General features: G+C 33.8%; 1 long non-coding RNA gene across 3 annotated transcripts; it reads left to right on the top strand.

Moving 5' to 3' along the window:
• Nucleotides 1-134513: 134513 nt before the first annotated feature.
• LOC139844772 (uncharacterized) lies at nt 134514-137183 on the top strand. Of its 3 annotated transcripts, none has more exons than XR_011758090.1 (5): nt 134514-135823; nt 135907-135995; nt 136069-136194; nt 136276-136717; nt 136816-137183. It is a non-coding gene; the product is annotated as an uncharacterized lncRNA (long non-coding RNA). The 3 variants fall into 3 exon arrangements; XR_011758089.1 differs by having other exon boundaries at nt 136069-136190; XR_011758088.1 differs by having other exon boundaries at nt 136069-136717.
• The last annotated feature ends 6996 nt before the right edge of the window (nt 137184-144179 follow it).

Consider the following 144179-nt stretch of genomic DNA (forward strand, 5'->3'; position numbering starts at 1 on the left):
AGACAATTACGTTTAATCTAAAATATTATACATTTAATACTTTGTTAACGTTTTCAAGTTATAATATATATATATATATATATATATATATATATATATATATATATATATATATATATATATATATATATATATATATATATATATATATATATATTCATATCCATTTATATATTCGTTCGTGAATCATCGAGCATAGTCAAAAGGGTAATTGAATGTATGAACATAGTTCCAAAATTTTCGAGACTCAACATTACAAACTTTGCTTATCATATCGGAATCATATAAAGATTAAGTTTAAATTTGGTCAAAAATTTCCGGGTTATCACAGTACCTACCCGTTAAATAAATTTCGTCTCGAAATTTGATTGGGAAGGTCATGGCTGGCAATAAGTATGTTTTAATGACGCATACGAGCTAAAAATTAGATTTTTATCATCATCAAGTAATATAGAATAAACAATTTGATTACGCGAAGAGTATAAGTGAAGCTATCACAAAAGAGTGAAATGAATAAATGTAGATTCGTCATATCTTTTAACGTAGATAGGATTGATTTCCGGATTTCAAGGGATTTAGAGAAAATTTTCGTAATAAGATTTGATTCTTCGATAATTAAGGAAATTAGGATCTTCTTTGATTAAATGCGATAACCTGTTTTGATTGCTCTGTCGGATATGTCACTATAAATCCATTCTCTTCGTTTTCTTATTTCCACAACTCACACCCTCTATTCTTTCTCTTTTAATTCATACTTTGAATCATTCGTCAATATGCTACATCCAGTTCTGATCCTTGATATACTCCTAACTTTCATATCTGCCATTCTTCTCTTTCATCTACCACCGGAGGATTTTATTTACTTTTATTATTACCTTGGGGTTATAGTAATTTTAATTCTCTCGTGCCTTTACGTGGTAATACGTATTGATATGCACGGTTTGTAATTTATGTGTTGTTGTCGAGCTTTATACTTTCTTTTATATCCAAGAGTTCCATACTTTTGTCTCCTCTTCCCAACTTCAAGTCAAGCGAATAATGGTCCAGAATTCGTAGGTATGGATTTTGAAATGAACATAGTTAATGTTCTAAGAAGGAAATTGTAATGGCACGATTTTGATTTATCAAATTACCAGAATATCCGAAAAAGACCGAATCATCAAGAAAATATTTTCTTAATATTCTTAGAGGTTAAATAGAATACCAGAGTCATGTAACATGGCACATGATGACGGTACGGTCTGTGAATCGTCATGCCCCATTTAGAAACTTAGCATGACTTACTGTAATATAATCACGTTGATCAAGTGTCATTATATTATACTAACTCATGCTTCAATTCCCAATACTACTTCAAAAATATTCATTTTTTAAACTTGAAGGTTTCAGAATTTAGAAACTAAAATAGTTTCTTTTATGATATAATACAGATGGTGCAAAGAGATAAATTATTTCAGATAAGAATAATTATGGAAATATCTTCAGAAATATGGAGGATATTTATAAAGAAAGATACGATGATATCTTAAAATTTCTAATATCAAAGGATGATGAAGAATATTATCCGTAAGAGTTTAGAGTCAGGAACAAGGTATTCGTTAATGACTTTAGCAGATACTGAATCATTTGGATTCTTCGAAGGTAGGTTTAGTCTTTGTTATTTGTCCACAGCATCCTTCATACTTTGCTCAATTCATTTTCTAGTTCCAAACCTTCTCTTTTTCTGAGCTTTGCCAACACACTATTCTTTATCATCAAACTTTTTACTGTTAAGGTCGTTTACAGTTTTTGCTGCTTCATCAGCATCTTTCAAAATTTCGAGAACTAGTTCGCAATTTAGGGTGTTTTTCAGAAACTTCACATTCGAAGTGTGCAAGTCTAGGAGATAGACGTTATATGTATATATATAACTGTCGGCGTAAAATTGCTACGAAATTCAAAATACTGATTGTTAATTCCCAGTAGTTGGTATGACAATTGTTGTTACAAGTTGTAGATGAGTACTTGATAGAGTTTCAATGAATAAGTATCGTGATTTTTCGGAGAGGCTTAAAGATCAATGAAGTTGTTGATAAGTTTACTACTAATGTGGCGAGATATGAAAGATTCCCCGGTAACAATGATGAAGGGGTAATTGTTATAATAAGGCTTATCGAATGAACAATTGAAGTTGATTTGCTGGAGCTGTGACAAGACTGTCTACTTTGAAAAGGGATTGAAAAGTTATTTTTGCTAATAAATGCCAAAGGGTTTGACACGGATACGTTTTAAACTATGACTTTGGTTTCGAGGGTTTTTCAGGTGCATGACCGTGGGTAACATGTGGTTGGATCATCATCTCAATTGTTCATTATTTGAAGTGTCTTCAGGAATTTCGAAGGGTTTGAACACCGATCGTAATCGTTAATATTCATATGATGTTCTAGGATTTTGAATGATACAAATACTTTTCTGGGTTCTATGAATAGAAATGATGTTCTAGCATAGTTTTAAAGTTAAAGTATAGCTTCGAAAGATGTAGGAATCTAAGAATGATGTCTTTTTCTAAATCTTGACTTGGATTTTGATTTGTCAAAATCAAAATATGTAATCAAATTTGGATGAGGATGGTTGTTTTGATTTTTATAAAAGAATATATATTGTTGTGAAAGTAGTGAGTATAGTTGATAATTTGTTGAATCAGAATTGAAGAATGTAACATATTAATTGTGAATTTATATATCTCTCGGGTATTACCTACCCGTTAAAATATTCTCACCGTTATCAGTTTGTACAAAAGAATTTTCTTAATTACAATCTTTATGAAAATATACCTACATATATATTTTCTTTAGATGTAATCATGGATTTAATGAGTTAACATAATATTAATTTCATCTGGTTTTCGACTAGGACTAGAATATTTAATCTCTAAAACTTTTAGAAACTACATATTCTCTGCAGAATATTTCTTCGATGAAGTTATGAATCAATACTTCATCGTTTGTTGTTGTTGGTATTCCTTGGTATCTATGGTGCGTATGATGTTGATGTTCAAGGTACATATTGTGATGTTGAGGATTGCAGTGCGGATGTTGTTGGTGGTGGAAATGGTACTGTTGGTGTTGTTGTCGGTGGTACTGTTGATGCCGGTGATTCTGCTAGTGCTTGTAACCTTTGCACCATATTCTCCAAAGCCACTACCAGAGCGCGAAGCTCGTTGACTTCTTCTACTACACCGGGACGATTGGCGGTTCGGACAAGCGGATGAATAAGATCCAGAATTTGAGAGAGTATATAATCATGACGAGATATTCTGGAGATGAGAGAGAAAATGGTATTACAAACAGGTTCGCCGGTAAGTGCTTCAGGTTCTTCGCCAAGAGGGCAATGTGGTGGATGGAAGGGATCGCCTTCTTCTTGTCTCTAATGATTAAGTAAGCTACGAACCCATCCCCAATTCATCCAGAATAGGTGATGGCTGATTGGTTGATCCATTCCGATTACACTGTCTTCGGAATTCAGGTGAATATCCATATCAGAATAGCTGTCGGAGTTTAAGGAATTTGAACTAGATGCGGGATCCATCTTGTATAATTAGGGAATTGATTTTTGATATGAATTAGATTATAGAACTTAGATTGATATTCTTCAATACATAATTTACATATGTATATATAATACCAAAATTCCATAAATTACGGAGAAATTTTTGGAAGATGTCAGGAAAAGTTTACAGTAACAGATACGCTAAGATATGAATTTTTGTCTATACACTATTTATGCAATAAATGCAGGAAAACGTGTCTAGACTTAAGAGTGATAAGCATGTAATTTTCGACAAGAAATGATAAGCAAAACTTTTAACATGCAGACACGGTCGAAGTCCAGACTTACTAATGCATCCTAACAACTATCAGTTAGACACACTCATGTAAGACCTGGTTCGCTAGGACCAATGCTCTGAAACCAACTGTGATGATCGCTCCAAATCCATATGGACGAACACGTCATTCATCAATTTCATTGCGAGGTATTTGACCTCTATATGATACGTTTTGTAAATATTGCATTCTTTTGAAAAGGCACACCATAAATGAATATTTAAATCAAAGGTTTTCGACATCTGATGATTTCTACATATAGACAATCACCGTAATATAATAGTTTACAATAGTACTTCCGTTGACAATGCAGTCAAAATAAGATACATGGTGATGATTTGGTGAATGCAACGTTTCCTTGAAAAATATGCCATGTAAGACTCCATGCACATAGCTTGTCTAACATATAAGCAAACAGCGGAAGACTTCTAGGGAACCTGAGAATAAACATGCTAACAAGTGTCAACACAAAGGTTGGTGAGTTCATAGTTTTAATGTTTTGCATAATCTGTACATAAAGGTGGATCACAAGATTTCAGTTGTTTCATCCAGAAACGTTTATCAAAATATTCTACGAAATTGAGCACCCTGGTAAGTAAACTTAACGTATATATAATTTATACCCTTTGTATAATCATCTTAATAATACATGCAAACCAACGTGTATGCTTCTCAAATAGCATACGTCTGTTAAAAGGCTAGTGCTCTAGCTCGGATGGGGATATCAAGCCCTATGGATCCATATACTACTACTCGCGCCCACCAGTTCTTATAACTGGCAGTTACTAGTTACCAAAGCTAAGGGATTTTCAGTTCAAACTCAGTGTAGAATTAAGTATGTACTTGTATCCATTGCGTTTAAAATAAATTGCATGTATTCTCAGCCCAAAATATTTAAAGCATTTAAAAAGGGATCTATAAACTCACCTTAGCAGCACATAAAGTCGTTCACCGAAATGTGACCGAAACTTGGAATACCAAATAACCGTAGATCTCAACCTAGAGAACATATGTTGGTCAATAATTGTCTATCAAGCTAGGTCAGGTCATAGTGTATCACAATCCTAATGCTTGAGATCGACATACAAAAGTTATCAAAAGTCATTTCAAAAAGTCAATCTGACTCAATACAATAGTTGAATGATCATGGCAATCGAAACATTTTAACATTTCACATAGTTTCCTAATTTTTGTAAAATTAAACTATAGTTTTTATAAGGCTTTAAAATATGATAAAACAATCAATTTTGACAATTGTTCAACAAAACGAGACATGCCTTATATAAGAATTCATTTACTCCGCTGGTAATATTTAAAAATTCAATTTATCAATCTTATAAATAAGTTGTTTAAATATTAATTGCAGATTCAAAAGCAATTTCAATTAACGTCAATCATAATTCAGTTGATCATATCTTTTAATTCGTTCATCGAAATCATACGATATCTAAATGAAAAATTATTGATTTTTCGCCAGCTTTCTAAAAACATGCATATCATATACCTTTTATTAGTAATATATGTATTTAATTCGTGATTCATCATAAACTGTTTAACGACGAAATTTAGCATACTAGCATGCAAAAACATATATACTCGAGCACTAGACATGTATACACTATTAATATATAAAAGATAAGATATGAATGCTCACGTATCAATATTGTGATTCAATATTGCAGGAAAGTACGTAGACGCAACAGAGATGATAAACACTAGGTTAGACTTGCGAATAATACCCATGAACATTACCCATAATCTCCATAGCTATAACCCATAGTTTCCTTAGCTCTATCCCGCTCGAAAATCTTGTTTTGAAAATAACTTGCTCATGACCTCGTCGTAGTATTTTATGTATAATAATACTAATAATAATAATACTCCTAATTATAAGATTAATAATAATATTAATCTTAATAATAATAATAATAACAATAATAATAATAATAATAATAATAATAATAATAATAATAATAATAATAATAATAATAATAATAATAAATATAGAGAGCAGAGATTGATATATATATGTGTGTGTGTGCCGAACAAACTGGCCAATTTATAGAATGTTTCTGAATCCTGACTGCCATGCGATCGCATGGGTTTTATGCCTATTTCTCATGCGATTGCATGGCCCCAAGATCCAGCTCACAATTTTTTGTTGTTTTATTTGTCGACATATTTTTATAATATATATATATATATATATATATATATATATATATATATATATATATATATATATATATATAATTTATATTAATTAATTATATATTATATTATATTCACGTGCATAGTTGACTTTTAATTTTTGGTCCGATGACTCGTACGTTTACGCTCGACTAATGTCTCAGTTCCGGTTTCTCGAATGCATTTTCATATGCTTAGAAAACTTGTACTTTACATTTCGTGATTCGTACCTTTGTCAAAATATAATCTTAAATTATCAATAAACTATATTACTCAAAGTATAACTTATACATTTTAGTAATTTGGTCATTTGCTTCTATAAATCAACTCCTCGTTGTTTATTAAAATATATTTAATAATATCAAAACGTTCTAATTCAATTCTATGCATTATCACATTGTAAAATATATATTTTCGTTTAGAAAAATATAAATTTGTATATAATATTTATTTATCAAACGAAACAATAAATGAGTGTTGCTATTGTTTACAAAAATAATTTCGAACCTTAATATATATATATATATATATATATATATATATATATATATATATATATATATAATATATAAATACTTTTTGTATACACGTTGCAAGTTATTTATATATCAAATACAGTCAAAAATGAAAGATTTCTTAAATCAAGGTGGACCTCTCAACAAAGACTTATCACAATACTTACGGGATTTATAATTGTTGAAATATCTGCTAATCCAATCGTTGGTATTATCTTCTAATTCCGTAGATGAATATATTAAGCATATATTAAGGCAATTACGTTTAATCTAAAATATTATACATTTAATACTTTGTTAACGTTTTCAAGTTATAATATATATATACATATATATATATATATATATATTCATATCCATTTATATATTCGTTCATGAATCGTCGAGCATAGTCAAAAGGGTAATTGAATGTATGAACATAGTTCCAAAATTTTCGAGACTCAACATTACAAACTTTGCTTATCATGTCGGAATCATATAAAGATTAAGTTTAAATTTGGTCGAAAATTTCCGAGTTGTCACACAACCTGGGATGTAGCATTGGAAATTTCCCTTTTAAGTATCTTGGTCTCCCAATCGGTTCCAAGATGAACAAATTAAATGATTGGAAGGTGGTCATTGAAAAGTTCAAGTCCAAACTTTTGGAGTGGAAAGCACGAACGATTTCTTTTGGCGGTCGATTAACACTAATCAAATCGGTTCTCTCGAGTCTACCATTGTATTACTTTTCTTTATTCTGTGCCCCGGGTTGTGTGTTAAAAGAATTAGAGAGAGTAAGGCGAGAGTTTTTTTGGGGCGTTTCTGGGACGGGGAAAAAAATTCATTGGGTAAAATGGGAAAAGATTATGCTCCTTATTCACACGGTGGTTTAAACTTGGGCTCCCTCAAATGCAAAAATTTGTCCTTACTTGGCAAATGGTGGTGGCGGCTTCATAATGAACCAAGTTCGTTATGGGTCAAAGTCATCGTTAGCTTGTATGGACCTTCGGGTGGGCTTGTTCAACTTCGGCCCCTTTCTAACCTTAACTTTTCAAGTTTGTGGCGATCTATTGTATGTACAGGAAACTCATTAGAAGATATCGACGTGCCTTTCAACAGATCCTTTCAAAAAGGCGTCGGTGACGGGTCAGCAACCTTATTTTGGACAGAAAAATGGATCTCTGACGATTGTCTCCAGCGTAAATTCAAAAGATTATTCGAGTTAGATAGCAAGAAAGGTGCGATAATAGCCGATCGAGTTTCGTGGACTGATGCAAGATGCGTTTTCAATTGGGACTGGACAAGAGAGTTATTGGGCAGGGCGCATGGGGAGTTGGAAGAATTGCAGAATCTATTAAGGTCTTTCGAACGAGACAACAGGGAAGCAGGAAAATGGTTTTGGTCGATGGCTACAAACGTAAAATTCACGACAAAAAAGTTTAATGACATCATTGCTGGAAAGATGCTGTTCGAATTCAGAAGCCAACCGACAACTTTGAGAAACTCCCTAGTTCCAAAAAAGGTGGAAATCTTCATTTGGCGGGTTCGAAAAAAGAAACTTCCGGTTCTCTTTGAGCTCGACAAACGCGATATCGACCTCCATTCGGTACTATGTCCCACCTGCGGAAATGACATTGAAACGGTAGACCATGCTATGATTTTTTGCTCTTTTGCTTTTGATGTGTGGTCGAGAGTTTACAAGTGGTGGGGATTGGGAAACTTTTCCAACCTAAGCATAAGTGAAGCTTTTGTTGGGAAAGTAAACAAGTCGACATCGAAATTGGGAGAAAAGATATGAGAGGCGGTGGAATAGACGTGTGGGTATATATTGTGGAAAAATAGAAACAATAAAGTTTTCATAAACAAGTCTTGGTGCGTTCCGACTATCCTAAATGAAATTCAAATCATGAGCTTCGATTGGATTTCGCGAAGGATCAAAGGTGCGCGGCTAGATTGGTGCACATGGCTTTCAAATCCGCAAGTTTACCTTGAGGCGCTGTGACATATATGCTACTTCAGCATGTAGATGGTGCGATTTAGTGTTAAAGCGTTTTAATCCTCGTGTTGTAGTTTCTCTTTTGCTTTCATCTTTTTCGCGCAGTTGTAATCATGTTTCGATCATCAATAAAGTTTTCTGTTTTGCCGTTCAAAAAAAAAAAAAAAAAAAAAAAAGAAAAAAAAAAAAGTCTTGATGTTGAACTATGAAGGCCACCTAGATATGCTACTACATCCCGTTGTTGCGGTTATTCCATCGTGTTTAAGTTTTTGATGTTGAACTATGAATGATAATTTGTTTTGGTTAAATTACTGAACTATATGGATGTGGTATGCAAACTTATACAGTATTTGGTAATATATGGTTGTTATGGAGACTTTTTTGAACGTTTAGCTTTCTCGTGATCAATATTTTTACATATTGATAAATATGGTAGCTCAAAAGTTTTATTTCATTCATCTTGATTATTATTCGGCTAACAATTGGATTTGAAACGGAATCATATCCTGATTAAACACAAATCGAACATTATTGTTTGGGTACGTTAACTACCAAATAGCTTTATACTTTTATTTTTATTCTAATGTAGGCTATATACCCAGAAAAATAATGTACGCTATTGGTGACCGATTACCTTAGTGTGCAGTCTCTGAAGCTAATGAACGTTAACATATAGTACTAATTTTTTATGATTCACGTTTGTTTGGTAATCAAATTGAAGTGAATCAATTTGTCACTAAGATGCATGATATGCCCCAAAATAGTATCATGATGCATTTAGTATTTTCTATCGTTAGCAATCCACAACAAATTAATTAAATAACTTCAAAACCATATACACATACCAGAATCATTAATATGAACAATCCAAAAACCAACTATATGTGCTCGATATAAATACATTAACATAGTTGCACAAGTCAAGGTACTCCATAGGGTGACCAAGTTTTGTTAATTATCACAATTCACCCTATACTTGCGGGATTCATGAATGAGTTTATCATGATGTCGTCTTAATTAAACATATCATTCTCTTCTGTTGTTATATTTTGATCTTACATATAAACAGAGACATATTTAATTTGAACTTTTTTTTTTAGGGATTATAGCCAAAATGCTCATTCCCATGTAGTTTCTTGCGCTGGAGCCCAAAAAATAAAAAACCATTGCCAGATTGCCCTCGCAAGACGCAAGGTGCCTTGCGAGTTGACCTCGCAAGGCGCAAGTTTGCGTCCTTGCGTCTTGCGAGCTTGCGACCTTATCTGATCAGAAATACGATTTTGTGGATAAGATTTCGTCAGATATCATAGATTTTTACGGATAATATTTTGTCCATATATATAGATTGACCCTGAGACTTTGAAATCACAGTCTCATAAATATTTCAAAATTTTTCAATGCAGAGCTTATACCCACGTTAAGGTACTATTTTAATCACTTTTTCACTAATTTTTGTCATTATGAATTGTGTTAATGATGATAAATTTGTTGTTAATATATGTTGTGGGGGTTCTTTTGAGTACATTAACAACATACCCATATATATGCCACGAGATTGTTTTAGAATTCGGTTAAGACTCCCAATTGCGCCCGTAAAACCAATGAATCGGAGAATATTGTTAAAAAATGTTCTTAAAAAGATTCAATTCCCACCGAATGCAGCTGTTTCAATGAGATACGTTTTTAATAATCAAGTTTTTGATATTACTGATGATGATGAAGACTTTCTAGAGTTTTTACAATATGCAATTGTAAATGCTCCTATTGATATTTATATTGTCGATAGAGTAATAATGCATCAGCCACAACGGATTTCAGAAACAAAATTCTCGACAAACCAGCCACTACTACAACAAAACCAAGAAACACCCACACCAAAAAACCAAAATCACCAAAACCACCAAAACACCAACCACAACAATTATTACTACAAAATGATACCGAAGAAAACCTTGCAAGCAAAAATTTGGAAGCGGAAGAACCTGAATTGCCACTTCCTAACACAGAAGAGTTTGATTTGCATAACTATGGTCTTGAAAACGTATGTAAAATTAAAGAATTAGACCACCCGTTTGAGGTACCTCTTGTCGAAGATAGTGATTCAGATGGAGGAAAAGACGGAGACGCAAAATTCCAATATGAAGAAGAAACGCAAGATCCGTTCTGGAATATGCCAACTCTTTTGAGTCAGCATGAGGAAGAGCGCGAACAGACGACTGAAATACCAACCACGTATAGGGTGTCAGATTTAATTAAAGTCCGTCAAACTTTCTTGAACAAAGAAGAGTTTATAAACACCCTATTTACAAAATGTCTTGAAGAAAACTTCCAAATAAAGCCTGTAAAGTCAGACAAATCTCGATATACCGCTAAATGTGTGTTGCCAAACTGTGAGTGGAAATGTAGTGCTTAAAGAATACGATTCACTGAAAACTTTATGGTAAAGAAACTGCATGACGTACATACATGCTCACGCACACTAATTATGGGAAACAATAAACATGCAACCAAAAAGATGTTGGGTAGTACGCTTGTGGATTCATTCAAATCTGCAAACCGGGAATATAAAACAAACGATATACGTGCGGATATAGGCAGCCGATTTGGTGTCAGCATATCTTACAATCAAGCATGGAGGGCCAAATGTCATACATTACAGATGCTTCGTGGGAGTAGTGAAGAGTCGTACCAAATGCTTCCAATTTACCTACATAACATTAAGATTCACAACCCCGGAAGCGTAACGAATTTGATCACAGACAAAGAAAATAGATTTCTGATGTGTTATTATTCCCTTGGCGTAGTTGTAAGTATCACTATTACCATTTAATATGTATATTTTAAATTTTGCGTTCCTTGCGTATCGATTAAAAAATTAAAAACATATTTTTTTTAACATTGTTCATTCCTGCAGATTCAATCATTTGTTCAACATTGTCGCCCGATAATCATCGTCGATGGAGCGCACTTGAAGGCAGGATATTTGGGTACAAATTTAGTTGCTGTTGCGATGGATGGCAATAATAGAATTTTGCCATTGGCTTATGGAATTGCTGGCGGCGAGACAAACGAGTCTTTGGATTGGTTTTTGGGCAACCTACGAGACCATTTGATGACTTGGGGAATGGGTGATCGTATGTCAGAGCTTACTTTTATTTCGGATCGAGGTTTGCCAATAGCACATGGTGTTTCAACCGTGTTCCCTGAAGCGTTTCACTGTTTCTGCGCTCGTCATTTGTTTGCAAGCATTAAAAGTAAATCGAACAAATTCAAATATTTTGAATGGCATTATTGGAAAATGGTCAAAGCTTATCATGCGTCGGATTTTGAGGATCATCTTGATGTATTTCGAAGAAGATTGAAAGCGTCTTACAAAATTTTAAGTGATGTCGGGTTCCACAAATGGTCTAGAAGTAGAGCGGAACATGTTAGGTATTCATACCTTACTAGCAACAGTGTAGAGTCTATTAATGCACTATCCGTACATGCTCGAAAACTACCTGTTTGCATGTTATTGGAATTTTTTCGCGCTTCGGTACAAGATTGGTATTTCAAACATCGCAACCAATCGGTTAGTCTTACTTCAACTGTTACTCCATATGCTGAACATAAACTAGCCAAGAGGACGAAAAAGTCAAGAAGATGGCAAGCAATTCCATCGACAAACAATCTAGTAGAAGTGCGCGATGGACGAAAAAATGGCCTCGTTAATCTAGCAGATAAAGTTTATTCATGTGGGCAGTGGCAGGGATCAGGCATACCTTGCGGACATGTTATTACAGCAGCACGACTGTTTGGAGTAGCTGATGTTACTCAATTTGTATCTCATTGGTTCACGACAGAAACTTATATAATACGTATATGGAACACATCCTTCCTTTGCCCCATCGGTCTGAATGGTCGGATCCGGGGCCCAACGTCCTACCAATTGTAAACCCTCCCATTAAGCCGAAAAGAGCTCCCGGACGCCCAAAATCAACAAAACGTCATCCGTCAACGGGTGAAGACACTGAAAAAACAGTAAGAACATGTACTCGTTGCAAAGAACCAGGTCATGGTAGGGATACGTGCAAATCTTCAGTTGATCGAACTGGTGAACCAACTACGAAAAGGGTAGTAAAAACATCGACCTCAACTTCAAACTCGAAGAAGGCTAAGGAGAAACTCACTGACAAAGAAGCATTTCATGCTTATCAGTCTCAGTTTTATGCAACGTGCAATCTAGGGAGAGATAATTAGTAAACCAATCTCCAAGTTTCGGTTTATTTTCCTATTGTATGTTTTTTATGTCATATCTTCTCGTTGTAATAAATTCTAGAAGTTTATCTATGTCATGTGTAATAATAATCTATATTTTGGTTTATGTATGCTATCATTAAACCTTGAGTCCAATCATGTACACATACGCAAGGTCGCAAGATAGACCTTGCGACCTTTTGTACATACGCAAGGTCGCAAGTTAGACCTTGCGACCTCATTAACACAGACGCAAGGTCGTCCATCTTTCTTCCAAACCCTGGTCAAATCACAAGATAGTCCATCTTTCTGCATACTGCTACTCTTACAGTCTATTCTTTCCCATCAGAGTCACATTTATATAGACCTACTAGTAAGTACTTGTAATCATATAATTACAAACAACAAGTTCAAACAACACATATACATATCAACAAGGGTACAATCAAACAACCTGTGCAGCCTTTTTAGCATCCCTTGTCGCATCTTTTTCCTCTGGTGGTGGTGGTAGTGTATCAAAACGTGCACGGAAGAACGTCCTTGCCATTCTGTTCCTATATTCCTGTGCAGCCTTTTTTGGATCTCCAATGTCATCAAGCCCCTCCTGTGCAAACACCAGTCTCTCCATATGGATGCACACCCAAACACCACAGTCACCGGTTTGACCTGCCTGCACTGGCACATTACATCCAGATTCAATCATCAACTCCATACTCTCATTGTTTTGGTAGTAATCTTCAAGCTGTGATTCTGGCATCTTGTTATAGTAGTCAATCACGTGCAAGTAGACGGGCAAGTTTTCACACAACATTATGACAACATGTTGTAGCTGTTCACTTGCAAAACCGGGTAAACTGTCGTACACATAAACTTTCATTTCTTCTAACTATAAAAAAAACACAATTAAAATATTATAATGCAGCAATTTACCTTTTCAATTGGTTTTCTATATCCAGGTGAAGTAAACGAGGACCTTAATGCACGCGTGGGTCGTCTTTCTCTTATTCCACGTCGTATTTGCATCGGAGAAGGGTTGACAATCTCATTGTCAGAGAAAGATTTCTCATAATACGTATCGTCCTAAGCAAATAACAAATAAAAAACAAAAATTATATAAATTCATAGAGAACAAATATTCAAATGCAAAAAATAAAAATAATTAATAAATTTTAATATACCGGATACTCTTGCTCTGGAAAAGGGATTTCTTCGTATTCCGACAATTTCCTTTTACATTCACTTAATTCATTTTCAACTTTGTCCAACCGCTCTTTAAATTCTTTTTCAGTTTTGGATACCCGCTCGGTCAACAACGCTACCACCCGATGTAATTCTTGTACCTCGGTATTTTAATGTGTTGGTGTCTGTGTCTGTGTCTGTGTCTGTGTCTCCTCTACAGTTTCTGGAATTATTGGGGTTTCTTCTTGCTGGATCTCCTGTTCAACTAAAGTTCCAAGAAATAACGCGTCACTATCAATCCACCATTGACACTCCTTCTCTGTATCAGTGGGGAAGAGACCACGTATAGGTCTCTTGTTCTTGGGACAATCATCCTGCATAATCAAACACGACTTTATACACAAGATAACAAAAAATACTTGGAACTTTTCTGGTCAAACAGACGCAAGGACGCAAACAATTCTTTGCGTCTCCATAGTAGCACGTACGCAAAGACGCAAGTACAACCTTGCGACCACGCTTACCAAAGTCGTAAGGATGCAGGAATGGTCTTGCGTCCTTGCCATTTCCTCTCTGTTTCAACAGTCATTTACCAGTCAATGGTAATTCCAAATATTAAAGCCCACTGACCTGAATATCTAAGAGTTTAATGTAATCAGAGATTCCAAAAGTCTCCGCTGTTGTACGCTTCCAAAAAAGAGCCCTCGGTACTCCATTCTTGTCCGTTTTTGTAGCAAAGGATTTAATGGTACGACGGTAAGCCTCGAGGATCCAAATCTACAAATCATTTTTGTTTAAACAATATAAATATATATATTATCTTTAAATAATAAAACTATTTGAAATCAAACATGTCGTTACCTTAAATGCCCACATAAATCCCGCCAAAGTGTACGCCTTGCCACTCTCTAATTGGCTTTTCCTAACAACAAACCCTTCACTAACCGCTTCGTAAGTCGGTTCCCATATACGAGACTCCCATGGGTACTTATTAACACTTGAAAAATCTTCAACTAAATATAAGAACTTCTTGTTCACCACATGGGCAGATTGTTTACCCATAAAAGCTCTCTCTACAACTAATATGATTGCTAGTCGAACCACATCATCGTCCGAAACACCAACCCGACTACTTTTTAGAAGCTTCTTTTCAATATCACCAATCAAAATGTTTGTGCTCTCTTTAATGGACGAAAATAAACGTTGTCTAATTGGAGCCGACTCTTTTTCATAATTTTTAGGGATGTAATGTGCCATATCCGTACGGGTACTAAACAAAAACCCCGTTACTAAACAAAATTCATGGCGACCAAATCTAATAGAAAAATTAGGATTAAATCTAAACCATATGTCATCTTGCTCCTCGGGGTACTTATCATCATCAATACCTTCCGGCCGTATAGTTTTACGTTGGAGCATTGCATGTACAAGTCCGGGATCGTTTCCCATGTATTCAAGATCTAACCATACACCAAAACACGTTTGTTTAAATATTTTTATTTGATTTTCGGTCATTACTTTCTTCACATCACCTATAATACTTATTTTATTCTTCATCGTCAGTTTACCTTCAACCCATCCCTGTATAATTAACAATAACAACATCAGCATATGATACGCAAATACGCAAAATTGGTCTTGCGTCCTAAACTACAGGTACGCAAGGTCGCAAATATGGTCTTGCGACTTGATTGTGTCCGGAACGCAAGGACGCAAAACGACCATTTTGCCTGGACAGTCAAATTAATTTGACCAGCAACAAATTGTTGTTTCACCAAAACACTATACAAAACAAGACATAATATACCCCATTATTAAAAAAAAAAGAAGCAAGAATACGGTTTAATAATGATGATTATCACAGAGACATTTCATCGAACAGTTGGTGTGCACATTTTCAGATTTATATATGAACATATGAAATTGATATACACCTCCCAAATAACTAACATATATAGTGAAGGAATAACTAACCTGCGGATTTGCCATTGTTATTAGGTTGATATCTTGATTTATTTCGTAGTTAAAATGGAGCAGACGAAGACGATGGTGACGTAGTTGGTGACGTAGACGCTGGTACGTGGTGGTGGTGGTGAATACGATGGATAAACTGGTGGTAGTGCAGGTGGTGATGGTGGTTTCGATCTACTGTTTGAACGAGAGAGAAGATGATGGATCTTTGCGTATTTGCGTTTGGCTAGGTTTCACGTAATTTGCTTCTCTGCGTCTGTGCGTATTTGCGAAGTGTGTGTGTGTCAAGTGAATGTTATTATTAGGTTTATAACCTAATAATAAAAAACACAAGACGCAAAAACGCAAGCACGCAAGATCCACAAACTTTGCGTCTTGCGTCTCGCAAGGCTTGTTTTGCGTCTTTGCGTATGCTATGATTACTATTTTATGTTGCTGCTATTTGAGTTTTTTTTATTTGTTTAACTACTGTTAATGTATATGTCCATCTATGTTTACAAATATTTATCTAGTGCTTAAGTGTAAGTTTATAAAAGTTATTGACCAAATTACTACCGTCGTCTTTGAACTTGTACTGAAAATTAAAATGACCAATAAAACAGATAGGCTAAAATTAAAATACCATTTCATTAACCAGTAGTACAAAAGGCCCTACGACCTACTTTATTACATGATCAACCAAGATTAATTAAATTGCAGCAGCATACATAATCTGAGCATTCAACACTTCTCGATCAGAAGGATACACCAACTCTTCTTCATCAGCAAAGAAGTTGTTCAACAACATGCCATACGACAATCCACTCCCACCAGCTGCAGGCAATCCTGCCATCCGATTAGCAACCACATATGCCAGATTAATTGGGATTTGTTCGAGCAAACACATCAAAATCAAAACTTCATTTACAGATAGCTCCACATCAGCATCATCTCGAAACATGACATTCTTCTTGATGACATTCATCATCTGTTGATACTGGTCCTGAATATCTTCCTCCCTGATAATGACAGGACCACTGTTTGGCATGTAAAAACCAGGTTTACATAGTCCCGAAACAAACCCAGAAGCTGAGAATGAATTTCCTGTAGCTGACCTCCTCGGGGCCTTTTTCACATCCTTGCTAAGACTGAAAAACTTGAAATCTCCATCTGGAATATCCAGAATCTCACCAAACTCCTCCAACGTCTAATCGTAGGAATAACCAAACATGTTCACGTGAACACATTTCAGTTTACGTGGATCAAAGACATAGTTAGCATAGAATTCCCTAACAAGTCTGGGATAGTACTCATTAACTTGACGATATAGAAAAGCTCCAGCATCTATTCCCCGCCAGTACGCGGAAAAACCACCTTGAGCAACAACGTTAATACCAGGAAGAATGGGACGGTCGGCTAATAGTCGTTGTCTTTCAGCAAGTTGTTGTGATGACTCTCCTTGAGATGGTCGGTGTGAAGCTCTAGCTCTTCTGTCCATGGATATTAACTGAGATTAACTGTAAATAACAAACTAATTAAAAATAATCATCATACAAACAAATAATAAATATTATAATTAGTGAAGAAAAATGCTTAAATTAGTACCTTAAAGTACCTTTAATCAATGAATTGTACAAGGATGGAATTTTTATGAGACTGTGAAATCAAAGTTCCAGGGTCATACTATAAATAGGGTAAAATCTTATCCGACAAAAATCTAAGAAATCTTACTAAATCTTATCTGAAAATCCAACATCTGATCAGATAAGGTCGCAAGTTCGCAAGACGCAAGGACGCAAGCTTGCGCCTTGCGAGGGCAAGACGCAAGGCACCTTGCGTCTTGCGAGGGCAACCTGGAAATTTTTTTTTTTTTTGGGCTCCAGCGCAAGAAACTTGCTGGGAATGCGCATTTTGGCTATAATCCTTTTTTTTTTTACATATCTGAAACACTATAAAATGCAAATAACAGAAGAGATAGATCTTATAATCCACAATAACTTATGCATTATATATTGTAGAATTTAACAACTACCTTACATGACCACCCAACTAGAATAAATAATCAACCTAACTAATAAGATTGTAGATAAAGTAACTCAATTTACCTCACTTATAAAAGAACAAAATCGATGTATTTGGTTAATTATTCCTCAAATGTTAAGTAGCATTTTAATTAAACGAGGTGCTTAACATTCTTATATTTATCAGTCTTGATTCACTAGCTTGAATAGCTAAGTTGCACCTTACGTGTTAACATAATCTAATAACACACATAAGATAGCTTAAATTTTTGAGAATTTATCTGATTATAATTGGCATGCATATATAGAGATTTAAGACATACTATACGTTATACATGTAACATCCCGCATTTTTCCGTTAAATTATTTTAATGCCCGTCTTTTTCTGTTTAAATAATACCCTTCGTATCTAGATTCGTATCCTCTGTTATGTAACATTTTAAATATTCTCGTTATCGGATTCTAATATCTCCCGTACTCCCGTGTAACTTAAAATATTCGTTTGGTCAATTCCCGCACCCGCACCCGAACAAGAGGGACTAGTTTTGCCAAAAAGACAAAGAAGTGACTAGCACTTTGACTAGTCAACTACCTCCCCATCTTCTTTTTCATTTCATTTCTCTTTTTCTTTCATACTTCTCTATTTTCTTTCAATTCTTCAAATCAAAGAATCATCATCTAAATCACATCTAGCAAGCTTCAATCAAAACAAAATACATATTTGGAATCCTCTCTTCATCCTCTTCAATTTGATACCAACTTCATCTCATTTGGGTAACTTTCTAAAATCACTAATTTTATGTGTTCTTGAGATTTTTGAGTTATAAAGTTGTTAATTAGTGTCTATGGCTCATTGTGATGTCGTGTATGTAATTTGTATGCTCGATTCGTTATTTTTGGTGTAACTAGTTCAATATGAAATTACTTGCTAAATCCTTGATTTTGGATGAACAAATGTTGTTAGATTGTTAAAGTGCATGTTTTAAAAGTGTTACTAGTATCATTAGCTTCATTTTGATGTATAGGTTGATTAAGGAAACTCCAAAAACATGATTATTGATTTGGAGATGTTTGACTAGGGTTTGATAGTTCTTGACATGAATTTTTGGATGCTTGAATGCCATGGAATGTTAATTATTAGTGTTTAGTTGTAATGTATGTTTCATTACCTTCAAAACGGCATATTATATGTGTGAATTGGTTTCCCGAAACTCAAATTGCATTTGAAGAACTTGAAACCTTAAAAATGAACGTTTAATGATCACTTGATGAGTTTTCGGCTATTATAAATGATGTTTTTGTTTGGTGAAACATGTTTAGTTGTGTTCCTTGTCAAAAGAGCTTTCCAACGGTATAAGATACGTCTTCTAGTTGTTTACGGTTTGAGTTTTGCGTTTGTTTGAAAATTAACCAAGTCTTGAACAAGTGAAACAGGCCTGGGACCAGGCCACGGCCATTGTCGCGGCGCGACAGGCCTGGCCGCGGCGCGGCATAAGCCGTGCCCAGCTTCTGTCTCCAATGTCCGTTTCACGTGAAATGTTTGCCATGTTTTAGACTTCCAATTCGCATGCAACTTGTTCTAACATGCTTATATATGAATAACTAGCATAGAAAATTTGTCCGAGACCCGACCCGAACATGTTGACTTTTTCGTTGACTTTGACCAAGTTTGACTTTTTGTCAAACTTAACCAATTAATTATGCAATCTTTCTAACATGATTCTATACTTGTATCTTGCATAAAACTTGACATTTTGACTCACATGCTTCATAATCGAGTCGTAACGAGCCATAGGACTAATTGAACATCTTTGACCGTTTGTGTTTACCGTTATTGATATAACCTATATGTTTAGGTCAAGACTAGCTTTGTCTTTGCACGCGTTTACTTGTCGAAGTACTTTATTAACTCTTGCACTCAAGGTGAGATCATAGTCCCACTTTTTCAATCACTTTTATTCTTTACATCGTGGGCTGAGAAATACATACATTTCATACTTATTTACTTTTCATGCTTTTACACTGTGAACAAATACGAATACAAAGATGCATACGAGTTTGAACAAAAGTCCTCAATCCAATTATCATTAGTTCCACTTGCAGGGTGTAAGTGTAAGCGTGTAATTATGTTGTGTGGCCATACGGGTTTAACAAACCCTCATTCAGACGTTTCGCTACCGTTAGTGAATGAAATATAATTTCAACAATGTATAGTGTAAGTTCTAACACTAAATTCAAAATTCAGAGGGAAGATTCGGTTAAGCCTTGATAATTGGGTGCTCGTGATACAAATACTATTTTGGAATGTGAACGATTCTGGTTGAACAATTCTTAAAGAACCTTGTGGTTCAATACAATTTACTTACTAAACCTATGATTTCACCAACGTTTTCGTTGACAGATTTCTATGTTTTTCTCAGGTCTTGCACGATATGTGATACATGCTTCCGCTCATTATTTGATACTTGCATTGGATGTCGAGTATACATGCTTTTCATGGAGCGTCTTTTGACTTTACTTTAAACCGTGTCGCCTAGATTTCATTTATACTTATAACCTTGTAACTTAACTTTTGGTTGAACAATTCTTGTAAACTTTGAAACAATCTTTATTTTGAAATGAAGGCGACATATTTTGGTCAAACGTTATCTTAAAGACTTATAATCAGGTAATGGGACCCACGTAGCCGACGCCGTCACTTGACGATTTGTCGGGGTCGCTACAAGTGGTATCAGAGCCTTGGTTGTAGGGATTTAGAGTTCATTTGTGTCCACCCCGAGTCATAGGGTACATAGGTGAATCTAGACTACAACCGGCATATAGACTGAAGTAGGAATTACTTGACTATTTGTGCATTTATACTCGAACTCTTCTATCATATCTAACTCGTATTCGATCTTGACCTTACGTTAATAAATTTTGTTGACGCGCCACCTTGACTTTATGAAGTAATGTTAAATGCACATGAGGATCAGGGTAATATAATTTCCGGGATTATATTACGGTGATTCACATGGACGTTCCGACATTATGACATAAAGAATTTAAGGCGAGTCAAGGATAATTTTCTCTTTATCTTTATTCCATATCGCGGTTAGTATTATTTAGAATACTAACCAACGATATTCTTGTGTCATGAAGGAACAATGGCTCGTCGACGCGCTCCTCCCGAAACTCCCGAACAAGCCCTCCAACGTATGATAGCCACTGCCGTGGATGCGGCCATGGCCGGTCACTCCTCCAACAACAACAATAACAACAATCATCACAACAACAACAATGGAGCCAGAAATTCCAACGAAGGATGCTCCTATAAGAATTTCATGGGGTGCAAACCTCACACTTTCGATGGAACCGGGGGACCGGTTGTGCTCACCCGATGGTTTGAGCAAACGGAAGCCGTCTTTAGCATAAGCGGTTGTCGAGACCAAGACAAGGTTAGATATTCCACTCACACCTTCGCCGGTATCGCTCTCACATGGTGGAATTCGTATGTACAATCGGTGGGTATCCACGAAGCCCACGCTCTCTCTTGGGCCGACTTAAGAGGAAAGATGATCACCGAATATTTTCCTCGCGAAGAAACCCGAAGGCTCGAACAAGAACTAAGAGCTCTGAAAGCGGTCGGGAACGACCTTAAGGCCTATAATCAACGATTCTCCGAACTTGCTTTGATGTGCCCAAATCTTGTGAACCCCGAATCTTTAAGGGTTGAACTTTACATGGATGGTCTCCCCAAGAGCATCAAACAAGGAGTAATGTCATCCAAACCCGCTAACCACCAAGAGGCTTTGAATATGGCCCGTCAGTTGATTGAAACAGTGGACGAGATTGAAGTGCCGGCACCTAAAGCCGAGGATAAGTCGGGTGACAGCAAAAGAAAATGGGAAGCCCCCCAATCAAGCAATTACAACAACCCCGCCAAGAAGCCCTTCATCCCCAACGACAAGAAAGGTTATACCGGACACCTACCGTATTGTAACGAGTGCTACAAACATCATTTAGGTGAATGTGGCAAACCTTTTTGCTTGAAGTGTCAAAGAAGTGGCCATGTAGCCCACGATTGTAGGAATACCGCTCCCGTCGCTCAAAAGGAGCCCAATGCACCCAAGACGGGTGTTTGTTTTGGATGTGGCCAACCGGGTCATTTTAGGAGTGCGTGCCCAAATAAGAAAATCAACCCCAACGCACGCCGTTAAACTTTCAACATCAACGCCTAGGATGCCCGAGACGACGATGGACTAGTCACGGGTATGTTTCTTCTCGAAATTCTCACGTTTCATGTTTATTCGATTCGGTTACCGTTAGACGTTTTATAAACAAGGCTCTGACTCATACTCTTTGCACTTCACCTTTTTTCCCCTAGACATTACTTAGGCAATTTAAGTGACCAACGGAAAATATTGTGTGCCTATAAATTTTATTGGAGGATGTACGTTAAGACTTTTGACTTGACACCTATAGAACTAGGGAGCTCGAAACCTATTCGTTAAAAAAAAAAAAAAAAAAAAAAAAAAAAAATTCGAAATATTGTGTATAGATTATTGTGAACTGAGTAATTTTCGGTTAGAAACCGATACCCTCTCCCTCGCATCCATGACCTCATGATTTCTTGCAGGAATCCCGTGTGTATTCCAAAACGACCTCCGTTCCGGTTATCATCAATTGGGGGTTAAGTGAGACGATGTCTCCTAAGCCATTTCCGAACTCGCAACGTTAGTTGTAAATCTCTCTTAGTACCGTTTGATTTATTTAGGACTCCGTCCGTATTCATGAACCTCCTAAATCACGTATGCAACTTATCTAGACAAGTCTGTTATCGTATTTATAGATGACGTCTTAACTTATTTAAGTAAAGAAGGAAAACGAACAACATCGCCATCTTACGCTCGAACTTTTGAGAAAAGAGCAACTTTATACAAAATTCTCCGAGTGAGAATTTCTGTTGAACGAAGTCCAATTTTCTAGACCATAATGTTAATGGTCAAGGCATTACAATCAATCTCGAAATCAAGCCACATGTAATCAGGAAACTCTCCCCACTCAGACTTGTATTCGTAAAATCTTAGATCTCGTCTGTTATTACCGAAGATTCATTTCTGACTTTTCTCGTGTTACACGACTTTTAAACTCGTTAACTCACTAAGGAAAAAAAAAAAACTATAAACCTCTACGTGCCCGAATCTTGAGCGTGATTCTTCACACCAACATTCTAGTTAAATTCGTTATTTTGCACGAAGAAGTCGAATACTAAATTGTGGATCCGATCAATTTTCTCGTCATCACGTACCACACTACATACCTCTGATATTTCACCATTACCGTCTGATATTACTGGAATTTAAGATAACACACAATCCAACGATACTTCACTCTTCTTTGACTTAACGCCCTTGTGTTTCTGATAATCGGTCAACTATTATTCAACCCCGAACTATACAACTACGTGTACTACCTCGTTTCTCTTTCAGACTTCAACTTTTGACAACTAGAGGCACGTTATGGCAACCTCGAGATGTAAGCTCATCCTATTCAAAGTCCTCATTTCACTCCTATCCTCATCGCTCGCATTTCCGTTTAAGGAAACTCCTTGTAACATTTCTCCATGGATAGATAAACTCCTCATATTACATTAGTATTCGCCACGAGGGTGGATAGTCCTAACGAACATTTTTCGAACCCTAACTGACTTGTTCAAGCATATCTTAAGAGATTCTATTCCAACACGGTGTATCTTTGTCATTTATCCTGTATCGAAATACTCGTTTCACTTCTAGCGTTACAAGAGACCTTGGGAACCCGCTTAGACACATGTACCGTGTATCTCCCACAAACAGACGAACCGAACAAACGAACGATTTACGTCTTCGAAAGACATGTTTCAAACTTGCATGGTCGCTTTTAGTTGATCCCTCATACTACGATAGTTACCGTTCTTGTACTAACGCCGCACTTCCGAAACCCTATATGACCGCAAATGTCATACCCCTATTCGTTGGACCAACGCATGTGGCAAACAAACACCGAAATCTGAACTACATCAGGAAACAACAATTGAGATCGTTCAAGTCCGAGAAGGGCTCGAGGCAACCCATTGTTGCCAGAAGAGTTATACCAAACTTAGATGAAAACCTCACAAAATCCCAGTGTGTAACCGCATAATATTGAGAAACCACACCTTGGAAAGGTGTAATCCATTTTGGGAAATCGAGAAAGGATATATCCGCAATATTGAACTTTATGAAACCTTGGGGCGTATTGGAACCGCTTCCTACCGTTTAGAACTTCCGACTCAATTAAGTTTCCGTTTACCTTACATTTCGAGTAACAAACTTAGAAACGTGTCCTGCGGAACAGGAGCGTGCAATCCTGCTAGATACATCAACTATCGATGACAAACTCCTCTTCATGGGAACACTCAAGGACGTACTTTCACTTATTCATACCATTGACCACGTAAAGTCGCGAGTAAGAGATATCGACTATTACTTCCAACTAAATTTCGGGACGAAATTTCTTTTGAGGTGTGGATAATGTAACATCCCGCATTTTTCCGTTAAATTATTTTAATGCCCGTATTTTTCTGTTTAAATAATACCCTTCGTATCTAGATTCGTATCCTCTGTTATGTAACATTTTAAATATTCTCGTTATCGGATTCTAATATCTCCCGTACTCCCGTGTAACTTAAAATATTCGTTTGGTCAATTCCCGCACCCGCACCCGAACAAGAGGGACTAGTTTTGCCAAAAAGACAAAGAAGTGACTAACACTTTGACTAGTCAACTACCTCCCCATCTTCTTTTTCATTTCATTTCTCTTTTTCTTTCATACTTCTCTATTTTCTTTCAATTCTTCAAATCAAAGAATCATCATCTAAATCACATCTAGCAAGCTTCAATCAAAACAAAATACATATTTGGAATCCTCTCTTCATCCTCTTCAATTTGATACCAACTTCATCTCATTTGGGTAACTTTCTAAAATCACTAATTTTATGTGTTCTTGAGATTTTTGAGTTATAAAGTTGTTAATTAGTGTCTATGGCTCATTGTGATGTCGTGTATGTAATTTGTATGCTCGATTCGTTATTTTTGGTGTAACTAGTTCAATATGAAATTACTTGCTAAATCCTTGATTTTGGATGAACAAATGTTGTTAGATTGTTAAAGTGCATGTTTTAAAAGTGTTACTAGTATCATTAGCTTCATTTTGATGTATAGGTTGATTAAGGAAACTCCAAAAACATGATTATTGATTTGGAGATGTTTGACTAGGGTTTGATAGTTCTTGACATGAATTTTTGGATGCTTGAATGCCATGGAATGTTAATTATTAGTGTTTAGTTGTAATGTATGTTTCATTACCTTCAAAACGGCATATTATATGTATGAATTGGTTTCCCGAAACTCAAATTGCATTTGAAGAACTTGAAACCTTAAAAATGAACGTTTAATGATCACTTGATGAGTTTTCGGCTATTATAAATGATGTTTTTGTTTGGTGAAACATGTTTAGTTGTGTTCCTTGTCAAAAGAGCTTTCCAACGGTATAAGATACGTCTTCTAGTTGTTTACGGTTTGAGTTTTGCGTTTGTTTGAAAATTGACCAAGTCTTGAACAAGTGAAACAGGCCTGGGACCAGGCCACGGCCATTGTCGCGGCGCGACAGGCCTGGCCGCGGCGCGGCATAAGCCGTGCCCAGCTTCTGTCTCCAATGTCCGTTTCACGTGAAATGTTTGCCATGTTTTAGACTTCCAATTCGCATGCAACTTGTTCTAACATGCTTATATATGAATAACTAGCATAGAAAATTTGTCCGAGACCCGACCCGAACATGTTGACTTTTTCGTTGACTTTGACCAAGTTTGACTTTTTGTCAAACTTAACCAATTAATTATGCAATCTTTCTAACATGATTCTATACTTGTATCTTGCATAAAACTTGACATTTTGACTCACATGCTTCATAATCGAGTCGTAACGAGCCATAGGACTAATTGAACATCTTTGACCGTTTGTGTTTACCGTTATTGATATAACCTATATGTTTAGGTCAAGACTAGCTTTGTCTTTGCACGCGTTTACTTGTCGAAGTACTTTATTAACTCTTGCACTCAAGGTGAGATCATAGTCCCACTTTTTCAATCACTTTTATTCTTTACATCGTGGGCTGAGAAATACATACATTTCATACTTATTTACTTTTCATGCTTTTACACTGTGAACAAATACGAATACAAAGATGCATACGAGTTTGAACAAAAGTCCTCAATCCAATTATCATTAGTTCCACTTGCAGGGTGTAAGTGTAAGCGTGTAATTATGTTGTGTGGCCATACGGGTTTAACAAACCCTCATTCAGACGGTTCGCTACCGTTAGTGAATGAAATATAATTTCAACAATGTATAGTGTAAGTTCTAACACTAAATTCAAAATTCAGAGGGAAGATTCGGTTAAGCCTTGATAATTGGGTGCTCGTGATACAAATACTATTTTGGAATGTGAACGATTCTGGTTGAACAATTCTTAAAGAACCTTGTGGTTCAATACAATTTACTTACTAAACCTATGATTTCACCAACGTTTTCGTTGACAGATTTCTATGTTTTTCTCAGGTCTTGCACGATATGTGATACATGCTTCCGCTCATTATTTGATACTTGCATTGGATGTCGAGTATACATGCTTTTCATGGAGCGTCTTTTGACTTTACTTTAAACCGTGTCGCCTAGATTTCATTTATACTTATAACCTTGTAACTTAACTTTTGGTTGAACAATTCTTGTAAACTTTGAAACAATCTTTATTTTGAAATGAAGGCGACATATTTTGGTCAAACGTTATCTTAAAGACTTATAATCAGGTAATGGGACCCACGTAGCCGACGCCGTCACTTGACGATTTGTCGGGGTCGCTACAAGTGGTATCAGAGCCTTGGTTGTAGGGATTTAGAGTTCATTTGTGTCCACCCCGAGTCATAGGGTACATAGGTGAATCTAGACTACAACCGGCATATAGACTGAAGTAGGAATTACTTGACTATTTGTGCATTTATACTCGAACTCTTCTATCATATCTAACTCGTATTCGATCTTGACCTTACGTTAATAAATTTTGTTGATGCGCCACCTTGACTTTATGAAGTAATGTTAAATGCACATGAGGATCAGGGTAATATAATTTCCGGGATTATATTACGGTGATTCACATGGACGTTCCGACATTATGACATAAAGAATTTAAGGCGAGTCAAGGATAATTTTCTCTTTATCTTTATTCCATATCGCGGTTAGTATTATTTAGAATACTAACCAACGATATTCTTGTGTCATGAAGGAACAATGGCTCGTCGACGCGCTCCTCCCGAAACTCCCGAACAAGCCCTCCAACGTATGATAGCCACTGCCGTGGATGCGGCCATGGCCGGTCACTCCTCCAACAACAACAATAACAACAATCATCACAACAACAACAATGGAGCCAGAAATTCCAACGAAGGATGCTCCTATAAGAATTTCATGGGGTGCAAACCTCACACTTTCGATGGAACCGGGGGACCGGTTGTGCTCACCCGATGGTTTGAGCAAACGGAAGCCGTCTTTAGCATAAGCGGTTGTCGAGACCAAGACAAGGTTAGATATTCCACTCACACCTTCGCTGGTATCGCTCTCACATGGTGGAATTCGTATGTACAATCGGTGGGTATCCACGAAGCCCACGCTCTCTCTTGGGCCGACTTAAGAGGAAAGATGATCACCGAATATTTTCCTCGCGAAGAAACCCGAAGGCTCGAACAAGAACTAAGAGCTCTGAAAGCGGTCGGGAACGACCTTAAGGCCTATAATCAACGATTCTCCGAACTTGCTTTGATGTGCCCAAATCTTGTGAACCCCGAATCTTTAAGGGTTGAACTTTACATGGATGGTCTCCCCAAGAGCATCAAACAAGGAGTAATGTCATCCAAACCCGCTAACCACCAAGAGGCTTTGAATATGGCCCGTCAGTTGATTGAAACAGTGGACGAGATTGAAGTGCCGGCACCTAAAGCCGAGGATAAGTCGGGTGACAGCAAAAGAAAATGGGAAGCCCCCCAATCAAGCAATTACAACAACCCCGCCAAGAAGCCCTTCATCCCCAACGACAAGAAAGGTTATACCGGACACCTACCGTATTGTAACGAGTGCTACAAACATCATTTAGGTGAATGTGGCAAACCTTTTTGCTTGAAGTGTCAAAGAAGTGGCCATGTAGCCCACGATTGTAGGAATACCGCTCCCGTCGCTCAAAAGGAGCCCAATGCACCCAAGACGGGTGTTTGTTTTGGATGTGGCCAACCGGGTCATTTTAGGAGTGCGTGCCCAAATAAGAAAATCAACCCCAACGCACGCCGTTAAACTTTCAACATCAACGCCTAGGATGCCCGAGACGACGATGGACTAGTCACGGGTATGTTTCTTCTCGAAATTCTCACGTTTCATGTTTATTCGATTCGGTTACCGTTAGACGTTTTATAAACAAGGCTCTGACTCATACTCTTTGCACTTCACCTTTTTTCCCCTAGACATTACTTAGGCAATTTAAGTGACCAACGGAAAATATTGTGTGCCTATAAATTTTATTGGAGGATGTACGTTAAGACTTTTGACTTGACACCTATAGACATTACTTAGACTTTTGACTTGACACCTATGATACGTTCGTGAATCCGAGGCCAACCTTGCACTTGTTAAATGACGTTATATGTATTTTTACTACGAAATACAGTATTGTGAGTTTCATTTGCTCCCTTTTATATATATTTTTGGGACTGAGAATACATGCGCTGTTTTTATAAATGTTTTATGAAATAGGCACAAGTACTAAAACTAATTCTACGTGGGTTTAAACCAGAAATATACCCTTAGCTTGGTAACATTAAACTACTTGTCTATGTATGGTAGGCGCGAATCCTAAAGATAAATCTTTTGGGCCTGACAAACCCCATCCTGACTATAGGATGCTTTAGTACGTCGAGGTTATTTTAAACACACCTGATCTGGTGTACTTTAGAGGGTAAAACATGAACGTTAAGGCTTGTTACCGGGTGCCTACAACTTATAGAATACTTTTATACACCTGCGAGTGTACATATATTTATAAACGGAAATCTTGTGGTCTATTAATATATTGAAATGATTGTTATGATAAACCTATGAACTCACCAACCTTTTGGTTGACACTTTAAAGCATGTTTATTCTCAGGTATTAAAGAAATCTTCCGCTGTGCATTAGCTCATTTTAAAGATATTACTTGGAGTCATTCATGGCATATTTTGAAAGACGTTGCATTCGAGTCATTGAGTTCATCAAGATTATTATTAAGCCAATTATAGTTGGATGTATTATGAAATGGCGTGCATGCCGTCAAATTTCGTTGTAAAGAAAGTTTGTCTTTTAAAAACGAATGCAATGTTTGTAAAATGTATCATATAGTGGTCAAATACCTCGCAATGTAATCAACTATTGTGAATCATTTATAATGTATATGAACGGGTCTTTTCTGTTGGTATCAGAGCGGTGGTCTTAGCGAACCAGGTCTGCATTAGTGTGTCTAACTGATAGTCGTTAGGATGCATTAGTGAGTCTGGACTTCGACCGTGTCTGCATGTCAAAAGTTTTGCTTATCATTTTTTTCGGAAATTACCTGCTTATCATTCTTAGTCTAGACACATCTTATTGCATTGATTGCATGAATAGTGTATAGACAAAATTCATATCTTAGCGTATCTGCTAATTCATATCTTAGCGTATCTGTTACTGTAAACTTTGCCTGACATATTCCGTAAATTCCTCCGTAATCTACGAAACCTTTTGCTCTATATAATTAGAATACCACCCGATAGCCGGAAAATCATTTCATATCGAAAAATTCTTTATTCAATCGTACGAAATGGAATTCGTCATTATTTTAAGTCCCTCGGATTCCGAAATAGAATCCCACTCAAGTTCCGAAAGCAGTGTGACCGGAATGGATCAACCAATTAGTCATCATCTATTCTGGATGAATTGGGGATGGGTTCGTAGCCTCCTTAATCATTGGAGACAAGAAGAAGGTGATCCCTTCCATCCACCACATCGCCCTCTTGGCGAAGAACCTGAAGCACTTACCGGCGAACTTATCCGAAACACCATTTTCTCTCTTATTTCTAGAGTATCTCGTCACGATTACATACTACACCAAATTCTAGATTTTATTTATCCGCTCGTCCGAACCGACAATCACCCCGGTGTAATAGAAGAAGTCAGCGAGCTTCGCGCTCGGGTAGTGGCTTTGGAGAATATGGTGCAAAGGTTACAAACACCAGCAGCATAAACAGTACCACCATCAGCAACACCAACAGTACCATCACCACCACCAACAACAACATCCACATCCCACACCGCAACATCACAATCTGTATCTCAAACATCAACGTCATACGCCCTGTAAATATCCAGGAATATCAACAACAACAAACGATGAAGTATTAATTCATAAACTTCATTGAAGAGATATCTCTGCGGCAGTTATGTAATCTCCAAAATCTTAGAGATTATTTAATTCTGACCGTAAATCGGATGAGTGAACGGAGATGGTAGAGTAGAAACTTTGATTGAAAATGGTGTACGATTTACAAGCTAGAATTGTTTGACCAACAGCAACAACAGGACCGTAGCATCATCAACACAGTCAGTGCCGTCAGTATCGTCAGAATCAACAACACCTGTAACATCACAAACTCTGTCAGTTCAAGAATCATTGTGGACATCATTACGAATCAACAACAAATATATTGTATCAACGAGTTATGAAGTATTACCTCATTTCCAATCGAAAGATTTATATGTGTATTTTATATGTATAAATTTTTAAACCATAATAAATCTTCCCGTACTAAGCTATTATGTGTGAATCTTAACTACTCAGTTAATTCATATTACAAATATGCAATGATGTACGTCCTTCGTCCGCAACTTAACCATCATTAATTACAATCTCTGTCTCAATTCAATAAAAATCCAATTCATAATAAATCAAGTGTATTATTCAAATATATGTTTGATTTTACACTTTCATCATCGATGTACTCGAAACTTTTCAAATAACATCATTCGTACCTTGCGAAGTTCACAAGAATTTCACGAAAACCAACAAATAACAAAGTAATGATTCATAATTTCAATATTATTGAAGAAATACTTATGCAATTTATAAAGTTTTAGGGATTAGTCAATTCTAGTTCCAACCATAAAACAAATGAGTTTAATTTAATATTAACTCATTAAATCTATATTACATCTAAAGAAAATATACACATATATTTTCATAAAGACTGTAATAAACTTCTTTTGTACAAAATATTAATTGTGAAATTTTTTTTTAACGGGTAGGTAATACCCGAGAGATATATAAATTCACAATTAATATATTACATTTTTCAAAACTGATTCAGCAATCATCAACTATACTCCCTACTTTCACAACAATATACATTCTTTCATATAAATCAAAACAATCATAGTCATTCAAATTCAATTACATATTCTGATTTTGAAATCGCATAATTCAATTCGATATATAACCAGTATCATCACTCTTAGATTCCTATATCTTTCAAAGCTATACTTTGACTTCAAAACTGTGTTAGAACATTATATGTATTAACGATTACAATATGTGCTCAAACCCTTCGAAATTCCTGAAGACACTTCAACTAAGGAACAATCGAGATGATGATCCAACCACATGTTACCCACAATTATACACCTGAAAAACTCTCAAAACCCAAGTCATAGTTCGACACGTATCCGTGTTAGACCCTTTGGCATTTACTAGCTAAAATAACTTTTCAATTCCGTTTCAAAATAGACAGTTTTGTCACAGCTCCAGCAAGTCAACTTCGACTTCTCAATCAAAACAGTCTTATTATAACCTCGATAGATACGTTGCCCTTTCGCCAACGTTACCAGGGAATCGTTTATATTCACCACATTAGCAATAAACTTACCAACAACTTCACTGATCTTTGACTTTCCAAAAAAAAAAATTCATTATAATTATCGAAACCCTATCATATACTCATTCGTACCTTATAACAAGAATTTCCATACAAATTATTGAGAATCAGCAATCAGTATTTTGAAACCTCGCAGCATGTCTACATCAACAATTACATATACACACAACATCTACCTCCAAGACTTACATTCTTTGAATGAGAAATTTCTGAAAAACACCCTAAACTGCGAACCAGTTCTCGAAATTTTGAAAAATGCTGATGAAGCAGCAAAAACTGTAAACGACCTTAACAGTAAAAGGTTGGATGATAAAGGATAGTATATTGGCAAAGCTCAGAAAAAGAGAAGCTTTGGAACTGGAAAACGGATTGAGCAAAGTATGAAGGAGGCTGTGGACAAATCACAAAGGCTGAACCTGCCTTCAAAGAATCCAAATGATTCAGTACTTGCTGAAGTCATTAACGAATACCTTGCTCCTGAATCTAAACCCCTGCGGACAATATCCTTCATCATCCTCTGATATTAGACATTCTAAGATATCATCGTATCTTTCATTATAAATATCATCCATACTTCTGAAGATATTTTTATAATTATTCTTATCTGAAATCATTTACCTCTTCGAGCTATCTGTATTATATCATAAAATAAACTATTTTAGTTTCTAAATTCTGAAACATTCGAGTTTAAAATAGGAATATTCTTGAAGAAGTGTTGGGAGCTGAAGCATGAGTTAGTATAATATAATGACACTTGATCAACGTGATTATATTACAGTAATTCATGCTGAGTTTCTAAATGGAACATGATGATTCACAGATCATAACGTCATCATGTGCTATGTTACACGACTCTTGTATTCTCTTTGATCTCTAAATATCAAGAAAATATTTCTTGATGATTCGGCCTTTTCCGAGGTATTCTGGTAATTTGACAAGTCAAGATCGTGCCATTACAATTTCCTTCCTAGAACATTAACAATGTTCATTCCGAAATTTATATCTGCGAATTCTGGACCATTACAAGCGGTGCTTAATCGCAAGAAGAAGAAACGAAAGGATAAAGCTCTGAACTAGAAATGGGAGTATAAATAATAGCAAATAGAAGAGAGCATTAACTGTGAATGACAATGATTATAGAAGAAGCAAGGACTTTGAAATATAAGGGAAGATATAAAACCCAACAAAATCGTTATAATAACATCCTCATTGTTAGTCATGACGACCTCTATCAAATTTCGGGGATGAAATTTCTTTAACGGGTAGGTACTGTGACAACCCGGAAATTTCCGACCAAATTTAAACTTTAATCTTTATATTATTCCGACACGATAAGCAAAGTTTGTTAAGTTAAATCTTAAGAATTTTAAACTGTGTTCATACATTCATTATAACCTCGACCAAATTCCGACGATTCACGAACCGTTATATATAAATAGATATGTATATGTATATATATATTATAACTTGAGAATATTAATAAAGTATTAAACGTATAATACTTTACACGAACGTATTTGTTTCAATATGATTTTTGACGAAATTAAAAAATATATATATTAAATGATTGAATTATCAGAAACATTGAATTATGATTACAAGTCTCTGTTGAGAGGTCCACTATGATTTGAGAAAATCTATTCCTCTTAACGATATTCAGAATAATTTGTAAAGCTATTTATAAATAAAAACAAAAAGTGTCATTTACGAAAGTTAGACAAAAGTTAGTGGAGAATTGGTTTCCATAATATTCTATTAATCTATTTTCAAACGTACAAAGACGTTTTCAGTTTAAAAAGAACTTTATTATTAAAACGTATATAACTTTTATAAATATCTAGAATTACTTTTGACAACTCATTACTTAACCAGTATAATAAATATAACGATATTTATATTTTATTTCATTAAATATATATAACGATTTAAATTAATATTATATATATTTATACGCGTATTATACATACATAGTTTTTATACTTTTACTATACTTTAATTTTACCTTTACTTTACTTTTACTTTACTTTAACTTTAATAATTCACTTTAATAATTCATACTTTAATAATTCACTTTAATAATTCATACTTTAATAATTCACTTTAATAATTCATACTTTAATAATTCATTTTAATAATTCATACTTTAATAATTCATACTTTAATAATTCACTTTAATAATTCAAAAATCTATTATAAATAGAATTCAATAGGTTTCATTATTTCATAGAAACTTGAAAATATATTTCTCTAAACTCTCTCAATCGATTTATATATATATATATATATATATATATATATATATATATATATATATATATATATATATATATATATATATATTTGCTTTGTATTATTTCAAGATATTATTAGTATACATAAAATATTACGCCAGAGTGATGTCCGAGTGATTTCAAAATAGTTTTTTTTGAATGAGTCGAAGCTAAGGAAATTATGGGTTATAGCTATGGAGGTGATGGGTATGGTTCATGGGTATGCTCGTGAGGTCAATCTAGTGTTTATCATCTCCGTTGCGTCTACGTACTTTCCTGCAATATTGAATCTCAATATTGATACGTTCGTGAATCCGAGGCCAACCTTGCACTTGTTAAATGACGTTATATGTATTTTTACTACGAAATACAGTATTGTGAGTTTCATTTGCTCCCTTTTATATATATTTTTGGGACTGAGAATACATGCGCTGTTTTTATAAATGTTTTATGAAATAGGCACAAGTACTAAAACTAATTCTACGTGGGTTTAAACCAGAAATATACCCTTAGCTTGGTAACATTAAACTACTTGTCTATGTACGGTAGGCGCGAATCCTAAAGATAGATCTATTGGGCCTGACAAACCTCATCCTGACTATGGGATGCTTTAGTACGTCTAGGTTATTTTAAACACACCTGATCTGGTGTACTTCAGAGGGTAAAACATGAACGTTAAGGCTTGTTACCGGGTGCCTACAACTTATATAATACTTTTATACACCTGTGAGTGTACATATATTTATAAACGGAAATCTTGTGGTCTATTAATATATTGAAATGATTGTTTTGATAAACCTATGAACTCACCAACCTTTTGGTTGACACTTTAAAGCATGTTTATTCTAAGGTATTAAAGAAATCTTCCGCTGTGCATTAGCTCATTTTAAAGATATTACTTGGAGTCATTCATGGCATATTTTGAAAGACGTTGCATTCGAGTCATTGAGTTCATCAAGATTATTATTAAGCCAATTATAATTGGATGTATTATGAAATGGTGTGCATGCCGTCAACTTTCGTTGTAAAGAAAGTTTGTCTTTTAAAAACGAATGTAATGTTTGTAAAATGTATCATATAGAGGTCAAATACCTCGCGATGTAATCAACTATTGTGAATCGTTTATAATGTATATGAACGGGTCCTTTCATATAATGTCAAATTTGATAATCAAGGTAACCCCCAATTCACTGAAGCCCGAAAAGGATTCCGATTTTAAAAACTTCGGAGAATTCATTAACGATCGTTAGTCAAAAATACACGATTGGTCCCTGAAGTTTGTTAAAAGATTGCACCAAAAGTCCTTTTCATTATCTTTATCATCATCATCTTCAAAACCATCTTCAAAACCTCTTTAAAACCAAACCATCTTATAAACAGATCCATTCATACATCAATTAATGAATCTTCATCATACATCAATTAACAAGCAAAAAATGAAATTACAAAGTAAACGAATTCACTTACCTGTAACTATCAACGATCCGGTTAGAGAGAGAAACTGTCATTTTCATTTCTCAATTTATAAATTCAACCCTAACTAAGATGAGCTCAATAAACGAATTAATGAAACCACAACGCGTCTAAGTAATTGATATAACGAATTGATGAAACCATAACTTAGCTTAAGTGATGATATAGTAAATTGAGGAAACACTAATTCAGCTAATCGATTTATATAAGGGAAATAACGAAATCTTAAGTTAAGTAACCGATTGATAAAATGAATGATACTTCAAAATGAATCGATTTTGAGGATAAACGTCAAAAAACAAGTTCTTTTTTGTAGTGATGACGTGGTTGCAGGTGATGGTAATGGTGTAACGACCCAACCCGTTATCCAACCGAATACAGCACAATTTTTTTTACACAGTGGGGTGCGCGGAGCGCGACCCCTGTTGTGCGCGGCGCGCACAACCCCTTCCAGCTTCTGTTCGGATTTCTCAAATTGAGCAAAAAGATCTCCCACTTCCCGACACTTTTAGACGAAGTGACTTTCACAACACGTTAATATAAGTAAAACTAAGAGATTTCAAAGATAAAAACGAGTTTTACAAAACCGGGCCCACAACGCCCCGAATTACGAATTTCGTACCAAATACAAGTTTCGACCACAAAAAGTTTAATTTCCAAACGACACCTAGAGCATGGTGTTTGGGGTTAAACTACCCGAATCTTGGTCGAACTTCCAAAAGCTAACCCCCGAGAGCCACTACTAATCTAAATGGATACCTTTGCCCTTGTCCACGCCGGAGCCTAAAAAGGTAAACAACGAGAGGGTAAGCTAACGCTTAGTGTGTGACAACCCGGAAATTTCCAACCAATTTTAAACTTTATCTTTATATTATTCCGACACGATAAGCAAAGTTTATTAACTTAAATCGCAAGAATTTTAAACGGTGTTCATACATTCATTATAACCTCGACCAAATTCCGACGATTCACGAACCGTTATATATAAAGAGATATGTATATATATGTATATATATGTATGTATATATATATATATATATATATATATATATATATATATATATATATATATATATATTATAACTTGAGAATATTAATAAAGTATTAAACGTATAATACTTTACACGAACGTATTTGTTTCAATATGTTTATCGATGGAATTAGAAGATAATATCAAATGATTGATTTATCAGATACATTGTGATATGATTACGGGCCCATATTATGAGGTTCACTGTGATATAAGAAATCTATTCTTTTTGACAACATTCGAAAAATGGTAAAGTGATTTATAAGTAAGAACGTGGAGTGTAAATAACTTAGATGTTGGATAAAAACAAGTTAAGTAACTCGACATTTTTCATTAAGATGATTTCATACGTTTATTTAACCTTTGAACTTTATCCCATGCTTCACCAACAGACTGTAATTTAAAAACTTGAAACCTATTATGAATATATATAATTCTACTTTTCTAAAACGTTTTATGATATAACGATTTCCATTATTTTAACCTTTAAATAAAATGATTCTTAAATATATTTAGTTTTGGAAAACAAAATTATCATATTTATTTGATTTAGTTTCAAACGTACAAAAATGTTTTCAGTTTAAAAAGAACTTTATTATTAAAACGTATATAATTTTATAAATATCTAGAACCACTTTTGACAACTCATTACTTAACCAGTATGATAAAGATAACGATATATATATATTTTATTTTATTAAATATATATAATGATTTAAATTAATATTATATATATTTATACGCGTATTATACGTACATAGTTTTATACTTTTACTATACTTAAAATTTACCTTTACTTTATTTTTACTTTAATTTAACTTTAATAATTCACTTTAATAATTCATACTTTAATAATTCACTTTAATAATTCATACTTTAATAATTCACTTTAATAATTCATACTTTAATAATTCACTTTAATAATTCACTTTAATAATTCATACTTTAATAATTCACTTTAATAATTCATACTTTAATAATTCACTTTAATAATTTAAAAATCTATTATAAATAGAATTTAATAGGTTTCATTATTTCATAGAAACTTGAAAATATTTTTTTCTCTTAACTCTCTCAATCGATTTACATATATATATAGTTACTCCGTATTATTTCAAGATATTATTAGTATACATAAAATATTACGACGGAGTGCTGTCCGAGTGATTTCGAAATTATTTTTCGAGCGGAATAGAGCTAAGGAAATTATGGGTTATAGCTATGGAGGTTATGGGTATGGTTCGGGAGTATTGCTCATAAGTCAAACTAGTGTTTATCATCCCCATTGCGTCTACTTACTTTTCCTACAATATTGAATCTCAATATTGATACGTGAGCTCTAATAACTTAACTTTTATATATTATTAGTGTATCCCTGACTAGTGCTAGAGTATATAGGATTATGCATGCTTATACATTCGTTATTATCGTTAGATAGGTTATGTCGAATCTTGAATTAAATACATATGCTATTAAGATAAGGTATATGATATGCATGTCGTTGGAAAGCTAGCGAAAAATTGAAAACTTTTCATTTAGATATCAAATGATTTCGATGAACGGTTTAGAAGTTATAGTCAATTGAATTTTTGTAAAAATGATTATTATTATCGTCGTTATTATCGTCGTTATAATCTTATTATTATTATTATTATTATTATTATTATTATTATTATTATTATTATTATTATTATTATTATTATTATTATTATTATTATTATTATTATTATCATCATCATCATCATTGTCGTTATTAATAAAAGATATTATTGTTATTTTTATTATTATTATTATTATCGTTATTATCATTAAGGTTATAATTAGTAGTAGTATTATTATTATTATTATTATTATTATTATTATTATTATTATTATTATTATTATTATTATTATTATCATTCAAATAGTTATTAGTATTATCATTAATATTATTATTATTAGTATTATTATAATTAAAACTAATATTAGTAACATCTAATTATTATGATTACTATTATTATTATTAATATGAACGCGATATAAAAGACGACTAAAAGCTATTAAACGAAGCGATTAGGAAATAATGAGTATGAGTATCATGATGAAATTAAGATATTGTAAGATATTGATTTAAAGGAAAAATATCATTTTTATTATTTTACTATTATTATTATTAAAAGTATTATTAATATTAAAACTATCATTTTTACTAAAATTATTATTTTTAATAAAAATATCATTGTTAATATGAAACATCATTATTATTATTATTATTATTATTATCATTTTAGTACTATTATTAATAAAAATTATCATTTTATCATTTTTAGAAAATATAATTATTGTTATTTTTTATTAGTAGAAGAATAATAATTATTACAAAATAATACAACTTTTATTTATTATTATTATTATTATTATTATCAATATTATTTTATCAAATAAATATGTGATATAAAGATATTTTACTACGTATAATATAATTACATTAATAATACCTATCATATTATTTTTATAATATTAAATGAACTTTATAAATTTTATTACTTAAGATATATAAAAGTATATTTTTATTATATAAATTTTGATATAAAATTTTATTTATTAATAAAAGAACTATATTATTTACTTTAATAAAATCTGTTAAAAATATTTAAATATATAAAACGACTATATTTAAACTATATAATAATCATGTATAAATTTTGGTAGACATTTTGGTCAATATGACTTTTGTTGACTTTTGCATATTTAGTCTCGAGCATTAGGATTGTGATACACTACGACTTGACCTAAATTGTTAGACAGATATTGATCAAACATATAAATATATATAATTAATATAGGTTCGTGAATCCAAGGCCAATCTTGCACTTGTTCAATGACGTCATATGTATTTTTACTACAAAATACAGTATTGTGAGTTTCATTTGCTCCCTTTTTAAATGCTTTTGCAATATATATTTTTGAGCTGAGAATACATGCATTGCTTTTATAACCGTTTTACGAAATAGACACAAGTACTTAAAACTACATTGTATGGTTGGGTTATTAAACCGAATATCGCCCCTTCAAGTCTGGTAACCTAAGAATTAGGGAAATGGCCCCTAATTGACGTGAATCCTAAAGATAGATCTATGGGCCTAACAAACCCCATTCTGAAAATTGGAATGCTTTAGTACTTCGATTTAAATGGTGATTGCGATTGCCAATATTATGGCATACTTGGAAGTATGCGGGGGATATTCTATATGCATTATGTTAATGTCAGTTATTAGGTGTTCATCATACGAATGATTTTTATACACTTGCGAGTGTAAGGTTGTTTATGAATAAATGAAATCTTGTGGTCTATTAAAATTATGGAATTGATGGATTATGATAAACTAATGAACTCACCAACCTTTTGGTTGACACTTTAAAGCATGTTTATTCTCAGGTATTAAAGAAATCTTCCGTTGTGCATTAGCTCATTTTAAAGATATTACTTGGAGTCATTCATGGCATATTTCGAAAGACGTTGTATTTGAGTCATTGAGTTCATCAAGATTATTATTAAGTCAATTATAGTTAGATGTATTATGAAATGGTATGCATGCCGTCAACTTTAGATGTAAAGAAAGTTTGTCTTTTAAAAACAAATGCAATGTTTGTAAAATGTATCATATAGAGGTTAAATACCTCGCGATGTAATCAACTATTGTGAATCGTTTATAATGTATATGAATGGGTCCTTTTGTAGTGACCCGAACTTTTCCATGTTTATATATATTAATTGAGATTGATATTTACATGATTAAATGTTTCCAACATGTTAAGCAATCAAACTTGTTAAGACTTGATTAATTGAAATATGTTTCATATAGACAATTGACCACCCAAATTGACCGGTGATTCACGAACGTTAAAACTTGTAAAAACTATATGATGACATATATATGGATATATATATATAGTTAACATGATACTATGATAAGTAAACATATCATTAAGTATATTAACAATAAACTACATATGTAAAAATAAGACTACTAACTTAATGATTTTTAAACGAGACATATATGTAACGATTATCGTTGTAAAGACATTTAATGTATATATATCATATTAAGAGATATTCATACATGATAATATCATGATAATATAATAATTTAAAATCTCATTTGATATTATAAACATTGGGTTAACAACATTTAACAAGATCGTTAACCTAAAGGTTTCAAAACAACACTTACATGTAACGACTAACGATGACTTAACGACTCAGTTAAAATGTATATACATGTAGTGTTTTAATATGTATTTATACACTTTTTAAAGACTTCAATACACTTATCAAAATACTTCTACTTAACAAAAATGCTTACAATTACATCCTCGTTCAGTTTCATCAACAATTCTACTCGTATGCACCCGTATTCGTACTCGTACAATATACAGCTTTTAGATGTATGTACTATTGGTATATACACTCCAATGATCAGCTCTTAGCAGCCTATGTGAGTCACCTAACACATGTGGGAACCATCATTTGACAACTAGCATGAAATATCTCATAAAATTACAAAAATATGAGTAATCATTCATGACTTATTTACATGAAAACAAAATTACATATCCTTTATATCTAATCCATACACCAACGACCAAAAACACCTACAAACACCTTAATTCTTCAATTTTCTTCATCTAATTGATCTCTCTCAAGTTCTATCTTCAAGTTCTAAGTGTTCTTCATAAATTCTACAAGTTCTAGTTACATAAAATCAAGAATACTTTCAAGTTTGCTAGCTCACTTCCAATCTTGTAAGGTGATCATCCAACCTCAAGAAATCTTTGTTTCTTACAGTATGTTATCATTCTAATACAATGTAATAATCATATTCAAACTTTGGTTCAATTTCTATAACTATAACAATCTTATTTCAAGTGATGATCTTACTTGAACTTGTTTTCGTGTCATGATTCTGCTTCAAGAACTTCGAGCCATCCAAGGATCCGTTGAAGCTAGATCCATTTTTATCTTTTCCAGTAGGTTTATCCAAGGAACTTAAGGTAGTAATGATGTTCATAACATCATTCGATTCATACATATAAAGCTATCTTATTCGAAGGTTTAAACTTGTAATCACTAGAACATAGTTTAGTTAATTCTAAACTTGTTCGCAAATAAAAGTTAATCCTTCTAACTTGACTTTTAAAATCAACTAAACACATGTTCTATATCTATATGATATGCTAACTTAATGATTTAAAACCTGGAAACACGAAAAACACCGTAAAACCGGATTTACGCCGTCGTAGTAACACCGCGGGCTGTTTTGGGTTAGTTAATTAAAAACTATGATAAACTTTGAGTTAAAAGTTGTTATTCTGAGAAAATTATTTTTATTATGAACATGAAACTATATCCAAAAATTATGGTTAAACTCAAAGTGGAAGTATGTTTTCTAAAATGGTCATCTAGACGTCGTTCTTTCGACTGAAATGACTACCTTTACAAAAACGACTTGTAACTTATTTTTCCGACTATAAACCTATACTTTTTCTGTTTAGATTCATAAAATAAAGTTCAATATGAAACCATAGCAATTTGATTCACTCAAAACGGATTTAAAATGAAGAAGTTATGGGTAAAACAAGATTGGATAATTTTTCTCATTTTAGCTACGTGAAAATTGGTAACAAATCTATTCCAACCATAACTTAATCAACTTGTATTGTATATTATGTAATCTTGAGATACCATAGACACGTATACAATGTTTCGACCTATCATGTCGACACATCTATATATATTTCGGAACAACCATAGACACTCTATATGTGAATGTTGGAGTTAGCTATACAGGGTTGAGGTTGATTCCAAAATATATATAGTTTGAGTTGTGATCAATACTGAGATACGTATACACTGGGTCGTGGATTGATTCAAGATAATATTTATCGATTTATTTCTGTACATCTAACTGTGGACAACTAGTTGTAGGTTACTAACGAGGACAGCTGACTTAATAAACTTAAAACATCAAAATATATTAAAAGTGTTGTAAATATATTTTGAACATACTTTGAGATATATGTATATATTGTTATAGGTTCGTGAATCAACCAGTGGCCAAGTCTTACTTCCCGACGAAGTAAAAATCTGTGAAAGTGAGTTATAGTCCCACTTTTAAAATCTAATATTTTTGGGATGAGAATACATGCAGGCTTTATAAATGATTTACAAAATAGACACAAGTACGTGAAACTACATTCTATGGTTGAATTATTGAAATCGAATATGCCCCTTTTTATTAAGTCTGGTAATCTAAGAATTAGGGAACAGACACCCTAATTGACGCGAATCCTAAAGATTGATCTATTGGGCCTAACAAACCCCATCCAAAGTACCGGATGCTTTAGTACTTCGAAATTTATATCATATCCGAAGGGTGTCCTGGAATGATGGGGATATTCTTATATATGCATCTTGCTAATGTCGGTTACCAGGTGTTCACCATATGAATGATTTTTATCTCTATGTATGGGATGTGTATTGAAATATGAAATCTTGTGGTCTATTATTATGATTTGATATATATATAGGTTAAACCTATAACTCACCAACATTTTTGTTGACGTTTTAAGCATGTTTATTCTCAGGTGATTATTAAGAGCTTCCGCTGTCGCATACTTAAATAAGGACGAGATTTGGAGTCCATGCTTGTATGATATTGTGTAAAAACTGCATTCAAGAAACTTATTTTGTTGTAACATATTTGTATTGTAAACCATTATGTAATGGTCGTGTGTAAACAGGATATTTTAGATTATCATTATTTGATAATCTACATAAAGCTTTTTAAACCTTTATTGATGAAATAAAGGTTATGGTTTGTTTTAAAATGAATGCAGTCTTTGAAAAACGTCTCATATAGAGGTCAAAACCTCGCAACGAAATCAATTAATATGGAACGTTTTTAATCAATAAGAACGGGACATTTCAGTTGGTATCCGAGCGTTGGTCTTAGAGAACCAGAATTTTGCATTAGTGTGTCTTATCGAGTTTGTTAGGATGCATTAGTGAGTCTGGACTTCGACCGTGTTTACTTGAAAAATGATTGCTTAACAAATTTTGTTGGAAACTATATATTTTTAACATGTGAATATTATGTGATATATTAATCTCTTAACGCGTTTGATATTATGTGATAGATGTCTACCTCTAGAACAAGTCCCATTGACTCACCTAATAATAATGAAGAGTCAAATGTAAATTGGAATGATTCGTGGACTGATTCACAAGTTCCCGAAGAGGAACCGGAAGAAGAATCGGAACCGGAAGAAGAATCGGAACCGGATGAAGAAATAGAACCGGTGGGGGAAATAATAAAACGATTAAGTAAAAGAAAATCCTCAACCAACCGACCAAGGTTAATTATGGTCAATGGTGTTTCCGCCAAGGAAGCAAAATATTGGGAGGATTACCAATTCTCCGATGAATCGGATTCCGAAGAGAATTCCGATGATGTTATAGAAATTACCCCAACTGAATTTAAAAAGGCAAAAGAAAATAATAAAGGAAAGGGCATAAAAATAGAGAAATCTAATTCCAACCCCGATGAACTTTATATGTATAACCCCCGAAGTCCTTAAGTTGTAACAATGACCCGGGAACCTCTAAACCACCAGGTTTTTCTAAACCAATGTGGAAAACGACGGCTCGTATTAGGGGAACATCATATATCCCTAGAAACTTGGCAAAACGAACCAAAACCGAAGAAGAAGAAATAAGCGAGTCGGAATAAGATAGTTGTATTCGTGTGGTGTAATATATGTAATATAGTGTACTTATGCTTTAAGATATATGTAAAAATTGCTTATATTAATAAGTATTTTTTTTATGAATCTAACTCTTGTCTATTTTACAGTATAAAAACACAAAATGGATAGACAACCCAATATTTTAAGAGACCTACCCGGAGACATGATTGATGAAATCTTGTCTAGAGTCGGTCTGAATTCTTCGGCACAACTATTTAAGGCGAGATCAGTTTGTAAGACATTCGAAGAACGTTCCAAGAATGCCTTGGTTTATAAAAGGCTTTCGTTCGAAAGATGGGGGATATCACATTGGGAAATCCATAAGTTACGATGTGTTTATTTTGACACATATATTGCGGGGAACCCAAATGCTATTTTACGCAATGGGTTAAGAAATTATTTTGACTCAATATATCCGAATATTGGACTTCGTGATTTAGAAAAAACGGCTAACATGCAACATAAAGAAGCATGTTATGCTTACGGATTAGTAATGTTCGCTTCTCACCAAAGTGAGAACAAGAACATCAGGCTACAACTATTAAACAAAACATTCCCACAAGTGACGGAGTCGGTAATTGGGGTAAGAAATGAGGTTTTTAGATTGTTACGGGACTGTTGGACATTACGTAACCCTCGTCCCTTTGACGACGTTACAACACGCTGTCTTATCAACGGCCATAACGGTTATGTTCCACAAGACCAAGGATGGGAAGTAATCCTAGTAAAACCAGAATGCATGACTTGTTTCTGGACGTATGAATTACGTGTCTTTATTGCCTTTGCTGAACGACTTGTATACTAGCTAGAATTATCTTCACAACCATCTTGTATCAAATTTATTGTGTGCTATATTTCATGCTATATGTAAAATAAGCGGTATTGTAAGTTTGTAAAATATTGTGTAAAAGTTTGAACGCGAAATATTATTATAATCAGTTTTTCATATAGAATTGTAGTAGTTGAATTGTATATTAGCTACTAAGTATGAACTTAATGGGTAGGTACTACCCGAATTTAAACTTATAAAACGCTAATATGAAGAAAAAGCTCTTATAAATGAGTTCATATTATGCTACGAAATACTATTAACTACTCTTAATATTCTGTATGATTAACTTGTTCCATTTGACTATTTTGAAGGAAATGGCACCGACTACTCGACACACCGTGAATATGAATGAAGAGGAATTCCGTACTTTTCTAGCTTCAAACATAGCCGCAGTACAGGCTGCGCTACATACCAACAATAACCTTGGATCTAGCAGTACAGGAAATCGTGTAGGATGCACCTACAAAGAATTCACTGCCTGCAAACCTTTGGAATTTGATGGAACTGAAGGACCGATCGGATTGAAACGGTGGACCGAGAAGGTCGAATCGGTGTTTTCCATAAGTAAGTGTACTGAAGAGGACAAAGTGAAGTACGCTACGCATACCTTCACAGGTTCCGCGTTAACATGGTGGAATACCTATCTAGAGCAAGTGGGACAAGACGATGCGTACGCACTACCGTGGTCAGCAGTCAAGCACTTGATGAACGAGAAGTACCGTCCCAGAACCGAGGTCAATAAGCTCAAGACAGAACTTAGAGGGTTACGAACCCAAGGATTTGATATTACCACGTACGAAAGACGATTCACAGAATTGTGCCTATTGTGTCCGGGAGCATTCGAAGATGAGGAAGAGAAGATCGATGCGTTTGTGAAAGGATTACCAGAAAGAATCCAAGAAGATATAAGTTCACACGAGCCCGCCTCCATACAACAGGCATGTAGAATGGCTCACAAACTAGTGAACCAGATTGAAGAAAGAATTAAAGAACAGACTGCTGAAGAGGCCAATGTGAAGCAAGTCAAAAGAAAGTGGGAGGAAAACGGTGATAAGAATCACCAATACAACAACAACAGCAATTACAACAATAATCGCAACAATTATCCCAACAATCGCAACATCAATCGCAACTACAACAAACGGCCCAACAACAACAACAACAACAACAACAACAGCAACTACAACAATCATCCCAACAACAATAATAACCGCAACAACAACAACAATCAGAAGCAGCTATGCCAAAGGTGTGAAAAGTATCACTCGGGGTTCTGCACTAAATTTTGCAACAAGTGTAAAAGAAATGGTCATAGCGCGGCGAAGTGTGAGGTCTACGGACTAGGGGTTAATAGAACGAAAGGAACAAATGGTGTCAGAACGAGCAATGGCGGAGCAAGTAGTGTCGGGGCAAGTTATGCCAATGTAGTTTGTTATAAATGTGAAAAACTGGGCCACATTATTAGAAATTGCCCGAACCAGGAGAACACGAATGGACAAGGTCGCGGAAGAGTTTTCAATATTAATGCGGCAGAGGCACAGGAAGACCCGGAGCTTGTTACGGGTACGTTTCTTATTGACAATAAATCTGCTTACGTTTTATTTGATTCGGGTGCGGATAGAAGCTATATGAGTAGAGATTTTTGTGCTAAATTAAGTTGTCCATTGATGCCTTTGGATAGTAAATTTTTACTCGAATTAGCAAATGGTAAATTAATTTCAGCAGATAATATATGTCGGAATCGAGAAATTAAACTGGTTAGCGAAACATTTAAGATTGATTTGATACCAGTAGAGTTAGGGAGTTTTGATGTGATAATCGGTATGGACTGGTTGAAAGAAGTGAAAGCAGAGATCGTTTGTTACAAAAATGCAATTCGCATTATACGAGAAAAAGGAAAACCCTTAATGGTGTACGGAGAAAAGGGCAACACGAAGCTACATCTTATTAGTAATTTGAAGGCACACAAACTAATAAGAAAAGGTTGCTATGCTGTTCTAGCACACGTCGAGAAAGTACAAACTGAAGAAAAGAGCATCAATGATGTTCCCATTGCAAAAGAATTTCCCGATGTATTTCCGAAAGAATTACCGGGATTACCCCCACATCGATCCGTTGAATTTCAAATAGATCTTGTACTAGGAGCTGCACCAATAGCTCGTGCTCCTTACAGACTCGCACCCAGCGAGATGAAAGAACTGCAAAGCCAATTACAAGAACTTTTAGAGTGTGGTTTCATTCGACCAAGCACATCACCGTGGGGAGCTCCTGTTTTGTTTGTCAAGAAGAAAGATGGTACATTCAGGTTGTGTATAGACTACCGAGAGTTGAACAAACTTACCATCAAGAACCGCTACCCACTATCGAGAATCGACGACTTATTTGATCAACTACAAGGCTCGTCTGTTTATTCAAAGATTGACTTACGTTCCGGGTATCATCAAATGCGGGTGAAAGAAGATGATATTCCAAAGACTGCGTTCAGAACACGTTACGGTCATTACGAGTTTATGGTCATGCCGTTTGGTTTAACTAATGCACCAGCTGTGTTCATGGACCTTATGAACCGAGTGTGTGGACCATACCTTGACAAGTTTGTCATTGTTTTCATTGATGACATACTTATTTACTCAAAGAATGACCAAGAACACGGTGAACATTTGAGAAAGGTGTTAGAAGTATTGAGGAAGGAAGAATTGTACGCTAAGTTTTCAAAATGTGCATTTTGGTTGGAAGAAGTTCAATTCCTCGGTCACATAGTGAACAAAGAAGGTATTAAGGTGGATCCGGCAAAGATAGAAACTGTTGAAAAGTGGGAAACCCCGAAAACTCCGAAACACATACGCCAGTTTTTAGGACTAGCTGGTTACTACAGAAGGTTCATCCAAGACTTTTCCAGAATAGCAAAACCCTTGACTGCATTAACGCATAAAGGGAAGAAATTTGAATGGAATGATGAACAAGAGAAAGCGTTTCAGTTATTGAAGAAAAAGCTAACTACGGCACCTATATTGTCATTGCCTGAAGGGAATGATGATTTTGTGATTTATTGTGACGCATCAAAGCAAGGTCTCGGTTGTGTATTCATGCAACGAACGAAGGTGATTGCTTATGCGTCTAGACAATTGAAGATTCACGAACAAAATTATACGACGCATGATTTTGAATTAGGCGCGGTTGTTTTTGCATTAAAGACTTGGAGGCACTACTTATATGGGGTCAAAAGTATTATATATACCGACCACAAAAGTCTTCAACACATATTTAATCAGAAACAACTGAATATGAGGCAGCGTAGGTGGATTGAATTGTTGAATGATTACGACTTTGAGATTCGTTACCACCCGGGGAAGGCAAATGTGGTAGCCGATGCCTTGAGCAGGAAGGACAGAGAACCCATTCGAGTAAAATCTATGAATATAATGATTCATAATAACCTTACTACTCAAATAAAGGAGGCGCAACAAGGAGTTTTAAAAGAGGGAAATTTAAAGGATGAAATACCCAAAGGATCGGAGAAGCATCTTAATATTCGGGAAGACGGAACCCGGTATAGGGCTGAAAGGATTTGGGTACCAAAATTTGGAGATATGAGACAAATGGTACTTAGAGAAGCTCATAAAACCAGATACTCAATACATCCTGGAACGGGGAAGATGTACAAGGATCTCAAGAAACATTTTTGGTGGCCGGGTATGAAAGCCGATGTTGCTAAATATGTAGGAGAATGTTTGACGTGTTCAAAGGTCAAAGCTGAGCATCAGAAACCATCAGGTCTACTTCAACAACCCGAAATCCCGGAATGGAAATGGGAAAACATTACCATGGATTTCATCACTAAATTGCCAAGGACTGCAAGTGGTTTTGATACTATTTGGGTAATAGTTGATCGTCTCACCAAATCAGCACACTTCTTGCCAATAAGAGAAGATGACAAGATGGAGAAGTTAGCACGACTCTATTTGAAGGAAGTCATCTCCAGACATGGAATACCAATCTCTATTATCTCTGATAGGGATGGCAGATTTATTTCAAGATTCTGGCAGACATTACAGCAAGCATTAGGAACTCATCTAGACATGAGTACTGCCTATCATCCACAAACTGATGGGCAGAGCGAAAGGACGATACAAACGCTTGAAGACATGCTACGAGCATGTGTTATTGATTTCGGAAACAGTTGGGATCGACATCTACCGTTAGCAGAATTTTCCTACAACAACAGCTACCATTCAAGCATTGAGATGGCGCCGTTTGAAGCACTTTATGGTAGAAAGTGCAGGTCTCCGATTTGTTGGAGTGAAGTGGGGGATAGACAGATTACGGGTCCAGAGATTATACAAGAAACTACCGAGAAGATCATCCAAATTCAACAACGGTTGAAAACCGCCCAAAGTCGACAAAAGAGCTACGCTGACATTAAAAGAAAAGATATAGAATTTGAAATTGGAGAGATGGTCATGCTTAAAGTTGCACCTTGGAAAGGCGTTGTTCGATTTGGTAAACGAGGGAAATTAAATCCAAGGTATATTGGACCATTCAAGATTATTGATCGTGTCGGACCAGTAGCTTACCGACTTGAGTTACCTCAACAACTCGCTGCTGTACATAACACTTTCCACGTCTCGAATTTGAAGAAATGTTTTGCTAAAGAAGATCTCACTATTCCGTTAGATGAAATCCAAATCAACGAAAAACTTCAATTCATCGAAGAACCCGTCGAAATAATGGATCGTGAGGTTAAAAGACTTAAGCAAAACAAGATACCAATTGTTAAGGTTCGATGGAATGCTCGTAGAGGACCCGAGTTCAACTGGGAGCGTGAAGATCAGATGAAGAAGAAATATCCGCATCTATTTCCAGAAGATTCGTCAACACCTTCAACAGCTTAAAATTTCGGGACGAAATTTATTTAACGGGTAGGTACTGTAGTGACCCGAACTTTTCCATGTTTATATATATTAATTGAGATTGATATTTACATGATTAAATGTTTCCAACATGTTAAGCAATCAAACTTGTTAAGACTTGATTAATTGAAATATGTTTCATATAGACAATTGACCACCCAAATTGACCGGTGATTCACGAACGTTAAAACTTGTAAAAACTATATGATGAGATATAGATGGATATATATATATAGTTAACATGATACTATGATAAGTAAACATATCATTAAGTATATTAACAATACACTACATATGTAAAAACAAGACTACTAACTTAATGATTTTTAAACGAGACATATATGTAACGATTATCGTTGTAAAGACATTTAATGTATATATATCATATTAAGAGATATTCATACATGATAATATCATGATAATATAATAATTTAAAATCTCATTTGATATTATAAACATTGGGTTAACAACATTTAACAAGATCGTTAACCTAAAGGTTTCAAAACAACACTTACATGTAACGACTAACGATGACTTAACGACTCAGTTAAAATGTATATACATGTAGTGTTTTAATATGTATTTATACACTTTTGAAAGACTTCAATACACTTATCAAAATACTTCTACTTAACAAAAATGCTTACAATTACATCCTCGTTCAGTTTCATCAACAATTCTACTCGTATGCACCCGTATTCGTACTCGTACAATATACAGCTTTTAGATGTATGTACTATTGGTATATACACTCCAATGATCAGCTATTAGCAGCCTATGTGAGTCACCTAACACATGTGGGAACCATCATTTGGCAACTATCATGAAATATCTCATAAAATTACAAAAATATGAGTAATCATTCATGACTTATTTACATGAAAACAAAATTACATATCCTTTATATCTAATCCATACACCAACGACCAAAAACACCTACAAATACTTTCATTCTTCAATTTTCTTCATCTAATTGATCTCTCTCAAGTTCTATCTTCAAGTTCTAAGTGTTCTTCATAAATTCTACAAGTTCTAGTTACATAAAATCAAGAATACTTTCAAGTTTGCTAGCTCACTTCCAATCTTGTAAGGTGATCATTCAACCTCAAGAAATCTTTGTTTCTTACAGTAGGTTATCATTCTAATACAAGGTAATAATCATATTCAAACTTTGGTTCAATTTCTATAACTATAACAATCTTATTTCAAGTGATGATCTTACTTGAACTTGTTTTCGTGTCATGATTCTGCTTTAAGAACTTCGAGCCATCCAAGGATCCGTTGAAGCTAGATCCATTTTTCTCTTTTCCAGTAGGTTTATCCAAGGAACTTAAGGTAGTAATGATGTTCATAACATCATTCGATTCATATATATAAAGCTATCTTATTCGAAGGTTTAAACTTGTAATCACTAGAACATAGTTTAGTTAATTATAAACTTGTTCGCAAATAAAAGTTAATCCTTCTAACTTGACTTTTAAAATCAACTAAACACATGTTCTATATCTATATGATATGCTAACTTAATGATTTAAAACCTGGAAACACGAAAAACACCGTAAAACCGGATTTATGCCGTCGTAGTAACACCGCGGGCTGTTTTGGGTTAGTTAATTAAAAACTATGATAAACTTTGAGTTAAAAGTTGTTATTCTGAGAAAATGATTTTTATTATGAACATGAAACTATATCCAAAAATTATGGTTAAACTCAAAGTGGAAGTATGTTTTCTAAAATGGTCATCTAGACGTCGTTCTTTCGACTGAAATGACTACCTTTACAAAAACGACTTGTAACTTATTTTTCTGACTATAAACCTATACTTTTTCTATTTAGATTCATAAAATAGAGTTCAATATGAAACCATAGCAATTTGATTCACTCAAAACGGATTTAGAATGAATAAGTTATGGGTAAAACAAGATTGGATAATTTTTCTCATTTTAGCTACGTGAAAATTGGCAACAAATCTATTCCAACCATAACTTAATCAACTTGTATTGTATATTATGTAATCTTGAGATACCATAGACACGTATACAATGTTTCGACCTATCATGTCGACACATCTATATATATTTCGGAACAAACATAGACACTCTATATGTGAATGTTGGAGTTAGCTATACAGGGTTGAGGTTGATTCCAAAATATATATAGTTTGAGTTGTGATCAATACTGAGATACGTATACACTGGGTCGTGGATTGATTCAAGATAATATTTATCGATTTATTTCTGTACATCTAACTGTGGACAACTAGTTGTAGGTTACTAACGAGGACAGCTGACTTAATAAACTTAAAACATCAAAATATATTAAAAGTGTTGTAAATATATTTTGAACATACTTTGAGATATATGTATATATTGTTATAGGTTCGTGAATCAACCAGTGGCCAAGTCTTACTTCCCGACGAAGTAAAAATCTGTGAAAGTGAGTTATAGTCCCACTTTTAAAATCTAATATTTTTGGGATGAGAATACATGCAGGTTTTATAAATGATTTACAAAATAGACACAAGTACGTGAAACTACATTCTATGGTTGAATTATCGAAATCGAATATGCCCCTTTTTATTAAGTCTGGTAATATAAGAATTAGGGAACAGACACCCTAATTGACGCGAATCCTAAAGATAGATCTATTGGGCCTAACAAACCCCATCCAAAGTACCGGATGCTTTAGTACTTCGAAATTTATATCATATCCGAAGGGTGTCCCGGAATGATGGGGATATTCTTATATATGTATCTTGTTAATGTCGGTTACTAGGTGTTCACCATATGAATGATTTTTATCTCTATGTATGGGATGTGTATTGAAATATGAAATCTTATGGTCTATTATTATGATTTGATATATATAGGTTAAACCTATAACTCACCAACATTTTTGTTGACGTTTTAAGCATGTTTATTCTCAGGTGATTATTAAGAGCTTCCGCTGTCTCATACTTAAATAAGGACGAGATTTGGAGTCCATGCTTGTATGATATTGTGTAAAAACTGCATTCAAGAAACTTATTTTGTTGTAACATATTTGTATTGTAAACCATTATGTAATGGTCGTGTGTAAACAGGATATTTTAGATTATCATTATTTGATAATCTACATAAAGCTTTTTAAACCTTTATTGATGAAATAAAGGTTATGGTTTGTTTTAAAATGAATGCAGTCTTTGAAAAACGTCTCATATAGAGGTCAAAACCTCGCAACGAAATCAATTAATATGGAACGTTTTTAATCAATAAGAACGGGACATTTCACCTTTCAGTTAGTATCAGAGCGGTGGTCTTAGCGAACCAGGTCTGCATTAGTGTGTCTAACTGATAGTCGTTAGAATGCATTAGTGAGTCTGGACTTCAACCGTGTCTGCATGTCAAAAGTTTTGCTTATTATTTTTGTCGAAAATTACCTGCTTATCATTCTTAGTCTAGACACGTTTTACTGCATTGATTGCATGAATAGTGTATAGACGAAATTCATATCTTAGCGTATCTGTTACTGTAAACTTTTCCTGACATATCCCGTAAATTCCTCCGTAATCTACGAAATCTTTTGCGCTATATATATAGATATTCTATGTAATTAGAATACCACCCGATAGCCGGAAAATCATTTCATATCGAAAAATTCTTTATTCAATCGAACGAAATGGAATTCGTCATTAGTTCAAGTCCCTCGAATACCGATATGGAATCCCACTCAAGCTCCGAAAGCAGTGTGACTGAAATGGATCAACCAATCAGCCATCATCTATTTTGGATGAATTGGGGATGGGTTTGTAGCCTCCTCAATCATTGGAGACAAGAAGAAGGCGATCCTTTCCATCCACCACATTGCCCTCTTGGCGAAGAACCTGAAGCACTTACCGGCGAACCTGTTCGAAACACCAATTTCTCTCTCATTTCCAGAGTAACTCGTCACGATTATATACTACATCAAATTCTAGATTTTATTTATCCGCTCGTCTGAACCGACAATCTCCCAAGTGTAATAGAAGAAGTTAACGAGCTTCGCGCTCGGGTAGTGGCTTTGGAGAATATGGTGCAAAGGTTACAAACACCAGCAGCAGCACCAGCAGCATAACCAGTACTACCATCATCAACGCCAACAGTACCATTACCACTCCCAACCACAACAGCATCGTAAACCTCAACTTTACAATCTGTCCCACGAGCACCAATGTCATACACCCTGTAGATACCAAGGAATACCAACAACAACAAACGATGAAGTGTTGATTCATAACTTCATTGGAGAAACACTCCGCGGCAATTATGTAATCTCTAAAGTCTTAGAGATTATCTATTCTAACCCTAACCATAAATCAGACGAGTGAATCGAAATGATAGAAGGAAGGGTAGAAACTCTGACAAGAATGATGTGTGATTTATAAGCTAGACTTGTTTTACCAACAGCATCAACAGTACCGTAGCATCACCATCACAGTCAGTGCTGTCAGTATCATCAGAATCAACAGCACCTATTGAAATGTCCCGTTCTTATTGATTAAAAACGTTCCATATTAATTGATTTCGTTGCGAGGTTTTGACCTCTATATGAGACGTTTTTCAAAGACTGCATTCATTTTAAAACAAACCATAACCTTTATTTCATCAATAAAGGTTTAAAAAGCTTTACGTAGATTATCAAATAATGATAATCTAAAATATCCTGTTTACACACGACCATTACATAATGGTTTACAATACAAATATGTTACAACAAAATAAGTTTCTTGAATGCAGTTTTTTTACACAATATCATACAAGCATGGACTCCAAATCTCGTCCTTATTTAAGTATGCGACCGCGAAAGCTCTTAATAATCACCTGAGAATAAACATGCTTAAAACGTCAACAAAAATGTTGGTGAGTTATAGGTTTAACCTATATATATCAAATCATAATAATAGACCACAAGATTTCATATTTCAATACACATCCCATACATAGAGATAAAAATCATTCATATGGTGAACACCTGGTAACCGACATTAACAAAATGCATATATAAGAATATCCCCATCATTCCGGGACACCCTTCGGATATGATATAAATTTCGAAGTACTAAAGCATCCGGTACTTTGGATGGGGCTTGTTGGGCCCGATAGATCTATCTTTAGGATTCGCGTCAATTAGGGTGTCTGTTCCCTAATTCTTAGATTACCAGACTTAATAAAAAGGGGCATATTCGATTTCGATAATTCAACCATAGAATGTAGTTTCACGTACTTGTGTCTATTTTGTAAATCATTTATAAAACCTGCATGTATTCTCATCCCAAAAATATTAGATTTTAAAAGTGGGACTATAACTCACTTTCACAGATTTTTACTTCGTCGGGAAGTAAGACTTGGCCACTGTTGATTCACGAACCTATAACAATATATACATATATATCAAAGTATGTTCAAAATATATTTACAACACTTTTAATATATTTTTATGTTTTAAGTTTATTAAGTCAGCTGTCCTCGTTAGTAACCTACAACTAGTTGTCCACAGTTAGATGTACAGAAATAAATCGATAAATATTATCTTGAATCAATCCACGACCCAGTGTATACGTATCTCAGTATTGATCACAACTCAAACTAAATATATTTTGGAATCAACCTCAACCCTGTATAGCTAACTCCAACATTCACATATAGAGTGTCTATGGTTGTTCCGAAATATATATAGATGTGTCGACATGATAGGTCGAAACATTGTATACGTGTCTATGGTATCTCAAGATTACATAATATACAATACAAGTTGATTAAGTTATGGTTGGAATAGATTTGTTACCAATTTTCACGTAGCTAAAATGAGAAAAATTATCCAATCTTGTTTTACCCATAACTTCTTCATTTTAAATCCGTTTTGAGTGAATCAAATTGCTATGGTTTCATATTGAACTCTATTTTATGAATCTAAACAGAAAAAGTATAGGTTTATAGTCGGAAAAATAAGTTACAAGTCGTTTTTGTAAAGGTAGTCATTTCAGTCGAAAGAACGACGTCTAGATGACCATTTTAGAAAACATACTTCCACTTTGAGTTTAACCATAATTTTTGGATATAGTTTCATGTTCATAATAAAAATCATTTTCTCTGAATAACAACTTTTAAATCAAAGTTTATCATAGTTTTTAATTAACTAACCCAAAACAGCCCGCGGTGTTACTACGACGGCGTAAATCCGGTTTTACGGTGTTTTTCGTGTTTCCAGGTTTTAAATCATTAAGTTAGCATATAATATAGATATATAACATGTGTTTAGTTGATTTTAAAAGTCAAGTTAGAAGGATTAACTTTTGTTTGCGAACAAGTTTAGAATTAACTAAACTATGTTCTAGTGATTACAAGTTTAAACCTTCGAATAAGATAGCTTTATATGTATGAATCGAATGATGTTATGAACATCATTACTACCTTAAGTTCCTTGGATAAACCTACTGGAAAAGAGAAAAATGGATCTAGCTTCAACGGATCCTTGGATGGCTCGAAGTTCTTGAAGCAGAATCATGACACGAAAACAAGTTCAAGTAAGATCATCACTTGAAATAAGATTGTTATAGTTATAGAAATTGAACCAAAGTTTGAATATGATTATTACCTTGTATTAGAATGATAACCTACTGTAAGAAACAAAGATTTCTTGAGGTTGGATGATCACCTTACAAGATTGGAAGTGAGCTAGCAAACTTGAAAGTATTCTTGATTTTATGAAACTAGAACTTTTGGAATTTATGAAGAACACTTAGAACTTGAAGATAGAACTTGAGAGAGTTCAATTAGATGAAGAAAATTGAAGAATGAAAGTGTTTGTAGGTGTTTTTGGTCGTTGGTGTATGGATTAGATATAAAGGATATGTAATTTTGTTTTCATGTAAATAAGTCATGAATGATTACTCATATTTTTGTAATCTTATGAGATATTTCATGCTAGTTGCCAAATGATGGTTCCCACATGTGTTAGGTGACTCACATGGGCTGCTAAGAGCTGATCATTGGAGTGTATATACCAATAGTACATACATCTAAAAGCTGTGTATTGTACGAGTACGAATACGGGTGCATACGAGTAGAATTGTTGATGAAACTGAACGAGAATGTAATTGTAAGCATTTTTGTTAAGTAGAAGTATTTTGATAAGTGTATTGAAGTCTTTCAAAAGTGTATAAATACATATTAAAACACTACATGTATATACATTTTAACTGAGTCGTTAAGTCATCGTTAGTCGTTACATGTAAGTGTTGTTTTGAAACCTTTAGGTTAACGATCTTGTTAAATGTTGTTAACCCAATGTTTATAATATCAAAAGAGATTTTAAATTATTATATTATCATGATATTATGATGTACGAATATCTCTTAATATGATATATATACATTAAATGTCGTTACAACGATAAACGTTACATATATGTCTCGTTTCAAAATCATTAAGTTAGTAGTCTTGTTTTTACATATGTAGTTCATTGTTAATATAATTAATGATATGTTTACTTATCATAATATCATGTTAACTATATATATAACCATATATATGTCATCATATAGTTTTTTTTTACAAGTTTTAACGTTCGTGAATCACCGGTCAACTTGGGTGGTCAATTGTCTATATGAAACATATTTCAATTAATCAAGTCTTAACAAGTTTGATTGCTTAACATATTGGAAACATTTAATCATGTAAATATCAATCTTAATTAATTTATATAAACATGGAAAAGTTCGGGTCACTACAGTACCTACCCGTTAAATAAATTTCGTCCCGAAATTTTAAGCTGTTGAAGGTGTTGACGAATCTTCTGGAAATAGATGCGGGTATTTCTTCTTCATCTGATCTTCACGCTCCCATGTGAACTCGAGTCCTCTACGAGCATTCCATCGAACCTTAACAATTGGTATCTTGTTTTGCTTAAGTCTTTTAACCTCACGATCCATTATTTCGACGGGTTCTTCGATGAATTGGAGTTTTTCGTTGATTTGGATTTCATCTAACGGAATAGTGAGATCTTCTTTAGCAAAACATTTCTTCAAATTCGAGACGTGGAAAGTGTTATGTACAGCCGCGAGTTGTTGAGGTAACTCAAGTCGGTAAGCTACTGGTCCGACACGATCAATAATCTTGAATGGTCCAATATACCTTGGATTTAATTTCCCTCGTTTACCAAATCGAACAACGCCTTTCCAAGGTGAAACTTTAAGCATGACCATCTCTCCAATTTCAAATTCTATATCTTTTCTTTTAATGTCAGCGTAGCTCTTTTGTCGACTTTGGGCAGTTTTCAACCGTTGTTGAATTTGAATGATCTTCTCGGTAGTTTCTTGTATAATCTCCGGACCCGTAATCTGTCTATCCCCCACTTCACTCCAACAAATCGGAGACCTGCACTTTCTACCATAAAGTGCTTCAAACGGCGCCATCTCAATGCTTGAATGGTAGCTGTTGTTGTAGGAAAATTCTGCTAACGGTAGATGTCGATCCCAACTGTTTCCGAAATCAATAACACATGCTCGTAGCATGTCTTCAAGCGTTTGTATCGTCCTTTCGCTCTGCCCATCAGTTTGTGGATGATAGGCAGTACTCATGTCTAGACGAGTTCCTAATGCTTGCTGTAATGTCTGCCAGAATCTTGAAATAAATCTGCCATCCCTATCAGAGATAATAGAGATTGGTATTCCATGTCTGGAGACGACTTCCTTCAAATACAGTCGTGCTAACTTCTCCATCTTGTCATCTTCTCTTATTGGTAGGAAGTGTGCTGATTTGGTGAGACGATCAACTATTACCCAAATAGTATCAAAACCACTTGCAGTCCTTGGCAATTTAGTGATGAAATCCATGGTAATGTTTTCCCATTTCCATTCCGGGATTTCGGGTTGTTGAAGTAGACCTGATGGTTTCTGATGCTCAGCTTTGACCTTAGAACACGTCAAACATTCTCCTACGTATTTAGCAACATCGGCTTTCATACCCGGCCACCAAAAATGTTTCTTGAGATCCTTGTACATCTTCCCCGTTCCAGGATGTATTGAGTATCTGGTTTTATGAGCTTCTCTAAGTACCATTCCTCTCATATCTCCAAATTTTGGTACCCAAATCCTTTCAGCCCTATACCGGGTTCCGTCTTCCCGAATATTAAGATGCTTCTCCGATCCTTTGGGTATTTCATCCTTTAAATTTCCCTCTTTTAAAACTCCTTGTTGCGCCTCCTTTATTTGAGTAGTAATGTTATTATAAATCATTATATTCATAGATTTTACTCGAATGGGTTCTCTGTCCTTCCTGCTCAAGGCATCGGCTACCACATTTGCCTTCCCCGGGTGGTAACGAATCTCAAAGTCGTAATCATTCAATAATTCAATCCACCTACGCTGCCTCATATTCAGTTGTTTCTGATTAAATATGTGTTGAAGACTTTTGTGGTCGGTATATATAATACTTTTGACCCCATATAAGTAGTGCCTCCAAGTCTTTAATGCAAAAACAACCGCGCTTAATTCCAAATCATGCGTCGTATAATTTTGTTCGTGAATCTTTAATTGTCTAGACGCATAGGCAATCACCTTCGTTCGTTGCATTAATACACAACCGAGACCTTGCTTTGATGCATCACAATAAATCACAAAATCATCATTCCCTTCAGGCAATGACAAATATAGGTGCCGTAGTTAGCTTTTTCTTCAATAACTGAAACGCTTTCTCTTGTTCATCATTCCATTCAAATTTCTTCCCTTTATGCGTTAATGCAGTCAAGGGTTTTGCTATTCTGGAAAAGTCTTGGATGAACCTTCTGTAGTAACCAGCTAGTCCTAAAAACTGGCGTATGTGTTTCGGAGTTTTCGGGGTTTCCCACTTTTCAACAGTTTCTATCTTTGCCGGATCCACCTTAATACCTTCTTTGTTCACTATGTGACCGAGGAATTGAACTTCTTCCAACCAAAATGCACACTTTGAAAACTTAGCGTACAATTCTTCCTTCCTCAATACTTCTAACACCTTTCTCAAATGTTCACCGTGTTCTTGGTCATTCTTTGAGTAAATAAGTATGTCATCAATGAAAACAATGACAAACTTGTCAAGGTATGGTCCACACACTCGGTTCATAAGGTCCATGAACACAGCTGGTGCATTAGTTAAACCAAACGGCATGACCATAAACTCGTAATGACCGTAACGTGTTCTGAAAGCAGTCTTTGGAATATCATCTTCTTTCACCCGCATTTGATGATACCCGGAACGTAAGTCAATCTTTGAATAAACAGACGAGCCTTGTAGTTGATCAAATAAGTCGTCGATTCTCGGTAGTGGGTAGCGGTTCTTGATGGTAAGTTTGTTCAACTCTCGGTAGTCGATACATAACCTGAATGTACCATCTTTCTTCTTGACAAACAAAACAGGAGCTCCCCACGGTGATGTGCTTGGTCGAATGAAACCACGCTCTAAAAGTTCTTGTAATTGGCTTTGCAGTTCTTTCATCTCACTGGGTGCGAGTCTGTAAGGAGCACGAGCTATTGGTGCAGCTCCTGGTACAAGATCTATTTGAAATTCAACGGATCGATGTGGGGGTAATCCCGGTAATTCTTTCGGAAATACATCGGGAAATTCTTTTGCAATGGGAACATCATTGATGCTCTTTTCTTCAGTTTGTACTTTCTCGACGTGTGCTAGAACAGCATAGCAACCTTTTCTTATTAGTTTTTGTGCCTTCAAATTACTAATAAGATGTAGCTTCGTGTTGCCCTTTTCTCCGTACACCATTAAGGGTTTTCCTTTTTCTCGTATAATGCGAATTGCATTTTTGTAACAAACGATCTCCGCTTTCACTTCTTTCAACCAGTCCATACCGATTATCACATCAAAACTCCCTAACTCTACTGGTATCAAATCAATCTTAAATGTTTCGCTAACCAGTTTAATTTCTCGATTCCGACATATATTATCTGCTGAAATTAATTTACCATTTGCTAATTCGAGTAAAAATTTACTATCCAAAGGCGTCAATGGACAACTTAATTTAGCACAAAAATCTCTACTCATATAGCTTCTATCCGCACCCGAATCAAATAAAACGTAAGCAGATTTATTGTCAATAAGAAACGTACCCGTAACAAGCTCCGTGTCTTCCTGTGCCTCTGCCGCATTAATATTGAAAACTCTTCCGCGGCCTTGTCCATTCGTGTTCTCCTGGTTCGGGCAATTTCTAATAATGTGGCCCGGTTTTCCACATTTATAACAAACTACATTGGCATAACTTGCTCCGACACTACTTGCTTCGCCATTACTCGTTCCGACACCATTTGTTCCTTTCGTTCTATTAACCCCTGGTCCGTAGACCTCACACTTCGCCGCGCTATGACCATTTCTTTTACACTTGTTGCAAAATTTGGTGCAGAACCCCGAGTGATACTTTTCACACCTTTGGCATAGCTGCTTCTGATTTTTGTTGTTGTTGCGGTTATTATTGTTGTTGGGATGATTGTTGTAGTTGCTGTTGCTGTTGTTGTTGTTGTTATTGTTGGGCCGTTTGTTGTAGTTGCGATTGATGTTGCGATTGTTGGGATAATTATTGCGATTATTGTTGTAATTGCTGTTGTTGTTGTTGTATTGGTGATTCTTATCACCGTTTTCCTCCCACTTTCTTTTGACTTGCTTCACATTGGCCTCTTCAGCAGTCTGTTCTTTAATTCTTTCTTCAATCTGGTTCACTAGTTTGTGAGCCATTCTACATGCCTGTTGTATAGAGGCGGGCTCGTGTGAACTTATATCTTCTTGGATTCTTTCCGGTAATCCTTTCACAAATGCGTCGATCTTCTCTTCCTCATCTTCGAATGCTCCCGGACACAATAGGCACAATTCTGTGAATCGTCTTTCGTACGTGGTGATATCAAATCCTTGGGTTCGTAACCCTCTAAGTTCTGTCTTGAGCTTATTGACCTCGGTTCTGGGACGGTACTTCTCGTTCATCAAGTACTTGAATGCTGACCACGGTAGTGCGTACGCATCGTCTTGTCCCACTTGCTCTAGATAGGTATTCCACCATGTTAACGCAGAACCTGTGAAGGTATGCGTAGCGTACTTCACTTTTTCCTCTTCAGTACACTTACTTATGGCAAACACCGATTCGACCTTCTCGGTCCACCGTTTCAATCCGATCGGTCCTTCGGTTCCATCAAATTCCAAAGGTTTGCAGGCAGTGAATTCTTTGTAGGTGCATCCTACACGATTTCCTGTACTGCTAGATCCAAGGTTATTGTTGGTATGTAGCGCAGCCTGTACTGCGGCTATGTTTGAAGCTAGAAAAGTACGGAATTCCTCTTCATTCATATTCACGGTGTGTCGAGTAGTCGGTGCCATTTCCTTCAAAATAGTCAAATGGAACAAGTTAATCATACAGAATATTAAGAGTAGTTAATAGTATTTCGTAGCATAATATGAACTCATTTATAAAAGCTTTTTCTTCATATTAGCGTTTTATAAGTTTAAATTCGGGTAGTACCTACCCGTTAAGTTCATACTTAGTAGCTAATATACAATTCAACTACTACAATTCTATATGAAAAACTGATTATAATAATATTTCGCGTTCAAACTTTTATACAATATTTTACAAACTTACAATACCGCTTATTTTACATAAAGCATGAAATATAGCACACAATAACTTTGATACAAGATAGTTGTGAAGACAATTCTAGCTAGTACACAAGTCGTTCAGCAAAGGCAATAAAGACACGTAATTCATACGTCCAGAAACAAGTCATGCATTCTGGTTTTACTAGGACTACTTCCCATCCTTGGTCTTGTGCAACATAACCGTTATGGCCGTTGATAAGACAGCGTGTTGTAACGTCATCAAAGGGACGAGGGTTACGTAATGTCCAACAGTCCCGTAATAATCTAAAAACCTCATTTCTTACCCCAATTACCGACTCCGTCACTTGTGGAAACGTTTTGTTTAATAGTTGTAGCCCGATGTTCTTATTCTCACTTTGGTGAGAAGCGAACATTACTAATCCGTAAGCATAACATGCTTCTTTATGTTGCATGTTAGCCGCTTTTTCTAAATCACGAAGTCCAATATTCGGATATATTGAGTCAAAATAATTTCTTAACCCGTTGCGTAAAATAGCATTTGGGTTCCCCGCAATATATGCGTCAAAGTAAACATATCGTAACTTATGGGTTTCCCAATGTGATATCCCCCATCTTTCAAACGAAAGTCTCTTATAAACCAAGACATTCTTGGAACGTTCTTCGAATGTCTTACAAACTGATCTCGCCTTAAATAGTTGTGCCGAAGAATTCTGGCCGACTCTAGACAAGATTTCATCAATCATGTCTCCGGGTAGGTCTCTTAAAATATTGGGTTGTCTATCCATTTTGTGTTTTTAAACTGTAAAATAGACAAGAGTTAGATTCATAAAAAAAATACTTATTAATACAAGTAATTTTTACATATATCATAAAGCATAAGAACACTATATTCCATATATTACACCACACGAATACAACTATCTTATTCCGACTCGCTCGTTTCTTCTTCTTCGGTTTTGGTTCGTTTTGCCAAGTTTCTAGGGATATATGATGTTCCCCTAATACGAGCCGTCGTTGTCCACATTGGTTTAGAAAAACCTGGTGGTTTAGAGGTTCCCGGGTCATTGTTACAACTTAAGGACTTCGGGGGTTGACGATACATATAAAGTTCATCGGGGTTGGAATTAGATTTCTCTATTTTTATGCCCTTTCCCTTATTATTTTCTTTTGCCTTTTTAAATTCAGTTGGGGTAATTTCTATAACATCATCGGAATTCTCGTCGGAATCCGATTCATCGGAGAATTGGTAATCCTCCCAATATTTTGCTTCCTTGGCGGAAACACCATTGACCATAATTAACTTTGGTCGGTTGGTTGAGGATTTTCTTTTACTTAACCGTTTTATTATTTCCCCCACCGGTTCTATTTCTTCATCCGGTTCCGATTCTTCTTCCGGTTCCGATTCTTCTTCCGGTTCCGACTCTTCTTCCGGTTCCTCTTCGGGAACTTGTGAATCAGTCCACAAATCATTCCAATTTACATTTGACTCTTCATTATTATTAGGTGAGTCAATGGGACTTGTTCTAGAGGTAGACATCTATCACATAATATCAAACACGTTAAGAGATTAATATATCACATAATATTCATATGTTAAAAATATATAGTTTCCAACAAAAATGTTAAGCAATCATTTTTAAAGAAAACACGGTCGAAGTCCAGACTCACTAATGCATCCTAACAAACTCGATAAGACACACTAATGCAAATTTTCTGGTTCTCTAAGACCAACGCTCTGATACCAACTGAAATGTCCCGTTCTTATTGATTAAAAACGTTCCATATTAATTGATTTCGTTGCGAGGTTTTGACCTCTATATGAGACGTTTTTCAAAGACTGCATTCATTTTAAAACAAACCATAACCTTTATTTCATCAATAAAGGTTTAAAAAGCTTTACGTAGATTATCAAATAATGATAATCTAAAATATCCTGTTTACACACGACCATTACATAATGGTTTACAATACAAATATGTTACAACAAAATAAGTTTCTTGAATGCAGTTTTTTTACACAATATCATACAAGCATGGACTCCAAATCTCGTCCTTATTTAAGTATGCGACCGCGAAAGCTCTTAATAATCACCTGAGAATAAACATGCTTAAAACGTCAACAAAAATGTTGGTGAGTTATAGGTTTAACCTATATATATCAAATCATAATAATAGACCACAAGATTTCATATTTCAATACACATCCCATACATAGAGATAAAAATCATTCATATGGTGAACACCTGGTAACCGACATTAACAAAATGCATATATAAGAATATCCCCATCATTCCGGGACACCCTTCGGATATGATATAAATTTCGAAGTACTAAAGCATCCGGTACTTTGGATGGGGCTTGTTGGGCCCGATAGATCTATCTTTAGGATTCGCGTCAATTAGGGTGTCTGTTCCCTAATTCTTAGATTACCAGACTTAATAAAAAGGGGCATATTCGATTTCGATAATTCAACCATAGAATGTAGTTTCACGTACTTGTGTCTATTTTGTAAATCATTTATAAAACCTGCATGTATTCTCATCCCAAAAATATTAGATTTTAAAAGTGGGACTATAACTCACTTTCACAGATTTTTACTTCGTCGGGAAGTAAGACTTGGCCACTGTTGATTCACGAACCTATAACAATATATACATATATATCAAAGTATGTTCAAAATATATTTACAACACTTTTAATATATTTTTATGTTTTAAGTTTATTAAGTCAGCTGTCCTCGTTAGTAACCTACAACTAGTTGTCCACAGTTAGATGTACAGAAATAAATCGATAAATATTATCTTGAATCAATCCACGACCCAGTGTATACGTATCTCAGTATTGATCACAACTCAAACTAAATATATTTTGGAATCAACCTCAACCCTGTATAGCTAACTCCAACATTCACATATAGAGTGTCTATGGTTGTTCCGAAATATATATAGATGTGTCGACATGATAGGTCGAAACATTGTATACGTGTCTATGGTATCTCAAGATTACATAATATACAATACAAGTTGATTAAGTTATGGTTGGAATAGATTTGTTACCAATTTTCACGTAGCTAAAATGAGAAAAATTATCCAATCTTGTTTTACCCATAACTTCTTCATTTTAAATCCGTTTTGAGTGAATCAAATTGCTATGGTTTCATATTGAACTCTATTTTATGAATCTAAACAGAAAAAGTATAGGTTTATAGTCGGAAAAATAAGTTACAAGTCGTTTTTGTAAAGGTAGTCATTTCAGTCGAAAGAACGACGTCTAGATGACCATTTTAGAAAACATACTTCCACTTTGAGTTTAACCATAATTTTTGGATATAGTTTCATGTTCATAATAAAAATCATTTTCTCTGAATAACAACTTTTAAATCAAAGTTTATCATAGTTTTTAATTAACTAACCCAAAACAGCCCGCGGTGTTACTACGACGGCGTAAATCCGGTTTTACGGTGTTTTTCGTGTTTCCAGGTTTTAAATCATTAAGTTAGCATATAATATAGATATATAACATGTGTTTAGTTGATTTTAAAAGTCAAGTTAGAAGGATTAACTTTTGTTTGCGAACAAGTTTAGAATTAACTAAACTATGTTCTAGTGATTACAAGTTTAAACCTTCGAATAAGATAGCTTTATATGTATGAATCGAATGATGTTATGAACATCATTACTACCTTAAGTTCCTTGGATAAACCTACTGGAAAAGAGAAAAATGGATCTAGCTTCAACGGATCCTTGGATGGCTCGAAGTTCTTGAAGCAGAATCATGACACGAAAACAAGTTCAAGTAAGATCATCACTTGAAATAAGATTGTTATAGTTATAGAAATTGAACCAAAGTTTGAATATGATTATTACCTTGTATTAGAATGATAACCTACTGTAAGAAACAAAGATTTCTTGAGGTTGGATGATCACCTTACAAGATTGGAAGTGAGCTAGCAAACTTGAAAGTATTCTTGATTTTATGAAACTAGAACTTTTGGAATTTATGAAGAACACTTAGAACTTGAAGATAGAACTTGAGAGAGTTCAATTAGATGAAGAAAATTGAAGAATGAAAGTGTTTGTAGGTGTTTTTGGTCGTTGGTGTATGGATTAGATATAAAGGATATGTAATTTTGTTTTCATGTAAATAAGTCATGAATGATTACTCATATTTTTGTAATCTTATGAGATATTTCATGCTAGTTGCCAAATGATGGTTCCCACATGTGTTAGGTGACTCACATGGGCTGCTAAGAGCTGATCATTGGAGTGTATATACCAATAGTACATACATCTAAAAGCTGTGTATTGTACGAGTACGAATACGGGTGCATACGAGTAGAATTGTTGATGAAACTGAACGAGAATGTAATTGTAAGCATTTTTGTTAAGTAGAAGTATTTTGATAAGTGTATTGAAGTCTTTCAAAAGTGTATAAATACATATTAAAACACTACATGTATATACATTTTAACTGAGTCGTTAAGTCATCGTTAGTCGTTACATGTAAGTGTTGTTTTGAAACCTTTAGGTTAACGATCTTGTTAAATGTTGTTAACCCAATGTTTATAATATCAAAAGAGATTTTAAATTATTATATTATCATGATATTATGATGTACGAATATCTCTTAATATGATATATATACATTAAATGTCGTTACAACGATAAACGTTACATATATGTCTCGTTTCAAAATCATTAAGTTAGTAGTCTTGTTTTTACATATGTAGTTCATTGTTAATATAATTAATGATATGTTTACTTATCATAATATCATGTTAACTATATATATAACCATATATATGTCATCATATAGTTTTTTTTTACAAGTTTTAACGTTCGTGAATCACCGGTCAACTTGGGTGGTCAATTGTCTATATGAAACATATTTCAATTAATCAAGTCTTAACAAGTTTGATTGCTTAACATATTGGAAACATTTAATCATGTAAATATCAATCTTAATTAATTTATATAAACATGGAAAAGTTCGGGTCACTACACCTATAACATCACAAACTCTGTCAGTTCGAGAATCACTATGGACATCATTACGAATCAATAACGTGTATATTGTATCAACGAGTTATGAAGTATTAACTCACTCCCTCTGAAGAAATTATATGTATATTTTATATATATATATAAATTTTGAGATCAAAATAAATCTTTCCATACTAAGCTATTATGTGTGAATCTTAACTACTTGGTTAATTCATATAACTAATATGCAATAAGGTACGTCCTTTGTCCGCAACTTAACCATCGTTAGCTACAATTTCTGTCTCAATTCAATAAATTCCAACTCATAATAAACCAAGTGTATTATTTAAATATATGTTTGATTTTACACTTTCATCATAGATGTACTCGAAACTTTTCAAATAACATCATTCAAACCTGGCGAAGTTTACAAGAATTTCACAAAAAACAGCATCATGTACCAACAAATAACGAAGTATTGATTCATAATATTATTGAAGAAATACTTATGTAATTTCTAAAGTTTTAGAATTACTCAATTCTAGTTTCAACCATAAATCAGATGAGTTTAATTTAATAATAACTCATTAAATCTATGTTACATCTAAAGAAAATATACACATATATATTTTCGTAAAGACTGTAATAAAATTCTTTTGTACAAAATATTAATTGTGAACAAAAATTTTAACGGGTAGGTAATACCCGAGAGATATATAAATTCACAATTAATATGGTATATTCTTCGAATCTGATTCAGCAATCAACAACTATACACACTATTTTCTCAACAATACACATTCTTTTATAAAAATCAAAACAACCATACTCATTCAAATTCAATTACATATGCTGATCTTGAAATCGCAGAATTCAATTCGAAATATAACCAGTATCATCACTCTTAGATTCTTATATCTTTCCAAGTTATACTTTGACTTCAAAACTATGCTAGAACATCATATGTATATTAACGATTACAATCTGTGGTCAAACCCTCCGAAATTCCTGAAGACACTTCAAATAATGAACAATCGAGATGATGATCCAATCACATGTTACCCACAGTTATGTACCTGAAAAACTTATAAAACCAAAGTCATAGTTTAACATGTATCCGTGTCAGACCCTTTGGCATTTATTAGCTAAAATGACTTTTCAATTCCTTTCCAAAGTAGTCAGTTTTGTCACAGCTCTAGCAAGTCAACTTTGACTTTTCAGTTGAAACAACCTTATTATAACCTTGATATATATGTTGCCCTTTTGCCATCATTACCGGGGAACCATTTATGTTCCATCACATTAGCAATAAACTTACCAACAACTTCACTGATTTTTGATTTTCCGAAAAATCATTATAATTATCAAAACCCCATCATTTACCTATCTGCATCTTGTAACGAGAATTGCCATACGAATCATTGGGAAATAGCAATCAGTATTTTAAAATCTCGCAGCATATCGACACCAACAGTTATACATATAACGTCTATCTCCTGGATTTACATAATGCGAATGTGAAGTTTCTGAAAAACACCTGAACTGCGAACTAGTTCTCGAAATGCTGATGAAGCAGCAAAAACTATAAACGACCTTAACAGTAAAAAGTTGATGATAAAGAGTAGTGTGTTGGCAAAAGCTCAGAAAAAGAGAAGGTTTGGAACTGAAAAAAGGATTGAGCAAACTATGAAGGAGGCTGTGGACAAATCACAAAGACTAAACCTGCCTTCAAAGAATCCAAATGATTAAGTGTCTACTGAAGTCTTTAGCGAATATCTTACTCCTTACTTTAAAACTCTTGCGGACAATATTCTTCATCATCCTCTGATCTTAGATATTCTAATCTTTCATTATAAATATCCTCCATATTTCTGAAGATATTTCCATAACTATTCTTATCTGAAATCATTTATCTCTTTGCGCTATCTGTATTACATCAAAAAGGAAACTGTTTCGTTTCTATATTTTGTAAACCTTCGAGTTTAAATTATGAATGTTTTTGAAGTAGTGTTGGGAACTGAAGCATGAGTTAGTATAATATAATGACACTTGATCAACGTGATTATATTACAGTAAGTCATGCTGAGTTTCTAAATGAAACGCGATGATTCACAGATCATAACATCATCATGTGCCATGTTACACGACTCTTGTATTCTATTTAACCTCTAAAATATCAAGAAAATATTTCTTGATGATTCGGTCTTTTCCAAAGTATTCTGGTAATTTAACAAATCAAGACCGTGCCATTACCATTTCCTTCTTAGAACATTAACAATGTTCATTCCAAAATTTATATCTGCGAATTCTGGACCATTACAAGCGATGCTTAATTGCAAGAAGAAGAAACGAAAGGACAAAGCTCCAAAATAGAAATTGGAGTATAAATTGTAGCAAATAGGAGAGAGTATTAACTGTGGAAGACAATGATTATATAAGACAGAAGCAGGGACTTTGAAGTATAAGGGAAGATATAAAACCCAACAACAAACCAGAAATTTCAAACCATATATATATCGATGCATATAGCAATATAAAGACACGGGAGAACTAAAAACACTATAAAACCAAGAGTATAGTAGAAGTAAATAGATTCTTCCGGCGGCAGATAAAAAAGAAGAATGACAGATATGAAAGTTAGGAGTATATCAAGAATCAGAACTGGATGGAGCATATTAGCGAATGCTATAAAGTATGAATTGAGGGAGAAAGAATAAAAGGTGTGAGTTAAGGAAACGAAGGGGGTGGATATATAGTAAATATCCGATAGAGCAATCAAAACAATCAAAGCGGATCCTAACTTCCTTAATTACCGAAGCACCAAATCTTATTACGAAGATTTTCTTTAAATTCCTTGAATTCTGGAAATCAGCCGTGACTATGTCATTGGTTAAAAAGAACGTGCATTTACTCATTTCATTCTTTTGTGATAACTTCACTCGTACTCTTCACAAAAATCAAATTACTTTATCTATATTATTTGATGATAATAAAACTCTAATTTCCAACTCTTATACATCATGAAAACATACTTATTGTCAGCCATGACCATCCCATTCAAATTTTGGGACGAAATTTCTTTAACGGGTAGGTACTGTGACAACCCGGAAATTTTCAACCAAATTTAAACTTTATCTTTATATTATTCCGACACGATAAGCAAAGTTTGTTAAGTTAAATCTCAAGAATTTTAAACGGTGTTCATACATTCATTATAACCTTGACCAAATTCCGACGATTCATGAACCGTTATATATAAAGAGATATGTATATATATGTATATATATATTATAACTTGAGAATATTAATAAAGTATTAAACGTATAATACTTTACACGAACGTATTTGTTTCAATATGTTTATCGATGGAATTAGAAGATAATATCAAATGATTGATTTATCAGATACATTGTGATATGATTACGGGCCCATATTATGAGGTCCACTGTGATTTAAGAAATCTATTCTTTTTGACAACATTCGGAAAATGGTAAAGTGATTTATAAATAAGAATGTGGAGTGTAAATAACTCAGATGTTGGATATCGACAAGTTAAGTAACTCGACATTTTTCATTAAGATGATTTCATACGTTTATTTAACCTTTGAACTTTATCTCATGCTTCACCAACAGACTGTAATTTAAAAACTTGAAACCTATTATGAATATATATGATTCTACTTTTCTAAAACGTTTTATGATATAACGATTTCCATTATTTTAACCTTTAAACAAAATGATTCTTAAATATATTTAGTTTTGGAAAATAAAATTATCATATTTATTTTATTTAGTTTCAAACGTACAAAAACATTTTCAGTTTAAAAAGAACTTTATTATTAAAATGTATATAATTTTATAAATATTTAGAACCACTTTTGACAACTCATTACTTAACCAGTATGATAAAGATAACGATATATATATATATATATATATATATATATATATATATATATATATATATATATATATATATATATATATATATATATATATATATATCATTTTATTAAATATATATAATGATTTAAATTAATATTATATATATTTATACGCGTATTATACGTACATAGTTTTATACTTTTACTATACTTAAACTTTACCTTTACTTTATTTTTACTTTACTTTAACTTTAATAATTCACTTTAATAATTCATACTTTAATAATTCATACTTTAATAATTCATACTTTAATAATTCACTTTAATAATTCACTTTAATAATTCATACTTTAATAATTCACTTTAATAATTCATACTTTAATAATTCACTTTAATAATTCAAAAATCTATTATAAATAGAATTCAATAGATTTCATTATTTCATAGAAACTTGAAAATATTTTTTTCTCTAAACTCTCTCAATCGATTTACATATATATATTTACTCCGTATTATTTCAAGATATTATTAGTATACATAAAATATTACGACGGAGTGCTGTCCGAGTGATTTCAAAATTGTTTTTCAAGCGGGATAGAGCTAAGGAAATTATGGGTTATAGCTATGGAGGTTATGGGTATGGTTCGGGAGTATTGCTCGTGAGTCAAACTAGTGTTTATCATCCCCATTGCGTCTACGTACTTTTCCTGCAATATTGAATCTCAATATTGATACGTGAGCTCTCATAACTTAACTTTTATATATTATTAGTGTATCCCTGACTAGTGCTCGAGTATATAGGATTATGCATGCTTATACGTTCTTTATTGTCGTTAGATAGGTTATGTCGAATCTTGAATTAAATACATATGCTCTTAAGATAAGGTATATGATATGCATGTCGTTGGAAAGCTAGCGAAAAATTGAGAACTTTTCATTTAGATATCGAATGGTTTCGATGAACGGTTTAGAAGTTATAGTTAATTGAATTTTTGTAAAAATGATTATTATTATCGTCGTTATTATCATCGTTATAATCTTATTATTATTATTATTATTATTATTATTATTATTATTATTATTATTATTATTATTATTATTATTATTATTATTATTATTATTATTATTATTGTCGTTATTAATAAAAGATATTATTGTTATTTTTATTATTATTATTATCGTTATTATCGTTAAGGTTATAATTAGTATTATTATTATTATTATTATTATTATTATTATCATTCAAATAGTTATTAGTATTATCATTAATATTATTATTATTAGTATTAGTATTATTATAATTAAAACTAATATTAGTAACATCTAATTATTATGATTACTATTATTATTAATATGAACGCGATATAAAAGACGACTAAAAGCTATTAAACGAAGCGATTAGGAAATAATGAGTATGAGTATCATGATGAAATTAAGATATTGTAAGATATTGATTTAAAGGAAAAATATCATTTTTATTATTTTACTATTATTATTATTAAAAGTATTATTAATATTAAAACTATCATTTTTACTAAAATTATTATTTTTAATAAAAATATCATTGTTAATATGAAACATCATTATTATTATTATCATTTTAGTACTATTATTAATAAAAATTATCATTTTATCATTTTTAGAAAATATAATTATAGTTATTTTTTATTAGTAGAAGAATAATAAATATTACAAAATAATACAACTTTTACTTATTATTATTATTATCAATATTATTTTATCAATTAAATATGTGATACAAAGATATTTTACTACGTATAATATAATTACATTAATAATACCTATCATATTATTTTTATGATATTAAATGAACTTTATAAATTTTATTACTTAAGATATATAAAACTATATTTTTATTATATAAATTTTGATATAAAATTTTATTTATTAATAAAAGAACTATATTATTTAATTTAATAAAATCTGTTAAAAATATTTAAATATATAAAACGACTATATTTAAACGGTATAATAATCATGTATAAATTTTGGAAGACATTTTGGTCAATATGACTTTTGTTGACTTTTGCATATTTAGTCTCGAGCATTAGGATTGTGATACACTACGACTTGACCTAAATTGTTAGACAGATATTGATCAAACATATAAATATATATAATTAATATAGGTTCGTGAATCCAAGGCTAACCTTGCACTTGTTCAATGACGTCATATGTATTTTTACTACAAAATACAGTATTGTGAGTTTCATTTGCTCCCTTTTTAAATGCTTTTGCAATATATATTTTTGGGCTGAGAATACATGCACTGCTTTTATAACTGTTTTACGAAATAGACACAAGTACTTAAAACTACATTATATGGTTGGATTATTAAACCGAATATCGCCCCTTCAAGTCTGGTAACCTAAAAATTAGGGAAATGACCCCTAATTGACGCGAATCCTAAAGATAGATCTATGGGCCTAACAAACCCCATTCTGGAAATTGGAATGCTTTAGTACTTCGATTTAAATGGTGATTGCGATTGCCAATATTATGGCATACTTGCGAGTATGCGGGGGATATTCTATATGCATTATGTTAATGTCGGTTACCAGGTGTTCATCATACGAATGATTTTTATACACTTGCGAGTGTAAGGTTGTTTATGAATAAATGAAATCTTATGGTCTATTAAAATTATGGAATTGATGGATTATGATAAACTAATGAACTCACCAACCTTTTGGTTGACACTTTAAAGCATGTTTATTCTCAGGTATTAAAGAAATCTTCCGCTGTGCATTAGCTCATTTTAAAGATATTACTTGGAGTCATTCATGGAATATTTCGAAAGATGTTGCATTCGAGTCATTGAGTTCATAAAGATTATTATTAAGTCAATTATAGTTGGATGTATTATGAAATGGTATGCATGCCGTCAACTTTAGATGTAAAGAAAGTTTGTCTTTTAAAAACGAATGCAATGTTTGTAAAAAGTATCATATAGAGGTCAAATACCTCGCGATGTAATCAACTATTGTGAATCGTTTATAATGTATATGAACGGGTCCTTTCATAGTGAATGCAATAATTATACATATACATATATAATATACTTACATGCAAACACTTACAGAATACCATATACGAGCTAGCAATTTAGCAACTATGCAATCACAATGCAAAACTAGATATCCACGATCTTAATAAGCTAGCATTACCAATAGCATATAGTTCACAATTCGATATGCTAAAACTATCACACATAACCATGGTTAACCATAACGCACGCAAGGGAACGGCACTAGCATAATGACTGTTGGTACTCGCACAATGACCGTTAGTGTACACTAACCCCTAGGTGGACGTCTGCACTTACCGAACCACCCTTCACGCACATGTGGTCTCCATCGCACAAAAGAGTAGTGAATCCACACACCCGGATAACACTATAGTGAATCCACAAGCCCGGATAACACTAACCACAAGCCCGTAAGGAAATACACTATATATGCATATATACAATTATTCCACTCACCTTAACACCTTCGGTGAATGAGAAATCAAGCTTGCAACCTTCAATATAACGTACCTATTACATTATGCATATAATCAATCACACAATCAATGTTGAGAGATGATGTGGTTGGCGATAATGTTGAATGTGTTTCAACCACCACACAACTGGCCATAAGTGACTTAAACTCGTCCCCAAGTGAAAAGACAAGAATGCCCTTCATTAAACTTTAAATTAAAAAATAGGAATCTGTCAACAGCAGCAGTGCGCGGCGCGCACCCCTTCCTTTGCGCGGCGAGCACAAGGGTCTGGGTAGACTCTGACCTCTATTTAATTACACAATGATACCCACACTTTATGTACCATATTTACACTACTGTACAATAATAATTTGGGTCTTACAACTCTCCCCCACTTGAATCGGAGCGCGTCCTCGCGATCCAAGCCGCATGACAAGAGGGAAGATACACCAACACAAACTCTTCGGGCTCCCACGTAAACTCGGAACCTTTACTACGACGCCATTGAACTTTAAAAGTTCTCACCTCTTTATTTCTCAACCTTTTCACCTTTTCATCGAGTATAGCAATTGGCTCCTCAACATACTCTAACTTGTTATTTAGCTCAATCTCGTCTAATGGCACCCATGAAGAATCATCCGCAAGACACTTACGGAGATGGAAAACATGAAATGTATTATGGATCCCCGCAAGCTCTTCGGGTAATTCTAAACGATACGCAACTTCACCAACACGAGCTAAAATTTTAAATGGTCCAATAAACCGAGGAGCTAACTTTCCCCATTTTCGGAACCGAATAATACCTTTCCATGGCGAAACCTTAAGCGTCACCATGTCACCTTCTTGGAACTCAATCGGTCGTCTACGCTTATCGGCATACGACTTTTGTCTATCTTGAGCCGCTTTCAAATTAGTCCGAATCATCTCAATCTTACTATTTGTCTCTAAGACTAAATCGGTACTCCCGATTTCCCTTTGTCCCACTTCACCCCAATAAATAGGAGTTCGACACCTTCGCCCATAAAGCATCTCATATGGTGGCATTTCAATACTAGCATGATAACTATTGTTATACGAGAACTCCACCAAAGGTAAGTGCTCATCCCAAGTACCACCGAAATCGATAATACACGCCCGTAACATATCCTCCAATGTTTGATTCGTACATTCGGTTTGACCGTCCGTTTGAGGATGGTACGCCGTGCTCAATCTCAATTGTGTACCCATATCTTCATGAAACTTTTCCAAAAACCGAGATGTAAAACGAGTATCCCGATCTGAAACAATAGATATAGGAACCCCGTGTCTCGATATCACCTCCTTGATAAACAACCTCGACAAAGCCTCCGACGATATCGTTTCCCGAATGGGAAGAAACAAAGCACTTTTCGTCAATCGATCAACTATCACCCAAATCGTATCAAATTGGGTTCTCGCCGTCTTAGGTAACTTCGTGATGAAATCCATGGTAATGTGCTCCCATTTCCATTTCAGAATTTCTAACGGTTGTAACATACCATACGGCTTTTGATGCTCGGCCTTAACTTGCAAGCACGTGACGCATTGCTCAACATACTTAACAACATCACGTTTCATGCCCGGCCACCAATACTCTCTCTTCAAATCAAGATACATTTTTGTTGCGCCCGGATGAAAGGAATACTTTGACTTATGCACTTCATCAAGTATACTCGTCTATAATCCCCCATCTTAGGCACCCACACTCTTCCTTGAAAGGACAACAAACCATGTGGGCCTAAGGTAATAGACTCCGTTTGCCCCACAATTCGTTCCTCATACTTGTTGTTAACAAAGCTTCAATTTGAATCTCACCAAGCTTTACAATAAAATTGTTGGTAATAATCATGCGTAACGATCCTACTCGTATCTCCGGATGTTGACTCTTTCGACTCAATGCATCCGCGACCACATTCGCCTTACCCGGATGGTAAATTATCTCACAATCATAATCCTTTACCACATCCATCCATCTACGTTGACGATAATTCAAATCCCGTTGATCAAAAAGATGTTTCAAACTCTTATGATCCAAATAAATTGTACACTTGACACCATACAAGTAGTGGCGCCAAATTTTCAATGCATGAACCACCGCCGCCAATTCAAGATCGTGAGTCGGGTATCTCTTTTCATGTTCCTTTAATTTTCGAGAGGCATAAGTGATGACCTTACCTCGTTGCATTAGAACACATCCGATCCCATTTAAAGAAGCATCACAATAAACTGTCATGTCTTCTACACCTTCCGGCAACACTAACACCGGAGCTTGACACAACTTCTCTTTTAACAATTGAAAAGCAATTTCTTGCTCGTTTTCCCAATTAAATCTCGCGTTCTTCCTCGTCAACTTCGTCAATGGAGAAGCGATCTTAGAAAAGTCTTGGATAAACCGACGATAATAATCGGCCAATCCGAGAAAACTTCGGATTTCCTTAGGCGTAGTCGGTTGTTCCCAACTCTTCACCGTCTCTATCTTCCCCGGATCCACTTGAATACCTTCTTTGTTCACAATATGGCCAAGGAATTGCACTTCCCTTAGCCAAAATTCACACTTGGAAAGTTTAGCATACAACTTCTCCTTTCGCAACGTCTTCAATACTTCGCGCAAATGACGCTCATGTTCCTTCATACTTTTCGAATAAACAAGTATGTCTTCAATGAACACAATTACCGACTTGTCCAACATAGGTTGGCACACTCGATTCATAAGATCCATGAATGCCGCTGGTGCATTCGTAAGACCAAAAGGCATAACTACAAATTCAAAATGCCCGTAACGCGTTCGAAAAGCCGTTTTCTCAATATCTTCCTCACGAACCCACATTTGATGATAGCCGGATCGTAAGTCAATTTTAGAAAAATACATCACACCTTGGATTTGGTCAAACAAATCATCAATCCGAGGCAATGGATAATGATTCTTGATCGTCACTTTGTTCAACTCCCGATAATCGATGCACATCCGCATACTACCATCCTTCTTCTTCACGAATAAAACCAGAGAGCCCCATGGTGAAGCACTCGGTCGAATAAAACCCTTTTCAAGCAACTCTTGGGTTTGATTTAACAACTCTTGCATTTCCGTTGGTGCTAAACGATAAGGAGTTTTAGTAATGGGAGTAGCCCCCGGAACCAACTCAATGCGAAATTCCACTTGTCTTTCAGACGGAACACCCGGTAATTCGTCCGGAAAAACGTCTTCGAATTCATTAACCACCGGAATTTCACGAATGAATGGTGGCTCTTAACGAGTATCAACTACATGGGCAAGAAAAGCCATGCCACCACTACTAAGAAAACGACGTGCCCGTGCATAAGTGCATAATGGCACAAGTCTTCTTCGTTTCTCACCATGAATAATTAACTCTCCCCCACTTGGGGTCTTTACGCGAATGGACTTTTCATGGCATGAAATATCGGCTCTATAACGATCGAGCCAATCCATACCAATGACAATATCAAACTCACCCAAAGTCATCGGAATGAGATTAATTTCAAAAGTTTCGGAACCGAACACAACATTACAATCATTACACACATCAACCCCTAGCACCGTCTTACCATCCGCTATTTCGACTTCTACCGGATGACTTAACTTAGCTGGCAGTTTATTAAGTTTAGGTACAAATCTTGGAGACATAAACGACAAATTAGCACTGCTATCAAATAGTATCCTTGCCGGATTAGAGTTAACCATGAATGTACCTGAGACAACTTCGTTGGATTGCTTGGCCTCATCATTGGTCATTAAATAATTACGTCCCCTCACAGTCCCCTCCGCCTTCTCTAGCCTTTTAACTTGATCGGTGCGCAAATTGGGACACTCCGACTTCCGGTGTCCTTCTTTATTACAATTAAAACAAGTGAATTTGGTTGTCGCCGATTTCGTGCAATCACGGGATATATGCCCGTTTTGCCCACAATTATAACACCGAGGGTTGTATTCTTTAAAACCATCCTTCTTCACACTATTAACACTCTCAGAACCCTTCTTGTTCTTCTTGCTTGAAAAACTCGAATGACTCGAACCTTCGAATTTTCTCTTAGAGAAAGAGAAATCACTTCTTTTTGGGCCTTCCGGTTCGAAACCCCGAGCCAAATCATACAACTCTTCAAACGACTTAGCCATTCCCCGACTAATCTTACGTTTCAACTCATCATTTAAAGTTCGATAGAAATCTAACATCAACATTCGGTCATCACCAATGTACTCCGAAAAAAACGAGTCTTTGACAAGAAGGTAGACTTGAGAGTAACCAAGTCCATCAAACCTTGTCGCAAATCACACAACTTGTCCCGGATTGTGTTTAGGTCGGCTTGAGTTCGATATTCATCAAAGAACGTCTTCTTAAACTCTTCCCACGACAAGCTCATACATTGTTCTTCACTATACAATTGGATTTTATCATCCCACCACAACTTAGCCTCTTCACGGAATATGCTAAAACCATACCTTGTTTTCTTCTCGGGAGGACATTCCGCGGTACGAAAAGCCCCCTCAATGTCGAAGATCCAACATGTACTTTCCAGCAGATCTTTAACCCCATTAAACATAGGAGGTTGAGCATCGTTGAAATTCTTGTAATGGAAGTCTCGCCTTCTATGCCCACCATTACCCTCACCCCCTTCACCACGAGGATAAATGTTTCTAGCTTCTAATGCCTCTTCGATCGTGACATTCATTTGCTCATTGATTAACTCGAGTACTTGCCCATCAACCGATTCTTGGAAGACCTTTCGGACATCCGCAAGAAATTCCGCTTTTTGCTTTTTAAAGATGGCCTCAACCTTGGCCGTGAATTCGGAGTCCTCGCTCGGGCCTCCGTTATTAGTGTCGTGTCCATTTCTCATCTTCATTCTATAAAACAGAATAGGTTAAACAACGAACAAAAAGACATGTCACATATATACATATACACATCACCGCCCCATCTTGCTCAACAATCGTTGTACATCGCTTGTTTGACACGATTTGAACCTATAACAATGGTAGCTAGTCATTGTTACGCGAGTACGTCGCATTAACTTGCTAGTACAACGTCTACCTCACTTAATGTTTGCAATTACAACACAAAACAATTAGTGCAAGGTTAGTTCACATAAACCTAAGCACTAGCCAATCTCGGTCCGACCCGTCTCCTACAAGTCCCGCATAAAACGCATACACAATAAAGTCTAAGTCTAGGCACCTATCTCAACGCATACACTTGTAACGACCCAACCCGTTATCCAACCGAAAACAGCACAAATTTTTTTTTCACAGATGGGTGTGCGACGTGCGACCCCTGTTGTGCGCGGCGCGCACAACCCCTTCCAGCTTCTGTCCGGATTTCTCAAATTGGGCAAAAAGATCCCCCATTTCCCGACACTTTTAGACGAAGCAACTTTCACAGCACGTTAATATAAGTAAAACTAAGAGATTTCAAAGATAAAAATGAGTTTTACAAAACCGGGCCCACAATGCCCCGAATTACGAATTTTGTACCAAATACAAGTTTCTACCACAAAAAGTTTAATTTCCAAACGACACCTAGAGAGCCACTACTAATCCAAACGGATACCTTTGCCCTTGTCCACGCCGGAACCTAAAAAGGTAAACAACGAGAGGGTAAGCTAACGCTTAGTGAATGCAATAATTATACATATACATATATAATATACTTACATGCAAACACTTACACAATACCGTATACGAGCTAGCAATTTAGTAACTATGCAATCACAATGCAAAACTATATATCCACGATCTCAATAAGCTAGTATTACCAATAGCATATAGTTCACAATTCGATATGCTAAAACTATCACACATAACCATGGTTAACCATAACGTACGCAAGGGAACGACACTCTCACAATGACCGTTGGTACTCGCACAATGACCGTTAGTGTACACTAACCCCTAGGTGGACGTCCGCACTTACCGAACCACCCTTCACGCACATGTGGTCTCCATCGCACAAAAGAGTAGTGAATCCACATGCCCGGATAACACTATAGGGAATCCACACGTCCGGATAACACTAACCACAATCCCGCAAGCATATACACTATATACGCATATATATAATTATTCCACTCACCTTAACGCCTTCGGTGAATGAGAAATCAAGCTTGCAACTTTTAATGTAATGTACCTATTACATTATGCATATAATCAATCACACAATCAAGTTTCTCAACCAACTCACTCACCATCCTAGTGTCATTTTGACCCATAGTGCTATTTCGACCCATTTGCACTCTTAATCATAATATTAGGTCAATTTCGCCCAAAACCTTAACACTAGCCAAATATGGTCTTAATATACTTTTTAACACATGGTTATCGCATTTTCATACATATTTAACAACCTAGGTCACCCAAGACTCATTTGACTCAATTCAAGGTTAACACACCCATTTTAGGTTATCCACTAACCCAAATAACACCCATTCACTTAACCCCAAAGTGTGCTAGTGATTAACTACCATTTAAGACTCATAAACACCAATTAACACTTTGAAACCCTAGGTTAGTCATTCTTGAATCCTCATGACTCAATCTTACCCAAGAACACTCAAAATCACTAAATATGGGTTTTATGTTCACCATTTACCCAAACCCTAACCCTTAAGTAAATCACACTAAGGAAATCAAAGTTAGGACATACCACCACAATCAAAACGTAGCTAGTGGATAGATGAACAACTTTAATACACACGCTTTGGCCCGAAATCAACTTCTTCCTCCTTGATTTGAGCTTTCTCTCTCTCAAATGGGTTTCTCACTCTAGAACCTTTAATTGGAGAGATGATGTGGTTGGTGATAATGTTGAATGTGTTTCAACCACCACACAACTGGCCATAAGTGACTTAAACTCGTCCCCAAGTGAAAAGACAAGAATGCCCTTCATTAAACTTTAAATTAAAAAGCAGGAATCTGTCAACAGCAGCAGCGCGCGGTGCGCACCCCTTCCTTTGCGCGGCGCGCACAAGGGTCTGGGCAGACTCGGACCTCTGTTTAATTACACAATGATGCCCACACTCTATGTACCATATTTACACTGATGTACAATAATAATTTGGGTCTTACAAATGGTTTTGAAGAAGGTTTGGTTATGGGTTTTGAAGATGATTTGGTTTTGAAGATGGGTTTTGAAGATGATGATGAAGATAATTAAAAAGACTTTTGGTGCAATCTTTTAATAAACTTCAGGGACCAAATGTGTATTTTTTCTAACGATCGTTAATGAATTTGACGAAGATTACCCCAATTTTAAAATTTTTGAACACGTAATCCTTTTCTTGATCAAAAATAAATTTGGAATCCTTTTCGAGCTTGTGCGAATTGGGGGTTACCTTAATTGTCGAATTGGTTAACTTATGTTACCTTTTCGGGCCATTTGCTCTATATTCAAATAGAGTGGTGAATATCTACTTGAGTGCAATAGAGAGGTTTTAGGATCACCGGCTTTAACTCTATGGTTCGGTTACAGTGACTAACCCTAACGAAGATGAAGATCTCGGAAGGGTGATTATGAAAGGACCCGTTCATATACATTATAAACGATTCTCAATAGTTGATTACATCGCGAGGTATTTGACCTCTATATGATACATTTATCATACATTGCATTCGTTTTTAAAAGAAAAACTTTCTTTACATTGAAAATTGACAGGCATGCATACCATTTCATAATATCCAACTATAAATGACCTAATCTGTCATTTACTTAATAATAATCTCTATTGAACTCAACGACTTGAATGCAACGTCTTTTGAAATATGCCATGAATGACTCCAAGTAATATCTTTAAAATGAGCAAATGCACAGCGAAAGATTTCTTTAACACCTGAGAATAAACATGCTTTAAAGTGTCAACCAAAAGGTTGGTGAGTTCATTAGTTTATCATAATCATTAATTTTCATCATTTTAATAGACCACGAGAATTTAATTTCCAGTTCTCATAAATATACGTCCCATGCATAGAGACAAAAATATCATTCATATGGATTGAACACCTGGTAACCAACATTAACAAGATGCATATAAGAATATCCCCTATCATTCCGGGAAATCCTTCGGACATGATAAAAATAACATCGAAGTACTAAAGCATCCGGTACTTTGGATGGGGTTCGTTAGGCCCAATAGATCTATCTTTAGGATTCGCGTCAATTAGGCGTGCACCAATTCTCAAAATTAGTGATGTTCCCTAATTCTTAGGCTACCCAGCTAAAAGGGGCATATTCGGCTTCGATCATTCAACCATATAATGTAGTTTCAATTACTTGTGTCTATTTCGTAAAACATTTATAAAAATTGCGCATGTATTCTCAGCCCAAAAATATAAAGGGTAAAAAGGCAAATGAAACTCACCATACTGTATTTCGTAGTAAAAATACATATAACTTCATTGAACATCTAAACAATGTAGGGTTGGCCTCGGATTCACGAATCTAAATTAATTATGTATATTTATATGTTGGTTAATATTCGTCTAACAATTTAGGTTAAGTCATAGTGTACCACATTCCTAATGCTCGAGACTAATATGCAAAGTCAACAAAAGTCAATTTGACTCAAAATGATTTCTAAAATCTATACATGATTAATATATAGTTTAAATATCGTCATTTTATATTTTTTAAATATCTTTAAAAGATTTATTAGAGTAAATAATATAATTCATTTATTAATAAATAAGACTTTATATAAAAAAATACTTTTATATATCTTAAGTAATAAAATTTATAAAGTTCATTTAATATCATAAAGATAATATGATAGGTATTATTAAAGAAATTTTATTACACGTAGTAAAAATATGTTTGTATCTCATATGTATTTGATAAAATAATATCTATAATAATAGTAAGTAAAAGTTGCATTATTTTGTAATAATAATTATTATTATTCTATTAATTAAAATATCAATATTTATAATTACTAAAATAAAATGATAATTCTAATTATGATAACATTAATATTTATGATACTTTTTAATATTATCTTTTAAAATAATAATTCTATTTAAAATGATAATAATAATGATATTTTATAGTAACAATGACATTTCTATTAAAATGGTAATTTTTGTTAAAATGATAGTTTTAATATAACGATACTTTTAATAATAATAGTAACGATACAAAATAATAAGAACGATAATTTTATCTAAATCATTATCTTACAATATTTAAATTTCAACATGATACTCATACTCATTATTTCTTAATTGATTCTTTAATAGCTTTTAATCGTCGTTTATATCGTTTTCATGTTAATGATAATATTAGTAATCATAATAATTAAGTGTTACTAATATAAGTTTTAATCATAATAATACTAATGATAATAAATATTATGAATATATTAATGATAATACTAATTATAACTTTAACGATAATAACGATAGTAATAATAATAAAAATAACAATTTTTAATGATAATACTTTTTATAGATAATGATAATAATAATAATAATAATAATAATAATAATAATAATAATAATAATAATAATAATAATAATTAAATAAAAATTAGGACGACGATAGTAATGATGATAATAATAATCATTTTAATAATAATACAAAAAAAATTCAATTGATTATAACTTCTAATCCGTTCATCGAAACCATTCGATATCTAAATGAAAAGTTCTTAATTTTTTGCTAGCTTTCCAATGACCTGCATATCTTAAACCTTATCTTAACTGCATATGTAACTAATTCAGGATTCAACATAAGCTATCTAATGGTAATATCAAAAATACAAGCATGCATAATCCTATATACTTGAGCACTAGTCAGGGATACACTATTAATATATAAAAGTTAATTTATGAGTACTCACGTATCAATATTGAGATTCAATATTGCAGGAAAGGTACGTAGATGCAACGGAGATGATAAACACTAAATTGACCTCGCGAGCATACCCATAAACCATACCCATCACCTCCATAGCTATAACCCATAATTTCCTTAGCCCTATCCTACTCATAAAACCCATGTTGTAATAGCTCGCGCGTACCCCTTGTCGTAATATTTTATGTATAATACATAATAATAATAACACTTAATACTACTAATATTAATATCATAATAATCTTTTAATAATAAAATTAATAAATAAATAAAATAAATAAGTAAATATTACAGAGTAATATAGAGAGAAAGAGAGTTTTGAAAATGAGAGCAAAAGAACCAGATCATCGAGCTTTATGTATGTTCCCTCACCAAACCCCCCATGCGATTGCATGGGGGTTGAGGGTTTATTTCATGCGACCGCATGGTCAATTTTTACAGCTCATATCCCACTCATTTGAGCTGCCGACACTCCGTTTTACATCATCACTCGTAAACATACGTAATACTTAACTTTATATATATTATTTAATATATAATATATTTAATCTTTAGAATTAATTAAATATTATATTATATTTACGCTCATGGTAAAAATATAATTTTTACAAAAATGACACGGACGTGGTCTCACGACTCATGTACCACTTTCGGTTTTTCGAGCGCACTTTCGTACGTTTAGAAAACTAGCCTTTTACGTTACGCGACGTGTACCTTTAGTAATAGTTTGATTTATTCATCAAAAAATTACTTTGTAAAAATGTATCTTATAAAATTTGAGCGTCGTGGTCATTTGCTTCTATAAATCAGTGACTCGTTGTTTACCAAAATATTTTATTTTAAATTAAGACGTTTTATGACGAGATTAAAATATATAGATATATATATATACCTTTTTAGAAATATAAATTTTGCATCCAAAATCTGTCATCTAACAATATAACATTTAGTTTTTCAAAACTATTTATTTTTCAAAGTTTATTTTCATTTCATTTAGGAAAATAGTTTAGCGCGTAACGTTTTTCTTTTTAAGAATTTAAATGGATACAAGTACTAATCTTTTTTAAATATCAAATGCGTCACTAGGCGGGTGTTACTACCGTATACTTAATTTGAAAACACATATTTTAATGAGCATGTTTTAAATACACGTTACAACCAATATTCCAACTTACGTTTATTTAATCAACCGCAGTTTAGATAGACAAGTCCTGTTATATGAAAAGGTGTTTTTGTACAGTTGAAAACTACATCAATTGATTACTATGGAATTCCATCGACAAACATATGGAACCAAATACTATACTGTAAAGTATTTATACTTAATATTTCGTTAACGTTATCAAGTTATAATATATACGCGTATTCATATATAATCTTTTACGTTCGTTTATTGGTTCGTGAATCATTGAAATTTGGTCGAGGTTAAATGAATGTATGAACACAGTTTAAAATTCTTGAGATTTAATTTAACAACTTTGCTTATCGTGTCAGAGTAATATAAAGATTAAAGTTTAAATTTGGTCGGAAATTTCCGGGTCGTCACAGTACCTACCCGTTAAAGAAATTTTGTCCCGAAATTTGAGTGGGGTGGTTATGGCTAATCATAAAAATGTTTTTATGACGAATATGAGTTGATATATAGAGTTTTATCATTATTGATTAATATAGATAAAACGATTCGATTACTTGAAGAGTACGAGTGAAGTTTTCACAAAAAGATTGGAATGAGAAATAGAGTTTCGTCTTAACTTTCGACGTGGTATGAATTCAGGGGATTTGAAGAAAATCTTAAAAATCTAAAAGATTTTATTCTTCGGCGAATAAGAAAATTATGATTCTCTAATTAAATGCAGAGATCTGCCTTAATTTCTCTATCAAATATTTCACTATAAATTAACTTCTTCCGTTCCTTTATTTTATCATTCCTATACTCAATTCCTAAATTCAAAAGATTATGAAAATGCTTAATCCAATTCTAATCCTTGTCCTTATCCTTACTATCGCAACAATTATTCTCCTTTTTCAACTTCCACCAGAGGAATCTGCTTATTTCTACTTTGCCCTTGGGGTTATAGTACTTATAATTCTCCCGTGTCTTTATGTTGCGATTAACATTGATATACACTGTTTGTAATTTATGTGTTGTTATCGGGGTTTATATCTCCCTTATTTTTCACTGTCCCTATTTCTGTTTCCTATAAATATTGTCATCCACAGTTAATACTCCCTTCTATTTGCTGCGATTTATACTCTAATTTCAATTTCAGAGTTTTGTCCCTCCGTTTCTTCTTCTTGCGATTAGGTATCTCTTGTAATGGTTCAGAATTCGCAGATATAAGTTTTAGAATGAACATTGTTAATGTTCTAAGAAGGGAATGGTAATGGCACGATTTTGATTTGTTAAATTACTAGAATACCCTGGAAAAGACCGAATCATCAAGAAATATTTTCTTGATATTTTAGAGGTTAAAATAGAATACAAGAGTCGCGTAACATAGCACATGATGACGTTAGAGTCTGTGAATCATCACGTTTCATTAGAAACTCAGCATGACTTACTGTAATATAATCACATTGATCAAGTGTCATTATATTATACTAACTCATGCTTCAGTTCCCAACACTACTTCAAAAACATTCATATTTTAAATTCGAAGGTTCGTAGAATATAGAAACTAATAGTTTCTTATATGATATAACACTGATAGCGCAAAGAGATAAATGATTTCAGATAGGAATATCTTCAGATATATCGATGGTATTTAAAGTAAAGGTACGATGATATCTTAGAATTTTTGAATCAAGTTGTGATGAAGAAATTCATTCATAATTCAAACTCGAATTTTAAAGAAATTTAGAAACTAAAGTAGTTTCCTTTATGATGTAACATAGATAGCAGGAAGAGATGAATAATTTTGGACAAGAATATTTATGAAAATATCCTCAGAAATATCGAAGATATTAATGATGATATTTTGAAATATCTAAGTTCGAAGGTTGATGAAAAAAATTTGTTCGCAGGAATTTAGAGTCAGGAGTAAGGTATTCGTTAATGACTTCAGTAAATACTGAATCATTTGGATTCTTTGAAGGCGGATTTATTCTTTGTGATTTATCTACAATCTCCTTCTTGGTTTGCTCAATCCGTTTTCTAGTTTCAACTTTTCTGAGCTTTGCCAACCTACTATTCTTTATTATCAAACTTCCGACTGTTAAAGTCGTGTACAGTTTTTTTCTGCTGTTTTTAGCTTCTTCAGAATTTGAAGTATTGATTTGTAGTCTGGGTGCTTTTCAGAATTTCAGAATGAAAGATCATAATTCTAAGAGATAAATGTTATATGTGTACATATAACTGTTGATGTAGACATGCTGCGAGATTTCAAGATACTGATTGCTAAATTCTGATGATTCATATGAGAATTCTCGTTACAAGATGCGAATGAGTGAATATATTGATTTTTCAGAAAGTCAAGGATAATTGAAGTTGTTGTGGTAAGTTTATTGCTAATGTGGTGAAACATGAAAGGTTCCCCTGTAACGATGATGAAAGGGCAACGTATATATCAAGGTTATAATAAGGCTGTTTCGACTGAAGAATCGAAGTTGACTTGCTGGAGCTGTGACAAAACTACTTTGGAAAAGAACTGCAAAGTTATTTTGGGTAATAATAACGCTAAAGAAAATTGCACATCTACGTGTTAAACGTTTACTTAGTTTTCGAGAGTTTTTCGAGTGCATAACTATATGTATCAATCTTTTCTTCTGTAGATGAAGTACGGTTGGTTCCTCCTCTCGATTGAGGTGTTTTCAAGGATCATGAAAGGTTTGAACGCAGAATGTAATCGTGAAGATACAAATGAGGTTTAAGATGAAATCAAGTGGCAAACTTGAAGAATTATTTAGTTTCATATGTTATAATCAGTATTTTAATTCATTTTAATTGTCCAATATTATTCGTCCACAGTCGATAGTCCACAGTTAACAGTCTAATAATTCATATATAGTTTAATATATAATATTCGAATTGATTAATACGTATCGTGACCCGTGTACATGTCTCAGACTCGATCACAACTCAAAGTATATATATTATTATAGAATCAACCTCAACCCTGTATAGCAAACTCGATCATTACAGCATATAGAGTGTCTATGGTTATTCCAAATAATATATATATATATATATATATATATATATATATATATATATATATATATATATATATATATATATATATGCGTCGATATGATATGTCAAAACCTTGTATACGTGTCCCGATATTTAAAGTGCGTAAAAATAAATAACAGAAATTAAATGACTATAAATAAAGTGTGTAAAGTAAATAACAGAAATTAAATGACGATAAATAAAATTGTGAGAATGTAAATTGCAATTGCGATAAATAAAATGTAATCAGTTAGCTAGGAACAATTAGCTAAGAACAGTTAGCGTGGATTCTTAACAAAATTTTGCATAGTTAATTTTTTTGTTTCTAACAAATTTTATTTTGTCAAATGTTTTCTTCATTATGCCACTTGTTGGATTCTGATAAATTAAAATCCCAATATGAAATTGGATGAATATGGTTATTCAGTGGTGAACGGATTTGTATATCGGTGGATGTAAGTAGGATAGTAAATGACTGTTGAATCAGCTTCGAAGAATGTACAGTGTAACTTATTAATGTGAAATCTGAATATTCCTCGGGTATTACCTACCCGTTAAAATATTTTCACAATTAACGCTTTTTACGAAAGAATTTTTAATTACAATCTTTATGAAAACATATATACATATATATTTTCTTCAGATGTAATCATGGATTCATTGAGTTAATATGATATTAAACTCATTTGGTTTACTGTTAGAACTAGAATATATAGTCTCTAAAACATTTAGAGATTACTTAATCGCCGATAATTGATGTAGAACGATACGTAGAACGATGATTATGCTTGAGGTATAGATTTCGAGGTTGAGACGTGTGATGATATTGTTGTTGTTGGTACTGGTTATGCTGATGGTACTGCTGATGGTAGTACTGTTGCTGTCGGTGCTACAAGTGTTGTTGGTGCTGAGATTGGTGATGATGTTGGTGTAATAAGTATAGCTTGTAGATCATGCACCATTCTTGTCAGGGTTTCTATCCTACCCTCTATTATTTCTATCCATCCACTCATCTGATTCGATAGATCTTGATTATCAATTCGAAGTTCCCTAACTTCTTCTAATATTCCCCTTCGATTGGTATTTGGAAGTAGAGCTTGAATATTTTCTGAGATTGCAGTAATGCGACCTTCGAGGTGAAAAACTTTAGCAAGAAGGGTGAATACAGTGTTGCGCATAGGTTCACCGGTGAGTACATCATTTTCTCCGATGTTAGGAGGTAAGTTTGGTTCGCGATAGGGCTCGCCTTCTTCATTTCTCCATCGAGTGAGTAAGTCTCGGACCCATCCCCATCTCCTCCAGAAATAAAAATAGTTAAATGGTGGAGACATTTCGGGTTCATTGCCTTCGGAGTCTACTTCAATACGCATCTCAAAATTGCTTCCGGAACTAATGGAATCCAAGCTAGGTGTAGGATCCATCTCATATGATCAGTTAGAGGATTTTCGATATGAAATGATTTTCGGTTATCGGATAATATTCTAATTATATAGAATATCTAATATAGTACTGAAGATCCCGTAGATTACGGAGGAAATTAAGGAAACGTGACAGATAAAGTCTACAGTAACAGATACGCTAAGATATGGATTTGTTCATACACTATTCATGCAATCAATGCAGTAAGATATGTCTAGACTAGGAATGATAAGCAGGTAATTTCCGACAAAAATGATAAGCAAAACTTTTGACATGCAGACACGGTCGAAGTCCAGACTTACTAATGCATCCTAATGACTTATCAGTTAGACACACTAAGGTAGACCTGGTTCGCTAAGACCACCGCTCTGATACCAACCAAAAGGACCCGTTCATATACATTATAAACGATTCTCAATAGTTGATTACATCGCGAGGTATTTGACCTCTATATGATACATTTTTCAGACATTGCATTCGTTTTTAAAAGAAAAACTTTCTTTACATATCTTTGCATACTTTTATATATCTTAAGTAATAAAATTTATAAAGTTCATTTAATATCATAATAAAGATAATATGATAGGTATTATTAAAGAAATTTTATTACACGTAGTAAAAATATGTTTGTATCTCATATGTATTTGATAAAATAATATCTATAATAATAGTAAGTAAAAGTTGCATTATTTTGTAATAATAATTATTATTATTCTATTAATTAAAATATCAATATTTATAATTACTAAAATAAAATGATAATTCTAATTATGATAACATTAATATTTATGATACTTTTTAATATTATCTTTTAAAATAATAATTCTATTTAAAATGATAATAATAATGATATTTTATAGTAACAATGACATTTCTATTAAAATGGTAATTTTTGTTAAAATGATAGTTTTAATATAACGATACTTTTAATAATAATAGTAATGATAAAAAATAATAAGAACGATAATTTTATCTAAATCATTATCTTACAATATTTAAATTTCATCATGATACTTATACTCATTATTTCTTAATTGATTCGTTTAATAGCTTTTAATCGTCTTTTATATCTTTTTCATGTTAATGATAATATTAGTAATCATAATAATTAAGTGTTACTAATATAAGTTTTAATCATAATAATACTAATGATAATAAATATTATGAATATATTAATGATAATATTAATTATAACTTTAACGATAATAACGATAGTAATAATAATAAAAATAACAATTTTTAATGATAATACTTTTTATAGATAATGATAATAATAATAATAATAATAATAATAATAATTAAATAAAAATTAGGACGACGATAGTAACGACGATAATAATAATAATCATTTTTAATAATAATACAAAAAAATTCAATTGATTATAACTTCTAATCCGTTCATCGAAACCATTCGATATCTAAATGAAAAGTTCTTAATTTTTCGCTAGCTTTCCAACGACATGCATATCTTATACCTTATCTTAACCGCAAATGTAACTAATTCAGGATTCAACATAAGCTATCTAATGGCAATATCAAAAATACAAGCATGCATAATCCTATATACTTGAGCACTAGTCAGGGATACACTATTAATATATAAAAGTTAATTTATGAGTACTCACGTATTAATATTGAGATTCAATATTGCAGGAAAGGTACGTAGATGCAACGGAGATGAAAAACTAAATTGACCTCGCGAGCATACCCATGAACCATACCCATCACCTCCATAGCTATAACCCATAATTTCCTTAGCCCTATCCTACTCATAAAACCCATGTTGTAATAGCTCGCGCATACCCCTTGTTGTAATATTTTATGTATAATACATAATAATAATAACACTTAATACTACTAATATTAATATCATAATAATCTTTTAATAATAAAATTAATTAATAAATAAAATAAATAAGTAAATATTACGGAGTAATATAGAGAGAAAGAGAGTTTTGAGAATGAGAGCAAAAGAACCAGATCATCGAACTTTATGTATGTGCCCTCACCAAACCCCCCATGCGATCGCATGGGGGTTGAGTGTTTATTTCATGCGACCGCATGGTCAATTTTTACAGCTTATATCCCACTCATTTGTGCTGCCGACACTCCGTTTTACATCATCACCCGTAAACATACGTAATACTTAACTTTATATATATTATTTAATATATAATATATTTAATCTTTAGAATTAATTAAATATTATATTATATTTACGCTCATGGTAAAAATATAATTTTTACAAAAATGACATGGACGTGGTCTCACGACTCATGTACCACTTTCGGTTTTTCGAGCACACTTTCGTACGTTTAGAAAACTAGCCTTTTACGTTATGCGACGTGTACCTTTAGTAATAGTTTGATTTATTCATCAAAAAATTATTTTGTAAAAATGTATCTTATAAAATTTGAGCGTCGTGGTCATTTGCTTCTATAAATCAGTGACTCGTTGTTTACCAAAATATTTTATTTTAAATTAAGACATTTTATGACGAGATTAAATATATATATATATATATATATATATATATATATATATATATATATATATATATATATATATATACCTTTTTAGAAATATAAATTTTGCATCCAAAATCTGTCATCTAAATTTCTTGGTTTGGATTCTTCCATTTTAATTGACAACGATGAGTTTCTCCGTCTTACCGGTCGATAAGATCCTCAATGGGATTGTGAGAACCCGGTTAGCATAAACTCTCACTACTAGAAATATGAACAAACAACGAAGACCTTTAGCGGCACACCCTTTTACACACTTGCTATATAGGTACTCTTCTCCATCTCAAAAATAATCACATTTCCATTTTAGTTTGTTTCATAAAAGTGTTCACTTTCAAAAATAGAAATCAACTTTACATTTTGTATCTTTACTTACACTCTTTCTCAAAAGTTGATACCTAAATTAAGGGTAAAAGTGACATTTGACTCTAAAATGATGAATCTTCGGACTATACCTAAATCCATGTGTCTGACACCAACATCCAACAAGACAACTATTTTGGAATGGAGGGAGTAGTACATCATTTCTAGTTTTGAAGCTTTCAGAGAGTGTTATAGACTTATAGCAAAACTTAACCCATAGAAAAGATCATTAACTGCAAGTTAATTAACTTCAATTCACATACCAATATAATCTAAGAGATCGACCGCTAGTCTCTAGATCGAGTGACTATAGCTAGAGAGATATGTTGTTGGTAGGATTCGAACATGATTTTTTTTAAAATAGTAATATTTTTAAACCGACTTGCAAAAATGGAAACTTTAGCAAAATCGTTTCAAAAATGGTAAAACCGAACTTCCAAAGTTCGGTTTTGGTCAAACCCGAAGTTTGGAAGTTCGGTTTTGGTATTTTATTACTTTTGGCTGTTGAATTGATGACTGGATTGGCGACATGGCAAAACCGAAGTTTGGAACTTCGGTTTTGCTTTAACTTCCAGCTACCTCATTTACTGTATTTTTATCCCCATAAATACCTATAATCCGTAAAAAATAAAACTGGCGAATGAAAAAATGACACGTTAAAACCGAAGTTTCAAACTTCGGTTTTGGTATCTGTATAAATTTGAAGTCTGTAACTTCGGTTCTCACACACAAAACACATCCCAAGCAAAAAAAGAAAATTCGAAAACCCTTTGATTTTTAACAAAAAAAAATGGCTCAAACGAACCAAGTACGTGCTAGATCGGAGCCAATTGATAGTTCTTTATTGTTTTTACAAGCGGAAAGGAATCATAGATCGTATGCGGTATTTACAAAGAAGCTTGACGAGGAGAAGTTGATCAAACCAAGAAGAGCTTATCTGAGCTTTTGGCAGCATATTTCACGGCTACCAAACGAAAGAATTGATGAGCGGGTGCAGCTGTATCTCGATAATGTGGGTTTAGGTTTAGTTTGTAAATTGGGTAAATAAAGACTGGATTGGTCACTTGTTACTGCTATGATTGAAAGATGGCGCCCGGAAACGCATACGTTTCATTTACCGATTGGTACAAAATCATTACCTTATATATATATATATATATATATATATAGATACATATATATATATATATATATATATATATATATATATATATATATATATTATTTATTTTAATATATATTATTATATATTCGTAATATATATCATTAATTTAGTAAAGTATATAATATATATAAATATAGATATATTATTATATATTCGTAATATATATTATTAATATATAATATATATTAATTCGTAATATATATTTATATATATATAATTATCATTAATTTAGTAAAGTATATAATATATATAAATATAGATATATGTATATATAAACATATAGATATATAAATATAGATATATCATTAATTTAGTAAAGTATATAATATATATAAATATAGATATATTATTATATATTCGTAATATATATATATATATATATATATATATATATATATATATATATATATATTTATTTATTTATTTATTTATATATTCGAAAATATATATGTATATATATATATGTGTGTGTATATATATATATATATATATATATAAATTCATATATATTTATATATTTCGAAAGTATGTATATATATATATATATATATATATATATATATATATATATATATATCCGAATACTATATATAAACCATATTAATATTTATAGGAGAAGCAACTGTAACGTTGCAAGACGTTCAGGTTTTATTTGGTTTACCAATAGACGGGGATGTATTCTCCGGTATTTGGTATGAAACAAATGATAGTGATTGGATACCGTTTGTCATTACCTACTTAGGGATCGCCCCTCAGGCTATTGGTGATAGGGGTATACATAAAGGGAGGATATTAATTTCTGTTTTAATGACGGAGTTGGCAGAAGATGTTTGAGACATTATCGAGTCTCACCAACAACGGGCTAGAGTATATATTTTAGCTATGATGGGTGGCGTTCTATTTTCTGATTCTAATGCGTATGATGTCCCTTTGAGTTTCTTGCATAGCATCCTGGACTTGAGTCCAGCCAATCGTATTAGTTGGGGTAGTGCAGTTCTCGCCCATCTTTATAGAACTTTGTGTAAAGCGGCCACAAACTATGAAACCAAGGCCATTAATGGTTCGCTACTTTTAGTACAACAGTGGGTGTATGAACGAATTCCATCCCTCGCACCAATTCTCAAAAATGATGTACGAAAGATTCCAGAGGACATGCCACCGAACCAGATTCCACTTATTCTGTAGTGACCCGAACTTTTCCATGTTTTTATATATTAAATGAAATTGATACTTACATGATTAAATTTTTCCAACATGTTAAACAATCAAACTTGTTAAGACTTGATTAATTGAAATAGGTTTCATATAGACAATTGACCACCCAAATTGACCGGCGATTTACGAACGTTAAAACTTTTAAAAACTATATGATGACATATATATGGATATATATATATATATAGTTAAAATGATATTATCATAAGTAAACATATCATTAAGTATATTAACAATGAACTACATATGTAAAAACAAGACTACTAACTTAATGATTTTGAAACGAGACATATATGTAACGATTATCGTTGTAACGACATTTAATGTATATATATCATATTAAGATATATTAATACATCATGATATCATGATAATGTAATAATTTAACATCTCATTTGATTTAATAAACAATGGGTTAACAACATTTAACAAGATCGTTAACCTAAACGTTTCAAAACAACACTTACATGTAACGACTAACGATGACTTAACGACTCAGTTAAAATGTATATACATGTAGTGTTTTAATATGTATTCATACACTTTTGAAAGACTTCAAGACACTTATCAAAATACTTCCACTTAACAAAAATGCTTACAATTACATCCTCGTTCAGTTTCATCAACAATTCTACTCGTATGCACCCGTATTTGTACTCATACAATACACAGCTTTTAGATGTATGTGCTATTGGTATATACACTCCAATGATCAGTTCTTAGCAACCCATTTGAGTCACCTAACACATGTGGGAACCATCATTTGGAAACTAGCATGAAATATCTCATGAAATTACAAAAATATGAGTAATCATTCATGACTTATTTACATGTAAACAAAATTACACATCCTTTATATCTAATCCATATACCAAAGACCAAAAACACCTACAAATACTTTCATTCTTCAATTTTCTTTAACTAATTAATCTCTCTCAAGTTCTATCTTCAAGATCTAAGTGTTCTTCATAAATTCTACAAGTTCTAGTTTCATAAAATCAAGAATACTTCCAAGTTTGCTAGCTTACTTCCAATCTTGTAGAGTGATCATCCAACCTCAAGAAATCTTTATTATTTACAGTAAGATATCTTTCTAATACAAGGTAATACTCATATTCAAACTTTGATTCAATTTCTATAACTATAACAATCTTATTTCGAGTGGAAATCTTACTTGAACTTGTTTTCGTGTCATGATTCTGCTTCAAGAACTTTCAAGCCATCCAAGGATCCTTTGAAGCTAGATCCATTTTTCTCATTTCCAGTAGCTTTATCCAGAAAACTTGAGGTAGTAATGATGTTCATAACATCATTTGATTCATACATATAAAGCTATCTTATTCGAAGGTTTAAACTTGTAATCACTAGAACATAGTTTAGTTAATTCTAAACTTGTTCACAAACAAAAGTTTATCCTTCTAACTTGACTTTTAAAATCAACTAAACACATGTTCTATATCTATATGATATGCTAACTTAATGATTTAAAACCTAGAAACACGAAGAATACTGTAAAACCGGACATACGCCGTCGTAGTAACACCGCGGGCTGTTTTAGGTTAGTTAATTAAAAACTATGATAAACTTTGATTTAAAAGTTGTTCTTCTGGGAAAATTATTTTTCTTATGAACATGAAACTATATCCAAAAATCATGGTTAAACTCAAAGTGAAAGTATGTTTTCTAAAATGGTCATCTAGACGTCATTCTTTCGACTGAAATGACTACCTTTACAAAAATGACTTGTAACTTATATTTTCGACTATAAATCTATAATTTTTCTGTTTAAATTCATAAAATAGAGTTCAATATGAAACCATAACAATTTGATTCACTCAAAACGGATTTAAAATGAAGAAGTTATGATTAAAACATGATTGGATAATTTTTCTTGTTGTAGCAACGTGAAAATTGGTAACAAATCTATATTAATCATATCCTAGCTAACTTATATTGTATTATACATGTATTCTAATATATTATATAATCTTGGGATACCATAGACACGTATGCAAATGTTTTGACATATCATATCGACCCATGTGTATATATTATTTTGAACAACCATAGACACTCTATATGCAGTAATGTGGGAGTTAGCTATACAGGGTTGAGGTTGATTCCAAAAATATATATACTTTGAGTTGTGATCTAGCCTGAGACGTGTATACACTGGGTCGTGGATTGATTCAAGATAATATATATCAATTTTTTTCTGTACATCTAACGTTGGACAACTAGTTGTAGGTTACTAACAAGGACAGCTGACTTAATAAACTTAAAACATCAAAATGTATTAAAAGTATTGTAAATATATTTTGAATATACTTTGATATATATGTACATATTTGTAATAGGTTCGTGAATTGACCAGTGGCCAAGCCTTACTTCTCGACGAAGTAAAAATCTGTGAAAGTGAGTTATAGTCCCACTTTTAAAATCTAATATTTTTGGGATGATAATACATGCAGGTTTTATAAATGATTTACAAAATAGACACAAGTACGTGGTTTCATTCGACCAAGCACATCACCATAGGGAGCTCCTGTTTTGTTTGTCAAGAAGAAGGATGGTACATTTCGATTGTGTATTGACTACAGAGAGTTGAACAAACTTACCATCAAAAACCGTTATCCACTGCCGAGAATTGATGACTTATTTGATCAACTACAAGGCTCGTCGGTTTATTCGAAGATCAATTTACGTTTTGGATATCATCAAATGCGAGTAAAGGAGGATGATGTTCCAAAAACTGCTTTTAGGACGCGTTATGGTCATTACGAGTTTATGGTTATGTCGTTTGGATTGACTAACGCACCAGCTGTGTTCATAGACCTTATGAACCGAGTGTGTGTGCCATATCTTGACAAGTTTGTCATTGTTTTCATCGATAACATACTTATTTACTCAAAGAATGATCAAAAGCACGAAGAACATTTGAGAAAAGTGCTAGAAGTATTGAGGAAAGAAAAACTGTACGCTAAGTTTTCAAAGTGTGCATTTTGGTTGGAAGAAGTTCAATTCCTCGGTCACATAGTGAACAAAGAAGGTATCCAGGTGGACCCGACAAAGATCGAAATCGTTGAAAAGTGAGAAGCCTCAAAAACTCTGAAGCATATACGTCAATTTTTAGGATTGGCTGGTTACTACAGAAGATTCATCCAAGATTTCTCCAAAATAGCAAAATCCTTGACTGCATTAACGCATAAAGGGAAGAAATTTATATGGAAGGATGAACAAGAGAAGGCGTTTCAATTATTGAAGAAAAAGCTAACTACGACACCTATATTGTCATTGCCTGAAGGGAATGATGATTTTGTGATTTATTGTGACGCATCAAAGCAAGGTCTCGGTTGTGTATTAATGTAACGGACGAAGGTGATTACTTATGCGTCTAGACAATTGAAGATTCACGAGCAAAATTATACGATGCATGATTTGGAATTAGGCGCGGTTGTTTTTGCATTAAAGACTTGGAGGCACTACTTATATGGGGTCAAAAGTATTATATATACCGACCACAAAAGTCTTCAACACATATTTAATCAGAAACAACTGAATATGAGGCAGCGTAGGTGGATTGAATTGTTGAATGATTACGACTTTGAGATTCGTTACCACCCGGGGAAGGCAAATGTGGTAGCTGACACCTTGAGCAGAAAGGACAGAGAACCCATTCGAGTAAAATCTATGAATATAATGATTCACACTAACCTTACTACTCAAATAAAGGAGGCGCAACAAGGAGTTTTAAAAGAGGGAAATTTAAAGGATGAAATACCCAAAGGATCGGAGAAGCATCTTAATATTCGGGAAGACAGAACCCGGTATAGGGCTGAAAGAATTTGGGTACCAAAATTTGGAGATATGAGAGAAATGGTACTTAGAGAAGCTCATAAAACCAGATACTCAATACATCCTGGAGCGGGAAAGATGTACAAGGATCTTAAGAAACATTTTTGGTGGCCAGGTATAAAAGCCGATATTGCTAAATATGTAGGAGAATGTTTGACGTGTTCTAAGGTCAAAGCTGAACATCAGAAACCATCAGGTCTACTACAACAACCTGAAATCCCGGAATGGAAATTGGAAAACATTACCATGGATTTCATTACTAAATTGCCAAGGACTGCAAGTGGTTATGATACTATTTGGGTAATAGTTGATCGTCTCATCAAGTCAGCACACTTTCTGCCAATAAGAGAAGATGACAAGATGGAGAAGTTAGCACGACTGTATTTGAAGGAAGTCGTCTCCAGACATGGAATACCAATCTCTATTATCTCTGATAGGGATGGCAGATTTATTTCAAGATTCTGGCAGACATTACAGCAAGCATTAGGAACTCGTCTAGACATGAGTACTGCCTATCATCCACAAACTGATGGGCAGAGCGAAAGGACGATACAAACGCTTGAAGACATGCTACGAGCATGTGTTATTGATTTCAGAAACAGTTGGGATCGACATCTACCGTTAGCAGAATTTTCCTACAACAACAGCTATCATTCAAGCATTGAGATGGCGCCGTTTGAAGCACTTTATGGTAGAAAGTGCAGGTCTCCGATTTGTTGGAGTGAAGTGGGGGGATAGACAGATTACGGGTCCGGAGATAATACAAGAAACTACCGAGAAGATCATCTAAATTCAACAACGGTTGAAAACCGCCCAAAGTCGACAAAAGAGCTACGCCGACATTAAAAGAAAAGACATAGAATTTAAAATTGGAGAAATGGTCATGCTTAAGGTTGCACCTTGGAAAGGTGTTGTTCGATTTGGTAAACGGGGGAAATTAAATCCAAGGTATATTGGACCATTCAAGATTATTGATCGTGTCGGACCAGTAGCTTACCGACTTGAGTTGAAGAAATGTTTTGCTAAAGAAGATCTCACTATTCGATTAGATGAAATTCAAATCAATGAAAAACTTCAATTCATTGAAGAACCCGTCAAAATAATGGATCGTGAGGTTAAGAGACTTAAACAAAACAAGATACCGATTGTTAAGGTTCGATGGAATGCTCGTAGAGGACCCGAGTTCACCTGGGAGCATGAAGATCAGATGAAGAAGAAATACCCGCATCTATTTCTAGAAGATTCGTCAACACTTTCAACAGCTTAAAATTTCGGGACGAAATTTATTTAACGGGTAGGTACTGTAGTGACCCGAACTTTTCCATGTTTTTATATATCAAATGAAATTGATACTTACATGATTAAATGTTTCCAATATGTTAAGCAATCAAACTTGTTAAGACTTGATTAATTAAAATAGGTTTCATATAGACAATTGACCACCCAAGTTGACCGGTGATTCACGAACGTTAAAACTTGTAAAAACTATATGATGACATATATATGGATATATATATATATATAGTTAACATGATATTATGATAAGTAAACATATCATTAAGTATATTAACAATGAACTACATATGTAAAAAAAGGACTACTAACTTAATGATTTTGAAACGAGACATATATGTAACGATTATCGTTGTAACGACATTTAATGTATATATATCATATTAAGATATATTAATACATCATGATATCATGATAATGTAATAATTTAACATCTCATTTGATTTAATAAACAATGGGTTAACAACATTTAACAAGATCGTTAACCTAATGGTTTCAAAACAACACTTACATGTAACGACTAACGATGACTTAACGACTCAGTTAAAATGTATATACATGTAGTGTTTTAATATGTATTCATACACTTTTGAAAGACTTCAAGACACTTATCAAAATACTTCTACTTAACAAAAATGCTTACAATTACATCCTCGTTCAGTTTCATCAACAATTCTACTCGTATGCACCCGTATTTGTACTCGTACAATACACAGCTTTTAGATGTATGTACTATTGGTATATACACTCCAATGATCAGCTCTTAGCAACCCATGTGAGTCACCTAACACATGTGGGAACCATAATTTAGCAACTAGCATGAAATATCTCATAAGATATCTTTCTAATACAAGGTAATACTCATATTCAAACTTTGATTCAATTAATATAACTATAACAATCTTATTTCGAGTGGAAATCTTACTTGAACTTGTTTTCGTGTCATGATTCTGCTTCAAGAACTTTAAAGCCATCCAAGGATCCTTTGAAGCTAGATCCATTTTTCTCATTTCCAGTAGCTTTATCCAGAAAACTTGAGGTAGTAATGATTTTCATAACATCATTCGATTCATACATATAAAGCTATCTTATTCGAAGGTTTAAACTTGTAATCACTAGAACATAGTTTAGTTAATTCTAAACTTGTTTGCAAACAAAAGTTTATCCTTATAACTTGACTTTTAAAATCAACTAAACACATGTTCTATATCTATATGATATGCTAACTTAATGATTTAAAACCTAGAAACACGAAGAACACTGTAAAACCGGACATACGCCGTCGTAGTAACACCGCGGGCTGTTTTGGGTTAGTTAATTAAAAACTATGATAAACTTTGATTTAAAAGTTGTTCTTCTGGTAAAATGATTTTTCTTATGAACATGAAACTATATCCAAAAATCATGGTTAAACTCAAAGTGAAAGTATGTTTTCTAAAATGGTCATCTAGACGTCGTTCTTTCGACTGAAATGACTACCTTTACAAAAACGACTTGTAACTTATATTTCCGACTATAAACCTATACTTTTTCTGTTTAGATTCATAAAATAGAGTTCAATATGAAACCATAACAATTTGATTCACTCAAAACGGATTTAAAATGAAGAAGTTATGGGTAAAACAAGATTGGATAATTTTTCTTGTTGTAGCAACGTGAAAATTGGTAACAAATCTATATTAATCATATCCTAGCTAACTTATATTGTATTATACATGTATTCTAATATATTATATAATCTTAGGATACCATAGACACGTATGCAAATGTTTTGACATATCATATCGACCCATGTGTATATATTATTTTGAACAACCATAGACACTCTATATGCAGTAATGTGGGAGTTAGTTATACAGGGTTGTGGTTGATTCCAAAAATATATATACTTTGAGTTGTGATCTAGCCTGAGACGTGTATACACTGGGTCATGGATTGATTCAAGATAATATATATCAATTTTTTTCTGTACATCTAATGTTAGACAACTAGTTGTAGGTTACTAACGAGGACAGCTGACTTAATAAACTTAAAACATCAAAATATATTAAAAGCGTTGTAAATATATTTTGAATATACTTTGATATATATGTACATATTTGTTATAGGTTCGTGAATCGACCAGTGGCCAAGTCTTACTTCCCGACGAAGTAAAAATATGTGAAAGTGAGTTATAGTCCCACTTTTAAAATCTAATATTTTTGGGATGAGAACACATGCAGGTTTTATAAATGATTTACAAAATAGACACAAGTACGTGAAACTACATTCTATGGTTGAATTATCAAAATCGAATATGCCCCTTTTTATTAAGTCTGGTAATCTAAGAATTAGGGAACAGACACCCTAATTGACGCGAATCCTAAAGATAGAACTATTGGGCCTAACAAACCCCATCCAAAGTACCGGATGCTTTATTACTTCGAAATTTATATCATATCCGAAGGGTGTCCTGGAATGATGGGGATATTCTTATATATGCATCTTGTTAATGTCGGTTATCAGGTGTTCACCATATGAATGATTTTTATCGCTATGTATGGGATGTATATTGAAATATGAAATCTTGTGACCTATTGTTACGATTTGATATATATAGGTTAAACCTATAACTCACCAACATTTTTGTTGACGTTTAAAGCATGTTTATTCTCAGGTGAATATTAAGAACTTCCGCTGTTGCATATTAAAATAAGGACAAGATTTGGAGTCCATGTTTGTATGATATTATGTAAAAACTGCATTCAAGAAACATATGACGATGTAATATATTTCTATTGTAAACCATTATGTAATGGTCGTGTGTAAATAGTATATTTTAGATTATCATTATTTGATAATCTACGTAATGCTTTTGAAACCTTTATTGATAAAATAAAGGTTATGGTTGTTTTAAAAATGAATGCAGTTTTTGAAAAACGTCTCATATAGAGGTCAAAACCTCGAAACGAAATCAATTAATATGGAACGTTTATAATCAATATGAACGAGACATTTCAGTTGGTATCCGAGCGTTGGTCTTAGAGAACCAGAATTTTGCATTAGTGTGTCTTATCGAGTTTGTTAGGATGCATTAGTGAGTCTGGACTTCGACCGTGTTTACTTGAAAAATGATTGCTTAACAAATTTTTTGGAAACTATATATTTTTAACATGTGAATATTATGTGATATATTACTCTCTTAATGTGTTTGATATTATGTGATAGATGTCTACCTCTAGAACAAGTCCCATTGACTCACCTAATAATAATGAAGAGTCAAATGTAAATTGGAATGATTCGTGGACTGATTCACAAGTTCCCGAAGCGGAACCGGAAGAAGAATCGGAACCGGAAGAAGAAATAGAACCAGTGGGGGAAATAATAAAACGGTTAAGTAGAAGAAAATCCTCAACCAACCGACCAAAGTTAATTATGGTCAATGGTGTTTCCGCCAAGGAAGCAAAGTATTGGGAGGATTACCAATTCTCCGATGAATCGGATCCCGACAAGGATTCCGATGATGTTATAGAAATTACCCCAACACAATTTAATAAAGCAAAAGAGAACAATAAGGGAAAGGGCATAAAAATAGAGAAATTTGATTCCAAACCCGATGAACTTTATATGTATCGTCAACACCCGTATTTCTTAAGTTGTGACAACAACCCGGGAACCTCTAAACCACCAGGTTTTTCTAAACCAATGTGGAAAATGACGGCTCGTATTAGGGGAACATCATATATCCCTAGAAACTTGGAAAAACGAACCAAAACCGAAGAAGAAGAAACGAGCGAGTCGGAATAAGATAGTTGTATTCGTGTGGTGTAATATATGTAATATAGTGTGCTTATGCTTTATGATATATGTAAAAATTGCTTGTATTAATAAGTATTTTTTTATGAATCTAACTCTTGTCTATTTTACAGTATAAAAACAAAAAATGGATAGACAACCCAATATTCTAAGAGACCTACCCGGAGACATGATTGATGAAATCTTGTCTAGAGTCGGTCAGAATTCCTCGGCATAACTATTTAAGGCGAGATCAGTTTGTAAGACATTCGAAGAACGTTACAAAAATGCCTTGGTTTATAAAAGGCTTTCGTTCGAAAGATGCGGGATATCACATTGGGAAATCCATAAGTTACGATGTGTTTACTTTGACGCATATATTGCGGGGAACCCAAATGCTATTTTACGCAATGGGTTAAGAAATTATTTTGACTCAATATATCCGAATATAGGACTTCGTGATTTAGAAAAAGCGGCTAACATGCAACATAAAGAAGCATTTTATACTTACGGGTTAGTAATGTTCGCTTCTCACCAAAGTGAGAACAAGAACATCGGGCTACAACTATTAAACAAAACGTTCCCACAAGTGACGGAGTCGGTAATTGGGGTAAGAAATGAGGTTTTTAGGTTATTACGAGACTGTTGGTCATTAGGTAACCTTCATCCTTTTGACGACGTTACAACACATTGTCTTACTATCGGTCACAACGGTTATGTTCCACAAAACCAAGGATGGGAAGTGGTATTAGTAAAACCAGAATGCATGACTTGTTTCTGGACGTATGAATTACGTGTCTTTATTGCCTTTGCCGAACGCCTTATTTATTAACTAGAATTATCTTCGCAACTACTTTGTATCAAAGTTTTATGTGCTATATTTCATGCTATATGTAAAAAAAAAAAAGCGGTATTGTAAGTTTGCAAGTTATTGTATAAAGGTTTGAATATGATATATATATTTTTTTGTGATTAGCTTTTTCATATAGAATTGTAGTAGTTGAAATGGTATGTTAGCTACTAAGTATGAACTTAACGGGTAGGTACTACCCGAATTAAAGAGTATAAAATGCTAATATGAAGAAAGAGCTTTTATAAATAAGTTCATATTACGCTACGAAATGAAATGTCCCGTTCTTATTGATTAAAAACGTTCCATATTAATTGATTTCGTTGCGAGGTTTTGACCTCTATATGAGACGTTTTTCAAAGACTGCATTCATTTTTAAAACAAACCATAACCTTTATTTCATAAATAAAGGTTTAAAAAGCTTTACGTAGATTATCAAATAATGATAATCTAAAATATCCTGTTTACACACGACCATTACATAATGGTTTACAATACAAATATGTTACATCGAAATCAGTTTCTTGAATGCAGTTTTTACACAATATCATACAAAAATGGACTCCAAATCTTGTCCTTATTTTAGTATGCAACAGCGGAAGCTCTTAATATTCACCTGAGAATAAACATGCTTTAAACGTCAACAAAAATGTTGGTGAGTTATAGGTTTAACCTATATATATCAAATCGTAACAATAGACCACAAGATTACATATTTCAATACACATCCCATACATAGAGATAAAAATCATTCATATGGTGAACACCTGATAACCGACATTAACAAGATGCATATATAAGAATATCCCCATCATTCCGGGACACCCTTCGGATATGATATAAATTTTGAAGTACTAAAGCATCCTGTACTTTGGATGGGGTTTGTTAGGCCCAATAGATCTATCTTTAGGATTCGTGTCAATTAGGGTGTCTGTTCCCTAATTCTTAGATTACCAGACTTAATAAAAAGGGGCATATTCGATTTCGATAATTCAACCATAGAATGTAGTTTCACGTACTTGTGTCTATTTTGTAAATCATTTATAAAACCTGCATGTATTTTCATCCCAAAAATATTAGATTTTAAAAGTGGGACTATAACTCACTTTCACAGATTTTTACTTCGTCGAGAAGTAAGACTTGGCCACTGTTGATTCACGAACCTATAACAATATATACATATATATCAAAGTGTGTTCAAAATATATTTACAACACTTTTAATATATTTTGATGTTTTAAGTTTATTAAGTCAGCTGTCCTCGTTAGTAACCTACAACTAGTTGTCCACAGTTAGATATACAGAAATAAATCGATAAATATTATCTTGAATCAATCCACGACCCAGTGTATACGTATCTCAGTATTGATCACAACTCAAACTATACATATTTTGGAATCAACCTCAACCCTGTATAGCTAACTCCAACATTCACATATAGAGTGTCTATGGTTGTTCCGAAATATATATAGATGTGTCGACATGATAGGTCGAAACATTGTATACGTGTCTATGGTATCTCAAGATTATATAATATACAATACAAGTTGATTAAGTTATGGTTGGAATAGATTTGTTACCAATTTTCACGTAGCTAAAATGAGAAAAATTATCCAATCTTGTTTTACCCATAACTTCTTCATTTTAAATCCGTTTTGAGTGAATCAAATTGCTATGGTTTCATATTGAACTCTATTTTATGAATCTAAACAGAAAAAGTATAGGTTTATAGTCTGAAAAATAAGTTACAAGTCGTTTTTGTAAAGGTAGTCATTTCAGTCGAAAGAACGACGTCTAGATGACCATTTTAGAAAACATACTTCCACTTTGAGTTTAACCATAATTTTTGGATATAGTTTCATGTTCATAATAAAAATCATTTTCTCAGAATAACAACTTTTAAATCAAAGTTTATCATAGTTTTTAATTAACTAACCCAAAATAGCCCGCGGTGTTACTACGACGGCGTAAATCCGGTTTTACGGTGTTTTTTGTGTTTCCAGGTTTTAAATCATTAATTTAGCATATCATATAGATATAGAACATGTGTTTAGTTAATTTTAAAAGTCAAGTTAGAAGGATTAACTTTTGTTTGAGAACAAGTTTAGAATTAACTAAACTATGTTCTAGTGATTACGAGTTTAAACCTTCGAATAAGATAGTTTTATATATATGAATCGAATGATGTTATGAACATCATTACCACCTAAAGTTTAGTAGGTAAATCTACTGGAAGTGACAAGAAATGATCTAGCTTCAAAGGATCTTGGATGGCTTGAAAGTTCTTGAAGTAGGATCATGACACAAAAACAAGTTCAAGTAAGATTTTTACTCGAATTAAGATAGTTTATAGTTATAGAAATTGAATCAAAGTTTGAATATGAATATTACCTTGAATAAGAAAGATAACCTACTATATATAACAAAGGTTTCTTGATCTTAGATGATTACTTGGAATGGATTAGAAAGCTTGGAAGTAAATTAGTAAACTTGAAGGGATTTTTGAAGTGTTCTTGAAGTGTTCTTCCTATGATGATTATAGCTTGATTCTTGAAGTGATTTTTGATGAAGATGATGATTAACTACTGGAAAAATACGTTCATAATAGTGTGTGTGTGTTGAGAGAGAATTAGAAAGAGAATTGGAAGTGAAATGGAGTGAATGATGAGTGGTAATTGGTGAGTGGTGAGTGGGGTTAAAAGGAGTTCTAGTTAGTTGACTAGCTCATGGTAGAAGTTAAAATTGATTAGTCATACATGACATAATCAAGATTGGAATCCCATGCTAGTTCCTATTGGTATATACTCATAGTAAGTACGTTTTGAAGCTGTGTATAATACGGGTAAGAATGCGACTAGAATTCTTGATGAAAGAAAAGAATGGAAAAGTAACTGTAACCATTTTCGTTAAGTATGAGTGTTTTAATATATGTCTTGAAGTCTTCCAAAAGTATTTTAATACATCTAAATACACTACATGTATATACATTTTAACTGAGTCGTTAAGTCATCGTTAGTCGTTACATGTAAGTGTTGTTTTGAAACCTTTAAGTTAACGATCTCAATTAATGTTGTTAACCCATTGTTTATTATATCTAATGAGATGTTAAATTATTATATTATCATGATATTATGATATATTAATATATCTTAATATGATATATATACATTTAAATGTCGTTACAACGATAATCGTTACATATATGTCTCGTTTCGAAATCCCTAAGTTAGTAGTCTTGTTTATATGTATATAACTCATTGTTAATATACTTATGGAGATACTTACTTATCATAATCTCATGTTAACCATATGTATATCCATATATATATCGTCATGTCGTTTTTACAAGTTTTAACGTTCGTGAATCGCCGGTCAACTTGGGTGGTCAATTGTCTATATGAAACATATTTCAATTAATCAAGTCTTAACAAGTTTGATTGCTTAACATGTTGGAAACATTTAATCATGTAAATATCAATCTCAATTAATATATATAAACATGGAAAAGTTTGGGTCACTACACAAAATACTATTGACTACTCTTGATATTCTATATGATTAACTCGTTTCATTTGACTATTTTGAAGGAAATGGCACCGACTACTCGACACACCTTGAATATGAGCGAAGAGGAATTTCGTGCCTTTCTTGCTTCAAACATAGCCGCAGTACAGGCTGCGCTACATACCAACAATAACTCCGAATCTAGCAATGCAGCTAACGGCGCAAGAAATCGTGTAGGATGCACCTACAAAGAATTCACTGCCTGCAAACCTTTGGAATTTGATGGAACCGAAGGACCGATCGGATTGAAACGGTGGAACGAGAAGGTCGAATCGGTGTTTGCCATAAGTAAGTGTACTGAAGAGGACAAAGTGAAGTACGCTACGCATACCTTCACAGGTACTACGTTAACATGGTGGAATACCTATCTAGAGCAAGTGGGACAAGATGATGCTTACGCACTACCGTGGTCAGCATTCAAGCACTTGATGAACGAGAAGTATCGTCCCAGAATCGAGGTCAATAAGCTCAAGACAGAACTTAGAGGGTTACGAACCCAATGATTTGATATTACCACGTACGAAAGACGATTCATAGAATTGTGCCTATTGTGTCCGAGAGCGTTTGAAGATAAGGAAGAGAAGATCGACGCGTTTGTGAAAGGATTATCGGAAAGAATCCAAGAAGATATAAGTTCACACGAGCCCGCCTCCATACAACAGGCATGTAGAATGGCTCACAAACTAGTGAACCAGATTGAGGAAAGAACTAAAGAACAGGCAGCTGAAGAGGCCAATGTGAAGCAAGTCAAAAGAAAGTGGGAGGAAAACGGTGATAAGAATCACCAATACAACAACAACGGCAATTACAACAATAATCGCAACAACTATCCCAACAATCGCAACATCAATCGCAACTACAACAAACGGCCCAACAACAACAACAACAACAACAACAATAACAACAACAACAACAACAACAACAACAACAACAACAACAACAACAACAACAACAACAACAACAGCAACTACAACAATCATCCCAACAACAATAAGAACCGCAACAACAACAACAATCAGAAGCAGCTATGACAAAGGTGTGAAAAGTATCACTCGGGGTTCTGCACCAAATTTTGCAACAAGTGTAAAAGAAATGGTCATAGCGTGATGAAGTGTGAGGTCTACGGACCAGGGGTTAACAGAACGAAAGGAACAAATGGTGTCGGAATGAGTAATGGCAGAGCAAGTAGTGTCGGAGCAAGTTATGCCAATGTAGTTTGTTATAAATGTGGAAAACCGGGCCACATTATTAGAAATTGCCCGAACCAGGAGAACACAAATGGACAAGGCCGTGGAAGAGTTTTCAATATTAATGCGGCAGAGGCACAGGAAGCCCCGAAGCTTGTTACGGGTACGTTTCTTATTGATAATAAATCTGCTTACGTTTTATTTGATTCGGGTGCGGATATAAGCTATATGAGTAGAGATTTTTGTGCTAAATTAAGTTGTCCATTGACGCCGTTGGATAGTAAATTTTTACTCGAATTAGCAAACGGTAAATTAATTTCAGCAGATTATATATGTCGGAATCGAGAAATTAAACTGGTTAGCGAAACATTTAAGATTGACTTGATACCAGTAGAGTTAGGGAGTTTTGATGTGATAATCGGAATGGAATGGTTGAAAGAAGTGAAAGCAGAGATCGTTTGTTACAAAAATGCAATTCGCATTATACGAGAAAAAGGAAAATCCTTAATGGTGTACGGAGAAAAGAGCAACGCAAAGTTAAATCTTATTGGTAACCTGAAGGCACAAAAACTAATAAGAAAAGGTTGCTATGCTGTGCTAGCACACGTCGAGAAAGTCAATTCCGAAGAAAAGAACATCAATGATATTTCTGTCGCAAAAGAATTTCCCGATGCATTTCTGAAAGAATTACCGGGACTACCTCCACACCGATCCGTTGAATTTCAAATAGACCTTGTACCGGGAGCTGCACCAATAGCTCGTGCTCCATACAGACTCGCACCAAGCGAAATGAAAGAACTACAAAGCCAACTGCAAGAACTATTAGAACGTGGTTTCATTCGACCAAGTACATCACCATGGGGAGCTCCTATTTTGTTTGTCAAGAAGAAGAATGGTACATTTAGATTGTGTATTGACTACAGAGAGTTAAACAAACTTACCATCAAAAACCGTTATCCACTGCATAGAATTGATGACTTATTTGATCAACTACAAGGCTCGTCGGTTTATTCGAAGATCAATTTACGTTTTGGATATCATCAAATGCGAGTAAAGGAGGATGATGTTCCAAAAACTACTTTTAGGACGCGTTATGGTCATTACGAGTTTATGGTTATGTCGTTTGGATTGACTAACGCACCAGCTGTGTTCATAGACCTTATGAACTGAGTGTGTGTGCCATATCTTGACAAGTTTGTCATTGTTTTCATCGATGACATACTTATTTACTCAAAGAATGATCAAGAGCACGAAGAACATTTGAGAAAAGTGCTAGAAGTATTGAGGAAAGAAAAATTGTATGCTAAGTTTTCAAAGTGTGCATTTTGGTTGGAAGAAGTTCAATTCCTCAGTCACATAGTGAACAAAGAAGGTATCCAGGTGGACCCGACAAAGATCGAAATCGTTGAAAAGTGAGAAATCTCAAAAATTCCGAAGCATATACGTCAATTTTTAGGATTGGCTGGTTACTACAGAAGATTCATCCAAGATTTCTCCAAAATAGCAAAATCCTTGACTACATTAACGCATACAGGGAAGAAATTTATATGGAAGGATGAACAAGAGAAGGCGTTTCAATTATTGAAGAAAAAGCTAACTACGACACCTATATTGTCATTGCCGGAAGGGAATGATGATTTTGTGATTTATTGTGACGCATCAAAGCAAGGTCTCGGTTGTGTATTAATGCAACGGACGAAGGTGATTACTTATGCGTCTAGACAATTGAAGATTCACGAGCAAAATTATACGACGTATGATTTAGAATTAGGCGCGGTTGTTTTTGCATTAAAGACTTGGAGGCACTACTTATATGGGGTCAAAAGTATTATATATACCGACCACAAAAGTCTTCAACACATATTTAATCAGAAACAACTGAATATGAGGCAGCGTAGGTGGATTGAATTGTTGAATGATTACGACTTTGAGATTCGTTACCACCCGGAGAAGGCAAATGTGGTAGCCGACGCCTTGAGCAGAAAGGACAGAGAACCCATTCGAGTAAAATCTATGAATATAATGATTCACACTAACCTTACTACTCAAATAAAGGAGGAGCAACAAGGAGTTTTAAAAGAGGGAAATTTAAAGGATGAAATACCCAAAGGATCAGAGAAGCATCTTAATATTCAGGAAGACAGAACCCGGTATAGGGCTGAAAGAATTTGGGTACCAAAATTTGGAGATATGAGAGAAATGGTACTTAGAGAAGCTCATAAAACCAGATACTCAATACATCCTGGAACGGGGAAGATGTACAAGGATCTTAAGAAACATTTTTGGTGGCCAGGTATGAAAGCCGATATTGCTAAATATGTAGGAGAATGTTTGACGTGTTCTAAGGTCAAAGCTGAACATCAGAAACCATCAGGTCTACTACAACAACCTGAAATCCCGAAATGGAAATGGGAAAACATTACCATGGATTTCATTACTAAATTGCCAAGGACTGCAAGTGGTTATGATACTATTTGGGTAATATTTGATCGTCTCACCAAGTCAGCACACTTTCTGCCAATAAGAGAAGATGACAAGATGGAGAAGTTAGCACGACTGTATTTGACGGAAGTCGTCTCCAGACATGGAATACCAATCTCTATTATCTCTGATAGGGATGGCAGATTTATTTCAAGATTCTGGCAGACATTACAGCAAGCATTAGGAACTCGTCTAGACATGAGTACTACCTATCATCCATAAACTGATGGGCAGAGCAATAGGATGATACAAACGCTTGAAGACATGCTACGAGCATGTGTTATTGATTTTAGAAACAGTTGGGATCGACATCTACCGTTAGCAGAATTTTCCTACAACAACAGCTATCATTCAAGCATTGAGATGGCACCGTTTGAAGCACTTTATGGTAGAAAGTGCAGGTCTCCGATTTGTTGGAGTGAAGTGGGGGATAGACAGATTACGGGTCCGGAGATAATACAAGAAACTACCGAGAAGATCATCCAAATTCAACAACGGTTGAAAACCGCCCAAAGTTGATAAAAGAGCTACGCCAACATTAAAAGAAAAGACATAGAATTTAAAATTGGAGAAATGGTCATGCTTAAGGTTGCACCTTGGAAAGGTGTTGTTCGATTTGGTAAACGGGGGAAATTAAATCCAAGGTATATTGGACCATTCAAGATTATTGATCGTGTCGGACCAGTAGCTTACCGACTTGAGTTGAAGAAATGTTTTGCTAAAGAAGATCTCACTATTCCATTGGATGAAATCCAAATCAATGAAAAACTTCAATTCATTGAAGAACCTGTCGAAATAATGGATCGTGAGGTTAAGAGACTTAAACAAAACAAGATACCGATTGTTAAGGTTCGATGGAATGCTCGTAGAGGACTCGAGTTCACCTGGGAGCATGAAGATCAGATGAAGAAGAAATACCCGCATCTATTTCTAGAAGATTCGTCAACACTTTCAACAGCTTAAAATTTCGGGACGAAATTTATTTAACGGGTAGGTACTGTAGTGACCCGAACTTTTCCATGTTTTTATATATTAAATGAAATTGATACTTACATGATTAAATGTTTCCAATATGTTAAGCAATCAAACTTGTTAAGACTTGATTAATTGAAATAGGTTTCATATAGACAATTGACCACCCAAGTTGACCGGCGATTCACGAACGTTAAAACTTGTAAAAACTATATGATGACATATATATGGATATATATATATATATATATATATATATATATATATATATATATATATATATATATATAGTTAACATGATATTATGATAAGTAAACATATCATTAAGTATATTAACAATGAACTACATATGTAAAAACAAGACTACTAACTTAATGATTTTGAAACGAGACATATATGTAACGATTATCGTTGTAACGACATTTAATGTATATATATCATATTAAGATATATTAATACATCATGATATCATGATAATGTATTAATTTAACATCTCATTTGATTTAATAAACAATGGGTTAACAACATTTAACAAGATCGTTAACCTAAAGGTTTCAAAACAACACTTACATGTAACGACTAACGATGACTTAACGACTCAGTTAAAATGTATATACATGTAGTGTTTTAATATGTATTCATACACTTTTGAAAGACTTCAAGACACTTATCAAAATACTTCTACTTAACAAAAATGCTTACAATTACATCCTCGTTCAGTTTCATCAACAATTCTACTCGTATGCACCCGTATTTGTACTCGTACAATACACAGCTTTTAGATGTATGTACTATTGGTATATACACTCCAATGATCATCTCTTAGCAACCCATGTGAGTTACCTAACACATGTGGGAACCATCATTTGGCAACTAGCATGAAATATCTCATAAAATTACAAAAATATGAGTAATCATTCATGACTTATTTACATGTAAACAAAATTACACATCATTTATATCTAATCCATATACCAACGACCAAAACCACCTACAAACACTTTCATTCTTCAATTTTCTTCATCTAATTAATCTCTCTCAAGTTCTATCTTCAAGTTTTAAGTGTTCTTCATAAATTTTAAAAGTTCTAGTTTCATAAAATCAAGAATACTTCCAAGTTTGCTAGCTTACTTCCAATCTTGTAGAGTGATCATCCAACCTCAAGAAATCTTTATTATTTACAGTAAGATATCTTTCTAATACAAGGTAATACTCATATTCAAACTTTGATTCAATTTCTATAACTATAACAATCTTATTTCGAGTGGAAATCTTACTTGAACTTGTTTTCGTGTCATGATTCTGCTTCAAGAACTTTCAAGCCATCCAAGGATCCTTTGAAGCTAGATCCATTTCTCTCATTTCCAGTAGCTTTATCCAGAAAACTTGAGGTAATAATGATGTTCATAACATCATTCGATTCATACATATAAAGCTATCTTATTTGAAGGTTTAAACTTGTAATCACTAGAACATAGTTTAGTTAATTCTAAACTTGTTCGCAAACAAAAGTTAATCCTTCTAACTTGACTTTTAAAATCAACTAAACACATGTTCTATATCTATATGATATGCTAACTTAATGATTTAAAACCTAGAAACACGAAGAACACTGTAAAACCGGACATACGCCGTCGTAGTAACACCGCGGGCTCTTTTGGGTTAGTTAATTAAAAACTATGATAAACTTTTATTTAAAAGTTGTTCTTCTGGGAAAATGATTTTTCTTATGAACATGAAACTATATCCAAAAATTATGGTTAAACTCAAAGTGGAAGTATGTTTTCTAAAATGGTCATCTAGACGTCGTTCTTTCGACTGAAATGACTACCTTTACAAAAATGACTTGTAACTTATATTTCCGACTATAAACCTATACTTTTTATGTTTATATTCATAAAATAGAGTTCAATATGAAACCATAGCAATTTGATTCACTCAAAATGGATTTAAAATGAAGAAGTTATGAGTAAAACAAGATTGGATAATTTTTCTTATTGTAGCAACGTGAAAATTGGTAACAAATCTATATTAATCATATCCTAGCTAACTTATATTGTATTATACATGTATTCTAATATATTATATAATCTTGGGATACCATAGACACGTATGCAAATGTTTTGACATATCATATCGACCCATGTGTATATATTATTTTGAACAACCATAGACACTCTATATGCAGTAATGTGGGAGTTAGCTATACAGGGTTGAGGTTGATTCCAAAAATATATATACTTTGAGTTGTGATCTAGCCTGAGACGTGTATACACTGGGTCGTGGATTGATTCAAGATAATATATATCAATTTTTTTCTGTACATCTAACGTTGGACAACTAGTTGTAGGTTACTAACGAGGACAGCTGACTTAATAAACTTAAAACATCAAAATGTATTAAAAGTGTTGTAAATATATTTTGAATATACTTTGATATATATCTACATATTTGTTATAGGTTCATGAATCGTCCAGTGGCCAAGCCTTACTTCCCAACGAAGTAAAAATCTGTGAAAGTGAGTTATAGTCCCACTTTTAAAATCTAATATTTTTGGGATGAGAATACATGCAGGTTTTATAAATGATTTACAAAATAGACACAAGTACGTGAAACTACATTCTATGGTCGAATTATCGAAATCGAATATGCCCCTTTTTATTAAGTCTGGTAATCTAAGAATTAGGGAACAGACACCCTAATTGACGCGAATCCTAAATATAGATCTATTGGGCCTAACAAACCCCATCCAAAGTACCGGATGCTTTATTACTTCGAAATTTATATCATATCCGAAGGGTGTCCTGGAATGATGGGGATATTCTTATATATGCATCTTGTTAATGTCGGTTACCAGGTGTTCACCATATGAATGATTTTTATCTCTATGTATGGGATGTATATTGAAATATGAAATCTTGTGGTCTATTGTTACGATTTGATATATATAGGTTAAACCTATAACTCACCAACATTTTTGTTGACGTTTAAAGCATGTTTATTCTCAGGTGAATATTAAGAGCTTCCGCTGTTGCATATTAAAATAAGGACAAGATTTGGAGTCCATGTTTGTATGATATTATGTAAAAACTGCATTCAAGAAACATATGACGATGTAATATATTTCTATTGTAAACCATTATGTAATGGTCGTGTGTAAATAGTATATTTTAGATTATCATTATTTGATAATCTACGTAATGCTTTTGAAACCTTTATTGATAAAATAAAGGTTATGGTTATTTTAAAAATGAATGCAGTCTTTGAAAAACGTCTCACATAGAGGTCAAAACCTCGCAACGAAATCAATTAATATGGAACGTTTATAATCAAGATGAACGGGACATTTCATATTCCAGCACCCTATGGTTCTAGGTAAGAGATCATTGTAACTTTAAACCTTTAGTTATTGTAACTATATTCATGTGTATGTGTTATTCATATGTAGGTCGCATGGTAAACAGGCTAACAAAAATACGCCAGCACATGTATTGCCTACGGTTCGCTCCCTACTTTCGGCGTTAACGCCTAGACAGGTAACATTTATTTGGTGTGAAACTATAGAAGCTATGTTAAAGTCAAAACATTTATTAAGTATTATAATATGTTGATGCAATTTATATGGCAACCCTATGATGATTTGTTATTCGCCCGACTACCCGAGCAGTGCGCAGCTGACAGACCCTTATGGTCATACCGTGGGGCTATTATATTCTGGGCTACTATTGAGACACATTTACCCGATCGGGTCTGTAGGAAGTTTGGATGGGGTCAGCCAATTCCGGGTGTTGAACACTTGCTTCCCGTTCAGACGCATCATCATTTGCACAAAACAAACCTTTGCATGAAAAGAAGTGTTGATATGAGGACTATTGCCCCCCAGGTCACGTACATCGCACAATGGATTGACCGAGCCAACCGTATATTTGTTGGTAAAGATGGTGGGGGTGTTAGCAGGGGTTACTATGACTGGTACAAGGCTTGCACTGTTGTGTACATTACAGATCCAGGAACTGACGAGGGTACCAACACATATCCTAATTGGATAGGGACTACGAATGTCTATGTAAGATACAATTGTGTGATATTTAAATTATTTATAAACAATAACCTCACGATCGATAATATTGGTTTACTTTTAACTATATACATGAGGAAGGGCTTTGGAGGATGCAAGATATGGCATTTGCACAAATGCAACCAAACAGTCAACCTAACCCGCAACCATTTTATGACATGCCACATAACCTACTTTCATACGCGCATCACCAACAGCCAGATGCTCAATTTGAATACTATCCGTCACAGAACTTTGAGTTCCCGGCTTATGATTACGGTGACCAGGAGCATTATCATGATCCTCGCCAAATGAAACGACCCGTCAAAGTACACTTGACGACCATCGTTATCTTGGTCCCACAGCTTGATCATAACTCTATATGAATTTGATAAATAACCTTGCATTCTTTATTTAAAAAAATGATTTCCTATAAAGGAAACCTACCAAAATATGTAAGTTTAAAAAAACCATACATTATTACTTAATCAAAAGTTGACCCAAAACAAAGTTAACAAACACCCAAAATCTAATGTATCAAAAATAGAATGCAAGTTAATGTTTAACAAAAGCTGCCATCATAAATATGCAGACTCTCTAAGCACAGCGCAAGCAATCAATTATGAACTTGAGAATAAAACATGCGAGTAACTGTCAACAAAAATGTTGAGTGAATTATAGGTTTAATATTGCAAGCAATATTTAATTTAAACCATAAAAATTTATGTTTGAAAACATTAAAAAAACCTTTTTGGACCACAAAATTATATGCTCGAAAACATATAAAAACATTATTCCATTTTCCGTGAGCCACCTGGTAACCACTTAACCCTTTATTTACCCTTGCCAAACACAATAAATAATATACACCGAACAAGTGTATCTACAACAAAATATGAAGTACTAAACATTTCGATTATAAATTGCTAGCGCGACTAGCTCGAAATGGGGTCGTCAAACCCGATAGATCTATCCATAGGATTCGCGTTCACCAGTAAAAACCAGTGATTACAGTTACCAGACTAGGGAATATTTTTGTTCAACTCACAATGAATAATTTAAATCAACTTCCACTTGTGTCCAAAATATAAAATAAATTGCATATATTCTCATCCCAAAAGAGTTAAAATAGAAAAATGGGACTATAACTCACCTTAACGAAAATGAAATAATATCACAGAACGTGAACCGCAGAAAGTAAAGTGATCAAGAATGATCACAACGCCGACCTATAAATAAAGCAGGTCGATATAAATAACTAGCTTAGGTCAAGTCTCAGTATGTTAACCATAGTACTTGTTGTAGTAAAGCAAAGAACAGCAATCGGTATGATTCGGTATGATCAGGACAACGTATAATGCGTACTTTCTATTTTTATTAAGTTTCCATTTTTGAAAAGTTTCTATTTTTGGTAAGTTTCTATTTTTGGAAAGTCAACAAAAGTCAACAAAAGTCAACAAAGTCAACTGAAGGTCAAAGTCAACTCAATAGTCAACTCAAGTCAACCTTGGTCAAAATTAGTCAATCTTGAAGTTCAAGGTGTAAATCATATTAATAATATAAGTTATAATATTATTTAAAATAATATTTGTATAAACTAGTCATATCATAAGTTTAATTAAATTGAATTAAATCAGATTATAAAGTTAATATAAGTTTAAATGATATAATAGATATAACATAAGTATTTAATTAATTAATTTAAAAACATTAGTCATATCATAAGTATTATGAATTAATAATGAATTATTAATCATAATATAAGTATCTTAATTTAATTATGAAATGTTACTTGTATTACAAGTATTGTATTATAATTATTAAACCATAAGTAATTATTAAATGATAAGTATTATTTATTAATAATGTCAATTTTGTTTTAAAATTAATAATAATTTTTAAAATCATAAACCTAATTTAATGATAAGATTTATCCATTTAATGTATTTATTTGATTCCTAATGTTAAAATCTTGAAAATCTTTTAATTAAGGACTAAATCATGCCATTAATTTTTAACCATTTCATTATTTCATATAAAATCAACAATAATCTTTAAAATTAATTGAAAATCAGATTTCAATATTTTATAATTCTAATTTTTATAATTAATATATAAAATTCGGATTTATTTGTTAATTATAATCAAAACTTGATTAATTCATAACTTTCAATCCGTTCATCGAATTTCTACAAACTTTGATTCAAAAACATCATCCCAACATAATGAAACATGTTAAAATATCCAGAAATATTATAAAAACCTAGACCAAACCTGGTGCTCATATGTATATATAATCAAAATTCATCAAATCTTGTTTTACGTATAGATTTTGATCCGTTAATCCAATTAAGATGAGTCCTATATGAAAAATTAAGTATTCAACGAGAGGAACACATTGAGACACTTTATTTGATCAGAAACATTGGTCTTATATGTCGAAAATATCAATAAACCTGCTGTCCGTTTTAAGATCAACCGAAAACATACAAATTCAATCATTTCTAAGCAATTAAACATCACCACAATCATATACAAGTACTATAACATTAACATACATGTAAAATCAGTAAAAATAAATTAAAATTGAAAAGCTAGGGTTTGTGTTCATACCCAAATCAAAGATTGAGAAGAATGATATTAAAGATCGCGAAATGATGAATCCGATTATGCAATTGATCTTGATAGATGATGAATAATTTATTGTTGATTAGGTTGGCTGAATTTTGATGAAAAAGGTGGAGTAAGTCGTCCATAAGAGGGAGGAGAGGAAAAATGAGGGTTTTTCTAGGTTTAGGTAAAATGTATCAAGTAGTGTAAGTGTAGAAATAATTAGCAAAATTGACAAAACAACCCCTTGGCATATGGGTGGGGTTTTCGGCTGAGATATGGGAGGGAGTGGGCTCCTTTTAGCCCACCTTGAAGTATAGATCAATAGCTTGTGGCCCGAAACGCGAAAACACTACTACGCGATTGATTTTTCGGAGAGATAACAATTACCCGATGAATAAAATATATAAGCACTATATATAATCATATGACATAAAAATATCATATTTAAAATAGTTAGGAATTAAAAATCCCAAAAGCTCGACCGTTGGTTTGAAAACCGAAAAGATTCGCCGGATAGAAATCCGCGATACGTAGAAACGTACGATTTAAAATATGAATACAAACATTCATTTAACATATAATAATTAATATATTATTACTAAAATAATAATATAGGTCATAGAAATGACGTGGCACGAATAACAGTTAACAGTCGTTAAATAATTAACGGTAAAAGATAACGGAAAAAGTATGGTCGTTACAGTACCTTCCCGTTACGAAAATTTCTTCCCGAAATTTAAGCAGGTGCAGGGGTTGACTCAGCATCTGAGAACAAATACGGGTACTTCTGCCTCATCTGATCTTCACGCTCCCAAGTGAACTCGGGACTGCGTCTGGCATTCTATCTAACTCGGACAATAGGAATTTTTACTCTGCTTAAGAGTCTTAACCTCTCGATTCATAATTTCAACAGGTTCCTCAATAAAATGGAGTTGTTTATCAACATGCAGCTCCTTAAGAGGAATGGTCTCATCGGTCTCGGCCAAACATTTCTTCAAATTCGATACATGAAAAACGTCATGAACAGCACTGAGTTCTTGTGGCAACTTCAAACTATAAGCCACTGGTCCAACTCTCTCAATAATCTCAAACAGTCCAACAAAATGAGAATTCAACTTTCCCCTTTTACCAAAACGTATCACGCCCTTCCAAGGTGATACCTTCAACATAACACGATCACCGATCTGAAATTCAATATCGTTCCTTCTCTTATTAACATAACTCTTTTGCCGACTTCTGGCGGTCCTCAATCTATACTTAATCTGTACGATCTTCTCGGTAGTCTCATGAATAATTTCTGGGCCTGTGAGTTGAGCATCCCCAACCTCATTCCAACAGATAGAAGACATACATTTTCTACCATACAGAGCTTCAAACGGTGCAGATTTAATACTTGCATGGTAACTGTTATTATAAGAAAATTCAGCTAACGACAAATATCTATCCCACTCAGTACCAAAAATAAATAACACACGCTAGCAACATGTCTTCTAACGTTTGAATGGTCCTTTCACTCTGACCATCCGTCTGCGGATGATAAGCGGTGCTCATATCCAACTTTGTTCCTAAAGCTTCCTGTAAGGATTGCCAAAACCTCGATATAAATCGACTGTCTCGGTCTGAAATGATTGATACAGGAACACCATGTCTAGAAATGATTTTCTTCAAATACAAACGAGTAAGCTTCTCCATCAAATCCGTTTCCTTAATCGGAAAGAAATGAGCTGACTTTGTAAGTCGGTCAACAATCACCCAAATGGTATCATAACCACCTACAGTTCTCGGTAACTTCGTAATAAAATCCATCGTAATACCTTCCCACTTCCACTCGGGAATCTCCGGTTGCACCAAAAGTCCAGACGGTTTCTGATGTTCAGCGTTAACCTTAGAGCAGGTCAAACACTTAGCCACATACGTAGCCACATCACCTTTCAAATTAGGCCGCCAATACAGCTCCTTAAGATCATGATACATTTTTCCTGAACCAGGAAGAATAGAGTACCTCGATTTATGAGCTTCATCCAAAATAAGTTGTCGCAGATCACCAAACTTCGGAACCCAAAGACGTCCCACAAAATACCTAGTACCATCGGTTCGTACCTCAAACTGTTTACTCAAGCCTCGGACCTTCCCGTTACAAAATTCTCCTCCTTCAAGGTTTCTTGTTGAGCTTCAAGAATCTACCTTCCGAGGTTTGTTCGAATTGTCATATTCAAGGCTCTAAACCTGCGAGGTTCAGCCCTATCTTTACGACTTAACGCATCAGCCACAACATTGGCCTTTCCCGGATGATATAAAAGTTCGCAATCATAATGATTCAACATCTCAATCCATCTTCGATGCCTCATATTCAACTGTTTTTGATCAAGGATATGTTGAAGACTTTTGTGATCGGTGTACACTGTACTTTTGACCCCAAAAAGATAATGTCTCCAAATCTGGAGTGCAAACACAACAGCTCTCAACTCTAAATCATGGGTTGTATAATTCTGCTCGTGGATCTTCAACGTGACGCGTACGCAATAACATTCTTTCACTGCATCAAAACACAACCAAAGCCCTGACGCGAAGCATCACAACAACAACAAAATCATCATTACCCTCAGGTAGTGACAGTATCAGAGCGGTAGTCAACTTCTTCTTCAAAGTTTGAAAAGCAGTCTCTTATTCATCCTTCCACTCACACTTCTTCCCCTTGTACGTTAAAGCAATCAGAGGTTTCGCTATACGAGAGAAAACTTGAATGAACCTTCTATAGTAACCTGCCAACCCTAGAAACTGACGAACCTGAGTAGGAGTTTTCGAAATCTCCCACTTCTCAATCGCCTCAATCTTAACAGGATCAACTTGTATTCCCTGTTTACTAACAATATGTCCAAGGAATTGAACTTCTCTTAACCAGAAAGCACACTTAGAGAACTTAGCGTACAACTCTTCTTTTCTCAATAAATCAGCACCAACCTCAAATGTTCTTCGTGCTCCTCATCACTCTTAGAATAAATAAGAATGTCGTCAATGAAAACAATAACGAATTTGTCCAGATAGGGTCTACACACACGGTTCATGAGGTCCATGAACACAGCAGGTGCATTTGTCAATCCGAACGGCATAACAAGGAATTTGTAGTGACCATAACGGGTGCGAAAAGTGGTTTTTGGAACATCAGATTCTTTAACCGCAGTTGATGATAACCGGAACGAAGATCGATTTTAGAATAAATGGACGAACCTTGAAGCAGTTCGAACAGATCATCAATTCTCGGAAGAGGGAAACGATCCTTAATAGTAAGCTTGTTTAATTCGAGATAATCAATACACAACCGGAACGAACCATCTTTCTCTTTAACAAACAAAACAGGGGCTCCCCAAGGGGACGAACTAGGACGAATGAGATATAGTTGCAACCAACGAAGGAAGAAATATGAAGAGTAGCCATATCAGTGGTATAGACGTTTAAGGCAAATCCTTCAAAGGGGATAACGAGGATCATGGACTTCAAAGTAAAATTTCATTACATTTCCAAAAGGAATACGTACGAAAGGTGTGATCTTTAAACAAGAGTGAACTTCCTTGCATAATGAGCGAGGCAATCTAGGATTCATCCTTATTCTTCAATTTATGTGCGGATGAAAAGAAACGTGAATCGTGGACTATAAAGAATAGTCGACTCCAGGTGAGATGAATCTCCAAAAATAATTTCGTGCACCTCAAAGTATTGAATCATAGGATTGATGTTTACGAGGGTGTTGTGGTGAACCGCGAATATTGAGAGTAGAAACTCCTCAAACGGTCTAGTGTAATATACATCCATGATACTCACTATAACAACAGTTGGGGTAGAAACCTACCTAGCACCTTTTCTACAATAGAGTAACCACCGAGTGTACCCTAGAAAATTGATTTATCGTTCCGCGTTTCGGCCATGTCCAGCTATAAGAGGGAAAATTTTACGAGCGCAGAGACTTTCCAACAAATTTAATAAAACCGGCATCCAAAATGGTGTAAGAGTTTCTATCAATGAACTTAATGGTAAATTTCATCCTTAAACGGAGGATGAGAAGAACTGTGATCCAAACACTCTGTAGAGTAATGCGAAAATTTGATAAAATCGATCAAAGGTGTTTTGAAAAAGCTTTAAATGTTTGATGTGACAACATAAACGGAACGAAGTTCTTAGTAAATTTAGAAGTATGTACAACGTGTACCATTTTATATAAAATAAATTGACTTAGTCAAATAGCTCAATAAATGAGTGGTTTTAAAATAATTTTGGAGGTGTGATTTAGTATATACTAGCCAAAATATGTAAGGGTAATTTATTCATTTAAATCCATACGTACATATATGATTTTATAAATTGTATACATGAAAAAATATTTCATTACTTCTATTCGCCCATAAATCTCGTGAGAACCGCCCAATTAAACAAATGTGTAAAACTCCCGATGATAAACAGAGTATCTGTATTTCTGAGGTTACAAGTTGCAGAAAGATCGTGAAAGATCGAGTAAATGACTTGAATCGTCATGCGATATTTGACCAACAAATGTTACGAGGTCATGAAAACCAATGAGTTAAATGTTGTTTTGACTATTATCAAGGCATAAGTCCTTGGGCCAAAACTGTTCCCCAGCGAAGCTGTTGCTAACAAGCGAGTTATGAAAGATAGGGCATGAGATAGATAATCTGGTTAAAATGAGCTTCTCGTATATCAACAAATAAGATAATGAATATTTTCCCCTATCCGTGTAATACATCGAAACTTCTGAATGTGTAGTGTAAAAATTTTCTTTGACTCGCTATCTATTCCTCATGTCACAATATTGGGACTTCTTTATGAATTAACGTAATATAATCACGTTGGCCTGACACCATTATATTTCACTAATTCATAGTTCCATTCCATTAGCACTACATGAGGTCAGGACACGCGATCAACCTCGGATTTCCACACAATTTCTGTAAAACAATTTCTTAAACAATGTGCTAAGGATAGCACAAGAGACAAAACATCATAAGTAACGAATAGGAGTAACGATGACATAGAAATGTCTTCGAAGTGCCAAAAATCTCTAAAAGTCAAGAATGACGTTTTCCGGTTCAAAAACCAAAGCACATAGGCACAACGGCTTAACGGCACAAAGGCACGTAATATAAAAAGAATGTTATATACCTAAACATAATGGCTGACATTGAAATGCCGAGCATTTAGAAGTCAAGAATGACATCTCGCGTAATATAACTCAAACGTTTGCATGAGTCAAGAATAGTAGATGACATAGAAATGTCGAGAATTTCAGAAGTCAAGAATGACATCCCTCGGTTTCACTACGCGAGGTGTTCTTATAAGGATAAGTTCGCATGAGTCTGAGAATACGTTTAAATCAGAATGGGAGTTCCTCCCAGATTCAGAACATAACAGAGATGTATGTATGATAACAAAATACATACCATAGAATATAAATAATCACATATAATAATATGCTATAGGTCGGGCTGTAGACTAGACTCACTAATGCACCCTATTGACACGGGGTAATGACATCAATGCAGCCTAATTCCCTACAACCAGAGCTCTGATACCAACTGAAACGATCCGTCAAAGTACACTTGACGACCATCGTTATCTTGGTCCCACAGCTTGATCATAACTCTATATGAATTTGATAAATAACCTTGCATTCTTTATTTAAAAAAAATGATTTCCTATAAAGGAAACCTACCAAAATATGTAAGTTTAGAAAAACCATACATTATTACTTAATCAAAAGTTGACCCAAAGCAAAGTCAACAAACACCCAAAATCTAATGTATCAAAAAGAGAATGCAAGTTAATGTTTAACAAAAGCTGCCATCATAAATATGCAGACTCTCTAAGCACAGCGCAAGCAATCAATCATGAACCTGAGAATAAAACATGCGAGTAACTGTCAACAAAAATGTTGAGTGAATTATAGGTTTAATATTGCAAACAATATTTAATTTAAACCATAAAAATTTATGTTTGAAAACATAAAAAAAACCTTTTTGGACCACAAAATTATATGCTCGAAAACATATAAAAACATTATTCCATTTTCCGTGAGCCACCTGGTAACCACTTAACCCTTTATTTACCCTTGCCAAACACAATAAATAATATACACCGAACTAGTGTATCTACAACAAAATACGAAGTACTAAACATTCCGATTATAAATTGCTAGCGCGACTAGCTCGAAATGGGGTTGTCAAACCCGATAGATCTATCCATAGGATTCGCGTTCACCAGTAGAAACCAGTGATTATAGTTACCAGACTAGGAAATATTTTTGTTCAACTCACAATGAATAATTTAAATCAACTTCCACTTGTGTCCAAAATATAAAATAAATTGCATGTATTCTCATCCCAAAAGAGTTAAAATAGAAAAATGGGACTATAACTCACCTTAACGAAAATGAAATAATATCACAGAACGTGAACTGCAGAAAGTAAAGTGATCAAGAATGATCACAACGCCGACCTATAAATAAAGCAGGTCGATATAAATAACTTACTTAGGTCAAGTCTCAGTATGTTAACCATAGTACTTGTTGTAGTAAAGCAAAAAACAGCAATCGGTATGATTCGGTATGATCAGGACAACGTATAACGCGTACTTTATATTTTTAGTAAGTTTCCATTTTTGAAAAGTTTCTATTTTTGGTAAGTTTCTATTTTTGGAAAGTCAACAAAAGTCAACAAAAGTCAACCAAAGGTCAAAGTCAACTCAATAGTCAACTCAAGTCAACCTTGGTCAAACTTAGTCAATCTTGAAGTTCAAGGTGTAAATCATATTAATAATATAAGTTATAATATTATTTAAAATAATATTTGTATAAACTAGTCATATCATAAGTTTAATTAAATTGAATTAAATCAGATTATAAAGTTAATATAAGTTTAAATGATATAATAGATATAACATAAGTATTTAATTAATTAATTTAAAAACATTAGTCATATATTATAAGTATTATGAATTAATAATGAATTATTAATCATAATATAAGTATCTTAATTTAATTATGAAATGTTACTTGTATTACAAGTATTGTATTATAATTATTAAACCATAAGTAATTATTAAATGATAAGTATTATTTATTAATAATGTCAATTTTGTTTTAAAATTAATAATAATTTTTAAAATCATAAACCTAATTTAATGATAAGATTTATCCATTTAATGTATTTATTTGATTCCTAATGTTAAAATCTTGAAAATCTTTTAATTAAGGACTAAATCATGCCATTAATTTTTAACCATTTAATTATTTCATATAAAATCAACAATAATCTTTAAAATTAATTGAAAATCAGATTTCAATATTTTATAATTCTAATTTTTATAATTAATATATAAAATTCGGATTTATTTGTTAATTATAATCAAAACTTGATTAATTCATAACTTTCAATCCGTTCATCGGATTTCTACAAACTTTATATATTTTTGATTCAAAAACATCATCCCAACATAATGAAACATGTTAAAATATCCAGAAATGTTATAAAAACCGAGACCAAACCTGGTGCTCATATGTATATATAATCAAAATTCATCAAATCTTGTTTTACGTATAGATTTTGATCCGTTAATCCAATTAAGATGAGTCCTATATGAAAAATTAAGTATTCAACGAGAGGAACACATTAAGACACTTTATTTGATCAGAAACATTGGTCTTATATGTCGAAAATATCAATAAACCTGCTGTCCGTTTTAAGATCAACCGAAAACATACAAATTCAATCATTTCTAAGCAATTAAACATCACCACAATCATATACAAGTACTATAACATTAACATACATGTAAAATCAGTAAAAATAAATTAAAATTGAAAAGCTAGGGTTTGTGTTCATACCCAAATCAAAGATTGAGAAGAAGGATATTAAAGATCGCGAAATGATGAATCCGATTATGCAATTGATCTTGATAGATGATGAATAATTTATTGTTGATTAGGTTGGCTGAATTTTGATGAAAAAGGTGGAGTAAGTCGTCCATAAGAGGGAGGAGAGGAAAAATGAGGGTTTTTCTAGGTTTAGGTAAAATGTATCAAGTAGTGTAAGTGTAGAAATAATTAGCAAAATTGACAAAATAACCCCTTGGCATATGGGTGGGGTTTTCGGCTGAGATATGGGAGGGAGTGGGCTCCCTTTAGCCCACCTTGAAGTATAGATCAATAGCTTGTGGCCCGAAACGCGAAAACGCTACTACGCGATTGATTTTTCGGAGAGATAACAATTACGCGATGAATAAAATATATAAACACTATAAATAATCATATGACATAAAAATATCATATTTAAAATAGTTAGGAATTAAAAATCCCAAAAGCTCGACCGTTGGTTTGAAAACCGAAAAGATTTGCCGGATAGAAATCCGCGATACGTAGAAACGTACGATTTAAAATATGAATACAAATATTCATTTAACATATAATAACTAATATATTATTGCTAAAATAATAATATAGGTCATAGAAATGACGTGGCACGAATAACAGTTAACGGTCGTTAAATAATTAACGGTAAAAGATAACGGAAAAAGTAGGGTCGTTACACCAAACCTATCCTAACCCTCATGACACATACAGTACCCCTCGAAACACATACACTACCCACTAAAACGTCTACAATACCCATCAGAACGTCTTCAACAGCCCTCCAAACATATACAATACCCCGTTGAACAAGCATCTTGGATCATCCTCTTGGACCCCTCAAGAAACATATCATGGATCTTCCTCTCGGACCCCTAACCGAACATATGTAGGTGCCTCGTCCTCTCGAAGCCCTCTTGACGTGAGTGTTTCTGATTACCAACTTGAGGATGAGCTGTCGAGGATTTAACCATGGGCAATGATGAAAACCGGCAACAAGTACCGCGGAGGAGTCAAAGGCAAACACAACCAACAAGGTGTGGAACCTGTCATCACCTACGATATATACGTGGGGGACGTCATGGTCATTGATTAGTTGTATTTATTTATATTGGTTGTAATGTTTATCTTTTGAACTTGTTTTAATATATTCGTTGCGTTTGTGATATACATTTAGTATCGTTTTTAAACAAAACTAACAACTAGTTTATTTTAAATAACAATAACAACATATAACAATATATTATTTAAAACAACAATAACAATAGTTTATTTTAAACAACAACAACAACAACAACACAATTCTCTACGTAGATCCACCATCTTTAAAGAACACCTTAATTAACGCCTTGCGTGTAATGTTAAGGATTTTAATCTTCACACTAGGGCAAAAGATAGAACAGTTTTGTAGCACCAGAACAGCTCCCTCACGTATGCCTTTTACACCTTCATACTTTTCATGTACACCATCGATGATCTTGCTAGATAATGTTCCTCGAATAGTACCCGTAGTGTCCTATTAAACATAAATGAATATAGTTACATTAACCTGTTTTAGTCAACGCAATACAATTAATAAAATATACATAAGTTAGTGATGTAAACTCACTTTGAGCATTACAGACAGATCACCGACACAATTTTTCTCACAAGTCTTAACAACACCAACAACTTGATCAGCTGGTAAAAATCTACGCTGTTTCAAAATGCTTGCTATATCAGATCTACCTGCAGTTACAACAATACACATAAACTGTTGGCTTATGGTTTCAAGAATGATTATACAATTTTGTTGTTTACCTCCGTACGGATATGCAAACTCCATCGCGCGTAGCCATGGATCCAGTGTAAACGAATCATCCGCTTCAGGTCTGTTGATTATTTCCCTTACAAAATCTTGCGTAGACATGTCATCCACAACGTTATTCTCATTATTTCGAAGTTCATACGCATCTTGGAAAACACCAGCGGGTCCAGGGATTCGGTAGGATAATTTGTTCTTTTTTTTAGACCCGGAACCACGAAGAACAGGTCGTTGTGGTGAAATAGGTTGCTTTTGTTTTTGACGGTTAAGTTGGGGGGACTCTAAAGGTCGGGGGAATGGTGGCGACCCAGTGGGTACCAATATGGTTTGAGTGGGTTTTGAAACTGATACAGATTGAGTGAGATCGGAATCATCAATATCAATTAGGTATTCTCATCCATCGTTATCATCATTGGCCATTTTTTTATAATGTGATTTTGTGTTTTTTGTAGTTTTCAACTGCTAATTTCAGTAAAAATTAAAACTCAGTTGGAGGTGTTTGAAATGTGGTTGTGTTGTATGTGATGTTGTAATTGATAATGAAGTTTCAACTGGTATAAATAGATGTATAAAACCATAGATTTTGACCTGCAAAAGCAAGATTCGGCTGAGAAGTGAAAAAAAAATGGCAGGACCCAAAACCGAAGTTTCAAACTTCGGTTTTGCTGAAAAGCCTGCAAAGCCGAAGTTTCAAATTTCGGTTTAGGGCACGGGTGGCTAAGCTTGTACACATGTCTGCCAAGTCACCGTGTAAATGAATAAAATACCAAAACCGAACTTCCAAACTTCGGGTTTGAGCAAAACCGAACTTTGGAAGTTCGGTTTTACCATTTTCGAAACGATTTTGATAAAGTTTCCATTTTTGCAAGTCTGTTTAAAAAAATTACTATTTAAAAAAAATCATTCGAACATAGGATGTAGTTGATTCATAGGCTTCACCAATGAGATGATCATGCCTTACGAGTGAAAGCAACAGTAGAGGGTGGGGTGGGGTGCGGTTCAGTTGCCTTGATCATTTGGTATGATTATGATTCGATTATGGCAACACATGAGTAGGTTGTTCTCAAGTCGATTTCTATATTGCAGGCGCCTTGTTTCGTCTTCTGATGTCCACTATACGGGATCGCATGCAAGCTATGTTGTAATTCGATTTATTTGAGGTACGTGAGATTATACAGATCTTGTTTACAATTGTTTTCATATCTTAAAGATATGATAAAGAAGATCAAAGTTTGAAATAAGCATGTCATGCCATTATGTTATGTAGGGTGATTTATATGCCTTTTATAGTAAAAAATAAAAAATAAAAAAATACACGATTTAACTAGTAAAATGACCCGTGAAACTACGAGTTTGTTTATACGAAATAGTTTAATATATGTTTTTTAATGATATGTTTAATGATATGTTTTAGTTATTAAATGAATGTAAATGCTAAAGTCATCTAGTTTAATGACCCGTGGAACTACGGATTCCGACTAAGAAATTTGTAATTGTTTTTACAAACATGTTGAGACATGTATTTTCGCATACATATTAACGTAATTAATCTCGTAAAAGGAATCCATATTTGAATATTAATAATTTAATAATAAAAAATAATAATTATAATTATAATAATTATAATAATTAAAATAAATAACAATAATAAATTGAGTATTTATATTTTTAATAATAATTAATAATTATTAGTAATAACAAATGCCTCTTGAAATTTTTTTAAAGATTAAAATACAATTATTATATAAAGGTTGTATAATATGCTTCAAAATTTGTACATATGTTCATTGGGTGTTTTGTAAAGATTGTACATGTTGTTTTAAAATTTGTACATATGATCATGGGATGTTATAAAATTATACATAATGCTTCAAATATTGTACATATGGTCATGAAGGTGTTTACAATAAGGTTGTACATAATGATTCAAATATTGTACATATATTAATGGGGTGTTTTATCATAATATTGTACATAATGCTTCATTATTGTATAATTAACATTTTAATATTTGTATTTAAAAAATTAATTATATTAATGACATCATCATGAGGGGTTTACAATTTTTTTTTATTTTTGAATTTTTTTTAAGTTTAGATAATCCTCATTTATGACATCATAATTTTATAGCTTTAATAGATACTATAGATATATATGATAGTTTTTCTTAAAAACTAAAAAGGAAAGTTATGTACTAGTTTATAAAAACAACTATGCCTGACAAACAGGTTGGTTGAGTCGAGATTCAAATGGGTTTGGATCAAATTGGGTCATGGGTCGAACGGTCTCAATTTTCAAATAGGATGTGTCCAATCAGGTTGGGTTGGCTCGGGTCGAGACACATTTTTTCTTATAAAATTTTAGAATGATACAAACTTTTGTTGTTTTTTTCATATTTTAATTTCTTTTTATTGTTTCTTTATTTTTTTTTCAATTGATTGATTATTTTAATCTTTTCTAATTAAATATTATAATATTTTTAGATTTTTAAATTTATGAATTTTTTTAAGACTTTTAGGTTTTTTATTTATAATTTTTATTTTTCTAATTTTAAGTTCTTTATTTTTTAATTTTTAACTTTTAGACTAGAGTTTATTTTTCCATATTAAATGGGTTGGAAATGAGTTTCAACGATTATAGATGGACCTTTTAATATATCGATGGACTTAAGATAAGTCTATATTAGACTGATTCCCTTTATTTTCTCAAGACTCGATGGACTCAAATGGTTAACCCAATAGCCCCAAATTGTAGAGTGTGGGTCTTGCTTGTTAGACATAAAAACATGAAAGAATAAAAACAAAAACAAAAACCCTACTTTACAAAGAAGACATATGAAATAACCATTAAACATGATTCTTATACCCAAAGACCACTGCCGATGAAACCGTCTTTGGCATGTCTTCAATATCATCGGATAATAATATTTAGTTCGTGACAGTGAGATGACGATCCATCACCCCAATTCTTCGTTCATCTATTGCGAGTGGTCTAAATTTTATTATTAACGATAACAGTAACATATGACAAATATAAATCCAACCTGGCTATATAAGTTAATGCTATCTTTAAAAACATCTACAAAACAATTTTAAAAAAGAGAGGTGATTCTCATACACCACTTTTTGATTTATCTACACCTAATTTACTATTATACTGTTAATTATACTTAAAATAATAATATAAGTTCAACTCTCTAGATTAATTTAAGGGTATAACTGTGTATTTATGAGAAAAAAGTATAGATGAATCAAAAAGTAGTATGTGAGAATCATCTTCCTTTAAAAAAACTCTAAAGAAACTCTTAAAGTATACCGCAGTCTATGTGGTTTAGATAAAATTACATTTGATTCCCTGAGGTTTTCAATGGTTGTCAACTTCTAGTATGGTGGTATTGTGAGTACAATCATTTTTTAACGTGTCATAAAATTTAAATGTTTACTTTTAACATAAAATTTTGACAAAATTCACATTTTGTCCCTCTATTTTCCATTTTTTTACCTGTTTCTTCCCTGTATTTTATTTTCTGCATTTTTCATCCTTAATTTTAAAGTCCCAATTTCATCCCTCGCTCTAACGAAGGTTAACTGAGTCCGTTAAAACTATTCACATGGACTATCCACGTAATCTTTAACTAATTAAACTACTAAATTTGGGAATTGGTTTTTAACTTCTATCTATATCTATATCATATATAAATCTTGGAATGGATTTTCATGAAGTGTGAGCAATCTGTGTCATATTTCAAATTCATAAATCTTCTGTGATTGTTACATTATTTGTTAAGAGTTCAATTGATACCTGTGTGATCTTGATAGACCGTTTCACCCTTTAACCAGATTTACTCTGGCACTATGTTGCTAAAGTAGTTTTTGTATTTACATATTTAAGTTTTTGTCATATTATTCATACGGTAGACATCTATCTATCTATTCCATACTTTAAAAGAGAGTTATTATTAAGTAATAATTATTTCTAAAATCCGCTTTCTAACCTTTAGATCAAAAAAAGACCTTCACATGCCCTTTGATTTAATGGTTCAAAATGATCTCTTATTCTATTTATGTAATAAATCAATCTTTAATTCTTAAACTACCCGAAATGCCCTTTAAAACACGGGAGAAAATTGAAAAGTAGGGGTTTACGAATTTCATTCACTCCACTAGAAAAAAACAAAACCCTAAAATCCTTTTGAAATAGCAATTCTCTTTAGCAGAGCCTAAATCGTGGACCCTAAATTTAACTATCCATGGTTTTCACCTCTTATCTATGCTAAAACAACTGATATTCATGTGTCTCTTCGCCTAAAATTTCCTAAATCATGAACCCTGACACTCGTGGACCTTAATCGTGCAATTCTGTTGAATTGTTGATGATACAAGAGATTGAGGGGATGAATCAGGTATAATATTGGCGATACTGTTATTTTGTTTCATATTTAATCAACTATTTGTTGTGTTGTCTGATTTTATGCATGCGTTAGGGATGAAAATTGTTACAATACTGAAGCATCAGTATGGGATGAATCGTTTGATGGACTTAAATTTGATGTGTCAATAATTTATTCAATCAATTATATCATTGAAATTGTTAATAATTATTTAGCTCATTTGTTAATGATGAAGCAGATGTTGGTCCTATATTCGATTTGAATCAATTTCCACAAAACTATGTGATTCGCATTTTAATTTATAGTTATTTTTGGTATTTTCAATTTTTAGTCAGCGATTAGCATATACTGTTCAATTTTCTACTCCTCTCTAAAGATTGTTAATGATTTGAGGTTCACCATGAACCAAGCAGTAGAACCTGTAGAGAAAGGGTTCACAAGATTTAATCAAAAGCTGCACGAGATCTCTGAAAACATAAATAGGAGAACCAAAAATGATAGTTGCGTCAACACAACACCGACGAAGAAAGAAATTCGTGGAATCGATGATCCCCTTCTAAAGGGAAGCTTTAGTGACAGTGCAACCACCAAGAAAAAAAAGAAACCATACGAAATTAGGATCCACAAGTGCAGAAAATGGCGGTGAAAGCAGCAGTGAGCAAGTGTATGGTGGTATTAGGTTTGTGGACGTAGGTGGCATGCAAAGGGTTAGTTCGCTAAAGAAATTTGGGTTTATATCTAACTCTGAACCATGGAGAACATTATACGAAAACTCCTCGCGCCGTTCTCATTTAACTGAAGGTGCAAATGATCTTGTGGGTCTTGATGTGGGTACCAAAGTAGTTCTTCGTGTATCTCAAGGTAAGTAGCTCTTTGATGATGATGATGATGTTTATAGGAAGGGATTGTCAGTTCATACTTACCTGTTGTGTGGTGTTATGAGAAAGCATGGCTGCTTAATAACTATGCTTATTGTATAAAGACATTCGGTTGGTTATCTGGCCTATATGTTGATATTATACATATATACTATTTACCAACACACAGGTGGCCTTAATATACATTTGGTTTATCTTTCTCCACACTTATAAAGGTAAATTTAAGTCTTTAATACCTTCTATCAGCTCTTTGAAATATGGAGTGAGATAGAACTTTAATTGTTTAAATCGTTTTTAGGCATAGTTTCGCCCACAGCCAAAAACTGATGTCAAATCTTCCAAGCTTTGCAAGTAGTTTCTGGGAATAATAGATCTTATCGTAAGGAGGTGAGAGTTATTGCCTATTTAGACTGATATCACTTTCAAAATGGACATCCAATAACATAATGTTTGTATGCAGATCTCTAAAATAGGAAGCCAAATATTTGCGTTCATATAAAAGCTAATGTTCATTGTGCTTATCTTCATTGACGCATTATTTGCGGTGCTTACATCTTTCTCAACCCACATTTGGATGATAAGGCAGGTACTTTACACGAGCAATAGCATCTCAGGTAGTAATAAATGGCAGCTGACGATGGTTTTACACCATTGAACCTATTGACAGCTGATGGATAATCTTAGAGGGTGCAAGTGAAGGTCTTTTTGGTATGGAATAAAACGTACCTCTCAAATCTGAATCAAACTTCTTCCATTGAAGTAGTCAAGCTTCTCAAATCCCACAACCCTTATGCATGACTTGAGTTTACAAGCAACAAGTACTGCCGAGTTGTATAAACATTTGCGTTTTAAGATTCTATGACTTTTGGAGCATGGTGAAAACAGGTTGTGCTACCCATTCGACTACCCATTTTTCCTTGAAATAATTCTATTGTGTCTCCCATTTGACCCATTATGAATATATAACCAGAATCATCTCATTCATAAGTTAATAAGTTGAAATTACCACCTGTAATCTCAGCATCTCCGATGACTGTATTTCCTTAACACCTGCAGACATGTAGGATTTAGCTATTGATTCTTTCCCTTCACCTGATGATAACTATAAGGTTGTATTCAACTTTTTTAAGTTCCTCACTTTTATTTAAGCTTTATATTTATTGACGGCTTTTGGCATGTTTTAATTTGATAATTGTTGTCTTTGCAGGTGCACACTGAATATATATTCTCATGATGAATGGGTGTTTACAGTAGACACTGGGTATTGATGTTATTGTTCTTGTTGTTAATGGATGAGTGTTTCCGAGCTTGCAACTCTAAAGCACTATTTGCAGCATTTGAAGAGAACGGGAGGGATAGTTATTACACATTTTTCACCTGAAGCAATTGGATATGGTCATGCCAATGTAGTTGCCACTGTAATTAAAGGATGTGCGTGTCATTAAACTTGCTATTCTCTTTCTACTTTCAGGCGTATAGGATCCTTCTTTTATATTAGTGTATACATATATATATGTAAATACTATGTTGACTTTGGCCTTGCAAAACAAAGACGTTTACATTAATTTCTATAAATGGTTCTTAAATATATTTATTTCCAATATCAATATCCATAGACTTGTGCATTTTGTTTTTCATCAATTTTTTGAAATGTTAAAACTTAAAAGTGATGCTTATACTGCTTGATCTCCTTTGGTTTATCCCTACGTTCTAAATTGCGCTCACCTTTCTCCTAAATTTTGGCCACATGACCAACAAGTTTGACTTGGTCATTTATGTAACTATAGGTTTTGCATCGATTCTCTTTAAATTAATTGGATAAATTTTTATCATGCGTGTGAATCAAGACTGTTGATACTGTTGTTGTCCTTAAAAGTGTTTGGTCGAACAAAGAAATGATGCGTGTCCAGAAGTTAAATAACGGGAACTTCCATTGTCCAAAGTTGTAGACGCAATGCATTCGAGTGGCGTGAAAAGTACTCTGTTAGTGAATCAAATGCTGAAATGAAAAAGTATCTCTAAAGAAAGAAAAGAAATATTGCAAGTCACTTTGGTCAACATGCTGCTTTGAGTTTGCTGATAACTTGGTTTCATCTAACGTGGTTCAAAATGGTTTGTGTTTTTTGTTTGGTGGCTTTTTTTATCTCATTACAATTTGCATCATAATATAAGAACTTGCTATTGATAGTAAGCTACTGAACTGGTCTTATCTTCTCCAATGGTTGTATTGAAACAGTGTGATATAAAGAAAATGAACTCATGTGAGTAGTGAAAATGTGGAGGTTTCATTAAAGCAACTGGCCTCAACTGATTGAACCTTGATGCCAATCACTTTGTATGATTTTTATTTCCTTGGAAGCGTTAAATATTATAATTGTCAGGGTGAATAGTGAAGAAAGTACCCAAACTTTGTTTAAAACACATCATCTGTTTTGGATAACTTATTTTTCTGGCTCGAAAAAGCATTAGTCTTTACTATTTCATGATTAATTACAGTGAATTGCAGGACTCAAGTTGATTACTATTTTTATGTATTTTTGAAACTTTAACGGGTTTAGCAACCTCCTCCAGTAATTGCTTCAGGAATGAGTGCTTTGCTTCAATAAGGAGTGTGGCATGTTCTTTTGCCTTCACCGTATCATTTGGAGTTAATGAAGGAATTTGTATGATAATTAAAGTGAATAAAACACGAGTAACATTTTGATTGATCTCGGCCTCCAGTCCCGAGTATGTTTCTACAAAACAACTTTTTTTATGACATCAACGAATGTAGGAGAAACCACGCCGAAGAATTGAGAAAGACATCAAAAAGTTACATTTTCGCCGTCTGCAATTTTATACATCAAACCTATAGCAGTACGAACCGTTGATTACTACTACTTTCGAATTCAAGTTTTACTTTATTTTGAATCTTTTTTGTTACTTTATTTTCAACAAGATTTTTTTATTTATATTTTCAAATTTGAATTTTTGGAATATTTTATTGGTTAATTTTATTATTATGGTTGAAGATTGTCTAAAATATCATAATTTCATAAAAACCGCGAAATCGCGGGTCTTTAACTAGTATTAGGGAAAAGTATAACTATATATATATATATATATATATATATATATATATATATATATATATATATATATATATATATATCCTAAGCTTCATTTAAGCATAATTAGATTTGACGGTCTGTCCTTCTCGGACACTATGCGGGCGATTGGCTTTGAAAACCTCAACATTCTGTATTTGTGGTACACATTTATATTTATATACACACTAAATACGGACAATGGTACCCAATAATACCTCGCCACATCATCAACTTCGCTACAGTATAACATTACCTCCAGTGTAACATTAACCGACAGGGGTAATTTTGTCTTTTTACACCCGCAAAAAAAAAAAAATTTGAAACAAATCTGATTCTACAATTCCTTCCAGCCATCTGTCAACCATCACAGTCATGCTTCATCACCCACCACCGACAACCACTATCACCGACCACCATCAAGCACCGTCACCGACCACCGTTAACCTCAGTCATCTACAAACCGGAAAACAATTTTTTATTTATTTTTAATTAATATTTTACCACCAACATATCTCTTTCCACCACCACCACGGTACCTCCAGGCACTACCACCATAGCACCGTCAGCCACCTGCCACCGCTGCCATTAACCGCCTGTAACTGCCACCATCAACCTCCTGCAACCTCCGTCAACAACCTCCTTACATCGGTAAAATAATCAAATGAAATAAACAGAATAATGAAAAAAATAAAAAACAAACTCATGATAATCGAAGTTCCAATCGGTGACGGCGACGATTTAGTGGTGAAGGGAGGATGGAGGTGGTGCCCCGCGACGGTTTTACTGTGGTGGTTGGGTGAAGACCTTCGGGCGGCTGAAGGTGATCGAGTGAAGCTCCGTCGACCTTGGTTTGTCCACGGCCGGTCTTGAAGTGATTTAAGGCGACATCGATTTTCTTCCGATAGAAAAATTAAACGGGATATTGTGAAGCGGCTACCATATTTGCAAGATACAAAACCTAACTTTGTGATCTTAAAATGGGATAGGCTATTGGTTTTTCACCTGGGGTTTTATTTAGGGATTATCACCAAAATACCCTTTTTTTTAAGCTTGTTGACTGACAGCCCTAAAAAAAAAAAGTTTGACAATTTGCCCTCGCAAGGCGCAAGACACCTTGCGTCATTGCGACCTTGCGTCTTTGCGATCTTGCGACCATGCGACCTTGCGTTACCGACAAACGCAACAAAGAGACTTGCGTCCTTGCGTATTGCGTCTTGCGTCTTGCGCCTTTGCGCCTTGCGTCTTGCGTCTTATCCAGATAAGATTTTCATGATTTCGTGGATAAGATTTTGTACGATTTTTGTACTATTACGGATAACTTTTTCAATTCATATAAGGTATTACCAGCTCTATTTTCACTTCATTTCCACCATTTCAACATAAATCATATAATTTCAAGCGTCATTAAGGTAACTTTCTTTGTTTTAAATAATGAGTTTTAGTGATAATGAAACCTTTGTTATTCATATATGTTGTGGTGGTTCTTTTCAATTTATTAATAACTTACCTATGTATTTGCCTCTAGATTGTTTTAGAACACGATTAAAACTCCCAGTTGCTCCCCAAAAACTAATTACTCGAAGAATATTGTTAAAAAATGTTCTTAGAAAAATTAATTTGCCACCTAATGCTCCTGTTTCAATGAGATATGTTGTCGATAATCTTGTTTTTGATATTACTGATGATTATGAAGACTTTCGTGATTTTCTACAACATGCAATATCAAATGCTCCTATTAATATTTACATTGTCGACAAAGTTACAATGCATCAACTCCCAGAAAACTTACAGTCAGTGCAAATCCTACCAATACACAATGTCCATCAAAACCTACCAACACACGATGTCCAACAAAACCTACCAACAAATGAGGAGAGCACAAACCTTCAGACACCCAATTTGGAAGAAGCACGACCTGAAGTACCACCTCCAAACACAGAAGAGTTTGATTTCTTCAACTATGGAGTTGAGAACGTATGTAAAATTAAAAAAACAGATCACCCTTTTGAATCAGTTGTCGCGTCTAGTGCTTCGGAGGAAGAAAATGACAGAGAAGATCAAGATGAAGATGAAAATGAAGAAGAGGAAGAAAAAAAGGATGTATTCTGGAATATGCCACTTTTATTGAGTGAGCATGACCAAGAGACTGAATCTACGAGCCAAATAACAACCAGTTATAGAGTATCCGATTTGATTAAAGTTCGACAAACTTTTTTAAACAAGGATGATTTTGTAAACCATCTATACACAAAATGTCTTGAAGAAAACTTCCAAATTAAGCCTGTAAAGTCTGACAAATCTCGATTCACTGCTAAATGCATGTTGCCAAATTGTGAGTGGAAATGTAGTGCATACAAAATACGCCACACTGACAACTTCATCGTAAAGAAATTGCATGACGTACACACATGCTCACGTACCCAAATTATGAGAAATAATAAACATGCTTCCAAAAAGGTGTTAGGAAGTATTCTGATGGAATCGTTCAAAGCTGCAAATCGAGACTATAATCCAAAAGATATACGTGATGATGTTGGCAACCGTTTTCGGGTGAGCATTTCTTACAATCAAGCATGGAGAGCCAAGTGTCATGCAATAGAGATGCTTCGTGGCAGTATGGATGACTCGTTCCGAATGCTTCCCATTTATCTTCATAACATTAAGATTCATAACCCAGGAAGCATGACAAATGTGGTGACTGACAATGAAAATAGATTCGTGATGTGTTACATGTCCTTTGGCGCAGTTGTAAGTATCACTCATCCTACAATTGTTTTATCTTAAACTAATAGCAATCTCATTTGATTTGTTTGCGTGCAGATTCGATCATTTGTCCAAAATGTTCGCCCTATTATCATCGTTGATGGTGCACATTTGAAAGCTGGATACTTGGGTACAAATTTAGTCGCTGTTGCAATGGATGCCAATAACGGAATTTTGCCATTGGCTTATGGAATTGGTGAAGGCGAGACAAACGAGGTTTGGTCATGGTTTTTTGGCAATCTAAGAGATCATTTAGAAAGTTGTGGTATGAGTAATCGTATGTCATAGATTACCTTTATTTCTGATCGTGCTCCTTCAATAGCACATGGTATTTCAAATGTGTTTCCTGAAGCCTTTCACTCTTTTTGCTCACGTCATCTATTCATGAACATAAAAACGATGTCCAACAAATTCAAATATTTTGAATGGCACTATTGGAAAATGGTTAAGGCTTATCGTTTGTCAGATTTTCAAGATCATGTTAGTGTATTTCAACGAAGATTAAAAGCATCTCACAAGTATCTAAATGACGTTGGTTTCAACAAATGGTCCAGAAGTCATGCTGGTCATGTTAGGTATGCATACCTTACTAGCAACAGTGTAGAGTCTATTAACGCTCTATCCAAACATGCTCGCAAACTACCAGTTTGCATGTTATTGGAATTTTTTCGCGCTTCTATACAGGATTGGTTTTTCAAACATCACAACAAAGCAGTTAGTCTCACTTCAACGGTTACTCCATATGTTGAACGTAAATTAGGTAAGAGGACGAACAAATCAAGAAGATGGCAAGCATTTCCATCGACAAACAATCTAATAGAGGTGCGTGATGGAAGGAAAAACGGCCTCGTTAATCTAGAAGATAGAACATGTACATGTGGGCAATGGCAATTATCAGGCATACCTTGTGGACATGTATTGGCAGCAGCACGACTCTTCGGAGTGGAAGATGTTACATGTTATGTATCACATTGGTTCTTGTCTCAAACTTATATAAATACATATTCCGAACACATCCTTCCTTTGCCCCATCGATCCGAATGGTCCGATCCAGGGCCCAAGATCTTGAAAATCGTAAAGCCCCCAATTCAAAAGAAAAGAGCACCTGGACGCCCAAAAAGTACCGATCGGATTCCATCTCAAGGTGAAGAAACTGAAAAGAAAGTAAGAACATGTACTCGTTGCAAGCAAGCAGGTCATAACCGAACAACATGTAGCGCTTCTTATGACCTAACCGGTGAATCTACTTCTCAGAGGGTTAAAAAAACAGCCTCAAAATCAAAGTCAAAGTCGAAAGAGAAAGTCGAACCTTCGCAAGCTTATCAGTCTCAATTTTATCAAACGTACGATTTAGACCAGAATTAGGGGACCAGAATTAGTTGCTTGTTTATCAGTCTCAGTTTGTTGTTTATCAGTCTCAGTTAGTTGTTTAAATATGTGTCATAAATTGACCTACATAGAGACGCAAGAACGCAAGAAAAATCTTGCGTATGTCATCAAACACACGCAAATACGCAAACAATAACTTGCGTCTGTCTTTAAAAAAGACGCAACTTTTCAACAATACCTTGCAACAAAAGAAACATAAAAAGTTAAGAAGGAAGGACGCAAGGTTGACCTTGCGATACACGCAAGGACGCAAGGTAGACCTTGCGTCAGGAGCAAGGACGCAAGGTCTACCTTGCGGGTGGACGCATGGACGCAAATTTTACTTTGCGTCCATAATGAAGACGCAAGGGTAATCTTGCGAGGGTCGCAAGGACGCAAGAGAGTGTTTGCGAACGGACGCAAGGGCGCAAGATTTGTCTTGCGCCTATTACAGTTTACTCAAAATGTATAGTTAATATAAAAAAAAGGACTAACCTTATCACATTCAGCCCAGGATGGATAAAGGTCATCACTACCATCCCCAAGACAAATCAAATACATATAATCTGGGGGATTGAATTTAATGATCCCCTCTGCTTCAGGATTAGATGTATCCCCCTTCTCCTCCTCATTTTGAGTGTCATCATCATAAAAGGACTTGAATTTCTCCAGTTGATTGAGGAAACCCAATGTGTAAGACCCGAATAATTGAAGTGTACACATGTGTATATAAGTGTATTGTGCGGTACTCGAATTGGGGTTTGGTTGTATATATTTAAAAAGGCAAAAGGAGCTGGACTGGAAGAGTTGCGCGCCGCGCGGCCTGGTGGCGCGCCGCGCCATCTGTCTGTGACAGATTCTCTCTTTCTTTTAAATTAGATATTTTGAGGGTATTTTGGTAAAATCACTTGGAGGCCGGATTTAATGCCTTAGATCAGTTTTGGGGAGTTCATTTACTCCTTCCACAACTACCAACACTTATCCAAATCAATTCTAGAGAGATAGTGGCTTTTAGTGAGGGAAACCCCATTTTGGAGAAGAAGAAGAAGGTTTCTTGCTTAAGTCCAAGCATTAAAGTTGTTCGCCTTCCCTCTAGCTTCGTTGTGATAGTTGTGGTATGCTCTAATCTTAATTTCTTTGTTTAATTTGATTTAGGGCTAGGGTTTGGGGTGAAGATGAACATAAAACCCATTTTGTTAGTGTTTTGGGTGTTCTAGGGTAATTTGAGTCATGTAGACTCAATATTGGGTTAACTAGGGTTTGGAAGAGTTAATTGTTGTTAGAGAACCCTAATTAGCTAGTAAAATTTCTAGAACACCATGATTTATGTAAATGGGTGTAAATGGGTTAG

This window comes from Rutidosis leptorrhynchoides, chromosome 4 (genome assembly GCF_046630445.1).
Source record: "Rutidosis leptorrhynchoides isolate AG116_Rl617_1_P2 chromosome 4, CSIRO_AGI_Rlap_v1, whole genome shotgun sequence".
Classification (NCBI taxonomy): domain Eukaryota; kingdom Viridiplantae; phylum Streptophyta; class Magnoliopsida; order Asterales; family Asteraceae; genus Rutidosis; species Rutidosis leptorrhynchoides.